Raw genomic sequence first — 136,653 nt, forward strand, 5'->3', positions numbered from 1 at the left:
GAGCAGCCCCCCCCCCCCCCCCCCACGGCCGGCCGCAGTCACCATCACACCGCGGGAGGCGGCGCTAACAGCCGGTCACCACCACCGTCCGCACCGAGCAGCCGCCGCCATGAGCAGCGAGGCCGAGACCCAGCCGCCCGCCGCCCCCGTCCCCGCGGCGGCCCCTCCCGCCGCCACCGCCGACTCCAAACCTAACGGCGGTACCGGGAACGGGGGCAGCGGCCTGGCCTCGGCGGCTCCTCCCGCCGGCGGGGACAAGAAGGTCATCGGTGAGGGGACGGGGACGGGGGGCGGTTGATGAGGAGGAGGAGGTGGGGAGGGGGGGGGGAAGCGGCGGCGCGAGCACAACCGCCCCCCCCTTCCCTTCCCTTCCCTCACACGCCGGGCCCGCCATCGCTGAGGGGCGGCGCGCGCGCGCGCGGCGGGAGGAGGAGGAGGAGGCGGCGGCGGCGGGGGCGCGCGCGCGCGCGGCCGTTGGGGCTCCCAACGCCTTCCTCCTCCTCCTCCTCCTCCTCCTCCCGCCGCGCGCGCCGCCGGGCCCCGCGTGCCGGCGGGGGGGGGGGGGGGGTGGGGGCGGGGAGGCCCCAAGATGTCCGCCACGCGGGGCCTTTGTGCGCGCCGCCCCGCCACGTGCCGCCCTGACGCCGCCGCCTCTTCTTCTCCTCTTCCTCCCTTCTCCTCTTCCTCCCTTTCCCCAGCAACGAAGGTTTTGGGCACTGTCAAATGGTTCAACGTGAGGAACGGTTACGGCTTCATCAACAGGTGAGGGGGCGGCCCGCGGGGAGGGGAGCGGGCTCTGTCACTTCTCCGTGACACTGGGGCCTACCCCGGTGCCGGTGCTCCTGAGTGCTGCGGCCTCACGGGCTCGATGCGTTTATTGTGGTGGTCGCGGTTGTGGTGGTGAAGTGATGCCTTTTCAGGGCGGTTTTCGAGGGGCTTGGTTTGGTCGGGTTTGGGTATTAAAGGCCGGCTGTTGGCATACGCAGAGGTGTTTGTGTAAGCTCCTGCGTGAGGTTCAGTCCATCAGTGTCAGAAAATAGGAGGTGAGCGCTTGGTGTAGTTAAAAGCCCGCTCTCCTGAGGAGACCCAGAGTGCATGGGGAGAGCAGCAAAATCCAGGTTGTTTTATATCACAAGACCGGAGCCTTTTAAGGGGCTCTCAGGACACAAGTGCCCAGAAGGGTGTTTCTGTGACAGTAGTTGGTTTGAAAGCAAAACTGGGGCACTTAAGGAGTTGTATAAGTGCTTAACACAGGTATTGGTGAGGGTGTGCAGCACTAGAGGAGTCCTGGAACTGCTCTGCAAGGCAGTTCGGGTACTGGGTAGCTCTGGAGGTCTCCCTGTGGCTTGTTCTGCAGAGGCCACATTCCAAGGAGCTCTTCCCCTTAACCATGTGGTGCTTCAACCCCACAGTATCAGAATTTGCCTGAAGGACTTGGGGAATCCATCTTCAGGGGAATTATAGAATCCCAGCCTGGTTTGTGTTGGAAGGGACCTTAAAGCTCACCCAGCTTCAACCCCTGCCACGGACAGGGACCCCTTCCACTGGAGCAGCTTGCTCCAAGCCCCTGTGTCCAACCCGGCCTTGAACACTGCCAGGGATGGGGCAGCCACAGCTTCTCTGGGCACCCTGTGCCAGCACCTCAGCACCCTCGCAGGGAAGAGCTTCTGCCTAAGAGCTCATCTCAGCCTCCCCTCTGGCAGGTTAAAGCCATTCCCCTTGGTCTGTCCCTACAGGCCCTTGTCCCAAGCCCCTCTCCAGCTTTCCTGCAGCCCCTTTAGGCAGTGGAGCTGCTCTAAGGTTTCCCTAGAGTATGTAGTGGTGCTTTATATTTGGCCTTTTATTTAGGTTTGCTTCAGTACTGCCTTTTTGTAACTGTCTGTTACCTTATGACCCAGTCTTAACTGTCTGCCAAGCTCCTTAATGGGTTTCATGCCTGCAACACTCAGAACTCCACTCTCTGCCCAGTTTGCATTCTTCATGTAGCGTTTCCATGTTAAGTGTCCTGTAGTCATCAGTGCTTTAAGCTGCTTGGGCTGTTGTAAGCACGTGTAAAGTCACAGGCCGCAAACCCTCCCTCCAGGGAAGGCTTTTTTCCTGTTTCCCTCAGTAGTGGCACAGCTCAGTGATGTGAGTCAAGTGAGGAGGCAGCAGCAGGAGTGAAGACATCCGAGTGGCTTCCCCACTCATTCATTTGGCAGCTGTTTAATCCCTGAGGTTGCCATTTTTAATGAGAAACCCATCATGTTATCAAGAGATTAGAGTCACAGCCTGGGAACGGATCTGGAAGACATTTCCTCAACTCTGGAATCTCTCTGGCTTCTGTGAGGGGAGCTTTAGCTGGGCCTGCTTGCAGCTCAAATGAGCTTTGGAACTAAAGTTTAGCTTTGATGAAGGTGCACGTCAGTCTCAAGCATTTCCTGTGTTCTTTTCATGTTGCAAGTGTGGTTCTGTTCTGTGTGTTTCTGAATCAAACTCAATAGGAGTTTGGATTCTGAGTGTCTGTCAGTTGTTTGTCACAGTTGTCAAAGTAACAAATGCCTGTGCAGGCCCTCTTGCCATGACTTGAGCTGCGTGTGGGGTCTGGCTTCCTAGTTAGTGTTCTGCTGGACTTAAGGTGGTGTTTGCTTGACTTGTGTTGCTTTGATTCCTTTATTTTTATGGATTAGGAGGTTGCAGAGATAGCCATTTAGTGGAAGCATGAGCTGAATGGCTTTTTAGGCCTGGAGAATGGGGCTTCTTTTGTACCATCTCAAACTTGCTTTGAGAAAGTGATTATTGCATTTGCACCACCCAGGTGGCCCTGTGCTTGCTGTGTCTAGATGGAAAAGTGCGTCAGGAAGCGTCTTGGGTGGTGCTGGGCTTGCAAACTGATCAGTGTGTTTTATCTGTGTGTACACCTTGAGCTCTGTCTGTGCAACTGAGTCATGTGTTGATCTAAACCTCCAGCTTTTCCAAAGATCTAAACCTGCTTTTCCAAAGGACTTTGGGAACAAGCATCCAGTGGGATTGCTCAAAATCACCCTTGGGAAAGTATGTAGGGTGTCCTCGTGTGCAGAGCACGACCACAAGAACTTACTACCACTTTTTAACCAAGTGAAGGAAGGTGTTCAGCACTCTATTGAAAGCCTGTTACTGGGCTCTTGGGAAGCTGTTGAGCTTTTGGGGCATCTGGTAAAAGACCTTGTGTTGTGAAGAGGAAAGTATTTAGGTTCAGGCTTTGCGAGAGCTTCTGGATGCTCTTTTATGATGATCAGACTGGCTCTGCTTTGTGCCCTTTTGGCTACCATTTTCCCAGTAACCTTTGAGGCTTGTAAGCATCTGGTCCATGAGGGGACAGAGTGACTTAATTCTGCTGGTGCTGTCTGACAGAACAGCCATAGCTTGGTCTGAGTTTTTGGAAGAGTCTTCCTGTTTTAAAGCCAACTGTGAGAAACACCTGGCTTCACCTTAAGGAAATACAACAAAATCCCTTCTTCTGTTCTCCATACCTGCAAGCTCTGCAGCTCTGAGCACAGCTCCACACAAGCCTGCTTTGCAGTGTCCTCAAGCAGTCATTGTAGGAAATAAAAGCTGCTCTGCTGTGGATTCAAACCCTTGCATTGACTGAAGAAGCCAACACCACAGCAAGGTGCTGTTGTAGGGTGCGAGCCTGGTGCAGGGCTGTGGGTCTGTTAGGAGCCCTCACAGCGTGGAGGCTCTTTCTGCTGTAGCATTGAAGTGCAGAACAGAAACTCTCCTGACTTCAGCTGGTGCCGTGTTGTGTTTGTCCAGCCTCAGCATGGAAGTTGTGGGAGCTCTGTCATGCTCACGCTGAGGGATGCTTTTGGATCCTTGTAGGTAGAGACATGAGCTGTTTTCTTGGGAAAGCCAAGCTCTTCCCTCTCTGCTCACCAGTGCAGCTTGGCTCACCCTGGAGCCTTTAGGGGTTGCTCCTTGAAGGAAGGGAATGTTGAGGTGGAGAGGCTGGAGCTCTGGATTCATCACACAAGGCTTGAGTGGTGATACAGCCTGTTTCAAAGGCTGCTCACTCTCAGGAGTTCTTCCTTCTTCAAACATGTCCATGAGAGGGGTGTGAAGGATAGAGGGGGTGTGCAAAAGAGAGGAAGAATGCTTCTATACGTGACTTACTGGACCTGTGTGTGTGCTCTGAACATACAACACGTATAGCTATGTTACAGTCTGTTTACTTCAAGCAGTAAGCTGGTAGGGAACTAGTTGAGAGCAGGTTGGAGGAGCAAGGCAGATGCTGAAAGCTAGGTGTCTTGAGAGATCCATGTTTTGTCCCCACCCCAAACAACTGAATTCTTAATTTACTGTGCATTTCCTACATGAATTTCAATTTCCTGTTGTCTTGCAGGAATGACACCAAGGAAGATGTGTTTGTCCATCAGGTAAGATCCTTGTTACCTCTGAAACTTGCTGTGTGTCCTCTGGGGGTAGGCTTGAAGTTGTGAAGGAGCCTGTGTTTTCCAAGAGCTGTTACTTGAACAGAAACTGTTTCTTACTACTGGGTCACAAGCAGAGCCTGCTTGTGACCAGGGGCTGTGTATGTCCATGTACAGCTGTCACAGGAGGTGAGATAGGTGGGTTGAGCAGGCTGCTACCTTGTATGCTGTTGGCTTGGGGTAAGTTGCTTTGTGGATTCAAATACCTGTTAGGTAAGGATGTGGAAATAGATAAATGAAAAGCATGCAGCAAGGAGAGAAATTAGTTGTGCTGTGATCAAAATGAAGTGCCACTGAAGACGTCTTGGGTTTGTTGTTTCTTCTAAGCAAAACTTGTGCAAGATTTATTGCTCCAGGCTTTCAGTGGAAGCCTGTGCATGCTTTAATAGATGTAACTTCCAGTGAGCTTGTAATCTCTGGAAGCTAGACCAGAGTGAGCACCACACCCATGGCTTATTCCATGCAGCAGGTTGATTTTAGCTTAGTCCTCTGAGTTGTAAGGCTGTGTGTAAGCACTGTGCTTTTCTACCCTTTCTCTCTTGGGCTCTCCTGTTGTGAAGCAGCCCACAGGAGTGCCATGGGGAGTGTGGGTTATGGCTGGAGTCCATGGGTTGTTCTTTTGTTTTAAGTTAGGGATACATGGCCCCTGTTGTAAACACAAAGAGAGGGAAAAGGAACCCCGGAAAGCGTTTGACTCGAGTTTGGTTTTGCCAGCTCTTGGCTTCTTGCTTGGGCCACATCTAAATTACCTGTGATTAAAATGTAGAGGCGTTTGTTTATGAAAGGTTATTCTGTAATGGGCAGTGGAGAAGGGCCAAGTGGCTGTGCTGTGTCTGGATGTTCTGAGGCAGGAATACACACCCCGAAGGAAAGCTGTCAGACCTCATTACTCAGTTTGCAAGTAGAGTAACCTGTAAATGACCTTGACTTACAAGTCAGCTCTCAGGACTTGTCATGTAGCTGCTGCCTGTGTTTCTGAAAGCATGGTTTGGCAGCGATGTGTGTCAGAATTTTCATTGCAAACCAGTTTCGGGGGTCTAATCTGAAACAAAATTGGTCTGTTTGTGCTTTTTCCCCATCTGCATCATGGGGCTGGGGTCTCATGAAGAGCTGTTGGAATAAGGCTTTCCCTTAAAATCACTGCTTTATAGGCTGAGACCTGTGGGCATGTTTTGCCATGGATTTGATCCCATTGAGGGGGAAAAACCTCCTCAGATGGTGTTGCTGGTGATTTTTTGTGAAGTTGTTACACTCGTGTTACTGTTCAAAGTGTTTGATAAGCAGGATGTGGCTGAGCTGTGCACATCGAGCATTAACTCATCTGTCAGAAACTTAATCCACTGCTGAATAGCACAGAAAAGTCAGTGTTTTCTGGTACTGTCATTTCTCATGCAGGCACCGACACAAAGGCTTGTCTGGTGCTGACACCTTGGGAGGGCTAATCCTTGGTGCAGCATACACAGCAGGAGTAAACTTGTGATCGATTGGTAAATACTGTGGCTGAAGTGGTGGTATTGGAAGCCTTGGAGGAGGAAATCTCTTGAGTTCTGGCCATCGATGGCCGCTGCACGATGTGGTGGTGTGGGAGCTGGTGGGGACTGGGAGTCTGAGTGTGCAGCTGGAAGGGCGGGTAGGTTTGTGTGTGTGCTTCAGAGGGATGTGTAGCTGCTCTGGGGGCTTTTCATCTGAGCTCTGGTTAGGGATGCTATGGCCGGTGTGTATGGGGGGCGAGGGTTTGTTTTCAGACTGCTTTTCCAGCTAGCAGACAGCGTGTTGACAGTTGTTTGCAGTGCATGGTAAAGCTGCTCCATGTTACAGATAGGCCACAGCTGTAGTACTGCAGGTACATTTTATGGCTTCCTGGATTTTCACAGCAGCTCAACTGGTCTTTCTCCTAAGATACTAATACTCAAATTCCTTAATGTTAAAATAAAAGGGAGAGTACGAAGTAGTGCTGTGCTGTAAGTGTAATTGTGCAATGTTTTGTTGTTAGACTGCCATAAAGAAGAATAACCCCAGGAAGTACCTCCGCAGCGTAGGAGATGGAGAGACCGTGGAGTTTGATGTGGTTGAAGGAGAGAAGGTAAATGTGACTCTTGGGTGTTGGTGGGTGCGTGGAAAAGCTGGTGTGAGGTCCCTGGGGCTGAGCTGATGCCTGATGACACCCAAGGAGGTGAATGAGTTTTCATTGCTTTCCAGTGGGGTTATAAATCCTTACTGGGTGCTAAATGACACAGGGATTGATGTGCCTGTGCCCCTAACACCATCCCCGCTCTGCAGGGCGCGGAGGCAGCAAACGTTACCGGTCCTGGTGGAGTCCCAGTGCAAGGCAGCAAATACGCAGCAGACCGTAACCATTACAGACGATACCCACGTCGCAGGGGTCCTCCACGCAACTACCAGCAGAACTACCAGAACAGTGAGAGTGGGGAAAAGAACGAAGGAGCAGAGAACATACCAGAAGGTCAAGCCCAGCAACGCCGTCCCTATCGCAGGCGGCGGTACCCACCTTACTACATGCGTAGGCCCTACGGGCGTCGACCACAGTATTCCAACCCTCCCGTGCAGGGAGAGATGGTGGAGGTAACTCTGCTTGAGAGGGAGGCTACGCTGGGTGCTGGGCTGCTGCTTCTTGTTGTGCAGGGAATGGTTAGGGTGAGGTTTGGGAGCAAGATGAAGAGGTTGCAGCGGGTTTTGGATTGCAGCAGCCAATGAACTGAAGGTCTTAATGTCACAGTTTAAAAAGCAGTTTGGATTTGGGTTAACTTACTATATGATTAACGTGAGGAGAACAACTTCTACGTCATATTGGGGCTTGGAGCTAGAGCATCTTAAGGTCCTTTCTCACCCAAACTGTTCTGTGATTCGTTCTATGTGTGCTGCTGTGCCCTAGGACCGCTGCCCACCTTATGTGCCTTGGGCTTAACTTGCCAGCCCTCTCACAGCCATAGAATCAAAAGGGCTGGAAAAGACCTTTAAGATCATCAAGCCCAACAGTTCCCCAGCGCTGCCAAGGCCACCACTAACCCATGTCACCAAGGGTCTCATCTATATCTACCTCTTCCTCACAGCTTGACTAGTTGTAGCCTTAACACACTTTTGCAGGTGGCTAAGGTGGTTTGTTGCTGAATGTCTTCCAGGGTGCTGACAACCAGGGTGCAGGAGAACAAGGCAGACCAGTCAGGCAGAACATGTACCGAGGTTATAGACCACGATTTCGCAGGTATGCTGCAGATCAACTTCTTCCCTTTTAACCCTCCCTTTTAGCAACAGAGACAGAACATGGCGATGGTCAGATGCTGCACTGTTAAAGCCTAGCTTGACTTTCAGGGGTCCTCCTCGTCAGAGACAGCCTAGAGAGGACGGGAACGAAGAAGATAAAGAGAACCAAGGGGACGAGACCCAAAGTCAGCAACCACCTCAACGTCGGTACCGCCGTAACTTCAACTACCGACGCAGACGCCCGGAGAACCCTAAACCACAAGATGGCAAAGAGACGAAGGCAGCCGAACCACCAGCTGAGAACACGTCCGCTCCCGAGGCCGAGCAGGGCGGGGCTGAGTAAACACCGGCTTTCCACCTCTACCATCATCCGGGTGCGTGTGCGTGCGGTGCCTCCGGAGCATCACCGGCCCTCCCCTGCTCTTGGCGCTGCAGAGCTGGGCTGCGGGGCCGATCCTCATGAGGTGGGGAGGCCTCGGTGAGCAAGCTTTAATGGGTGTTGCTGGAGTCACTGCCGTGGGGTAGCTCCTGTTGGCTGTGGCTCAGTAGGTGATGCTCGGAGCTGCTGTTGTCCACCCAGAAATAGTCGCTGAGGTGGGGCTGGTGGAGTGGCAAAGCCGGGAGAGGTGGGGACAGGGGTTTATTCTGTCCTGTGGGTGCCTGAGCCCTCGTCACTCAGTCCCCAAGGTGAAGCAGGTGGTGTTAAGTACTGTCAGCACTGGTGGGTAGGAAGCTGATGCGAAGTTCCCAAGGAAGTGCTGGAAAACCTGGCAGAGATTGGCCACTTTCCTGTGGAGTGTGCGGGGCACCTGTTTGAAGCGCTGTGGTACCGGTGGCTTTGCCACTGGGGAGGATGGCACGGATGTGAAAGGTGGATTTAGTTGTGAGGTAGATGGGTTATGATCCGACTCTTGCTCTGATGGTCTGAGCTGTCTTCTGGTGGGCAGCTCTGCTGATTTGGGAATGTTTTCGTTGCTTGGACTCTTTCTACTTGTTCTGGCACCTTCCTTGCCTGTTCTTCTTCTCTCTTTCTCTGTATTTCCTCTCGCCAGTGTTCATATCCCACTCTGTTGTGTCTCACTCCTCACTTGTTGCCTCGGAGGGCTGGCAAACAGAAGGGCACATCTGGGTTCAGGTGGGACCCATCCTGTTAGTGGGATGAGCAGGGAGTGCAGGAGCTGGGCAGAGTTTGGTGCCAGCAGCCACAGACCTCTCTGTGAGGGCTGAGGGGCTGGAGTGCTGATGGATTCACATAACGGGTTCAGGCCTTGCTGTGGTGTTCTCTGTGTGCTGGGCACGAGCCCTGGTTTGATCCTGGTGTCCATCTTCATGGTGAACGCGTTCTTCATGTCACAAGCTTCAGAGAAACGCCACAGGGACCTTTTGGTTGCTCTGTCTATTGATAGTATTGGCTGGTTGTGGTTCCTGTGGTCTGGGCAGTGGCTTACCACGGCTGCCTCTGTTAAGTGTGGGTAGATCTGCTCGTCCATCACCTTCCCAAGATACTCCCTGTCCTCCTGCCTGAGCTCTGTGTGTGTGCAGAACCCAATGGGAGCAGCTCTGCCCTGGAGGGGATGGGTGTGATGGGGTTCCTCTTCCCTTTCTGGAGTCCTTTTGGGTTGGTTTTGTGTGGAAGGCACCTGGTTTGGTCCCTGGGGTGGGCTGAGGGCAGCAGGTGCAGCTGGGGAGGGTTTCTTGTGTGTGAGAGGTGGCTCAGTGAGGATTTGTGCTCCCAGGTCAGTCTTGGTGCACAGAGCATCCGTGTGACCCCTGGCACGGGTCTGATGGTCCTTTTCTTCCTCTTTTTCAGTTTAGTCATCAAAGAAAAGACTTAAGAAATGAAGAAGAAAAGAAAATGAAATTCCAGCAATAAGAAATGAACAAAAGAATTGGAACTGAAGACCTTAAGTGCTTGCTTTTTGCTGTTGACCAGATTACTCGAACTATCTGCATTGTCTATGCAGCATGGGGTTTTTATTATTTTTACCTAAAGAAGTCTCCTTTTGGAAACGATAAACACGTTTTTTAAAAGTCTGTTTTTTCTCAATATACCTTTAAAGGTTTTTAAATTGTTTCATATCTGGTCAAGTTGAGATTTTTAAGAACCTCATTTTTAATTTGTATGAAATATACACCTGATTTTTTCAAGTCAAACTGCAAGCATCTGTTAATAAAGGTCTTAAAGAATTACCTGGTGCACATGGTCCTTTTAAAACCCTCGTTCCTGTGACAGGGTTTGAGTGTTCATAAAGGGTCTTGGGGATGGGAAAGGACTGCTTTAGTTCTTGAGCACACAGGCTGAGGGGTGAAACACAAAAATCATTACAAAGTAGTTGAGGTGCTGGGTGGGAAGGGGTTTGGTGTCGGTGCAGGGGGTCCAGCCCTGGTGCCTGCTCACACTGGTGGTGATGGAGCACAAAGCAGAGCTGTGCCTCACTGCGGAATGCCTCTGGGGCTGCCCCACCAATGCCAGGGCTGCTGCTTCTGGTCACTGCTGGCTCAGCCTTGCCCAGCCCCACGGCTCCTCAACACCAGCTGGAAGCTGCTGGTAAGAACAGGAGGGCTGTGGAGGAGCTCCCAGTGGTGAGGGGGGTGCCAAGGGGAGACCTTAGAGCAGCTCCAGTGCCTGAAGGGGCTGCAGGAAAGCTGGAGAGGGGCTTGGGACAAGGGATGTAGGGACAGGCCAAGGGGAATGGCTTTAACCTGCCAGAGGGGAGACTGAGATGAGCTCTTAGGCAGAAGCTCTTCCCTGGGAGGGTGCTGAGGTGCTGGCACAGGGTGCCCAGAGAAGCTGTGGCTGCCCCATCCCTGGCAGTGCTCAAGGGCAGGTTGGACACAGGGGCTTGGAGCAAGCTGCTCCAGTGGAAGGGGTCCCTGCCTGTGGCAGGGGTTGGAGCTGGAGAAGCTTTAAGGTCCCTTCCAGCCCAAACCAGGCTGGGATTTTGTGACTTAAAAACCTTCCGGCCCCCTTCTGCCTGCACCGTGCCGATCCTTTGGACCAGACCCTGCCATTCCCAGCCAGCTCTCGGTCATGTTCTTCATCCCCATCACACAGCTTTAGTGACCGCATCCTTTTCTCCAGGTCCCTGAGCTGTTGGATTGGAGGTACCAGTGTTGTGCAGCAAGCCCAGGCCACAGCAGCACTGCTGTGGGTCTCCTCTGCCCCCCTTCATTGCAGGGCCCTGGTCCAGCTGAGGGCTTGTTCTTGAAGTCACAAAGCTGCTTCCCTGCGGTGCCACAGCTTCTCTGTGCTAACCTCGAGGTGAGAAGTAGGGGAATAAGGACAAAATCAGCAATTGGGGGCTGGTTGGGGGGGGTTTGGGGGCTCTGGCTTGATTTTTGCAGTGTTTTGCAAGTGAGGGTTTATAGTTCATGTAGAAAACAGAATTCCCTTTCCGTGTGGCCATAAAACCCAACTTCGGTGGTAGAGCAGCTCCAATGGGCTTCAGCTTGATCCCCTGCAGCGTTCCCCCAGTGCCCAACCCCTTTCCCAACTGCTCTGGGCTCTTTGCCCTTCCCAGCTCTCAAACCCTTGAGCTCAGGGGTGTTTGCAGCAGCGCTGGTGCCTGCCTGACCCAGGGCCACGTGGAGTCAGTGTTGCTCTGTGCAGAGCTGGCTTTCCACTGAATGCCTCCAGAGCACGGGCTGAGTTTTGGAGGGATGGGAAGAGCTCCATTGGCTTCTGTGTCCCAGAGGCATCCCCAGGGAATCCGGGGACATCTTTCCTTAAAGCAGCACGTTTCTGGGGTTTGTTTGCATGAAACCTGTCTGGAAGTGGGGGAACAACAGGAGCCTGGGATGGACCTGGGGGTGGTGGTCAATGAGAGGCTCCCCATGACCTGGCTTCAGTGAGCGCTTGAGCCCAGAACCCCCCCGTGTGCTGGGCTGCACCCCCAGAGTGTGAGCAGCAGCTCAGGGAGGGGATCCTGCCCCTCTGCTGTGCTCTGGGGAGACCCCCCTGCAGCCCTGATCCAGCTCTGGGGCAGCAGCACAAGAGGGACGTGGAGCTGCTGGAGCGAGGCCAGAGGAGGCCATGGAGATGCTGCGAGGGCTGGAGCAGCTCTGCTCTGGAGCCAGGCTGAGAGAGCTGGGCTGGGGCAGCCTGGAGAAGAGAAGGCTCCTGAAGGGGAGACCTGAGAGCAGCTCCAGTGCCTGAAGGGGCTGCAGGAAAGCTGGAGAGGGGCTTGGGACAAGGGATGTAGGGACAGGCCAAGGGGAATGGCTTTAACCTGCCAGAGGGGAGACTGAGATGAGCTCTTAGGCAGAAGCTCTTCCCTGGGAGGGTGCTGAGGCACTGGCACAGGGTGCCCAGAGAAGCTGTGGCTGCCCCATCCCTGGCAGTGTTCAAGGCCAGGTTGGACACAGGGGCTTGGAGCAAGCTGCTCTAGTGGAAGGGGTCCCTGCCTGTGGCAGGGGTTGGAAATGGATGGGCTTTAAGGTTCCTTCAACCCAAACCAGGCTGGGACTCTATGGAAAACAGCCTCCTCTGTGGGTGACTCCTGCAGCTGCTGATGCTGTAGCTCGCACAACTCCTGCCGTTGGAGCCTTAACCCAGCTGCAGACATGTCCCAGTAGAGAAGATGGTGCTTTAATGTGGTCAGCTTGGAGGGGGAGAGCATCCCCCAGTGGTGCTGGGAGCAGGAGGTGCTGCTGCCCATCACACACGGGAGTCCATGGCGTACATCTTGCTCGTGGCCGTTCGGACCCGGGGCTGGGGAGTCCTCTGGGGTTGCTGGGGGCTGCTGGGATCTGCTGGGAGAGAGGTGGGGTTATGGCATGGTTGGCAATAGCAGGGACCCTGGGGTGCTGCAGTGCTGGGGACATGGCAAGAGAGGGACCAAGCGTGAGGGCTGGAGGTAACATCTGGTGAGGCATCACCTGCCCCATGTCTGTGATGGTGATGCCAGGTTTCCACTGGCCACATCCATGTGGCCACCAGCGCAAGGCTTTGACTGGGCACAGTGATGTAGCTGCATCACAGCCACTGCTTTGGGTAGGCACCAATGCACCTTCCTCAGGACCTTGAGGTCCCAGTGATGTGGAAGGAGCATTTCTGCACCTCCTCTGTACCCTTACGGGACCCAGCTGGGGTCCTTGGCATGACCCAGCCAGGGCGCATGGGCTGGACCAAAGGGGTTCCCCTTGGTTTGGCTGCACCCCTGAGCTGGTCCTTCACCCATGGGCAGGGCAGGAGGCTACTGGATGGGGTGGGATGGGATGGAATGGGGCAGACTGACCTGTGCAGGCACAGAGGCAGCAGGCCAGCAGCACCGATGCTACGAGACAGCCCATGGAGCCAGCCATGCCCAGCCAGCACGACCACCCGAAGTCGTAGTGGACTCCCAGGAACACGTTGTGCGACACCAGCATGGCCCTCTCCACGTAGACATCCACCGCGTACCACACGGAGCCCACCAGACCCAGGATGCCTGAGAGGAAGGGGGCTGCTTGAGAACCCCCTCGTGCTCCCCAAGACCCCTCTGAAGGGGTGCCCATGGGACACGAGGTCCATTTGCCCCCCCCCCGAGCGCTCCAGCCACGCACTCCCAACGCCGAGGATGCCGCTGGCCCCGTAGCGCATCTTCAGTTTGACACCGGGATCTTCCTTGAGGAACTTGATGCAATCCAGCCCGAGGAGCAGCATGGCCAAAGCCAGGCCAGCCAGGAGGTCTGCTGTGATCAGCAGGGTCCGTGTCACCACGATCTTCACTGGGTAAGCAAGGGGAAAAACACAGGAGACTGAGGGATGGTCACAGGGACTGGTGTCCCAGCTCCAGGTTGCTCCCCGTGTCCCTGCTAGACCCAGCTCTGCATGGCCGTGTCCATAGGAGATAGCTACAGTGGGACTCACCAACCCCATGTCTGCCATTGCCATAGGCAAGGAGCTCACCAGCAACCCTGCAACAGGACTTAGTGAGCTCATTATTAGACCAGCTCAAGAGCCCAAGTAACTTAAGGTGCACCAATCTGCACCGGGATGCGGCCTCGAGACCGCCTTGTATAGGCTTGGGCAGGGGATGCTGCTGCCCAGACTGGTTTTACCCCCAGGTTGATGTTTAAAACACCAAATGAGAACAGAGGGGTGAAAAGTAGGAGAGGTGGCCTGGGTGACACCACGGCTGTGAGCAAGGGGACTTCTGCCTACAAAGCCCTGCTGCTGGAGCAGGAGGCCAGGAGAAGCCCTGGTCCTGCATCACCGACTGGTGGAGGTGAGCCCTTTGCAATGAGGATCCTCTTGAAGAGGGAAGAGGGGAAACTCTTAGCTCTGAACTTAAAGGAAGGCCTCCAGGCCGTGGCACTTACCCGGATGGTCAGCCAGGATGGAGTCATACTGGTCACAGGTCCTGACCCCGTCCTGCATGTTGGTGACACACTCCCTCCAGAGCCCCCGGCATTTGTGGCTCACCTGGAAGCAGGAGAAAGTCACAAAGCCCCATGGAAAAAAACAATGGGTTTATCCCACCTTGTCCCCTTTCCAAGCCTGGGGAGACGTGGGGATGTCACCCATGGGTGTCAAGGCACCCAGGTGCTACCCATAGAGCGGTTGCTCTGCTCACCTCCAAGCTGTCGTCAGCGTTCACCATCCAGCAGTCAGTGCACGTGGCCAGGAGCAGGAAGAGGGTTGAGAGAAGAGCAAGACCGAACGCTGTCACCTGCAGGGCTGCGTTCATGGGGTCACCTGCAAGGGCACAGGGACGTCCATCACCGCTGCTCCGGCCGCTTCCCAAGTCCACCAAGAGCAAAGGGCCGCCTAGGGCAGGGTGTCCTCTGGATCCCTAGGAGTTAGCTGGGCCCCATCTCGTGGTCCTCAGTGCTGCCAAGATGCTCTGATGCCCTTAATGAGGCAGGGCCCCCAGGTTTCGTGGAGACAAGGCCTGCAGGGATGCATTAACTTTGCACTGGAGGTGTACCCGCATTGGGTTGCTCTCTAGATGTCCTCTCTTCTGCAAAGACCATCTAAAGTTGCCAGCCATTAGTATTTGCCCTTTTGGAATTGAGTGCTGCTGGAAGCCCTTGTCCAGCAACTACTGTGGTCATAACCTGGGGTCTGAGCATGCGTATCCTGAAGTCCCCTTGGTGCCTCCATCCCTGCAGCCATGGGATTTGGTGGGCATATCACCTGCCTTGCCTGGCTTGTCTTCTGTATTTGTAAGGGAAGGAAAGGCAAAGGAGTGAAAGGAAGGGAAGGAAATGGGGAGGGAAGGGGAAGGAAAGGAAGGGAAGGAAAGGGAAGGGAAGGCAAAAGAGTGAAAGGAAGGGGAGGGAAGGCAAGGGAGGGAAGGGAGGGGAAAGGAAGGGAAGGGAAAGCAAAAGAGTGAAAGGAAGGGGAGGGAAGGCAAAGGAGAGAAGGGAAGGGAATGGAATGGAAACGAAGATAAGGGGAGGGAAGGGAATGGAAAGGAAGGGGAGGGAAGGGAAGGGAATGCAAAGGAGGGAAGGGAAATGAAGGGAAGGGAAGGCAAAGGAGGGAAGGGAAGGGAACAGAAGGGAAGGGAAGGCAAAGGAGGGAAGGGAACAGAAGGGAAGGGAAGGCAAAGGAGGGAAGGGAAAAGAAGGAAAGGGAAGGGAAGGCAAAGGAGGGAAGGGGAAAGAAGGAAAGGGAAGGGAAGGCAAAGGAGGGAAGGGAAGGGAAGGGAAGGCAAAGGAGCAAAGGGAAAAGAAGGGAAGGGAAGGCAAAGGAGGGAAGGGAAGGGAAATGGAAGGGAAGGGGAGGGAAGGGGAGGGGAGGGAAAGGATAGGAAAGGAAAGGGAAAGGAAAAACAAGGAAAAACTAGGAAAGAAAAAACAAGGAAAGGAAGAAGGAAAGAGAGAGAAGGAAGAAAAGACAGAGACAGGAAGAGAAATAGAGTTCTCACTAAGAGGGGGCTTGAGGGGGGAGCGTTATCTTCACCACGGGCTCATCCTTGCTGGGGTGGGATCAATGGCGAGAGCTCCCTGTTGCCAAGGGCTGGGGCTGTGTCTTGAAGGCTTTCCAGTGCTGATGGGGTTCGATCCTGACCCAGGACGGAGCAGGGCAATGCAGCCCCTGGCCGAGGCGGTGCTGGGCTATTTAAGGTGTTTCCATGGCTGTGAGCTCCACGGATAGCACAGCGATAGGTTGGCAACGGAACCTCCCCAAGGAACACCACGTGGGGAAAACTGGGAACCTGCTGGGAGCATTCCCCAAGGGGGGACGACTGTGTGAATATCCCCACTTCTTTAATGAGACCTTTCAGTTCCTGCCTGGGGGGAGCAGGATGTGTTGGGACCCCAGGGAATGTCAGAGGGGTGGCCCTAAAATCAAATCGCTTCCTCTCCCTTTCTTGCCCCCTCCGAGCATCCTTGGGCTCAGCCATGCCCAGGCATCGCTGCGCCCTCATCCCCTGGAGCCATGGCAAACACACACCCCCATGGCCCCGTTTCATGGGTTCTATTGAAGAGATGCACTTGGGTTGTTAGGTTCGGGTTGTTTTCCCTCTGGATAATCCCCTGCAGCACCCGGGCTGCGGGGCTTTGGCAGCGCACCGGGCTCTTGGCAAAGTGTGTGATGCTGGGTTATCCTGTTGTGCCGGGATTTTGGCACACGGCAGGTCCAACACTTCAGCACGCAGCGATGAATTAGTGCTGAAAGCATCCGGGAGGGTTTGTGCTCCTTCATTTGCCACCAGTTACTCAAGAACTCGCAGGACTTGGACATCCAAGGCATGATCCCAAGCAACAGGAGCCAGCAGCGGCGTGTCCCGGTGACACCTATGGAATAGGTTTATTCTCCTTGTCTGCCCATCTCAACAGTCAGTTTAGTGCAGCTCAAATCTGAGCTCTCCGTTCACAGCTGAAACCTTTTCTTTCGGGGGGGGGTGTGTGTTTGAAAAGATTCAGGGAGAGGGGCAGATCCATTGAATAATGAAGATTGTTTCCCTGGTTAATGAAGGTGAAAATCAGAGTCCCCACAGGGAGACCTGAATCTTTGTGTTTTCACCCCAAAAATGAAGGAAGAAAGATGTTTTCTTTGATGGGACCGTCTCACGGAGGTGGAGAGGACCCTGCAGATGCCATCGGGGCAGGGCAGGGGGTAAAAATGAGTAAAAAGAGAGAAAACTTCATAAAAGCACCATTGAATTAAACCAGCCGTGGCTCCGAGGTGTGAGAAAGGCCCCTGTGCGTGCAAGCAGGATGCAGGGCAGTGCTGCCACAGAGACATCAATACAACAGGCACCGAGATGGATTTGTGCATGGTTTTAATGCATTTAATCACTTGTGAAGAAACAAGGTGATTTGGGGTTTTCCCCACACTGTTATTTACATGGAATTTCAGTGTTGTGGTGACGTTTGCCATGATTTTGTCTTTGGGATGGGGTGTTTTCCCTCATTTAGTGGGAATTTCACCTATTAGTGTTATTTCGCAGGGGTTTGGATGCACGCAAGAGGGATGAGCAGGCACCTAAACGTTACCCATCACGCTGGTCCTATTAAATAGGAGCGTACCGAGGGGTGGAAAACTCTGTTGTCGCAAGATGCGATGCGGAGGGAGGCAGAGCCCACGTCCCGCAGCGAGCCCGGCGGCCTGTTCCCATCGTCCATCCCGCTTTGCCCTGTGCAGACACACGAGGGATTGTCCAGAGGACAGTGGGGGCCTTTATACCCCCGAGCACATTATCACAGCTCAGCTATTCCCCCCCTCCCTCCCCGCTCTTCTGTGCTTGAGCCCGAGCATCCCTCCCTAAGGAGAACCTCGGGTGACCCGGGGAGATGTCACGGGAGGCACCGACCACCCCAAATTCCTGCTCTCTTGAGGTGGGACGGGCTGTATATGTGGACTATGCATCGTGGGCAGGATGAGGATGCTGACACAAGGCAGTGGCTGTGCAGGAGCCCCATTGGGAAGCATTGTCCCTCGAGGCAAACCAGGCACAGCATCGCTGAGCGGGATCCTGCCTCTCCATGGGGAAAGCAAGAATCAGCTCAAACGAGCAAAATGCTCCATTAGGCACAAGCCAGCTCTGGATCCATGGAAAACGGGAGACAGGAAGGGAGAGCCCAGCTCTGAGGGTCCATCAGAGGAGGATGCTGGTGGCTTTCGGCCTTGGGAAGAGCCCCGCAGAGGGACCAAGCGCAAGGTATTGGGATTGCCATGGGTTTAGCCTTAAATTAAGCCCTTTTAAAGGCCAAATTCCCTCCTTTTGAGAGCAACACATGGCAAAAGACCCGAAGTATTTAACCAGCATCGGCCCAGGAGGGAAACCAATGTTCATGGCCCTGCCTGGGCAGTGCTGCAGAAGCTGCTTCCACCCAGCAACGGGGTCACTTGTGAGAGACAGGCCCAGATTTGGAAGGGGAAAGAACAAAGAGATGATTTGAGACCGATGCCCATGATTGGAAATATTTTAATACCAGAGTCACCAGTTTTAGTACAAACAATCAGCAAAAAAAAAATGCATTTAAAAACCCCAACCGGTCCCATTCCCACGGCCATGCATCCCATTGGAAACTTAATGGGATTTTGGATTCAAAGAATAAACCCATTCTTCTACACCACGCTGTTTTCTTGGTATAAAAACACCTTTTTTGATAGATTTGGGGGGGGGGGGGATGTGTTTCAAAGCACGAGGGTTCATTTTCAATCCTCACTGCAGTAGCTTTTGGGGGTGTATTTTTGGAGGGGAACCCCATAAGTTGGGTTCAGCCAACCAAGCACCTGATGGGTGAAGACAGACTATAAGCACTGCTCTCCCCTGATGGGTGAAGAAGGCATTTTTACAGGGGGTCTGCGATTTAAAAGAGAAAGAGGGTGGTTAGTCCCATGTGAGAGAGAGAAATCACCCTCCCCATCCATGGGTGAAAGTAGCATCACCTCCCCTCCAGCATGGACCACGACCCCAAGCAGTGCATGGGCATAAAACAGAGGGAGCTCCAATAAAATACAGTAAAATGGGATAAAACAAAATGGAATAAAATAGAACAAACCCCACCCCCTAAAACAGAGCAAACCAAACGAAACCGTGGAATAAACCGCCATAAAACAGAGCAAACCGACCCGAATCAAACCAAACCCAACCAATCAGCGGCTTCATCTAATTGGGGTTAAAAAATAAAGTCGCCATTAAAAAACCCAACAGATAATCAGGTTCTTTGGATCCCTTCCACTGCTTTCCCTGCAGGTTAGCTGGCACAGCACAAGCAGCACATGGAGGGATGGAGGCACCGGGGGGAGAGGATTGAGGGGTGGAACCGGAGCCCCCCTTTTTGCCTGCTTTAATTTGCCCGACGCCGTTTGTTCTTCCACTTAACAAGGCCACATACTTGTGCCTGGTGAGCAGTAAGGGGCAGGGCAGGTTTCAGCTGGCAGAGCACCAGCACCCGGGCTCCAGTCAAGTATTAATAATCAGTACAAGAAATGCTGGTTTCGGGGAGCAGTGAGGGAGGGCAACGCTTTGCACCCCGAAAGCATCCCTCTGCTGGGCGCGTGGGATGCTCGAGCCTCAGGTTGAGCTCATCTGGTGGGCTTGGACAGCAGCTTCATCCCAGGAAAACCAAGCTCCTTGTTTGCTCCTGAAAATGGGATGCAGGAGGAGGGGGGTGGTGGTGGTGGTGTTGGGGGGTCATGGCATCACCCCTGCAGCATCGGCATCGCTGCTGCACCCATGTGACACATGGAAATGGTCCTGTTCCCCCCCCCCCAGGTTGCTGGGGGTGACAGCCCTTGGATGGAGCCTGTGCCCTAAAAATCCCTATTTGAGGGCATGGAGCTGCAAATGGTTGAAGAGAAGTGGCTGCCCCATCCCTGGCAGTGTTCAAGGCCAGGTTGGACACAGGGGCTTGGAGCAAGCTGCTCTAGGGGAAGGGGTCCCTGCCCGTGGCAGGGGTTGGGAATGGATGAGCTTTAAGGCCCCATCAACCCAAACCAGGCTGGGATCCTAGGAAAGGTGCTGAAACCTGGAAGATGAGGAGGAGGAAAGGTCTCCTGGAGCATCCAGGGACCAGCGGGGTGGGAGCGCCGGGGTCTCGCCTGGCTTTGGGAGGCAGGGTGAGGGATCAGACGTACTCCCGCGCTGTGGAAGGCTGGGACTGCCGGTAGCTGCGCTGTCCTCGCCGCTCCTTGGGGGGGCAGGAGCAGCACAGGAGGGAGCCCCCCAGCATCATGAGGCCGGTGGCTCCCCAGCCGATGAACAGAGCTGAGCCGAACTCGTACCTGCAGCAAGAGAGAAGGTGGGGGGGGGAGCGTGGCAGAGATGCAGGTGATGGACACAAGGATGCTCAGAGCCCTGACAGGGCTATGGGCGACGTCAAGGAGGATGTTGGGTCTTCTTCTCTGTGGCCATCCCCATCCTTTCACGTCGGATGGATCCAGATGTGAGTTTCCCTATGCTTTAATCCTGCCTTGGGCTGAAACTTCTCTTGCTTTGTCCCCGCACTAAGTCAGTGGTGGTACCAACCAAAGCTTTAGTACTGGGGACACCTCCTGCACCATGGCAGCAGTGGGGTGCCATAGGTCCCACCCCGGGTGGCACATCTGCCTATAAACAGATGGCACAGGAAGATCCTATGGGAAGTGCAGGGGTAAGATGGGATTCAGACAAAGAGCATCCCCCAGCTGGGCTCTCACCTGGCGTTGATGGGGACGCTGCTCTCTCTAAAGAACTCATAAGTCACCCGCGTTGCGTACAAGGACACAGCAGCCAACGTGCACAGACCTGGATATAGGATCATGGAATGGTTTGGGTCAGAAGGGACCATTAAAGGTCTCCTAATCCACCCCCCCACCCTGCAGTGAGCAGGGACAACTTCAACCTCGAACATCAGCAACACCCAGCCCATCACCAAACCTCTCCCCCCATCAAACAGCTTCTAAAAGGCCTTTGAGGTGCTCAGCATCAGAGAGGTGCCAGGGCTTGGAGCTGCCTTACCCGCGAGGATGAAGAGGACACCTCCAGTGACAGCGATGCGGCTCTTGGTTATGGGGTCCTCCTCACCAACCTTGGTGCATTTCATGCCCACCACGCTCACGATGATGCCGAAGAAGCCCAGGAGGAGAGAAATCACCATGAGAGCGCGGGAGGTCTGGATGTGAACTGCAAGGGGCGGGAGGGGAAGCCCTTCACCGGGTGCTTTCGGCCCCAGCAGGTCTCCAAAGCAAGGTCACCTCATCCCACGCTGGGGATGAACCTGTCCTTAACCCTGCCCTCGCTGTGTGGCTCCAGTGTCACCCCTTCCCCAGCCCAGGGCACCGCTCCCAGTGCTGCTCCCGACCTTCCTCCTGCCACACTCATCCTCGCCAGAGCCACCCTGTGTGCACTGTGGGTCCCCAGATGTGATGCCCACCCTGGAGCTCAAACCCATAGGGGCTGGGGGAGTCTCAGGCACACAAAGGGGCTCAAAGCCATAGGGACAAGAGGGCTCAGACCCACGGGGTGGAGGTGGGGAGCCTGGACCCACATTGTGGCACAGGTGAGAGGAGGAGTAAAGGGGGGTCAGAGCCTTTTGAGAGGGGCTGAGGGGCGTTTAGGGGGGCTCAGAGCCATGGGAAGGGTTGTACAAGGGCTCAGAACACTGGAGGGGTCAGGAGAGCCTCATGGAGAGGCCTCAAAAGTGGAGGGGGCATGGACCCATTGAGGGGTGTCAAAACCGTAGAGGGGTTCAGACCCATGGAAGGGGGGATGTCAAATCCATAGAGGGGTTCAGACCCATGGAAGGGGGGATGTCAAATCCATAGAGGGTTTCAGACCCATGGAAGGGGGGATGTCAAACCCATAGAGGGTTTCAGACCCATGGAAGGGGGGATGTCAAACCCATAGAGGGTTTCAGACCCATGGAAGGGGGGATGTCAAACCCATAGAGGGTTTCAGACCCATGGAAGGGGGGATGTCAAACCCATAGAGGGTTTCAGACCCATGGAAGGGGGGGATGTCAAACCCATAGAGTGGTTTCAAACCCATGGGAGGGACAGTTCAAATTCATAGAGGGGCTCAGACCCTTTTGGGGGTGGTCAAACCCAAACAGGGGTTCAGACCTATATATGTGGGGGGTGTTAAACCCATATAGGGGCTCAAACTCATGGAAGGGGGGTGGTCAAACTCCCAGAGGGATGGTCAAACCCAAGGCAGGGTTCAGGCTTATATATGGGGGTGTCAAACCCATAGAGGGGCTCAAACCCACACTGGGGGCAGGTGTTAAACCCATCCAGGGGCTCAAACCTATATTGGGGATGCTCAGACTCACGGGGGGGGGGGGGGGGGGTCCAACCCAAAGAGGGATTTAGACCTATATGGGATGGGGAGTGCGTCAACCTCATAGAGGAGCCCAAACCCACACTGGGGGCAGGGTGTTAAACCCATGGGATGCTCAGACTCACAGAGGGGGCGTCCAACCCAAAGACAGCTTCGGACCCATGGGGGGGGGGGAATAACAAACCCATCTGGGGCTGCCTCCCCCCATATTTGGGGATGCTCAGACTCACGGGGGGGGGGTCCAACCCAAAGAGGGATTTAGACCTATATGGGATGGGGAGTGTGTCAACCTCATAGAGGAGCCCAAACCCACACTGGGGGCAGGTGTTAAACCCATCCAGGGGCTCAAACCCATACTGGGGATGCTCAAACTCACACGGGGGGGGGTCCAACCCAATGGGGACCTATTGGGGGGGGGGGTGGGTATCGAACCCATGTTGGGGCTCAAGGGCAGCTCATCCCCATCCGCCCGCCCCGTACGCACCGTCGAGGGAGAGCAGCGAGTCGTGCAGGCGGCACTGGACCTGCCCGGTGCTCTGCGCGGCGCAGCTCATCCAGAGCCCCTCGTGCAGCCCCACGGCCGTGATGATGGCGTCCCCGGCGTACGAGCTCTGCCTCCACTGCGGCAGCACCGCGGCCGCCAGCGCCGATACCCACCCTGCCAGCGCCAGCAGGTACCCGGCCAGCTCCCGAGCCCCGCCGCCGCCCATCGCCGTCGCGTCGAGCCTGACCCGCAGCGCTCCGGCACCGGCGCAGCGAGCACGCCCCCTGGCACCGACGACATGGACGGGGCGGGGAGGGGGGGGGTGATAAAGGGGAGGAGGGGGCTGGGGTGATGGGTCCTATGGGGTGGACATTTGGGGCTTGGGGAGAGGAGGGGGTGAGATTTGGGGGTTGAGGAAGTGATTTCGGGCTTGTGGGGAGGGGGGGGGGAACGGAATTTGGGTGCTGGGGGCGGGGGGGGGGATTTGGGTACCAGGGGGGAAGAGCAGAGGCCTGGGGGGAGGAAATTTGGGTCACAAGGACAGGGTTTGGGGCTTGGTGGGGGGAAATTTGAGTTCTGGGAGGGGGGATTTGGGTCCTGGGGGACATTGGGGGACATGGCGGGGGGGAAGGGGGGATCTGGGGGGATTTGGGTAGCAGAAGAATGGGATGGTGGGGGGAGGATTTAGGGCCTGGAGAAGGGAGATTTGGTGACACAGGGGGGTGGTGATTTGGGGCTTGAGGGGATTTGGGTACTGGAGGGGAAGATGAGATCTGGGGGAGAATTGGGCCTTGGGGAGGAGAGTTGGGGGGGGAACCCCCAAAGAGCAGTGGAGATGCGAAAATGGGGGTTCCCCCAGGGAGCCCCCACCCATGCCCCATGCACCCTGCCCTGGGCCCAGATCCCCCTTCCAACCCTGGGGGTGGCTCCAGGAATTTGGCTTGGGAGCAGGGAATGGGGTCACGGCCCCCCCCCATTGCCAGCCCTGACCCTCGCCTCTCCACAGGGGGATCCGGGACCGCCACCGCAGCACCAACAACAGCGGCCATTGATGTGGGGGGGACACGGGGTGGATGTGGGGGGGACACGGGGTGGATGTGGGGTGCACACACGTGTCCCCACCCCAGTGACACCGAGCCGGTGGCAGCCCCAGGACCTGGCAATCGTTAACCACAGCGGCCTCATCAGCAGTCAGCTCACGCGCTCGCCCGGCCGGGGTCGGGCACCGGGATGCTTGGGAATGACCACCGGGATCATGGCTCCATCCTGGAGAAACCCTCAACCCCCCCCCCCTCACCCCGACACCCCCCAGGACCTGCCCTGCGCCCTCTCCATGTGTTATGGGGGTGCCGGGCTGCGGTGCGTGGGGCAGGATGCATTTACTCACATTCCCGGGATGGTTATGGTAATGGTCAGGGCAGAACAATTGCAGGCCCTGTTCCGGGGTGCCCCGGTGCTCAATGTCCTTCTTGTTCAAGGACGGTTCCCTCCTCCCTGCAATCGTGGGTCCCTTCCCACGCAGCAGGAGCGGGGTCCAGGGGATGCCAAAAATTCCCTGGTGCCTATAGGACACGCTCAGCCCCCCTAAAAGTCCCCTTTGTCCCCCCCCAACACCTTCCTGGGGCTGCAGGGCTGCAAAACCCTTGGGTGTTTGCAAGGAGGGATGGATGCAGCTCAATGCAGGACAGCAGCCAAGGGTGCAGGGTCGGGGCACAGCAGCAAACACCAGCTTAGAAAAAAACACCTTTATTCACCCATTTTCTGTAGAAGGCACTTAAATAGCTGCAGGCTGAGCCGAGCGGAAAGGCACGGATCTGCTACTGCAGCACCGGGTCCCCATCCCATAAAGAGCATCCCTCCCTCGTCCCCAAGTCACCCCCAGAGTGTCCGTGCTGCCCCCAGCTCAGCTCTGCACAGGGATGCAGCTGGGCATCCCCCAGTTCCCCATCCCACAGGAGTTGGGGGCAGAGGAGGGTCTGGGCTGGCAGCCTGATGCTGGTGGCACCGGTGCCCATGTGACGTCTCGGTCCCAGTGGGACATCACAGCTCATCCTTCGCCACCACAGCAGCAGCCGGTGATTCCTTCTCCATGTCCGGCAGCAAATCCCCCTCTTCCGTGCTGAAAAGCATCTTCACCAGGTCATCGGCCTGCACACGCTCCTGTGGGGCAGCCCCGCAGGGGTAAGCATGGTCAAGCATGGCCGTTGCCCCCCATCCCAGGCCCACGCGCTGTGGGGAGGGAGCTTACCCGCTCGCTGTGCCGGGGGTCCAGGGTGAACCAGAGCGCGATGGCGCAGCGCTGGCCCTTGGTCACGGCTTTCACCCCATGGGGGTTCTCCGAGCCGGAGGAGAAACCCACGGCACGACCACACTGCGGCTGAACCTCCGCCTGCCGCCATGGGACACCCCGGTTAGGATGCACCCCATGGGCAAGGGTGGTGGTGGTGGGGAATTTGGTCCCCATGCTTTAAGTTCATCCCTTGCGGGATGGTGGGTTGAAGGGGACAGGGCCAGCAGGCAGGAGCTGGGTTTGGTGCTGAGCTACTTACGGTCTCAGTCTTGGCATCCAGCTCGGTGAAGTAGAAAGCTCCTCCTTCAAAGTCCCCGTTGAGGTAGAGGATGGCACTGAAAGGAGCAGGAGGTGACAACCATCACCACAGCTCCAGCACGAGGGTGAGGCTGGAGCTCCCCCAACACCCCAGCAAGAGCCAGAGGCAGGAGGGCAGAAGCTGGGCTGGCCTCCCATCCCGCTCCTCCCAACCCATCAAGCCATGGTGCCCTCAAGTGGTAGACACCACCGGTACCTGTAATCCCGGAAGGTGTAGGCTGGAGGCTCCTTCACACACACCAGAGCCTCTGCGTTGAGGATGCAGTTGTCCACGTGCACCTCATGGCTGTTGTCGCTCCGGCCTTCTTGCTTCTCTAGAGTGGAACAAGAGCTGGCACATCAGAACCCTTTATCCCTATAGGACCAGGGTCTGTCCCCAAGCATCATGGGCTTGAAGGTGATAAGGAAGTCACCTGCAGCCCAAAGCCCTTCCACTTGCTGGAGAGTGGACCATGAGATGCTGTTTGGGTGGCAAAAGCCTCCGTTGACTTGTCCCATGACATCTCCATGGTCCTCTCCCAGCACCTGATCCCAAATGCTGAACGGCATGAAAGCACCTGCCCCATCGGAGGCAACCACCAGAACTCCCCATCTTCCCTACGCAGGCTTAGGGACAAGCTCCCCACATCATCCTTTTGGGACATGGACCAGCCATGAGGTCTCCAAGGAAAGCTCATAAACCACAGGACCCCAGCTGCGGAGAGGACCCGGACAGGAGGCTGAAGGAGATGTGCTCCTCCTCGGGGAACGCTCACCATCGATGGCCGTGCGGCACACGAGGTGGGAGTAGGAGAAGTGGAGCGGGACCTCCAGGCGGAAGTAGGACTCCATCATGTGCCGCACCTTCTCCGTCACGTTGTAGTAGAGGTACGCGCTCTGCAGGGGCACTTTGCCCTCCTGGCCCAGCTGCAAGGGCACGGGGGACATGGGCTCAGGCCAGGTGGGTTGGGCAAGCACATCCCTCCGAACCCCTTCTCCCTTCTCTCCCAAGCCCCAAGTCCCTCCTCCCTCCCTGCAGCCACCCGAACCTTGAGGGCCTTGAGGACCGTCACGCCGTAGAAGGTCTCACTGGGGGTGTGAGGAGAAGTCTTCCCACGATAGCCATCCCCTGCTGAGGCTGCTGCCTGCAAAACCCAACCGGTGTTACCAGGCTGGCTTCAGATGGGACCTGCAGCATCTCCTGCCCCAGCCCGTCCCTGCGCTCACGTTGGTGAGCCTCTGCAGCTCCCGGCATTCCTCGGCAGAGAGGACTCCATCCACCACCACGCGCTGGGAGCCGTTCAGAGCCTTGGAGGTCATGGTGACACTGGCTCCTTCGTACACCAAGGGGCCGCCTGCGGAACAGGAACAGACACAGCGATGGGGTACAGCGCTGGGTCCTGCCACCACCCGCGTGGAGGGACGCGAGCTCACATGGAGGGCCCCATCCCACCTCCCCTCCCGGCCCTCTGCACCTTCCCGGATGAATTTGCTCATGTCAGCAGACTCCTTGGCCTTCTCCTCCACCAGCGTCTCGATCTCCTTCATGAGGTTGCCGATCTCCTCCGAGATGCGCGCTGCCGTCTCCCGCTCCGCCCTGGGCACACAGCGACCATCAGCTCCCCTATCCCGTTGTCCCCACACTGGGGGGCACCAGGAAGAGGACAGGACAAGTTGTCTCCAGGTGACAAAGCCCCAGTCTCAGTGCATCCCTCACACCAAGCTTCTTGGGATGATCTACCCATGCCCATCAACCCAAGGGCTGATGGGGAGCAGAGTTCTGCCTTTCAGCCCAACACCAAAACCAGCAGCTCCATGGCCTTTGGCTCAAGCCCCATGGGGGAAGAGGGGAATGTCCCGTTGGTCCCCACATTGGGTAGGCTTGGCCATCAGCTTGGGAGAGCACTCACTTTTGTTTCTCTCGCAGCCTTTTTGGTATCACCTCTTCTGGTGTCCATGTGTCCTACAGCCAGAACAACATCATCATCATGAGGAGCTGGGTGAGGATGTGGCTGGGGCGCAGAGCCTTCATCCCCTTTTCATCTGCCACTGCATCCTGCCTGGTCCAGCTCCACTCACCGGGTCCACGAAGGGGATGCCAAAGACATCGTAACTGAAGAAGAGCAGCTCCTTCTCCATGAGGCTGCGCTGGCGGTACGCCTGGATCTCCTGTGGGATGGGCAGAGGTGCAGGTGAGGGCACGGCACGGGGGCTCTGGAAAGACCCTGACCAAGCACAGGAGGGTACAGGGTTTAACACGAGTCCTGCAGCCCTTGCTCCAGGCCCTGGCTTTGCAGTCCCTCTGGCAGATGGGAAGCAAGTGGCTTTCCCCATCCTGCATGAGCTTCCCTGTCCCATGTGGACGAGCACTGGGCAGAGGATGGGGGAGACAGAGACACACGTGCCCCTCCTGCAAGAAGCTCTTTAGAAGCAGATTCCCTCTCCTGCTCCAGCTGATGTGGGGCAGAGACCTCCATCCCTGCCTACCACATCCCAGGCAGCACCTGAGCATCCGGATCCAGCTATTTTGAAGGCAAACCCTCTCCTCTTAAAGCAGTTTCACTTCAGTTGTGGAAGTGTGTAGAAGAGGTGGGCTCTGATCCTCCTGAAAAGCCTCTCCCACAGGAGCTGATCCATTGTGCACGCCACCAAGCCTTCACTTGGCCAAAGATATTTCACCAGGGATGCTCTTCATCTTAGCTGTTTTCCAGCTTGCTGGGTCTTGCAGCCCTCTTCCTCTTCAACCTTGCCAGGTGGACCAGAGCAGACCCCAAAACCTCTGCAAAGGTCCCCATGAAGGGGAGAAGACATCCCTGCAATGGCTCATCCCAGCTGGTCACTCACCTCTCGGGGTTGGATGGGTCCTGCCAGGCTCTCCCCCAGGACTGCAGTGTAATAGGCCAAATTCTGGTTCATCACCTCGTCGTTTGGGAAGAACAGCAAATAGGTTTTGGCACATTCAATGGCTTTTTCATAATTCCCATCTGCAAAGAGAAACAGGGATGTCAATTATAGAATCCCAGCCTGATTTGGGATGGAAGGGACCTTAAAGCTCATCCAGTTCCAACCCCTTGCCACAGGCAGGGACACCTTCCACTACAGCAGCTTGCTCCAAGCCCCATCCAACCTGGCACACCAAGAGCATCAGAAGCAGAGCAAACACGGATATGGAGGAGAAATAAGAGAGGAAGTCCTTGCTGCTGTTCAAAGCATCTCCCAAGCAGGGCAGGTACCCTGGAGCAAATTGCTGCTGCCACAGAGGCAACATTACAACTCCAAGGAGCTCTCCTGCCTCCAAAATCACCTCACCAGAAACCAGGGCCACAGCTTGGGTAGGTTTCTTGCTTGCAGAACATCTCAAAGCCTATTTCCAGGCAGCAAGACCCAACCATTCCCAGGCTAACCTGCAATTTCCAGCCACTTAAGCACCCACTGGATGCACAGGATTCCAGTTTGTCAGCCTTCTTGGATTTCATGGGGGTTTTCCACTCCTTTTGGAGAAATTTGCATAGAAACAAGTTTAGATTTTTCTAAGGAGGTAATAACAAAGTAATAATTAAATTGGGTGCATTTGGGTTATAACCAACTGCTCTGAAGGGGAGGTGCCTCTGTGGTTGGGAGCAAGAGGTGGAGAGAAGGCAGGAGGAAAAAACCAGGCTTCTGCAGGCTGTTATTTCACTTGGAAAGCAAAGCTGCTGGGGAATTGGGCATCTAAAGCAACGTGGAGGGTTACTGCAGCCAGGCATGCCAGATCCGGATCTCCTGCAGAGCACTGCAGGCTGCAGGAACGTGCCTGTGAGAACCTCGTGAAGTCCAACAGGTTAAGTTGAAAGTCCTCCACCAGCATCAGTAAGGACTGGGGAATGGATGGGTCCAGAGCAGCCCTGAGGAGAAGGGCTTGGAGATACTGATGGACAAAAAACTGGCCTGACCCAGCAGCGTGCACTCACAGCCCAGAAAGCCAAGAGTATCCTGGGCTGCATTAAAAGAAGAGTGAGCAGCAGCTCAGGGAGGGGATCCTGCCCCTCTGCTGTGCTCTGGGGAGACCCCCCCTGCAGCCCTGATCCAGCTCTGGGGCAGCAGCACAAGAGGGACCTGGAGCTGCTGGAGCGAGGCCAGAGGAGGCCATGGAGATGCTGCGAGGGCTGGAGCAGCTCTGCTCTGGAGCCAGGCTGAGAGAGCTGGGCTGGGGCAGCCTGGAGAAGAGAAGGCTCCTGAAGGGGAGACCTGAGAGCAGCTCCAGTGCCTGAAGGGGCTGCAGGAAAGCTGGAGAGGGGCTTGGGACAAGGGTCTGTAGGGACAGGCCAAGGGGAATGGCTTTAACCTGCTAGAGGGGAGACTGAGATGAGCTCTTAGGCAGAAGCTCTTCCCTGGGAGGGTGCTGAGGTGCTGGCCCAGGGTGCCCAGAGAAGCTGTGGCTGCCCCATCCCTGGCAGTGTTCAAGGGCAGGTTGGACAGAAGGGCTTGGAGCAAGCTGCTCTAGCACAAGATATCCCTGCACCTTGTGTTGGATTGGATAATCCTTGAAGGTCCCACCCAACCCAACCCATTCCATGAATCTATGGATTCATGAAACCTATGATTTCTACCTATGAAGAACAGCCCATGCAGAGCACAGTGTCCAGCACCAACGGCCAAGGGAGGATGGGGCAAGGAGCTGCTTACTGTTGTAGTAGGCAAACTGCAGGTAGTTGAAGTGTGAGGGCAGGAAATCCTCCAAAGGCTTCTCCCGTCCGGGCTGCGAAGCCAGCTCCGTAACGCAGCCCTGCTTGCAGCTCAGCACCTGCATGTAGTGATCTGGGAGAGAAAAAACCCTGTGTCATCACTTCTGGTCACCCAAGGGCTGATGGACAGGACCTAGAGGGGTCTCCACTCCCACCTCTTACTTGCAGCAGTGGGAACCCTCAAGGGTGGTGGTTGCCCACCTTTGCCATCCTCAGCCTCCCACCCTTGGATCCTGGTGACCCTCTGCTGGCTCCTCTCCTGTTTTTCCACATCCCTCTGGACTTTGAAGGATTCCTGGGCATCACCCCCAGTGCTGAGTGCGCACACTCCTACCGCTTACTGGCCATACACCTCCTAGTGAAACCTAGGATGGGGTTTGCCCTCTCTGGGGACCCACCACCCCCAGAGGTCCTTAGGGACCTCTATGGGGACAACCCCTCCCCAGCACTGTCCCCAGCTCTCGGGGTAGGACACAGCCCATGCAGCTCCTGCCTGTGATGGCCTGGAAGAGGTCTGCGTTGTACTCCAGGTAGTTGTAGCCCTCGTAGTCGTAGGGTCCCTCGCAGAACGCACGGCACTCGGTGTCCGCCACAAAATACTCCTCCAGCGCCTTCTCCAGGTGCAGGATGGCAGCGCCCGGTTGCTCCTCTGTGTAAAACCGGACCCCGAGACGAAACTCACTCTGAAGAGGGATAAGAAAGGATGAGGGGAGGCTCAACACCTCCCTCTATCCCTGTGCCTTGTCCCCATGGGACTGACCTCGCAGCATCACGAGCTTGACGGGGCACGGTGTAACCTGCCCAAGCCCAGCAGTGGATGGGTGTTTTCGTGGGGCAGGGGGTCTCACCAGGTGGGGTTTGGCCTCCAGGTCGGTGAAGTCATCCTCTCGCACACCCGCCATAGCCTGGTAGTACTCCAGGTTCTGCCTCATCTCCTGGTGCCCGGGGTTGGCCATGAAGAAGGTGTGAGCCGCTGCTGCCGCCTGCGCCGGCCGGTTCATCTGCACGGGATGGGGCCGGGGTTGAGACCGGAGGGGACCCCGGTACCGGGCCATGGGGGGGGGGAGCAGTGGAACGACGGCAGTGATGGAGGGGGGGGCGGCCCCGGCGAGCTCCTACGTGGCACTATGGGGAGGGCGGGACAGGGGCGGGCAGGGCCCGGGGCTGCCGTCCGATCCCCCTTGCCCGGCCGGGCCCATCAGCGGGACTCACACCGGCTCCCGGGACACTCCCCGGGGCTCGCCCCATCCCCGTTCCGTCCGTCCCATCCCAACCCATTGCCCCGGCTCCGTGATCCCTCCGGGCATCCCGCCCATCCCGTAGCTGGCGCAAGAGATCCCCCCGCACCGGGACACCTCCTCTCCCTTCCCGGTCGGTCCCGCTGCCCCCCGAGGACCCCCCCAACACCGCCGGTCCCGTACCTTGAAATAGGCGACCTGGAGGTAGTTGTAGGGGCTGCGCTTGCTGAACTCGCGGTCCAGCTCCTCGGCCAGCCGGTAACGGGAGGGCTCGGCGGGCCCGCAGCCCCGCAGGCAGGCGGCACGGCGCAGCAGCCCTCGGAAGAAGAGCAGGTCGCGGAGCACCGGGTCGAGCTGCGGATCGGCCCCCTCCGCCACCCCGGCCGTGGTGTTGGCGCAGAGCAGGCGGCACCGCACCAACCGGGCGCGCACGGCAGCCCGGGCCCGCAGGGCCCGCTCCATCTGCAGCACCACGGCGGGCCAGTCCCCACGGGAGTACGCCTCGGCACCGGCGGCGAAGAGAGCGTCCGGGGGCTGGGCCGGCAACGGGACCTCTGCCGGCCCCAGCCCCGGTACCACCCCCGGTACCAGCCCCGGTACCTGCCCCGTTGGCGTGGCCGCCCGCACCAACGGCAGCACCAACACCAGCGGCAGCACCGGCGGCAGCGCCATGGCCAAGCCCCGGGGCCGCGCCCGCGGACGCCCCGCCCCAACCGGGCACCGGCGGCCCGCCCCCTCCGCCGCGCCCCTCCCGCCCACCAATCAGCACCGCCCCTCGGCGGAAGCTCCGCCTCTCTGAGCGGAAGGGGCGGGGCTCGGGGGGGACCCGGTAATGGCGGCGGAGGGCGGTGCGGAGCCCGGTGGCGGAGCGGGGTTGGTGCCGGTCCCGGTCCCGGTCCCGTCCCTCTCCCTCGTGGAGGGCAGCACCGGCCGCGCCGCCCGCATCGGGGACCCTGGGGACTTGGTGGCCCTGGCCCGGCAGGTGCAGCAGGTGAGGGCCGGGCCTCGGCGGCCGAACCGCGGCGGTAGGGCCGGGCCTGGGGCCGCGCTGGTTCCCGGTGTCCCGCTGCCCTCCTTAGCTGGCGGCGGCCCCGGTGCCTCCCGGTGCCTCCCGGTGCCTTCCCATGTTCCCCACAGACCCCCCCCCCCCCAGCCGGACCTCGGTGCTTCCCGATGTGTGTTTCTGCCCCCCCCCGGTGACTCCCGGTCCATCCCAGTACACCCAATTGTTATTGTGTCGCGTTGCCTTGAGCGCACCCCAGTGTGTCCTGGTGCGTCCTGCACCTCTCCCAGTCCAGCCCAGCATCTCCCTGTTCTCCCTTCAGTGACTCCCAGTTTGTCCCGATGTCTCTCAGTCCACCCAAGTGTTTCCTAATACATCCTGCTGCCCTTCCCAGTGCCTCCCAGTGTGTTCTACTACCCCCTAGTGCCTTTTGGTACATCCTTATGCCTTCCGGGAACACCTCCCAGCCCACTATGTACCCCAGAGCTTCTCAGTCCACCTAAACGATTCCCTGCAAGTCCTGCTGTCTCCTCCAGTTGCATCCCATTGCCTCTTGTTCTATCCCATTGCCTCCCAATATGTCCCTATTGCTCCCTTTGGCTGTGTCCCAGCATGTCCAGGCTTCCGGGGTGTCACCCCACTGCCTGGGGGTACCTTCACTGCCCCATAGCTGCACATGGGGCAGCTCTTGCATCACCCACAGCCCTCACAAAGCCTTGAGTGAGGTCCTTGTCCTGATCCTCGTTCTTCTTCCCAGGCGGACGACTTCATCCGGGCCAATGCCTGCAATAAACTGACCATCATCGCCGAGCAGATCCGGTGCTTGCAGGAGCAGGCTCGCAAGGTGAGGAAGCAGCTGCCAGCAGGCTCGTGCCTCCTGCTTGCAAAGGGAGGGAGATAAGTGAACTGCCAGACATCGGGAAGAGCTCTGACCTGGGTGTGAATCGTGGCCAGGAGCCAAGTAGAGCAGATTCAGGGAGGAAATCGGGTGGGTTTATTGTGTGGTATCAGCTGGGGATGGGGGGATTGTTCCTGGTGCTTTCCCCAAGTCCTGTGCATATCCTGTGTGTTAAGGTGGAGAAGCAATGGCTCCTCCAGCTGAGGTGTCAGGGAGGACAGAGATGACTCAGTCTGGGGACACACTTGTCCCTGTAGTGTGTGCTCCTTGGGGGGCTCGGTGCAGTGGGGTGACGATGGGGCTCTGGCTGGTTCTGAGCCCCTGGGAGGGATGAGCTGTTACCTGGCGGTGGGTTTGGCTTTCTAGCTCATCCCAGTTCATTTACTGGAGCAGCTGGCCTTGGCAGCAATGCCAGCAGGGCCCGGCTGTGCTCTTCAATTCACACTTGACCCTCGGGAGTGAAATCTCAGAGCCTGAGTGGGAAGGGATCTGCCAGTCACTGCGACTGGCCCGCTGCCATCGAGGCTGCTGTGTCATATAATCGTTCACTGGTGGGGCCGGAGCCGTGGAGCAGTGAGCTGTGGAGCTGGGGAGATGAATCCCTCTTTGTTTGCTGTCCCTTCCCTTGGGGACCACAGCAGGGAAGCTCCCAGGGTGTGTATGGAGTCAAGGAACGAGTCCAGCATGTGGTGGGGTCGGACACAGGGGTGAACCTGGGGCTGTGGTGGAGAGGGCTGTGATGCTTGAAGGTATCTCCACCTCTGCGGAGGGCTGCAGGAGCTCTGGGGCCCAGCTGACAGGGGAAACTGGGAGAAAACTTTATCTCTTTGGGAAGCATCTCTTGCCTGGGGCAAGTCGAGATCTGCTGCATGAAGGCAGACGTGCACTGGGGAGGATGAGGCCTCATGAGCAGCGTGTCACGCGCTGCGTGTCAGGCTCTGGCTGAGAGGCCGTGGCGTGGTGTTGTTTTATTTCAAGCGTGGAGATGTTATAGTTGGGCTTTTTTAGGTCTTGGATGAAGCTAACCGAGATGCTGACCTGCACCACGTGGCTTGTAACCTTGTGAAGAAGCCAGGAAACATTTACTACATGTACAGGCGGGAGAGTGGCCAGCGATACTTCTCCATCCTGTCACCTAAGGTGGGTGCTTACAGCCCCAGAGGAAGCAGGGAGGGGAAAAGCTGGTGTTTCTGGTGCTTGGGCACTTCTGGACCTCAGATAAAAGCACCAACCTAACAGGGGCATTTGTTGGTCCCCTGCTCAGCTGGTGTTTGTCCTTGGTCTGAGTTCCTGTGCTGGTCTCAGAGCCAGATTGTGAAGTTCTCTTGGTGGATGGTGGGCGAGAAGACCTTGGTGCATGAATTCTGCTTTTTGGTCCCAGTGGCACTTCCTCTAGAAGTTAAGAACTGCAAACGTGCCCTGGGCCTTCCCTGACTGCTGTGGCTGCCTGGTGCAGTCTCCTCCAGTGCTTCAGCCCAGAGAGTGTTTGTCTGCAGCTTGGTAGAGTGCTCCTGGGGGTGTCCTCCTTCCAGGCCACCCGTTTTCTTACATGCAGGGGGAAGGCTTCAGAAGGAAGCACCAAGCATGTAGAGCAGCTCTGTGCAGGGCGACCTTGTATCCCCAGGCCTCCTGTGCCAGCAGCACTGTAGCTTGGCCTGGTCTTAGTCCTCAGGCCTAGCTGAACCTATTTTGAGATTAGAAAATGGGGTGATCACACAGCTGGGGCTGCTTCAGAGGTGGCAGGGTTATCCAGCACGGACAGAGGGACAGCACAAGGGAAGCTGAGCAGTGACATGAATCTCTCCTTTCTCCTCCAGGAGTGGGGGACCAGTCCCCATGAATTTCTGGGTGCCTATAAGCTCCAGCACGACATGTCCTGGACTCCGCTGGAGGACTTGGAGAGACGAGATGCTGAAATCAACATCCTGGAGAAGCTGCTGAGCCGCCAGGCAGCGCTGCCCCCATGCACTGAGCCCAACTTCCAGGGCCTGACCAAGTGACACAGGCACCGTACAGGACCCCCAGAGTGTGAGGACACAAGGTGCCTGCGTGCTGCCAAAGGCAGGGCAAGGAAAGAGACCAAGGAATGAAGATGCTGATGCTGCCAGTACTTGCTCTGTGCTTTAAGGAACCTCATTCTGCATTCAGCCTTACTGGATTTTCTAGTAATTGAGTAATTTATGTCTTTGATTATGCCAAGCTGTAGTGAGAGGTGGAGGAGATCAGGTGGAGTCAATTGCAAGAGGACTTGGGGCAAAAAGCAGAAGTGCTTGGGGCCAGTGTGGTAATGCCCTGAATTACGTCCTGCCTGTCCAGCTCTGGTGTTCCTCACTGTGACTGCCTGTGGCAGGATGAGTTCAGGGCTGGGTTTTCCCCCTTGTTAAAATTCACATTGTGGCATGTGGAGCTGCTCTGTGAGGAGGTGAGGTGGGAATGTGCTGATGGACATGTCCAGGTTGGATCCCAACGTATACCATCAGTCTGGTTGCTCCTTCCCATGACTTGTTCACCTCCTTGAGAAGACAAGATAGTCTTATGTGCTGCTCAAGGCATTGCCTGTGCACACTGGCCTTAGTGCATCTCCTCTGCTGGAGATGTGTGAGGGTTGGGGACTACTTGTGGAAGGGGAATTATGAGTCCACCAAGTAGACTTGTGGTTGGGCTCCATAACATCCACCTGCATTTGTGGTTGGGCTCTCCTGCCTTCCAGGGTGGTGGTGGAAGAGCAGTGTCCTCTGTTCTCCATGGCATGGCTCTCAAAATAATCTCTTCAGCTCCTCTAAACTTCCTTGTTCCCTTTCTAGCATTGATTTGTTTGTCTCACACAAGGTTCCCAGAGCATCCTGCTCCTCCTGGCCCTTGCCTGCTGCTGGTAAGGGTTTGGGTGCCCCGTTGGAGTCCTGCAGTGTTCTCCCAGGTCACCCTCAACTCACACCTCTCCGTCTCGATGCCTGAACCTACTGCTTTGGCTTTGGTGCTGCAGTCACTGCCAAGGGGAGGGAGGACCTCTCTGCACCCCTGCTACACCCTGAGAGATGCTGGAGGCTGCTGGAAGCACCAATTCCCTGTGGGAAGAGCCATTCCCTGCAAGGATCGCAGAGGGATGGGAGGTTTGAGGCAGCTCCTTGGCAGCCCAGGGATGATTTTGTCCTGGATTTTCTTCTCCCAGCTCTGCTCAGCCCCATTCCAGTGTGCCTGGTCCAGGAGTCAATGAGGGACATTTCAATCACCTTTTCGCAGTGCCCTCCCTCATTTGGAGCACAAGGGCAGATTAAAAGCAATGTATGATTACTATTATTATTATTATTATGAGGCCAGGGTATAGTTAATTCCTTATCGAGTCCCAAGTGTCTTAATTTGATGGTTCTTTCCCTGCCTGTTTCATTGCCCCAGGTCTTATTTTACTGCATGTCATTAAATGTGAACTTGGAAGGGAGAAAGTTAATTACAGCATGGGCTTTGCCACGGTGCTAATTACAGCAACATCAGAGACCTTCACATGTGCTCATTTATGCTCCTCTGGGAAGAGGGGATCCCTGCCCCAGTTTTACCTGTTTCCCATCATGAAAATCCATGTGCAAAGGGATCGGGGTGATGTTCAGAGACCTCCGTAGCTTGTGATTTCATGCATTGGGCTGTGGTGGGGTTTCACATCTCAAAGAAACACCCTGGCCCTCTGGACCCCACAACCTGTCCGTGTCCTGCAGTTCCTCTGGGTGCTGGCAAGGCTTTTGCTTGGATTTGGCCCAGAAAAGCAACCCCACCATGGCCATAGCTTTGTATGAGAAGGTATCAGGAGGCCAGAGGGGGAGGTGCTGGTGCTAGTCTTCATCCTTGTGTTTGGTGCACTTTGCACTGCAGGGAGCAGGGATGCAGCTGCTGAATGGTCCTGCTGTGGTGCATGGAGGTGATGCTGGAGAGGGGGGCACCATCTTCCCAAGAAGCTTGCCCAGTGTTGCCATCTCAGCTGGTTTTGGATCTAATTAAACCCAAAGAGGCAGTGTTGGAAGTACTGGAAAATGCCTCTGCAGAGCTCAGCATCCCATCCTCAGGAAAGTGGGCGAGGATGGAGCTGGAGGACAGAGGTTGACTGCCGAGGTCTGAGCTGTGTCTTGCTCCTGTGTGATTTTCAAGCCTTTCATTTCAGTGAGTGTGTGCCCTCTGCTTTGCTTAGAGCAGCCACCACGTAGGTAAGGAGTGAACACAGCAGAACCAGAGGCTGGTGATGGTTCCTGCTGCAGAAAGCAAAGAAGAGGTGAAAAATCACTCATCTCCTGCACGGCTTCGTTTCCACTCAGGAGTTCATCTTGAGGAATCATTTTGAAAGCATTCCTCTCCCTTTGCTCTTCCATGAGGACTCAGGGCTGCAGTGAGCATGGTGCGAAGGCAACTGCTCACTCCTAAATCTGCAGGGATGCACGGTGTTTGCTGAGGGCACAAACGTGCTCCTGGCGCCAGTGGCATTGGGCAGAGCAGGTTTTGCTCACGCACACATAAAGGCTCTTCAGGAGGATGCTGTTAACATCTGATCCAGCCCTGGGTGCCCTGAGACCAGCAAGTTGTCTATTTCAGGCCGAATTTTGGCTCCTGCTTCTCAAACTGGCAGCTCCTGCAGGTTTCCCCCCCCTGTGCTTTTGTTCCTGAAGGGTAGTTTTGATTTTCTTCAACTTTTTAGGGGGGTTGGTTATAACCCCTCATGAGTGCACGCTGCACCCTGGAGTCGTCCCCTGGCCAGGAGGAGTCACTCAGCAAGCGGAGTTGTGGCTCTTTGGTCCTTTTGGCTTCAGCTCCAGGGAGAAGGAAAAAGGAAGAAGGAAAGTGTGGAATTTGGAAGCAGGGATGCAGGGGTGCACTGAGTGCTGTAGGGGAGACTTTGTGCTCTCAGTGTGGTCCTGCAGCCCTGGGGTGCACACAAGGGGTGCAGATGCCGGGTAGGGGGGTTCTTTGGCCCCTGGGGTGCACGCAAGGGGGTGCAGATGCGGGGTGAAGGGGTTCCTGTGGCCCCTGGGGTTCACACAAGGGGTGCAGATGCGGGCTGAAGGGGTTCTTTGGCCCCTGGGCTTCACACAAGGGGGTGCAGATGCTGGGTGAAGGGGGTCTTTGGCCCCTGGGGTGCACACAAGGGGTGCAGATGTGGGGTGAAGGGGGTCTTTGGCCCCTGGGGTGCACACAAGGGGGTGCAGATGCGGGCTGAAGGGGTTCTTTGGCCCCTGGGGTGCACACAAGGGGTGCAGATGCGGGGTGAAGGGGGTCCTGTGGCTCCTGGGCTGCACACAAGGGGGTTCCTGTGGCCCCTGGGGTTCACACAAGGGGGTGCAGATGCTGGGGTGCACACAAGGGGTGAAGGGGAAGGGGGTCTTTGGCCCCTGGGCTGCACACAAGGGGGTGCAGAGGGGTTCTTTGGCCCCTGGGGTGCACACAAGGGGTGCAGATGCGGGGTGAAGGGGGTCTTTGGCCCCTGGGGTGCACACAAGGGGGTGCAGATGCAGGGTGAAGGGGTTCCTGTGGCTCCTGGGCTGCACACAAGGGGTGCAGATGTGGGGTGAAGGGGTTCTTTGGCCCCTGGGGTGCACACAAGGGGGTGCAGATGCGGGGTGAAGGGGTTCCTGTGGCCCCTGGGGTGCACACAAGGGGGTGCAGATGCGGGGTGAAGGGGTTCTTTGGCCCCTGGGGTTCACACAAGGGGTGCAGATGCGGGGTGAAGGGGTTCCTGTGGCCCCTGGGGTGCACACAAGGGGGTGCAGATGCGGGGTGAAGGGGGTCTTTGGCCCCTGGGGTTCACACAAGGGGTGCAGATGCGGGGTGAAGGGGTTCTTTGGCCCCTGGGGTGCACACACAAGGGGGTGCGGATGGGGGGGATCCCGGGTACGGGTCCTAACCCCCCCCCCGCACCCCGCGTTCAGCCGCGCGCGTTCCCGCGGTGGGGCGGCGCGCTCCAGCCGAGCAGCGCCCCCTGCTGGCCACGCCTCCGCCCCTCCCCTGCGGCCGCGCCCCGCCCGGCGTGCGCTGCGCGGTGACGTCAGTGGCGGCGTGCCCCTGCTCCCGAGCCGAGGAGACCCCGCAGCGAGTTGCCAACGCCCGGCGGAGACTCTAAGGTGAGCGGAAGCACCGGAGCGGGCACGGAGCCGCCGCCGCCCCGCCGCTACCCCGTGCCCTTGGGCACCCTCGGCCGGCCCCGCCGCCGTGGGCCGGTGCGTCTGCCGCGCGAGACCCCCCCCTCCGCGCCGTGTGTGGGGGGGCCTCCCGGGCAGCCGCCGGTGGTGGTGGTGGTGGTGGTGGCGGTCGGGGTGGGGGGGGGCAGCCCTTCCCAGAGCCGCGAAGGGATGAGGGGGTGCGGCTCGGCCGCGGTGCCGGTGCTGGGGCTCGGCTCGGCTCTGCCCGGGGGGGGCGGCGGCCGCGCCTCCCCTCCCGTCCCCTCCCCCGCTTCCTGGCGCGGCGGGCGGCGGCCGGACCCTCATCGCTTGGGAGCGGCGGCAGGAAGCGCTCCTGCGCGGGGTGCATCGGCCATGGCGGGGCCCGGCCCTGCCCCGGCTGCGGGCTCCTGCTCGGGGGGCTGTGGGGTCCGCTCAAGGGCCGGGTTCTTCCGTCGAGCTCTGTGGTAGCGCTGAGCCGCAGCGGGGGGTGCGGGCGCTGTTAAAGGCTCAGCCTAAGCTGTATGCGCTGCGAAAAGTCAGTTCCCACACGAGAAGGAGCTGGGAGGCGCTTCTGGGCTTGCGCTGCTCTCGGTTCGAGGTCTTTGGCTCGCTCAAAGGCCGTCCCAGCGCCGGTGATGCCGCTGGTTTTGATTCGGGAGGGAGCCGGTGCTGCCTCGAGGGTTGGTGTTGACATATGTTTGTCTTTCTCCTTCGAAATCTCATCGCGGTGTGCATGCTGCAGCAGCACGTCACCTAGCTGCGGTTTAGAGGTTTGGTTTGGCGACCTGGACTTCCAGCTGCGGGTTTCCCTGTGCGGGTAGAACTCACAGCTGGTGGCAGCAGTGGGAGACGCTCTCCGGCCAGGTAGCTGGGAGCAAGCAGCGGCACTGTGAAACCTGTGCTCGGTGGAGGATTGCAGATGGACAGAATCCCTGGTGTCCTGGCTGTGTGGGTACCCCCTGTGCCTGGACAGAAGCACGGGGAAGACACGGCCTTAACCAGGAGGCCATGTTAGATGACAACTGGGTAGTGAGGAGCAGTTTGGTCTGGCCATCTGTGATTGCCTTTGTCTTGTGTTCATGTATGCCTCTCCTTCTTGGAAAGGAGATGCTCGCTGCCTTCATTCAGGGCGTTCAGACTCGGTGCCCCAGAAGCCCTTGGTTTTCCTTGCCTTTTTTTTTCCTGAAAGGTATTTAAAACCTGGCTCAAGCTCCTTGTGTTGCTAATAGGAATAACTCAGGAAAGCACTTAAAGCTTCTCTCTCTTTCAGGATCTTATGCAAACCCAACTTCAGATAGCAAGCCTTTGTATTCGGCTAGCTATATGTGGAAAATCTGCTTTGTAAACTGTTCCTTCTGGTTAGGCTAGGATGATGGGGAAGGCAGAATAGGCAAATGTATACCTGAGACACAGGTCTTGTGGATGCACGTAAGACCTGAATCAGTGTATTGCTAACTAGAAGTGGTTCTGCGTTTAAGCTGTTCATGTGTATGCTTCAGTAACAATGAGGAAAGGGTTTTTTAAGTCTTGGCAAGGAATAAAACCTACTGCGATGCAAGATAAAACATGTTTGTAGTTTGGTAACGTGTTGTAGGCAGAAATCTTAATCGTCAGATTTGCATACTTTGAACTTGGCTATTCATGACCTGCCGCTGATGCTCTACATACATTATAGGCCCTGCTTTGAGGGTGGTTGTTTGCCTCAAAGTTGTGGCCTGTTCTGGGGGAAGTTTGTGGTGTTTTCACCGTAGAATAGAAATGCCCTGGAAGTCGTGGAGTATCTGAAATGGAAATGGCAGAGCTACTAAAAGAACAATAGTAAACAGAAATGGAGCCCATCTGAAACTGGTTGGGATTTCCCTGATGAGTGTGCAACTGGGCTTTTCTGACTTTACGGGAAAGCCTGTGAGAGGCTGATGTTAAGTGCAGCATGAAGTTGACTGCAGATCCTGATGTGACAGTTCCTCCTGGTTAAATGCAGCTGTAGTACTAAAACACATACCTTAAGTTGTATGAGCACAGACAGCTGGTCATCTTAAAACCTTCTCAACAGCTCCCTGTTTCCCTGCAAGCTTCAGAGTTAATACAGTGTGGTGGTGCCACTGGGTTCCAGCTCTGCTTCTGGCTTTTGAGAACTTGTACAAGAAATGAAGATGCATTATTGCAGCCGAGGTGTGTGTAACCTGCTGCTTGCTGATGCGGGTGCTCACAGCTTCTGAAAGTCATCCCTGGACTTGTGTATTTTAGCCCTCTTTTTGCCTGCCTTTTGTGGTCACCGCTTTCGCGCTGTCATTAGGCTCAATCGTATGGGTTTCAGTGGTCTGAGCTTCTAGAGCAGTAGCCTGCAAGGAGGAGTTGTGGGGGATGTTGGTGTCCTTGCTTTTGAGGCTTCATTCCTGAGGAAAGAACAGCACCTTTTTTTGTAGAAGATGAAGGTGCTGTCAAATTAAGTGGAACTGAATCTGGTTTCTGGTACTCCAGGTAGCAAGAAGCTTTCTTTAACCGCTTGGTGTATTGTAAACTTCTGTCTTGGCTCCTCTGACCCTACTTGGTAAATGCAGGTGAACCCTCTCCCCCCTTTATCCTTTAATATATGACAAATAAACCAACTTCTTGACTAGGTAAGCTTTTATGCTGAGTTTTAAAGATACTCAAGGTATCTTTACACTTCTGCAGCCTGTTAAGTGATTAGGTGGCTTCCTTCAAGCCTTGTTTAAAAAAGCTTAGACAATATAGCTAATGGTATGCATCAAAAAGGACTGTCCCTAGGAATGACAGGTGAAACCCTTTCCAGAGCTTCCCCTGGGGCTAAAGCCCAGCACAGAGTTATCCTTCCCTGTGTACATCAGGCTGCATCCTTGTGATGGGTGCAGGTAAGTGTCTGAGGTGGGTGACAGGGTAACACGGTGTTCCCAGCTTCTGATGCTGCAACCTTTAGGTTGTTCTTGGGTTGAAGAACTGGGTTTGTTTACGCAGCCTTGGGTGTGCAGTAAACCTGAAAATAGTGAGTGCAAGAGGCAGAGTTTCCATGTTGTTGTTGTGTAATTAATCTTTGTTATCTTCCTGTTGGCTTTCAGATAGTGATGTCTATTTTGAAGAGTTTCAAACCTTCAGGATACTCTTTGGCCTGTTTTGAGCTGTCCTTTTCTTGAGCTGGATGGACCTTTCTTCTAAACAAGTGACATTTTATAAAGAGAAAACAAAAGAGTTAGTTTTGCAAAAGCTTCTAAACCCTGTTGTTCTGTTTTAAGCTCTTGTGCTGCTGATCACCCTGCTACTTTTGCATGTTACAGCGTAATTCCTAGCAGAGAGTTGGTCTGTGCTCTCTCTTTTCTTGTTGTGAAAACCCAGACTAAACCCAACATTAAAAAGGTAATGTGGGGGCTTTCTCTGAGCCTTTATGTGTGGAAGGAGTGTGCAGGGACTGGCTCATCACTACTAAGACTTCTCTGGTTAGGTTGGTGGTCTCAGCACGTGTTCCGTTAAGTCTAGACCCAGCGATGGCAGGGGAAGGTTTTACCTGGCTCGTGCAGTGTTAGGGACAGGCTCTGTAGTGGGAGGGGATCCTGGCATTCTGCAGCCACAGCAAAGGCTGCCAGAATTGTCTTGGTCTTGTAAGGAGCTGCTTTGAATTGTTCAGCTCTTCTCAAGTTGAAAGATGCTGTGCTGTGTCTTTGGCCAATAATGAGTGTTCTGTTTTGGGGAGGGGAAAATGACAAAAATGCTTCTCGGCTCTGGATGGAAGGAAAGAAGGCATCTGCCACCTCATAAAGTGGTGTAGCTGTTTGTGTTGGGGCAGCTGGGGCTGGTAAACAGCTCAATGCAAAAGGGCTTGTTGTGGGAGGGCTACGTGCTGGCCTTGGCTTGGGCAGTGGCGTGCTCTGCTTGTGGCCGAGCTGGAGCTCAGTGATCTGAGGTTTTTTAGTGTTTGTGAAATGTTGCTGAGCTAAGTAGCTCCTCTCAAGCATCTTCAATCTCCTTACTGCTGAGAAATTCCTGGTTGCCTGATGGAGTCTTGGTCCTGCTGCCTTGGCCATGGTGCTGTGCGTATCTTGTCTTGTGTCTTGGGCTGCTCAAGGGAGGGTGGTTCCAACTGCTCTGGTTCCTTCCTATGGTTAGGTGAGCACAGGGCAACCTGTCGTGCTTCAGTCTTGCTGAGTGTTCCAGCTACTTTGTTTTAGTAGAATCCCAGTGTGGTTTGGGTTGGAAGAGACCTTAAAGCTCATCCACTTCCAACCCGCTGCCACAGGCAGGGACACTTTCCACTAGAGCAGGTTGCTTCAAGCCCCTTTGTCCAACCTGGCCACAGCTTCTTTGGGCACCCTGTGCCAGCACCTCAGCACCCTCACAGGGAAGAACTTCTTCCTAGTGTCTCAACTAAATCTACCCTATGTCAGTTTAAAGCTGTCACTGTCTGGCAAAATTGGCTTTTGCAGTGTTTTTTAACAGAGCTTTATCTCTTTAGTCTTCAGACAGTGTGGTGCTACTCGGTCTCTGTCATCCCTGAGCACACAGTCCTCCTGTGGTGCATGGAGCACCAGCAACTGTCCCACTCCCTGAGCTGTGACAGGAGCGAGGGGTGATCAGTGGAGTGGGGATGATCTCTCACAACTGATGTGCCTTCAGGGTGCTTCCCATTATGCAAAAAAATGTGCCTCAGAATAGAAGAACTTCTGCCAGTGTCTGTTTTACTGCTGTTAAATGTAGTTGGCCATGGGTATGAAGAGAGAAACGTTGAAGCTGGTGAGTGCCGTGATATGGCTGTATAAGCAAAAAGGTCCAGCTTGTATTTTTAACTGTTAACAGTATGAAACTAGGCTAATAAAGATAGTTCTTTTTAATGCAGTGTTAAAAAACTGAACAGGTTTTTGTTGTATGGTTTGTGTGAGACAGCTTCTTGTGTAGGGTATATAAGTGAAGAGTAATAATGAAAGATTAAAATGCCTTTGGGAGAAGAGGACTTAATGTAGGCCCACATACTTCCCAGTGTTTAATCTGAGGCAGGTTTTCCCAGTGCTGACAGCTGGTTTTGGCAGTGTAAGCTTACCTGGAGTGATAACAGAGGAGTTGACACTTTTGCTATTTCCTGTTGAGGTGGTGGTAAAGGAAAGGTTGTTATTCTGAGCCCTGAAGTGGGACAGGTCAGCAGTGCTGGTGCTGGGGCAAGTGGGCAGATGTGGTCATGGCTGCACTGAGCAGCCTGCATGGGCAGCTTGTTTTTGTTTAGGACTACAGTGGATTGAGAAGGCTTTCCCTTTCTGTTGGAGTTGTAGAAACATGTTATGGTAACTGAGGTTCATGCTTTTAAAATTCCCCTGCCCAGCTATCTTCACTTATCTGGTGTGTGTCTGCTTTACCAGGTTGTTTTGGGGAGCCTTTAGGAAGATGTACAAAGCAGCTGTTAGTTCTCACATGGTTAGAAAAAGAAAGTTGCATTAGACATAGAAAACATCAGTTGATCTCAGTTTCATTTTTGAGAGGTCTCTTATGCTTCCTTGGTAATTTGGAGTAACTTGTCTAGAAATGTGTGCTTCAGAACCACAGAGCTGTTTGTGATACACGTGCTCTGTTAAGTGACAGACTTGGGGATGCTCCAAGATCCCGGACACATACTTTGTCTCAAACAGGGATTGCTGTAATGACAGCAAACGTTGTGGCTTTCAGGAACAACATCACCCCCAGAGCTGAATTGGGGCTGTCATGGTGCTGGTGTGGCTACGTCAGTGGTGATCACAGAATGGTATGGGTTGGTCCTGGAGAGGGACTCTTCATCAGTGACTGCAATCGCTACAGCAATAGGACAAGAGGAAATGGGTTTAAACTTAAGCAGGGGAAGTTCAGGTTAGATATAAGGAAGTTTGTGAGGATGTGAGATGCTGGAACAGGTTGCCCAAAGCAGTGGTAAATGCTCCATCCCTGGCAGTGTTCAAGGCCAGGCTGGACAGAGCTTTGGGTGACAGGGTCTAGTGTGAGGCATCCCTACCCATGGCAGGGGGATTGAAACTAAATGATCTTAACGTCCTTTCCAGCTGTATTCTATGATCCTATGGAAGGGACCTTGAAGATCGTCCAGTTCCAATGATGATAATCTGGTGTCTCTTCACAGAGTTGGCTTTTGTGTGACCAAGTGTTTCCTGTTCTTGCATCGACACCAGGTTGAGTCTGTGGGTATGGGCAGGTGGGACACAGCCCACCAGCATGCTCCACTGCTATGGGACCTGAAACCAGGACACTGTGGATCTGAATTCTCGCCCCAATTCTTGTGTTTGTCTTGACAGCCACTTGTAGGCCCTGTGTGTCTTAGTTAGATATCTTCCATCTAAACCAAATAGCCACACTGTGTTTCTGAGGCAGTTCCCATGTGGAATACAAAAGGCAGGGACTAAAGGATTGTCTGACTTGTTAGTGGCAATCAAGCAAGCCACAAAGCAACCAAACAGTATTTAAAAAGGATATGTTTTTCAAGATCCTGAACTGATGTGGTACAAGACTGTTTCTTGAGTCTGCCCCTTCTGCTTTTTGCAGGTATTGCCTTGGACTTCACCATCTGTCTTGCTCTAAAGGAGTGCAACTCCTGTGCTGGTGTGTAGTTTGGCAGCTTTTTAAATACCCAGGCTTTAATGCTCAGCTTTGGGAGCAGATGCATTTGTGTATTGAGGTTGTGTGCCTGATACAGGCTGAGCTAGGGGCAACAGACAGGTGACTTTGGTCACCAGGTGGTTCACATCACAATATATTCTCTTAAATTTCATTTACCACATTAATACCATAGAAATGGCAGATGTGTGCAGGTCCGGGGTGAGGGCTCCATGAAGAAGATGATTCCTAGCAGGCTGAAAGGTGGGCTTTGGGCTGGAAGATTTGGGTGATGTCTGGAAAAGGCCCCTGGACACCTGTGGAGGAGAATATCAGCTGTGGGGAAGAAGGCCAGTGCTGGCCAAAGAGAATACTGGCCATGCTCTTGAAGCCAGTTTTGCCTTCTGTGCCTGTTCGTCTCTCTGGAGTTCAGCTCTGAATGAGAGAGCAGCTTCTCTTGGTGTTTTGCGTTGCAGATTTGTGGTAATATCAATGCACTGAGAAGTCCAGGGTCTTTTAACTGTCTGGTTGACAGCTGAACTTCACCAGTGTGGTCTTTTCACCAGAGGTTTGTGATTTCTGATGGAACTGGTGCATTGTCTGCAGTGATCTTTGTGGTGAAGCATTTGCTGTGCCAGGTTTGTGTTGCAGATACGCAATTGGAGCCTTCTCTGCATAATGCTGGTGGGTATCTCTGGGGGGGAAAGCATGACTGCTGGGGTTGTAGTAGCTGATTATCTCCCTCATGCCCTTGATCTGGGAGACTTTTCACTTTGGAAAGCAGCAGTGTTAGTTTGTAGTAGGGATAGAGGAGGTGGCAGAGGGCAAGGACCTTGAAGTGGTAGGGCAAGGGTGCCTTGAAATGCGTGTGATTAACCTAGGAACCAATGATGAACTACAGACATGTATTTAATAATGTGTGTGTGTGGGGGGTTATAAGGTAGGAAAGCAGCGTGGAAGGGTAAAGTGGTTAGCACATCATGAGTAAAATCCTGTGAATGTTGTTACTTCCACTGTGGACTCCCAAATGCTTTGACCCCACCGTGTTACCTGAGTGACCTGTTAGTGTAAAATAACCTTGTTTGGGAGGGGAAAAAAAGGTCTTATTCCTGCTTTTCAGAAATGGATCTGTTTGATCCTTTCCAACAGCATCTGGAAGCTGCGAGGGGCTGGTTCCCCTTGGCCTCCTGAGGTAATGGTGTGTACTAAAGAGCATCATGAAATGGCTCTGGGTCATCAGGCAGTGGTTGCAGCGGTACCTGTGATGAAATGGCAGCAGTTTCAGGCCTGCCTGAAAGAGGAAGCTGTGGTGCTGCTGAGGCTCGTCAGGAAGCTAGTGCAGGATGTGCAGACAGATTTGACAGCTGGGTTTCCTTTGCCTAGGAGAATGGGCGCATTTCAACCTGAAAACAGACTTTGGGTAGCTTAAAAATAAAAGGAGTCTTAACAAGCATGAAGGTTTATGGTTTCTGCTTCAAATTGCTCGTAGAGCAAGAGTAAAGGCAAGATCCTGCAGATTCTTACCCCTTGGTGTAGCAGGGAAGACTAATTGTGTATGAAGAGCCAAAAAATTCACTTCGTGGTTTACAGTCAGTAGTTCCTACAGCTTCTAGAATGTGTTGCAGCTACTCTGAGTTAGAGACTGATTTTAGAACTGAAGAGTTCCTGTAGTAACACCGTGTTTCATGTGCTTCCACTGAGATGGGAAGCTGAGGCTTGCACAAAGGGGGTTGTGGTCCTCTGTGTTGGGGTGCACGTGGGACAAGGTTTCTTGCAACTTGTGCTTAGTGAATGGGAACATGCTGTAGGTACTGTGTATCTCCAGCCTTCTGTGACCTATCCATGTCTCTTGGTGTGTGCACAGGGCAAGAAAGTAGAACTCCAACTTTTCCTTTGCATTAGGAAGTATTATAGATCTACACCGCATCCTACTGGGACTTGAGTTTAACACTTGCATCTCTGTTGCCACGTTTTGGGATTAACCCTAAGTGCAGATCAGCTCTCTGATGAAAGCATGAGGCTGTAAAATGGGCCAGTTCAGTCTGGAGCAGGGCCACCCGATGAATCTGCTCCAGCTCACAAGGCTTTGTAGTCGAGTTTCCAGGATGCTGGCTCCCAGTTCTCCTGGGTTCTGCTGAGTTCTGTGAAGTTCTGTTCGTGTGACCACGTGCTGAACAGATTAAAATCCAGCAAGTGTTAGAAGCATGGTCAGTTAACATGTGCTGTAGTGAAGAGCTGATGTTTTTGATTACCATACAGAGTGGTTTGAGAAATCAGTTCAGTGTGGGGTTTTTTTTTAAGTCTTTAGAACTTGCTGGGCAGCCCTAAGTCACACTGGCTGGTGTTGCCTTCCCAGTCTTTATCAGCTCTTCTCTCTGGGCTTGGCCCGATGGCTCATGATTACATGGCTCAAAATCCACCCCCTGCACTCAAACTGGGATGACTTCAGCGCTTTCCAGTCTGTTTCAGTTCCCTCAGATATTTGAAACTACTCGGTGTTTTCTAGTCCTGCTGGGTGTTGTCAATGTAGACTTCCTACTAGCTGCTTTGGAGGGGGAACAAACCCCAAACCCTGGACTTTCTTTCTTTCTGCCTCTTTTGGTGTTGCATTCAGGGGATGACTTATTCTGTAGTTGTAGCTCATGTTGGATTAAATCACTTTTAAACCCCACGTCCATGATGTAAGTATCTTCAAAGCTATTCCTATGGAAGAGCACGTCCCAGGATCTAAGCTCAAAAAATGAGCCTGTTTTCAGCTGTCTGCTGTGGACTTCTTAGAAGTGGAAATCATGAAGTGGCTCATCCAGCTAATCTAGAAAGCTGACTAATCCAAGGAAAACAACTTATTCAACATCTCCACTTTCCCATTGGTAAGCTGTTGGAGCCCTATGCTTCAGACTCGTGTCTGTTTTAACCTTAGGTCATCTTATTTCAGTATTTAAAGATAAAGTTATATATCCATTAAGGAAAAAAAAAAGGGTGAGGGGATCCCTTTACCTGGATATGTGCTTAAATGCATTTGGTCCTTTAAAGATGTGATCCTGAAGTGTCTCTTGTGGTGGGGGGGCAGTTAAATAGTGGTATGAGAGGGGTGGTAGTTGCGTGGCACATACAGAACTTCTGTGAGCCGGTTCAGTGCTTTTAATGGTCGATTATGTTGATACCTTCCTTTAGAAAGGAAGAAAACCAGCAACCAAACAGGAGTGAACTTAGGGTGCAGAGTTGAGAGGAAGCCCTGCTTTTATAGGAGATATTCTTAATGTGAACTGCTCGTGTTCTCTGCGGTGTGAGGATAACTGTGTACATAAAGATGGTGTTCACTGTGAAGGGCTGCTACAGGAATAATGGGATCCACAGGCAAAGTGTATGTGTGTGTAGCTTGTGCTTTGTCTTTGCCCTGAGCCCCTACCAAAGCCCAGCAGCTTCTCCCCCAAAGCCAGTGTGGGCACTGGGCTGTGCTGAGGTGGGGAAGGACATGGAGTTTTGCAGCATATTTGTTTGAGCTGATGAGCTTTCTGATACTGTGGTTCCATTTTGTTGTTTGCTTGATGCTCTCTGGAGTAAGAAGTTTTAAAGAGTAACACTAAGCATATGTTTATGATATGTGAACACATGGGAGGTTTTCTTACACAGTACAGACTGTTAAGATGTGTAGTTAATCATGGATTGGTATGGAGCAGTGAACGTAGGAAGTGCTTCAGAGTCTGGACTTTTCCTCTAGCGTGGGTTCTGGGTGGCTGAAGCGGATATGAAACCGGAGTTATGGATAAACAAGGAAATAGAAATAGCTGGGGTGAGAAGCTAGGAAAGGAGATAGAGCAGGAAGGGAGGGGAAGGATAGGGAATGGCTGGGATGTCTGCTGAGGGGTGGAAAGGGAGCTGGGTTTCTCTGAAGGGGCTGTTAACCTGGAGGTGGATGGGCTCTGATGGCACCTCTTGGGTGGGCAAGGGCAGCTGGGACAGGGGTTTCTGGCTCTGGGGGGACTGTGATGAATTCCAGTTCAGTTCAAAAGGCATCTGAGATGTGTCAGGGACACCAGTGTGAGAGGTGTTTTGTATTTCATATATTGGCTCTGAACAGGGTTCAGGGAGGCTGCTCCCTGTACTGTGCAGCAGCATGGCCCAATGGCTGGTGGTGGTGCCCTGTTCCATGGGGGACGCAGCAGGGCAGGCTGGTGAGTTGGGCTATTTTAACAGGAGTGTGCTTGAGTTGTTACCCATGCCTGGTACCTGTCTTGATTTGCTTCTGAAATCTGCTGAACAAGTGACCCTTCCCTTTCCACCTTTGCTGGGAGCAAAAGCCTGTCTCCATGTGAGACTGAGCTGCTCTGGTGCCTGCCTGCTTTCTGGTGCCTTTTTTAGTCTAAAGTGTTTTCTGTGCTCAATGCCACCAGCATAACAAGGCCCATCTATGCAGCACCTCCACAGCTGGGGCAATATTGTCTAATACTGCCTAGATACAAACCTGACCTGAATGCAGAAAATGTTTCTTGAAATGGAAGCAATTGCTTTGTCCATCTGAGTAAATGTGTTCAGTTTTTTTTGTAGCATTAATGAAGGGCCTGTTGATACGCTTCGCTGGTCATGTGCTGGCTGCAAGTGAGGTCTGCTGCATAAATCAATGGGTTCTGTTATTCTGATACTGAAACACTTAACAGGGGAGCCAGTACAAGAGGATTTGCCTGTGCAAATCCATCATCTTTATATGTTGGAAGAAGATTGTATAAATGGAAATGTATAGACGGTGGCAGTGGTGTTGTGAGTGTGACATTCCAGATGTTGCCTGATGTTCTGCTCCAAGAGAGCCTTTGCTGCCACTTCCTGTACTTGACTGCTTGTACATCTCCCTGTGGCTGGTGGGGATGGTGGTGATTAGTTTGCTTCTACAAGTACTGTTTGTAGGAGCTCCTGAAGTTGTTTATTATGAAGGTAACTGGCTTTGTGTAAATCTCTGAGCATCCCTACAGCATCCGAAACAAAACTGAGTGCTGTAAGTTTAGAGTTACCAGTTATGTTTCGCTGCAAGTGTGATGCTGTGATGTGTAGTATCAAATCATGCTGCAGCTGGGACCAGAGCACTCAAAAACCTGGAACTGCATTGTGCTTCCAGATGCCTCTGAGACATGAAGTGCCCCCATGCAGAGTTCAGTAGGGGTCAATTCAGTTTTAATGCAGTTACCCCCACCTGAGAGCTGTGGTGCCATCCGTGGGAGGGTAAAGCACTGCCACCATCCTGAGGGTGAATTTGCTGCAGAGGCTGTCCCTTCCTGTCCTCTCCCCCACACCCTGGCAGGGGGTAACTCGGTTTGCAAATCTGTGTTGCTGTAACTCAAATATGGAGATGTTGAAGGTCAGTGGGGGCTTTGCCTGAGGCTTGTGGGGTCAGGATTTCACACCTCTGTGTGGGTGAATGGCCAGAGGCCTGGCACTTCTTGCATTGAAGTCATATATGGATGAAGGGCAGCAGTGTCTCACACTGTAGCTAATGTCTGGAGGAGGTGCTGATGGCAAATACTGATCTCGTTCTTGTGCTGAAGGCTGTGCTGGAACAGTGTGAAGGTAGCAGTGCATGATGGCTTTGTAATGTCATGGGAGTAACTGGATTCCCTGGGAACTGGCACCCCACTGAGCTGTTGGCCACTTCAAAGTGGGGATAAACGTACATGTTATGTAGCAACTTGAACCTGAAGGTTGTAGAACTGTACTTAGGCCTTAAAAAAGGTGAGGGGAGGAGGAATTAGTCATGTTTACTTCTGTCTGTACCTGCTTATTTTTATCCCATAACCTAGTTTGAAAGGTGCTGCTGCTGTGTTTCTTGCTGAGCTTGCTTTACCCAAGTGCTCTCCAGAGGGCACGTCTCCTGGGAGGCACGTGTGTTACTGGGCAGCTCTTGGGACCCCAGCTCAGACTTTCAATGCCTCTAAGGCTGGATGCTTCCCTGCATTAAAAACAAAGCTGGAAAAGCCTTGAAGACGTTTTTGCCCACCTCTGGGTAAGTAGGTAAAAACAGTGACTGAATTTACCCAGTGCTCCTTCACGGTGCAGAGAAGTGACTGCGCCAAACATAGTCTGAGGTGGTGCAATGTATGCTGTGGGAGGGGTCTGGTGTTGAGAGGAGGTATTTGCATGTATGAAAATGAGCAGCTTCCTATTGGATGTGTGATGGAGGCACAGATCTACCAGGAATGTCTTGTTTTCAGATCCCAAACATGTGCTGTAGGTGGTTTGGGCTCCCGTCAAAGCTCACTGATGATGTGTGCTGCTATCTAGTGAGTGTGAGAAACATCTAAATGTGTGTATCTCCTTTTTTCCCTAGGTTCTGTTGGAGCTGATATTCAAGTAGACTTCAGCTATGCAGACGATCAAGTGTGTAGTCGTGGGTGATGGTGCTGTTGGTAAAACCTGTCTCTTAATCTCTTACACAACAAATAAATTCCCATCGGAATATGTACCAACGGTAAGTGTGCCAACGGCTCCCATTGTCCTGGGTCACATTGGGGTTGGGCAGCAGGAGCTTCCTTCCTAACTAACCTTTGGGCATATCCTAATGCTCATTCTTGCAGCCTGCTTTCCTCTTGGAGACTAACTAATACATCATGGGAGAGTAGGGATTGCTCTGATATGCTACTGCTGCCCATCTTTCATGCTGTCTGGTGGTGCTGGGCTGCCTTTCCTCTATCTAGGCAGTTCTTGCTGCTTGACTGCTCCTCAGAACCTGGGTTTCTGTTTGTTGATGCCACCAGATGGGATTCTGTGAATGAGATAATTTGCAGTTGTCAGGACTGTGAGTGGAGAGCAGGCAGCAGGAGCACCAGCTCTCAGCCTGCTCCCTCAGCCCTTGCTACACCTTCAGTTTTAGGGAAAACAGTATTTATGTTGCTAGAATAGCCAGGGTCTATTTTTAGATGCTCATTTTTGCTTTGCAATCCAGAGGTCTTGCTGTGAGTTACAAAGTGTGGCTGGTTAACTGCAGCTAAGCTTGAGAAATAGGTTTGGATTTAGACTGTGCTGCCTCATTCATTTGTACTTCCAAATATCTGCATAGTCCTTGGCTATTTCTGAGTAACCTTTTCGAGTTTTGCAGGCTTGTCGTTCTGAGATACTGAATCCCTGCCTTATGTAAAGCTCAAAGTGGGAGCAGTTTGCTGCCTGCCTGTGGTGTGTGCATTATCTTTCTAACAGAAGAGTGCTTTTCTTCTCAATCTTGCATATGCTGATACAGCTCGGGCACTCAGGTGGTTCAGTGTTTTAGTGAGGTTGCTGCAAGACACTTTGACATGAGTTTTTCCTGAGTTTTCTCTGTTATGACCCAGAAAGGCCATCATCTACTGATAAATGAGTTGAAGAGTTTATTGAGGTACCTCAGACAAATTTGGATCTGGAAATGCATCACAGAGAGGTTCAGCACCTGCTGGTGAAAGGGTCAATCATCTTTTGTGCTATTATAAAGCAACTTAAAAGAGCAGAGGGCTCCTCTGAGGTGCCAGGTAGCTCTGCCCATAGCTCTTTTGGAATAGTCACTTCTTTATAAAGATACCCTCTGTGGAAAAGAAGCTGCAACAAACATCGTTGCTTCTTTTGGGGGTATTGGCTTTGTCCACTACCCAGAGCTTTTCAACTTGCCAACTTTGAGGTTTGTTAAGAATAGGACAGGCTTCCACAGAACAAAAGTGATTGTATTTAGTTGTGGATCAGGAACTAAAGACGAAAGGACTCTCAGACCCGTGTTCAGGTTGGATGCAGTGGCCACTGTCAGGAGCCTGAGGGTTGTGCTGCAGGCATGGGGACCCAGGTTCAGCCTGTCTCATGGAGGTCCTTTGGTACAGATCACTCAAGAAGTTGTATTTGAAACTGTGTATTGCCGTGCTCAAGTTTTTGAGGGTGGTGTTAAGTATCCTGCTGTGATGCTCTGGGACAGCCACGTCCTGTGCTGACCTGTGGAGCTCTGCTTGCCCTATTTAAGCTGTTCTTTATGGTCAAGACAAAATGAAAGTGGGAGTTCAGGCAGCGAGTGTTTCTATACTTACCCCTAGTGACATGATCCTTTAATTATGTTAAAAAAATGCTGTCATCTTACAGTGTGTATTTTGAAAGCTTCTGAGTTTGCCCTGCAGATGGTGGTACTGTCTGAAAATCCCCGCTAACACCTTCCACTAGAGGAGGTTGCTCCAAGCCCCATCCAACGTGGCCTTGAACACTACCAGGGATGGGGCAGCCACGTCTTCTCTGGACAAACATTGGAGAATGCACCAGTCCAGATTGATGGATGAGTTTCTTTAACTTGGCACTGTGTCTTGCAGCCCTCTCTCTTGTTTGAAGCTATTTCCCAGTGGGAGATGGGCTTCATACTTCTGGTTACACATGATTTGTCACCTGCATGTTCTTGATGCCATTGCCATTATCAGAAAGGACAGCGAGGGGCATGTCTGTGGAGAGGCATGGGCAGGTTGGGGGTGAGTTCTGTCCCACCAAAGCTCTGGGCTGTCTGGCACTGGCAGGAGTTGGAGCTTCTTCTTCTTCTGCTTTTTAGCCTGTTTGGCACAGTCCAGGGTGAAGTTGTCTGTGGATTATGCTGTGAGACTGCAGTGGGTCTGTCTGAAGGGCAGCCCTGTAACCCTGGCCAGCTTGGGGCTGAACCCCAGACCTGTTCAGTAGTAGCTGTACCTTAAAAAGCAAAAATGAAAAATCCCATTTTGTAGATAGAGAGCTTCAGAAACGAATCCTGACGCAGGGGAATGCTGATTCCCCTAAAGGGCAGCTTCAAGTAGTATTATTGACTCCCTGTCCACTGCAAAATGAGGAGTGTCTTTGGGGGATTAAGCTGCTGACCATCTTCGGTCATCTGAAAGAAGCTTTGAAAGAGCAAATGCTCTGACCTTCAGCATGGACCATACCAGTTTCTTGTTCTGACCCTGGCAGTAGCTGAGTTCCCATCCTGGTCTGTTCTTTCAAGCCTTGAAGCAGTAGGCATGGCATACTGAACGTGCTCTGTGAGGTGCTTCCCACCCTCCTCAGCCCCAAGACCTTAGTCTGGGGTGCTCCATGAGGCAAACCCAGTGTGCTGTGTGAAAGATTGGCTGCAGGTAGGGAGGTGGGGGTTGGAATCTCTTGTACTTTAAAATCTTGAATGCTGATCCAGGATAGTGTGCCAGGGGTGGACCTCTGCTTCTGCCGCTGTTCCTGGGGATATGCAGCCGCTTTCTCAGTCCCTGTGGGTTGTGAAGAGTTGGGAAAAGTCAGCATAGTGTCAGATACTGCTGTGAGCAGGACAGTCGGGTGGAGGGGAGGCAGATGGAGCTCTTGGACTTCAGCTTTGAAGCACCGTCTCACTGGTCTGTTTTTAGTGGGATTTTTCTGAAAGACCTAAGCTCTTCCTAAAGCCCTGTTAGTAGGTGCATGTGACTGCTTATTTCTCCCTCACTTGCATGAGAAGCTTTTTGAGATGGCTGCTGGCCTCTTCCAAGTGTTGTGGGTTCATTCCTTCTGCTGTGGGAGCTGCTCAGACTCAGTTTGCTGCTGAAGCAGAACTTCCCTGTGCTCACTCAGAGCTCTCTGCTGGCTTGGGGTGACCTTGGAGCACAGTGCAGGTAAAGGTGGGTCTTTTCGTGGCAGTGGGAAGGATGTTTTGCCAAGGGTACTTTCTGAAATGCTGTCTCCTGTGGTTCTGAAGATCAAATGGTTCTTGAATGAAGGATACTGACCTCAGACAGTTTACTCCTTTATGTGGGTGTTGAAGGAGGCGGCTTTGGGTAGCTCCCTGTGCTCAGTTGTGTTGTAAACAAGTTACTGGGTGAAACCCTTTCAGCATAATTAGCTTTTGATCTGCCCTTGAGGACAGGACTGTTGTGCCAGATGCTGTACAGAGACAATATAACTTAGGAGCCAGATTCTCCACTTAGTGAATTTGGCACAGACTGATTTTGACCATCTGTAGTGCTTCCTCCAAAGATGGAAGATAAATTCCTGTTGGAGAGATGGGCTCTATGGAATTCCTTGGATGCTCGCAGAGATGAATGTCAGAGGGCTCAGGTCCTGTCAGAAGCAGCCCCACAGCTCTGTGCCCTGAAGGGCAGTGCTGAAGTTTATCTGTTCAGTCTCTATGGGGATGTGTTCTATGTGTCACACCAAGTGTGAAGGTGGAGATTTGTGTGCAGTGTGGGAAATCTTTTTGCAATTGCAGGCAAGAGCTATTGCAGGTGTTCTACTCAATGGATTTTCCCCTGTTACCTGCAGTCATATACCCAGTGTTCCCTTGCTTTAGATGCCTCATGGAAGCAGCTCCTGCATCCCTATTCCAGATTGAATTGTCCTGTTAACAGCCTTAACAGCAATAGCACTGTGAGCCTCGTGGCTTCTCTTACCCTGTGCAGGTGACTTGCAAGGAGGAGCCCTGGCAAGGTGAGTAGGGTGCTGGTTTGAGAAGTGGCTTATCCACATCCTCTTGAATGTGTTTCTCTTGTTTTCAGGTTTTTGATAACTATGCTGTAACGGTGATGATTGGAGGAGAGCCTTACACCCTGGGCCTCTTTGATACTGCAGGTGAGAAATCAACTGGTTGGGTCTTTGTAACTGCCCAAGATTTAGTTGAGGTGATGCTGACCATGAAGACATACAGTCGATTATGTTTTTTATGAAAGGGAAAGATACTCCTTGATTCGACATTCTTGACCTTTGGGGAGTTGCTAAATTGAGTTCTTAAACAACCCAATAAAGCCCCCAAACAAACCACAACAGCAACCAAATACCAAACCAAGAAAACATTCCACTTGCTTTATAGAGCTGTTTTATTGTGTGACACCAGATGACAACTTTGGAACTTTCACCTCTAATCAAAGTATCAAGTCACCTCCAAACCTGGAAGATAAAGGGTTTCTGCATTTTTCAAGACGACTAAAGGAGGAAATCATGTTGTATAAAATACATGGATTGTTTAGTAAACAGCCTGTTTTTGACCAAATGTCAAGACAGAAGGGAGACCATAGGGCAGCTTCCAGTGCCTAAAGCTGCTGACAAGAAACCTGGAGAGGGGCTTTGGACAAGGGCCTGTAGGGACAGGCCAAGGGGAATGGCTTTAACCTGCCAGAGGGGAGACCAAGATGAGCTCTTAGGCAGAAGCTCTTCCCTGTGAGGGTGCTGAGGCGCTGGCACAGGGTGCCCAGAGAAGCTGTGGCTGCCCCATCCCTGGCAGTGTTCAAGGCCAGGTTGGACACAGGGTCTTGGAACAAGCTGCTCTAGTGGAAGGGGTCCCTGCCCATGGCAGGGGGTTGGAACTAAGGTCCTTTCTTTAGGGTTTCTTCCAACCCAAGCCATTATATGATTAAACCCCCTATTGCTAACTGTTAAATTAAAAAGAAATTCTTTGTTTTGAACTTACGCTATGGAGACCAAGCTCTTTGGAATAGTCTGTTAATTGCAGTAAGATGTTCTGATCGGTGTTTGGCTCCTCTGTGTCCATGGGGCTGTAACAAGCTGTGTAGACCTCCATCTTCCAGCTGCAGATCTGCCTCCATTGAGCTGTCCCAGGTGTTGAGTTAGGTCCTTTAGGATCTCAGATGTGTGTGCTCTCTGTGATAGGTGAGAGAGCATCAGTTGTTCAAAATGCCTCAGATCACAAGTTTTTGATTTGGCTCCCAGTGAGTACAACAGCTTCTTCAGGCAGGTTTGCTTCTGAAAGCAGAGTGCTGCTGAACTGAGCAGGAGGAAGCTTAAGAATGAGCTTGGGCAGTGTTGAGCTCGTGGGGCAGTGCCCTGCAGGCTCTCTCTGCCTCTGCTGGACTCAGGGGGAGGAGCCTGGCTTCCCCTCGAGCACAGCCTGGCCTGGATTGTCTGTGTGTTTCTAGGGGAATGCTGCTGGATGCCTGAACACACTCGCCTGTAATGGCAGCATTCTCTTCTTACTGCTTGGGGGATACCTTCCTCAGTGTTCACAAGCTAAGTCGGAACCTCCTAGTGATTGTTTTTCCTCCAAACTGCAGGGTTTTTTGCAGGGAGATGAAATTCGATGGCACAATACCTCTAATGAATGGAGGAGGTGCAGAACACCTCATCTACAGCCAGATCCCCGTTCAGCAGCTGTTCTTTATAACTGAGGAGAGTGTGATGCACTCTGAGGGTGTTTGATCTAAGCATTTGTTACACATGCTTCTGCTGGATTCCCAGCTCCCTGTGCTGTTAAGCTGCTCATTGTTACACAGCAACTGAATGATTTCTGGATTTGAGAACTAGGATCTTTGAATGTTTGGGTTCAGGGCATGTGTATTTGCTTAAGAGTTAGGATTAAACACAATAATGCTGTTGTGCTGGAATTCGCATTCTGATTGCCTGCAAAGGGCAGATTTTTCACTGTCTGGGGCTAATACTGTGTCAATTTTCTCCTCTGTAGGTCAGGAAGACTATGATAGATTACGACCACTCAGCTATCCACAGACAGATGTATTTCTGGTCTGTTTTTCAGTGGTGTCTCCTTCTTCATTTGAAAATGTGAAAGAAAAGGTTGGTTGAGTTCTGCCTAGAAAGACAACAGCCACAGTGGTTTGGAAGTATGTCAGGAGTTAGCTTATTTGTTACTTAATTAGTAACAAATACTGTGTCTTCTCTGTCTTTAGTGGGTACCTGAAATTACTCACCATTGTCCAAAGACTCCTTTCCTGCTTGTTGGCACCCAAATTGATCTACGAGATGACCCCTCAACAATTGAGAAACTTGCCAAGAACAAGCAGAAGCCCATAACTCCAGAGACGGCTGAAAAGCTGGCCCGGGACCTGAAGGCTGTCAAATACGTGGAGTGCTCTGCACTGACGCAGGTGAGGGGTGGTCTTGGACCCTTATTGCTTGCTTATATACCATGCTTTTTTCAGTTATGGGGAAAACCAGCTTAGTATGGATGTGAAAGGGTATAAGCTCTGTTCCTGGTGTTGACATTGTAGCTTTCTCTTTGTCCTGTTGTTCTAAGGCACAAGGACTTGGCAGTGGTACAAAGAAAATCAGCCTGTGCAGATTAGGCACAGCGTAGAGGGTGATGGAGGAGGATGTGTTTGCTGTTACGGCTTTTGTGCTGGAGGACAATAGCTACTGAAAACTTAGGTGTGTTATGGATAGTAAGTGGGACACAGAATGCAGCTCGCTGCTGAAGAGAGCAGGCAAAGGCAAAAAACTTCTTGAAGTCAGTACTGGTACTTCTGAGACTGGAAGCAGTTGTGAGCTGCTTTCCTTTCTTGTGCACTTGGTGGGGAGCTGTTTCCTGTGTCCGTTTTAAGGTGGAAGTTCTGTTGAAAGAGAAACTAATAATAAAATAGCTCTGAAGATGTAAACATGGTGATGTTGAGTGAACTGACTTGTGAACATGAGTCTAAAGCCAACAAAAATAGCTGCTTTGAGGCCAGGAAACCTGATTATCCTTTCCCTTTAAGTTAGGATTAGTAGGGTGGGGTGGATGGGAGCCATCGGCTGCCTCGCTGATGTGTGGCTTTGACTTTGGATGCCCTGGGAACTTGATCTTGCGTGCCTGGTCTTGCAGAACTGTGACAACTCTTCAATAGATTCCTTAATGCTACTCTAAAGAGCTTGCTCCTACCTGATGTGCATGGAATTAGGGCTGCACAGTGTCAAGTCCCTCACGTTTTCAGTTTTGTTATATTCATCTCTAGTATCTTCAGCACAAAGCTTTATTGCTAAGCTTCAAGAAGCCTGAAGTCCTGCCTGTCTTGCACCTTTTGCCCAGATTGCATGTTGATTAACAAAGCTTTGCCTGGCTGTTTGCTGGAGGAGGAAGAGGCTTTGATGGAATTGTGCAGGAGGTGGTGTGGTGAGGCACACAGTCCATCCTGGGGAATCCTTGATCCAAAGGTGCTTTTGGCTGTGCTTCCCTACTGCTCACATGCAAGCTGAGAGTTAATTGTGCTTGAGCTGTACTTCTCTTAGATGTGGTCACCCCCAGAGTACCATTTTTAGATGGTGTCTGGCACATCCTGAGTCCTGCTGCTGATTAGAACCTGTTAGAACCTGTCAGTTGGATTAATATGTACCAGGACCGTTTTGTCCTGTACTGCTTACTGAGATCCTTTCCTCTGTAGCTTTAAACTTGCCTTGTTTAGTCTGCTTAAATTGCATGGAAGCACTTAGAATTACCAGAGAAAGAGGTGATACAATTAAAAATGTCAGTGTTTATCCATTCTCATTTCCACATAGACTAAACTATCTGTTGCAGAGAACAGCCTCATGAATTAGAAGCTCAGCCTGAATTTCCTTCAGAGCACTAGTGCTTGTGTACCCATTGATGGTTTTAGGAGGGTGGTTTTCTTAGCTACAAAGCAGTCACAGTAGCTGGTTGCAACTGAAGCTTGACTCAGTTGGGTAGTTCAGTCTCTCCTTACCTTGGCCTTCATCTCCACAGTTCACCTTAGCAGTCCAGGGTGGCTTGTTCCTTCCCAGCTAATTTAGAAATGACTTTGACACCATGGTAGCAAGTGATCATAAAATCATGGAGCCAGAGCATGTTGTTTTTCCTGGGAGCAAGAATTTGCTTGTTGTATGGAAGAGCCAATGTTCTGGAGTCAAGAGGCTGAGTTATCTCCTCCTCCCTGAGGCTGGATGCCAGCAGTACTGAGGAGACAGTTCTATCCCTCCTTTCCTGGGCTTGTGAAATCCCTTTTTGTGATGAAAGCACTTCTCAATGTCTGTCTTTGTTTTTCTACATAACAGTACTAAATACCACTGTAAAAAGTGGGTGACACATTGCTTTAGGAAATGGTGACTGACAGACATGACAACTAAACAGACTGTAACACTTGAGTTAAATGCGTGAGTGGGCTTCCTGAAGCTCAATGCTGGTACCTAACACAAGGGAGAACTTTGAATTCAGCTCCTTTCCTCCCCCTGATGCTGGGTTGACAGTTCTGGCACAGTCAGATTTATGAAGTGTCTTAAACTGCCTGCAAAGGGAGGTGAAGGAGCTTGACCTCAGCCTTGTCCCAGTGCAGCACAGGAGCTGTGGTACTTTAACCACTGTATCGAGGCCCGTGTGCCAGTGGTATCAAACCCAGGTCCTTTCCTGTGGTTACTCTTGGTTCATCCAGGCTTTTAAGCCCACTCCCACTTCCACAAATATTTTGTCTCTCTCCTGTGTTTTTCCACCCCCCCCTCCTCTTCCCTTCTCTATTTTATTGCTGGATTCTTCAAAACAAATCCCAAATTCTGTCTTCCAAATTGATTTCTCCTGTGCAATAGGAAAACAAGAGCGGAATCCCCGAGCAGAACTAAGGAAGCATGTTTCCCTGACTCCTGCCCTGCCTGCATCCTTAATCTATCTAACAGGGCATAATGAGTTTATACAACAGCTTTATTCTTGCAGGGCAAGAAAATCTAATTAGTGCTCAGCCTTCCCATAGGCGTTATTGTATGATTTATCTCGGGTCTCCAGCTCTTCTGTCAGCTCATTTAAAAAGAGCTGCTGGGAGGATGTACAGAATGGCTGCACATGGTGATTTCCTTAACTTCTGTTCTCTCAAGTATAATCTTGCCTGTAACAATATGGACTTAAATGCTTCCAGATGGAATTGCCTTAAAGATCTCCCATGTAAAACAAGATTAAAGACCTTCTAGAAGGGGTGTACCAGTCCAGCCTGTGAGGGAGAAACCAGTTATATTTGAATGATTAAAAAAGTTAATCTTCATTTTGTTGTTGACAGGAAGTCATTGAAGTTTCTGTTTGTCTTGAGCTGGGCTCAAGCAGTTCTGAACTTCAGAAGGCTGCTCTCATGACAGCAGATTTAGGCGAGTCCAGTTAGCGTGGCCGGAGCTGGGTTTCACCGTTGGCATTAGTGTGGCTCAGCAGAGCTGCAGCTCCCGTTGTGCTACCGCAGGTGCAGTGCTTGCCTCGTGCTCCAGTGTAATCCCTTGCAGCCCCCTTGCAGCTCTCTGACTGCTTGTTGGATCTCAGTCACTCCAGTCCTAATGCTGTTCTGTCTTCCCATGACTTGACTGGTTAGACTGGCTTTGGTACTGAGCTGAATAACTGACCGCACCGTTACCATGCTGGCTCCTTAGCAGCACTGGTGAGGTGTCGCATCGCTGCTTCGGGGACTGGCATCCAGTGTCTGAAGGTGGTGACTGCTTCACCAGAGAGGTTCTGCTTCGATCCCAGATCCTGTTTTGTCAGCCATCTGGAGATCTTCAGTTATTCAGGGGCTGAATTCACAAAGCACAAGGAGTTTGGAGCCTTTGCTCTGGACTCACTGGGGTGGTTGGGAGCAGTAAGCCTGTACACTGGAGGCACTTGCTTACCCACTGTGGGTGACTGCAAAAGGTTTACCTGACCCTTTGGATCGCTGTGGTGGGACCAGCTGCTCTCCACTGTGTTTATTGCCCTGTAATATCCCCACGTGTGCGTTCACAGTGAAGTGGAAACCACCATTTCTTGTGCAGCGCCTCCCTCTCTGTGTTCCTGCCAACTGTGTTTGTGCCTCTGCCCTTCTTGGGGTTCATTTTGTCTTAACTTGGTCCATCACATGTTCTGTCTGTCTCTGACACTGACTTCTGGGTCATCTAAATGAGATTTCCTCCTGGGATCTACTTTGTTTCTTACAAAGTAAATCTGTTTGCTGCCTCTGTGAATTCAGCCTGGTCTATCCTGAATGCTCTTTGTATCTGCTTGTTTTTCTCTAATCCTCTAACCTGGCTGCTGTTTTTTCTCCTCCCCTCTGTCTTGTAGAGAGGTCTGAAGAATGTGTTTGATGAGGCTATCCTAGCTGCCCTCGAGCCTCCGGAAACTCAGCCCAAAAGGAAGTGCTGTATATTCTAAACTTTCTCCTTCCCCTCTTGCTGCTGCTTCCTCTGTCCCACTACTGTAGAAACCTGGTTAAAACATGAATAAAACCACCTTGATTGAAAGCTGTTGTGCCTGTTACCACCTTAGAGCAACCTCTGTATTAGCTCTGGACTGAAAACAATACTTAAGATCTTTAGTAAACTGTTGTGATGTGGAACATGAACTGGACTCGCTTAACTCTCTGCTGCTGGGGTTACCAGATGTGGGTAGCTTTATAATTCAGGGGGAAAGGATCTGGTTACATCATTCTTTAAAGAAAGATCTAAAGAATAAGACATGATGCTTGATCTTCCTCAATCCAACTGGAAGAAACCGCTGGGTGTGTTTTCAATCTCTACTTGTGACTCTTGTTAACTGTATTTGCATGCCAAAAGTACCTGAACCGGTGATCTGCAAGTGAGCTGTAACGTGAAGGGTTTTCTGGGTCTCCTTTGTGCAGTGAGATGTTTTTCTGTTGCTGTTGCTTTGGCTGTCTGTGCTATGGTGGAGTATTTGTCGGTCCTGGGGGGAAGGAAATCTCAATGTACTTGCTACTGCTTTATGAACTGTTAAAATTCTTGCTTTCACTAACATGGTAGAGCTCTCCATTTCAATAATAGAACCTTAAAGCCTGTTACTGTAAGATGTAAAGCTGCTTCTTACTATCATGCTTCTGATTTTTATTGTTTTAAGGAGAAAACATCAATTGTAGCTTGTCTTTCAAGTTTGAAATTAAAAACTGCAGTTGTTTGTATAAATGACTGATGAAGCTTTATTCTGATTTGCACTTCCTGGCTTCAGTTTAACACTTAACCCCGCGTCCGGTGCCCGCTCCTGCTCCTCCATCCCGACTCCTCCGGTACCATCCACAGCTCCTGGGCTCTGCCTGTGGGAGCCTGCCCAGCACGGGACTGGGGCTGTTCTCCTGCATGTCTCTTGCCTTGTCTCCTCTCCTTCACACGGGTGTCTGCTGCTCTGGATCGGGCTCTTCCATTTGAATGCAGCACTTCCTGCTTTGTCATTAGCATGTGAAATGTGTTAGCAGCCAGCTAATGATAAAAATTGCCTTAAGGAAATGACTTTGGTACATGTGCATTGCTTCGTGTGAAGTATAGAATCATGGAATGGTTTGGGTTGGAAGGGACCTTAAAGATCAACTAGCTCAACCCCCTGCCGTGTGCAGGGACAAGTATACACCAAGTGTTCTGGTCTGGTCTCAAAGGAGTCGTGTTCCCATTCAGAAAACCAGGTGCTGAAGCACAGCAAGGCGCTGGGAAGGAGCAGAGGAGGCTTTGGGAGTTGTAGGTGGCAAACCTGGGCTCATCATTCAGGGGGTTCTCTGCCGCTTGGCTTTCGGTGCTTGTGTTTGTGTGAAAGCTCTGAAATGAGACTGCCCCTTTCTCTCTCTGCCCCTTTCCAGAAAGGCCTAAAGAATGTATTTGACGAAGCGATATTGGCTGCCCTGGAGCCTCCGGAGCCGAAGAAGACTCGCAGGTGTGTGCTGCTATGAACATCCCTCCACAGCCCCTTCTGCAGAGCTGGTGTTTGATGTCGTACTAAAAGCAATGTTTAAAAATCAAACTAAAGATCCAAATTTTAAAGTTTGTTTTTCGCAATAATGACAAATGCCCTTCACTTCCATCCCTCCCCCCCCCCAGCCCTGTGTGAGATGAGAATGTTAGTGTTTATTCCCCAGTGCCCCCTCAATTCAGTTAAACTAGTTAATTTTGAGTAATTCTCTATTACCAGAAAACACTGATCAGTACTAGTTTTTTATTTTGTTTACTGTTTCTAATTTGTTTTTTTGTTTAAGATCCAGGCATGCTTGTGATGACTTTCTCTGTAACAGACTAATTCTGGGCTGCCTTACTGCAGCCTTGTCCCATAGGCCAGTCTGGCAAGACTTAGTTCTGGTGGCAAGAACTCGTGGGGCTGTTCTGCAGCCAGCCAGCAGCCTGGGTGTGAGCAGACTTGAGGGCTAAAGGCAAACACGGCAAAGTAAAATGTCCCAAGCTGGTGCTCCTCTAAGGAGGAGTGTAGAAAATGCATCTGCATCTCCTCTGAAGTTGCCTTGTATCTCTTCCCCTGGCTTTCCACCGTGCAGGTCATAAATTTCTACCCCACCCTCTAAGTTATGAAGCCTTAGGAATAGGAGAATCCTATTCTCTGGGTGCACCATCAGACTTGAAAGTAGCTTGCCAGCCTCTTCTTAATCTTTGACATCATAAGCTTTTGTCATGTCACGGAGAGCTGCACCTTTTTAAGCATGCCCAATGATTCCGTTGGCTCTTAACAAACCCATCTTCTGCCAGTCCTCAATTAGAGAGAAATTAATTACAGTGACCAGCACATACACTGCTGAGAGAACCTGCTGTGGGTTCAGATGAGTTCTGGAGCTGGCCCTGGTGGTGCATGTCTTCCTGGATGGCTCAGCATCCTCCTGGGAGGAGTGGAAAGGGCAGACCTGTGTCAGTGGGAAGGAGCTGCAGGGAGGGGTTTCTGCTGTTTGGGTGGCACCATGTGGGGACCAGTGAAGGGAATCCCCTTTCTCTTCATTTGGCTCCTAGGTACCCTTGAACCCATCAGATGGGCTCCAGCCCGCTGAGGTGTGTGCAGGGTCTCCCCACACTGACTGCACCATCGTAGGGGTTTACCACAAGATTATTTGGCCTTGCAAATTCAAAGTTTTTTAAGACTTAGGGAATCTTCTCCACCTCCCAAAATTCCAGTTTCTTGTAGACTCGGTAGTGTTGAACCAATGCTTTTTCATGTCTAAGTTCTTTGTATATGCATTCTTTTCAGATGTATTAAACATAAAGTATCTTCACAAGCCTGCCTGAGGGTAGTTATTTCCCTTGTCTTTCTCTTGAATGTGAAGGACTTTATGGCTTTTATCCCATGCAAGCCCCACTCTTCTCCTTGCAAGTTAGTTTGGGTCTCTATGCTTAATCCTGTCACTTCATGTCCTCCCTCATCTCTGCTGCTGCCTCACTTCTGTCAGGGTCACTCTAATCTTCAAAGCAATGTCTTTGCTGTAGCACCCAGCTCTGAAGGGAGGGATGGTGGCTCTGAACTAAAGGAATACTCATCATTGAGCATGTTCCCAAGTATTAAAAGCTGGCTTCTGGGGGGTCATTGGGGTCTGCACCTCTTCTGTCAAGAAGTCAGGCTTTGTGGAAGCTGCCTGTGCTTCTCTGTTCATGGGCAGGCAGCAAAACCCGAGGGACACCTGACACTGTACCCATGTCCCTCCCAAACCACACAGGGTTCACACCTTTTCGTTCATTCTGGCCGAAGAGCCAGTGAAGTCTCACATTGCTGCTGCATAACCTGTATTAAGTATTAAAACACATCCCAAAGAGTCTCCTTAAAGGTCACTTTTATTCGAAGAAGCTGACTTGGTGGGTGCTTGGTGCACCAAAAGCTTGGTGTGAGATGTGTGTTTCCATCTGGTTACTGCTGCTGGTCCACTTCGCAGCTCGGGTATGTCTGCAGAAGCCTGGCTGTGGCTCCTGTCTGGAAGTGCTGCTGGTGCTCATGGTGCTGGTAACAGCTGAGTGCTGGTGGCTGCTCTGTGTGCTTACAGGAGGCTGAAGTGAGCTTCTGCACCTTCTGTGAGCTAAACCTAATTCACTTGTCTAAACCCAGCAGCAAGGCTGGTGACCAGGGGGTTGCCTGTATGAAATCAGGCAGGAAACTGCCTGAGGTGGAGGGAGAACCCTTCAGAACATGTGTTTTAGGTTGCAGGGTTACCCTGTTGAGCTGTTTTCTCTCTTGGCTTCATCCTTACTTGAGGGTTGTCACTATCTGGTCCCTCTGCATCTGTTTTTATGGCAGTGGTCTGGGCCAGTCCTTTCTGGCAGGTCCATTTGGCCAAGCAATAAAATCTGTTCTGTTAAATCAGTGCCACGAGGTTGAACTTGGCTCTGGAGGGAGTGCCTGAGGTACTGAATGTTGGAAAACCATCTTTTCCGAGGAGCAGTGCTGCTTCCTTCCTCTCAGGGTTGCATTAGTGTTGCAGAAGTCTGTCTGGTAGCTCCATGGCGATGCTGGGATAGAGCTGTTCTATCCAGAGAGAGGACAAGGTGCTGGAGTAGATTAAAGAAGCTCAAACAGCTTAGCTTGTGGGCTTCATTTGGCTCTCCTGGGAGCCTCCAGTTCCTAATCCTGCACCAGTTTTGCTTAAGAACAGGTAGTGAGCAGAGCTCTTGCTTCCATTGACTTCTATGTCTTTATCAGGTGCTTGTTGTCTCTAAGCAGTGATTACTCCTTGCCCTGCCTCAGCTGCATTCCTACACCCTCCTTCCCATTGGCTCCATTAAGCTCTGTAGGGAGATGATCACATTCACTATTTGCATGGAAGCATCTTGCAGGATACTCTCCTGCTGGGCTAGTGGATACTCCTGCCTGGTTTTCCTGGTCAAGCTGATGCCAAAGTGACAAGAGAGGAGGTGGGAGCCTTCACAAAGTCCGACCACTTCAGCTGCATCAGGTAAAGCAAGTCCAGAGGAGGCCGCGAGGATGCTCAGGGGCTGGAGCACCTCCTGTATGGAGACAGGCTGAGAACACTGGGGCTGTTCAGCCTGGAGAAGAGAAACTGCATGGAGACCTCAGAGCAGCTTCCAGTGTCTGAAGGGGGCTACAAGGATGCAGGAGAGGGACCCTTCAACAGGGACTATAGTGGCAGGACAAGGGGTGATGGGTTCAAACTGAAACGGGAAGTTCAGGTTAGATAAGGAACAAGTTTTGTAGTGTGAGGGTGCTGAGGCACTGGCACAGGGTGCCCAGAGAAGTGGTGAATGCTCCATCCCTGGCTGTGTTCAAGGCCAGGTTGGACAGAGCCTTAGGCGACCTGCTCTGGTGTGAGGCATCCCTGCCCGTGGCCGGGGGTTGGAACTGAATGAGCTTTAAGGTCCTTTCCAACCCTAATTCTTACACGATTCTATGAAACCCATGTATGCTGAGGTGACAAACAGCATGAACTGTTTTTTCCCACTGTGCTGTTGTTGTCAGTATGGAAATAGAGGACTCTCAGGTAAATAGGCAAGAACTTGATGTGGAGGAAAGTCCCTGCCTCTTGTGAAATCCAAAGCAAGAGGTGGGACTCCAGGGCTGATGAGTGGTGGGGACGAGAGCTCCAGGGCAGCAGTTGCTTTCCTGAGCAGGGGATCACTTCAAACACCCTCTTAGCTCAGTCCCTCCCTGGCTGCTTTAGTTAATATGTGGATCTGTCCCACTGTTTATAAGCTGATGTAACCTGTGGTGCTGTTCCTGTAGCTTCTGGTGCAGGCCTGGTCTCTGCGTGGTTGCTGTAACTCAGACTGGTGCTGAGGTTGTGTTATGCTGCTGGCTGGTTGTTCTCTCAGCGCTTCCTTGTGCTGTGTGTGGCCATGAGCTTTATTGTGCTCTCCCATTGCAGGGCAATGGAAAACTGTCATTCCTTGGAAGAAACGGTGCTGCTGAGCAGCAGCTGCAGCTGGGCTCATCTCCTCTTAAGCACTGGGAGATCAGGCTGAGCCCTGCAGCTTTCCCAGAGGGAGCTGCTTGCTCAGCCACCTTCTTTGCTTCTCTCCTCCCCAGTCATGTGCTGGTTCTTGCCATCAGGTCTGTGTGTTCTGCTTCCTGCGCTGCAGCCCTCATTGAAACACGGGTAGGGGGTTGTGTAAGGGAAGATGAGCACATCCAATAACACCTTTGGGAGAAAAGCCCTTTGGAGCAGCTGCATCTTCACCAGCAGCACTGAGGCACCTGGGCTCCACAGCAGGTTCCCTGGACTGCAATACACCAATGGGCAAATGCTGCCAGTGCCTGGAAGCCTTCCCAAGCTGTTTGCCATCTCCTCTGACGTGGCCATGGTCCTCTTCATCCTGCAGTCTGCCTGGGTGATGTCTGCCTGCTTTCCCTTCCTGATGGGGCTTGCAAAGGGAGAGTTGACACGATGCAGCTCCGAGAGCGCTGTTAGCTCCGCTCTATGTGCAAATCTCCAAGTTGAGGATGCTTTGTGAGCTCTGTTTCGCATCCCAGAGGGTGTTTGGAGTGTGCTCGCTGGATCTGTGCAAGGTAACATTTAGGTGGATGTTGTCCTCCAGCAGCAAATGGCTTCTGGGGCTGTGGGAGCCGCTGGCACTAGCTTGAAGGGCCCCTGGAAAGCTGCTCCTGGGTCTGGTTTCACTTGGCAGATCTGCCCCTGCCGTTTGCTGCTGGAGGCGCAGCTAAAACCAGGCTGCTGATGTTGGCGCTGTCCCAGGAGGCAGCAGTGTCCTCTGCTCCTTGGCCACCATCGAGGTCTCATTTTGCAGCTGGCAGCAGCTGCCTCCTTTTAAAAGCAGGCTTTGAGTGGGATCTGGGAGCGCTGCTGTCAGCACTGCCCCGGCCCCAGCCTTCCTGTCACCAGGACCTGCAGGAAACAGCCCCCATGTTACACGGGGGTCCTGTGCTGGGGATGTCTGTGGCTTTGCTTCCCCTCTCTGCCCATGCTCTGCTTCCACTGAGAAACATCCCTTGCTGTGGTTCCTCTGAGAGCTGCAAGTCACCCGTTGGGTGCCTGGAGACCTTCCTGCTGCTGAGTAGTAAAACAAGCACAGAAATCAAGCTCGAAACAGGGAAGTACTGCCCCAAAACCTCTAAAAGTCATCCCAAAGGGATAAGGAATAAATCAGTTGTCGGTGGCAAAAGGAGCAGTCCCTGCTCCTGGCTGCACATTCCTGCTGGTTTTGTCACCTTAGTCCCGCTGCTGATCTATGGTGATTTGTCCCTTTCATGAGCTGAATCAGTTCCTGAAACCCAGCCTGGGAAGCAGAAAGCAGGAGCAGGGAGCTGGGGTTGGCTGGAGCGTGGGTGACTTGTCCGGCATACCAACCATATCCTGGGCTGCAGCAAGAGGAACGTTACCAGCCAGGTCCAAGGAGGTGATCCTGCCCCTCTACTCTGCTCTTGTGAGACCTCACTTGGAGCACTGTGTGCAGTTCTGGTGTCCTCAGCATAAAAAGGACATGGAACTGTTGGAACAAGTCCAGAGGAGGCCACGAGGATGATCAGGGGCTGGAGCACCTCCCGTATGGAGACAGGCTGAGAACACTGGGGCTGTTCAGCCTGGAGAAGAGAAGCTGCGTGGAGACCTCAGAGCAGCTTGCAGTGTCTGAAGGGGGCTACAGGGATGCTGGGCAGGGACTCTTCATTAGGGACTGTAGTGACAGGACAAGGGGTAACAGGTTAAAACTTAAACAGGGGAAGTTTAGATTGGATATAAGGAGGAAATTCTTTGCTGTGAGGGCGCTGAGGCACTGGAATGGGTTGCCCAGGGAAGTTGTGAATGCTCCATCCCTGGCAGTGTTCAAGGCCAGGCTGGACAGAGCCTTGTGTGCCATGGTTTAGTGTGAGGTGTCCCTGCCCATGGCAGGGAGGTTGGAACTGGATGATCTTAAGGTCCTTTCCAACCCTAACTGCTCTATGATTCTATTCTGTGATGCTGTTGCACAAGCAGCCGGTGGCAGGCTGCAGGCTGGAGCTCCACAACAGGGTTATCGTGAGCAGTGATCCTGCTGGACCCCCCTGGCACATCCAAACCTCCTCCCTCCTCTTCCCATGTGAGCTGGAGCAGCTCCTCACTGAGTCAGGTGAGAGAAAAACCTTCTTTGTCATGGGCTTAGACCAGGATCAAAGCCTGGTGACAGAAGGAACTGGCTTTAGCTCAGGCAGAGGAGCAGGGGAATGGAGCTCCCAGGGCTGCTGCAGGCTCCTGTCTGACAGGACTCTCTTGGGTATAGATTGGGTTTGGTTTTAGGACGCAGCCTGATGCTGCTGCCCTCCACCTGCCTCTCAGCTGGATGTTGAGGGTAACAAAGGGGGGTGTATTTGTCTGATCACCCCCAGTCTAGTGGTCCCTTGGAATTAGTAAAGCCTTTTCCTTACCCAGGGAGGTTTTGGGTCCGAGTTACCAAGGTAAGCCTTGAGAGAAGGACCAAATGGACACAGACCCCCTGGCAGCAGAGACCACTTTGCAATGGGAAGAGGGCTTCCCTGGGGCATTAACAGTCAGGTCCTCATCCAGGGAACAGAGCACGTATGGTGGGGTGTCTGTGAGGTTGCGTGGGGTGTCTGTGAGGTTGCTGTGGGGTGTCTGTGAGGTTGCTGTGGGGTATCTCTGAGGATGCTGAGGGGTGTCTCTGAGGATGCTATGGGGTGTCTCTGAGGTTACGTGGGGTGTCTGTGAGGATGCTGTGGGGTGTCTCTGAGGATGCTGTAGGGTGTCTCTGAGGTTGCTGTGGGGTGTCTCTGAGGATGCTGTGGGGTGTCTCTGAGGATGCTGTGGGGTGTCTCTGAGGATGCTGTGGGGTGTCTCTGAGGATGCTGTGGGGTGTCTGTGAGGATGCTGTGGGGTGTCTCTGAGGATGCTGTGGGGTGTCTCTGAGGATGCTGTGGGGTGTCTCTGAGGATGCTGTGGGGTGTCTCTGAGGATGCTGTGGGGTGTCTCTGAGGATGCTGTGGGTGTCAGTGCTCAGCAGTGGAGCATTGGAGCTGGCCGGGTCAATCACTGTTCCGCTTCCAGCTGCCCTCTGGTGGCCTCGGCCCGCAGGACTGGGCTGAGGAATGAGCCTGCTCTTGATGTCAGGCTCTGCAGCACAGGGATCCAGCGCTCTCTACTCCAATCCAGGAGCGTTGGAGAACAGAGCCGGCAGCGTTGGACACGGTGGGTTCCTCTCCAGCAGCAGTGCCTGCCTCTGGGTGCTGCCCATGGAGCCTGCTCACACGGGTTGGGATCTGCCTGGGTGTTTCAGGTAGTGCTGGGGCAGGAAGGGGCTGGCTGAAGGCCTCACAGTAGCTTCTGATAGAACAGAATGGTTTGGGTTGGAAGGGACCTTAAAGCTCCTCCAGCTCCAACCCCTGCCACGGGCAGGGACCCCTTCCACTAGAGCAGCTTGCTCCAAGCCCCTGTGTCCAACCTGGCCTTGAACACTGCCAGGGATGGGGCAGCCACAGCTTCTCTGGGCACCCTGTGCCAGCGCCTCAGCACCCTCACAGGGAAGAGCTTCTGCCTGATATTCTTCATGGTCACTCTGATAAGAACTGGGCCTGAGCTGTGCAACTCAGGTTTGCTGTCACCTTGGATGTGCTGTCAGCATCTGTGCTCGGATAAACTCCCTAAAGGTAGAATTGAATGAGGTGTTTACCAAGTTCCTGACTTTCTGCATGTGGGAAAACTCTTCTGTTAGTGTTCAATTTCCAGCTTTTCCTTGGAATTGGGGAAACGGGGACCCTGCCGAGGGCTGTGTAGTGCAGCCTGCCGTTACTGCCCCTTCATCCCGGGAGCGTGTGGGTATCTGCTCCCTCCTGTGCCTCTGCTGCACCTCAGCCTAGAGCAGTGCCCGTGTGAAGGGTGCTGCTCAAGTGTGGGAGCCGAAAGCCAGACCCCTGCAGCACAAGGAGTGCACTGGTCCTGTCCATGCAGCGCCTGGACACACTGGTTGGAGGTGTGTGAACGCTGTGCAGGTTTGTGGGGCTCATTCCTGCTGTGCTGATCCCACACACGTCTGCCTGATGTGGGATGTGCTGGTACTTCCCTGGGTATGAAAACACAGGGCATCTGCAGGGACCCTGCTGCCACCGTGGCCAGTGCTGCTGCTGAAGAGTCCTGCTCCTCCCCTTCCTGAATAGGACACCGATGACCTGGCGATGCCCAGCATGTGGGAGGACATCAGCATCTCACCAACCCACTGTGAGCGCCCGGGGAGGACATTTCCCACGTTCACAGAGAGGGGCATCAGCTCCCTTCTGCAGCACACAGCCCTGCAGAGGTGGATGGGGGCTCAGCAAAGAGCTGCAGCTGCCCTGAAGCTTGTCCTGCGTTGTGTTGCCTTTATCCAGTCTAAGCCCCCAGAGCATGCAGCAGCGATTGCAGCTTTCTAGCACCCAGAGAGCTGGCTCTGATGCTCAGGTAAAAGCCTTTTCCCTTTCTCTGCTCGTGTTCTGCACCAGCAACAGGGCTCTGGGGCAAACCGGGCAGGTACCACTTGTCACGGGCACTGTTTTTAGAGGACTGAGGAGCATCTGGGGTGGTTTGTGGGTTTGGGGATGAAGAAGTGAGTTACCAACCCCTTCTAAGGGTGTGTTTGAGCAGATGGATCTGGGTGGCTGTGCTGGGTCTGCACTGGTAGGGTTGCTGCAGGTTACAGCCAGGCTTTGGAGCCCCTCTTGGTGGGGTGAAGCAACACCAGCTCCTCGGTGCTTTCCCAGGGGCTGGAGCTGGTGGCACTGTTCTGGCTTGGGCTTTTCCTCGCCAGATGTGACACCCTGGTGGAGTCTTTTCCAAGAGGCGAAGCAGAAAGGATCCGTGTTGTGTTTGCTCAACCCCAGCTGCAGCTGAGCAAACTTTGCTTTTCCTCCTCAGGAATTACTGTTTGGGTGAAGGTGAACAGCTTGCTCCTTAGTGCCACTGCGCAGGATCGTGTGCTTCTCTTGCTGTTTATGGCCCCTTTTCTTGATGATCCTAAGGATGTGCCCATGGGCTGGACCCACCTGTGTGGGTCCAGGCAGCCCGGATGGTTTCTCATGGAGCTGGCAGCTAGGTTTTCCAGGAGGATGGTGGAAGCGTTCAGCCCTTTTCCCTGGAAACCATTTAAAAATGAGCCTATTAGTCCTAAAGATAGCGTTTATCCTTTCCTGTGGACAGGCAAAGCAGAAGTAACGCAGCAGCATCCTTGCCGTTGTGCGATGTGGCCACCTCGCCCCTCCTGGGGTGGGATGTTCGGGCTCCTGCCATGTATAAAGCCCCCCTACCCTTGATGGATGCTGTCCCAGGACCTGTCCCCCTCCAGCGCCGGGCTCTCATCAGCAGGATGCTCTGCAGGGTACCCCAGTGCTGAGTCCATCGCCGAGCCCCGCGGGGCTGGGGGGTGCCCGGGTAGCGCAGGGGTTTGTGCTCGGTGCGTGCAGGCTTTCCCCAGCCCGCTAGATGGCAAACACGTAAAAGCTTTGCTCTGCTCTCGCTGCTGCGGTGCCAAGGCCGGGGATGGAGATGCTGTTGTTGTTATCGTTAGTATGTTTTGCTGGGGCCATCTGCAGCAGCAGCAGCAGCAGCCACCGGCTGTAGGTCCAGCGCCATCATTTACATTTCCAGCTCCTTTGTATAACATCAGCAGTGCAGGGTGTCCAAACTGCTCAGCTCTTTGGGGCTGCGCCATCAGCGCAAGGAGCCGCATCCATCTGGGCTGGTTCTGGCTTCCTCCGGATGAATCCAGTCCTGTTTTAGAGAGGATCAGGAGGAAGAGGAGAGAGTGAGGGGCTCAGTGGGGGAGTCATCCCACTCACAGGCACTGCTGAGCTGCCTGGGTTTCGCTGGGTCTCCAGGGCTGCTGTGCTGAGCTTATCCCACCACTGCTTGCCCTGAAGCTTGTCCCTATGGGACAGCTTCTGCACAGGCGCAGGGGAGCTGGCAGAAGGCCTCTCGGGTACCGTGACCTGGGGTTTAGAGGAGCCTGAACCCACTGTGGTGCTGCCCAGATGCCCCAGCCCAGCTTTGCGGATGTCAGAGAACCCCAGCCTGGTTTGTGTTGGAAGGGACCTTAAAGCTCATCCAGTTCCAACCCCTGCCACGGGCAGGGACCCCTTCCACTAGAGCAGCTTGCTCCAAGCCCCTGTGTCCAACCTGGCCTTGAACACTGCCAGGGATGGGGCAGCCACAGCTTCTCTGGGCACCCTGTGCCAGCGCCTCAGCACCCTCCCAGGGAAGAGCTTCTGCCTAAGAGCTCAGCTCAGTCTCCCCTCTGGCAGGTTAAAGCCATTCCCCTTGGCCTGTCTCTCCAGGCCCTTGTCCCAAGCCCCTCTCCAGCTTTCTTGTAGCCCTTTCAGTGCTGCTCTTTACCCTGTGGTGTCTCAGCCCTGGTAAATCTGGGGTGATTTGGCCTCTTTGGTGAGAGGAATTGCTGAGGTGGATGGGACAAACCTGTCCCAGGGAGGTCACTGATGCCTCTCCCCAGCTTTGGCTTCTGGACCATTTCACATCCTTGCATGAAGGGGAGATGCTGAGTGTTCAGTGAAACAGTGGGAGCATCTTCACTCTCCTGAGGGCGAGGAAGCTTGAACCCGTGGAGCTGCTGTGTCCCATGCGACATGGAATAGCTCCAAACGCTGCCCAGGGAGCTGGGGATGCAGTTGCCTCTGCACAGAGCAAGAGGCTTTATCAAGGAGCTTGATGGATGCAGGTGCTGAGGTGCCCCCAGAGCTGCCTCTGCAAGTCCCCCCCCACTTCAGCCTGTGCTCTGAGGGGCTGAAATACCTGAGAACCTGCTTGTGGTGTCCGACCAGAGCCCAGAGCGGTGCACAGGGAGCAGCATCGCTGTTGGAGATGCTCCTGTGTTGCTCGTGGAGGCTTTAGGAAATGTGAGCTCTGACCCCGTGCCCTGACCAAGCCCATCCCTGTCTGGAGACGTGAGGGGGATGAGTCGCCCTGAGGCTGGGTGTTCAGGTGCACTCCTACCCCTGGGAGCAATGGGGAAGGGTGTGTGTGACGTGTTCGCAGTGCTAGTGCCGTGCACGCAGTGCTGGTGCTGCCCTTCAGTGATGGACTTGGCTGTGAATGCAGGGAAGCCTCAGCGTGGTGCTGCGGGCATCGCTTCTGTCCTGGTCCTTCCTGTGCGGTGCAGGCGGGGCAGGGAGCGGTGCTGGGGTTTGGGTCCTGCCTCATTTGAAGTGTCTGCCCCTTCCTTTGCTCCCGGTTTCACCCTGGTTTGGCTCTGGGCTGGCTCCAGGATGGGTTAATCTGTCAAAACTCAAACCCACCCAGACAATGAAGGATGTCGGAGCTCTGCCTCCTCTCCCCTCCTGCAACTGGGGTTTGAAAACAATAGCGCTGGTCTGACAGACCTGGTTTCATTCTCTGGGGAGATTGCAGGCTTGGTTGCTGGAGATAACCGAGTTTACGTGGAAGGCTCCAGCTCTGCAGAGGGCTCAGTTTGCTATCGTGGTGTTAAAAATTAGCACAGCACGTGTGCTGCTCGGGTCCCATGAGGGATGCTGCAAAAGGCAGTGGGGCTGTGGTGATGGACATCCCTGCCAGGGGCAGCCTGTCCTTTGCCCACCCTCCTAAAGCACAGAGCCTCTGGGTGCTGCCTCAGAGGGTGGGATGGGAAGGGGATGGAGCTGTGTCTGTGGGGAGCTCCCTTTGAGTCACCCCGTTGCTGTGGCTACGGATGATGCTCGGCATCCTTTCCAGCTGTCCGTCTGCAGGACTCACATCTGTGCTCGTGGAGAGGTGCGTGGCCAATGGGTTGGTGCTCAGGGCACCTATTGCTTGTTGGAGGTGCTGAGGATGCTTTGCCTGGCAGGAGTCACAGCCCAGCCCCAGAACGTGGGCTTGCCCTGGGTTTGCTGTGCACAGGCACCAAGCAGATCCAGGTTTCCAGGCCCTTCTTTACCTGCCCTCTGCCTTCCAGGAGGGAGCTCTAATCAGGTGTAGATAACAGCCCTGAGAGCTGCAGCCCTGTTATCCCCATCTCTGCAGATGTGTTTTATTGTCTTGGGAGGAGATGGCAAATGTCAATGGAGGGAGCACGATGCACCCTGTGGCGCCCACCACGGCTGCAGTTGTAGGGCAGGCTCCTTGTGCTCTGTGCTCATCACCCCTCTTCTCCCTTATGCCTTAGCACAAGAATGTTGCTGGGGACCAAAGCTCCTTCCTGGGTACCTAAAGCAACCCTGCAGCTTTCCCTAGGTGATGCCTGTATCCAAAGACCAACACTGGGAGCTGGGGTCTTGGTGAATGAGGACAAGTAAGGGGGGAACATGAAAACGAACCACACTGGAGGAGCTTCTGCTGGCTCTGATGAGCCATGGGAGCGTCTCAGGACCGGGGTGCTGGTTTAGGAAGGGCTGCGTCACTGTGTTTGCATTCCTCGGTGAAGCAGGGCTCTGGAACGCAGCTGGGTCTGTCAGTCTTTTGATGCTGTCCCATCCAAAAAGCCCTGAACCTGCTGGCTTAGCTACCCAGCTCTGGCTCCCTGCCTGCTGCCCTCCCGAAGGCTGCCTGGAAGGTGCAGACGTGGGCAGAATGAGCCCTTACATCTGTCATAACCTTACTGCAGTGGCAAAAAGGAGCAAAATAAGACCTGCTCTAGTGGAAGGGGTCCCTGCCCATGGCAGGGGTTGGAGCTGGATGAGCTTTAAGGTCCCTTCCAACACAACCCAGGCTGGGATTCTGTGATTCTGGTCACTTTGGTGCTGTTGGAGCTTGAAGGAGCAGGGACCCCCACCACAGCTGACACCAGGGGCTGAGAGCTGGCTGTGTGTTGGTATCTCAGTGGGCTGTCTGGAAGGTCTCCTCTGTTTTGGGGAGGTCCTGACGGCCGGAGGGGCAACACAAAATGGAACTGTTGGTTTCTCCAAGCTTTCCCGAGCCCGGGCAGTGATTGCAGCAGGTCCCTGCTTTCGAGGAACATCAGTGGGTGGCAATAGGACCATAGAATGAACCAGGGTGGGAAAAGGCTTTAAGATGACCAAGTCCAACCATTCCCCAGCAGTGCTAAGGCCACCACTGCCCCATGGCACTGAGGGTGTGTGAACACTTGCAGGGACGGTGACTCCAGCCCTGCCCTGGGCAGCCTGTTCCAATGCCTGAGCACCCTCTGGGGCAGGAATTGTTCCTCAGCTCCATCTAAACCCAACTCAGGCGCAGTAGGAAGGAGCCCAAGAGCTGGGCAGAGGTGGAGAAGGGGCTGCTTTGTGCTCTGGGGCCATCCCAGCCCCCTGGCAGCTCCCCAAACCTCTTGCTGCTCCTGCAGTGCTGGCAGCCCCCAAGCCTTGGCTCCATGGGGCAGGAGGCATCGCTTGCTCTCCCTCGCCGCCATGGGGATGCCTGGCCAAGATCACAGGACAGCTTAAGGGTTTAAGCAGATAGGAGGCTTAATAGCTTGACCCCAGGACCTCTCCATCGCCTGCTTGGGGCAGCAGCTGCGGGTTTGCAGCGCGTGTGGGAACGTGTCCCGAGCTGCAGCAGTGACCTCTGCTCGCTGCAGAGACCCAGCTCCCGTGGCCAGGGCCTTGTGTGCCCCTGCAGATGGGGGTTTCCTGTCTGCTCCGGGGTGTATGAGGCTGAATGGTGCAGGGGATGTGGTTACCCCTCTGCTGGTTGGGGTAACCTCTTCTCTCCCGGGTGCCTGCAGCGTGATCCCGGCTCTGTCCTGCCATGGATGATGGGTGGGATCAACCCGCCTGCACCTCCAGCCCCAGCGAGGAGGAGCGGCCACACCGGGGTCACAGCCTCGCTGACGCTGCCTGGGATCCCCAGTACATGCTGATCCCAGGCTGCCCTAACCCCTCCTGCACCTCTCCTGCACCACTCCCTGCACGTTCCTCATGTGCTGCCTCTGATGGGAGCTTGATGCTGCCCCGGAGCTGTCGCAGGCAGCCCTGATGGGCTGGGGCTGTTGGTGGCAGCCTGGCCTCGGGGTGCCCTGTGCCAGAGGGGCTCCAAGGAAGGGGATTTGCTGCCATCTCCCCTCCTGTCTTCAGCCCGTTGTGGGGGTCCCTGTGCTGCCACCAGGCACATCCTGCATCCTCGGAGAGGGTGGGCTCGACTTTATCTCTGCAGAGCCATGGCACTCAGCATCACCATGCGCCTCAGGGAAGCCTGGCAGCCCTGCTTGTGGTGCAGCATCGTGAGGTCCCAACAGGAGCAGGTGAGCCCCAAAACCCCGTCAGGACCAAGGACCCAAACCCAAGCCCGGGAGCATCCCTGGCTGCGGGAGGGACCAGGACCCCCCGGTAACGCACCAGTGCCGGAGCCATGGGACCCGGAGCAAGGGGCCCGGCCCCGTTTCCCCCTTCCCCACGTTGTTATTTCAGGTGCTGGAGCCTCACAAACACCCGCAGGTGCCGTTTGCAGGGCCCTTCTCCCCTCGCCCCAAAACCCCCCTCTTGGGGCTCCCCAGACCTCGCACCTCTCCCCCTGTGCTCCCCGGGGGACAAGCTCCACATACACGGACCCTTGTTTGCTCGCCTCCCTCCTGACCCGAGCTGCGAACAGAGGCTGCTTTGCTGCGGGTGGAAGAGCCGGCAGCGGCCGCGTACGGCCCCGGCCACCGCGCTCCAGCCCTCCAGGGCTGCCTCTTAACCTGGAGGAGCAGCGGGTTGTTTGTGTTGCTCTTGGCAAGGCAGCCCCGGCCCTCCGAAACAGAGGTGAATGCGCGGAGGTGTGGGGCGCGGGCCAGCGCGCGCTGTTTGTGTTGGACCCGTCCACGCGGGGAATTAGTTCAACCCGGCTGCTAATTGCTCCTGAAGTGCGGGGCTCCGGCACGAGGAGGATGGGGACAGCGAGCATGGACGGGGCCTCTCCTGGCTGCATCCGTCCCGCTTCAATCTGCAGGGAGCAGAGGGGTTTCGGCCAGGATCCAGCTGCTCGGGTACCCCGGGACTGAGGTGCGATGCTCTGCTGCTGGTGGAGACAGAGCAACCCCATCGCTGCCCCTGTTATCCCTCCTGGCATGGAGAGGGAGCTCCTCTGGCTGGTTAAAGCCATTCCCCTTGGCCTGTCCCTAAACTCTCCAGGTTTCCTGCAGCCCCTTCAGGCACTGGAGCTGCTCTCAGGTCTCCCCTTCAGGAGCCTTCTCTTCTCCAGGCTGCCCCAGCCCAGCTCTCTCAGCCTGGCTCCAGAGCAGAGCTGCTCCAGCCCTCGCAGCATCTCCATGGCCTCCTCTGGCCTCGCTCCAGCAGCTCCACATCCCTCTTGTGCTGCTGCCTCAGAGGATGCACCCATAACCGTGTGGTACCCGAGGGTGACGTGCAGGGAGAGGGCTCTAGGCCTGGTCAAGGGCAGAAAGCTCCACGCAGGTTAACGTGGACATGGTGCACTGGTCCTCATCTCTCTGAGGTTTAGCACTGGCTTGTTTTGAGCCTCTGGGGGCTAAACCAGGCTCCTGCCCAGCGCCTGCACCCCTGCTGTGTGCGGAGCCCTGCCCGGCTCCATGCCGTGGTCCTGCCCATGCCCTCTCCCACCACTCCCTTCCCCTGCTTCCATTTAGTAATTATCCTTTACGAGCCCAAAGGCTCATTGTCCAAATGAGGATTAAGCACCATCTGTGCAAACTTTGAGGCCATTTTGGGTGACTGGCAGGAAACGGATGACTCAGGCATTGCAACACAGATTGCTGTGATCCCTGGGGAGCAGCCCTGTTAACCCAGGCACCTCCCGGCAGCCTCGTGAGGCTCATGGCAAGGGTACGGTGGCAGGTTATGGAGGTCTGTGGTGTCCCCCCTGAACCATGAGGTGTTTCCATCTGCTGTCCCTCCTGGCTGAGCTTTGGTCCATCTGGTCCCACTGGTGGCTCCTGACTTACTGGTTCTCAGTGGGAAGGAGATGCAATGTGTGGGTGCCTTGGTGAAGTGCTGAGGTCAGGTCAGTCTGTGTCAATGTGGACCTCCCAAGACCCTCTGATGTATGAAGACAGGCTGAGAAAGTTGGGGCTGCTCAGCCTGGAGAGGAGAAGCTGCGTGGAGACCTCAGAGCAGCTTCCAGTGTCTCAAGGGGGCTATAGGGATGCTGGGGAGGGACTCTTCATTAGGGACTGTACTGATAGGACAAGGGGTAACGGGTTAAAACTGAAACAGGGGAAGTTTAGATTGGATGTAAGGAGGAAATTCTTTGCTGTAAGGGTGCTGAGGCACTGGAATGGGTTGCCCAGGGAGGTTGTGAATGCTCCATCCCTGGTGGTGTTCAAGGCCAGGTTGGACAGAGCCTTGGGTGCCATGGTTTAGTGTGAGGTGTCCCTGCCCATGGCAGGGGGGTTGGAACTGGATGATCTTAAGGTCCTTTCCAACCCTGACTATTCTATGATTCTATGTAGCCCTTTTCCCTCAAAGCGGTGTCTGAAGGGTGGTGACAGAAAGCACAGCATCCACTGATGGATACCAGGAGATGCCTTCCCATGGCAGCAAGAGAGTTGTGCTCCAAGTAGTTTCTCTCCCCATCACCTCACCTTATATGTTCCCATAGCCTATCTGGAGTGGGATGACACCCAGACTGGTTTCACCCCACTGCGGTGGTGGTGCAGGGGCCCAGGCTGCTGGCCACGCTGGCCCATCAATGAGAAGCAGTTGCCCAAGGTGGGGTTTTGAGCAGGACTCGGTGTGGGTGCAGCTGCTGCAGGGTGAAGAGGGGGATGTTCAATGCTCGTCTCCTTTCGGTACAACCCGAATGGCTGCGTGTGGGGACTTGGTGCAAAGTGTTTGGATTCCCTGCAAACCCCCTGCCCTAGGGAGCTCCAACCAGAACCTGCTTTGGTCCAGTGTCCTGAAGGAGGAAGTCAACGGGGTTTATGGTGGTTAAGGCTGGGAAGACAAAGGGAACAGGCATTCTGAAGGATGGTGATTGAGCTGATCCCATCGTTACAGGGGGTGGATCTGGTGTTCCTGAGGAGGGCAAGCACAGCTAAACCCAAGGATCTGACCAGGGGTCCCTGGGTGATGGATGTGAGGCTGATGAGTGAAGTGCTCCTGATTTCTGTTTGTAGGGCAAAAAGGGATTTCTTACTTGCAACCTTTTCCCTTTCCCCCATGTTTTTGTTGTTCCCCAGTTTCACCACAGCTTGTTTCTGGCTCGTCAGGACACTGCTGATGTGCAGGGGGTGATGCTGGAGCGAGTGAGAGCTCACATCCAAGATGATGAATGAGGCAAAGCTGGCTTCTGAGGGATGTCAGTGATAGGGAAGGAGCACCAGGAAAATGCTCCTCATTTGGGAGTGTTTCGCTCATGGGTGCTGTCCATGCCCATTGCATTGGGGTAGGAAACGGGTGTGAGATGTGTCAGCTCCCTCCTTTGCTGGGGGCCTGCCTGTATCTAAATCTGGTGTCCTGTGCATGGCTCAGGGTCTTCAGATCCTGAGAGGTGATGGCTGGGGCAGGAAACAAGTCGCCCTCAACAAGGAGCGGTGATTAAGGCAGCTTTACACCACAGGTCCAGCCTGGGCAGATACAATAACCCCAGAAGCTGGTGAAATTATTGGGCAAAGCTAAAGTAAAATGATCTGAAGACAGTGCTAAGGCAGGTGAGATTTTGCTTGGCTTAACACACAAAACAGGGAAGAAAAGGGAAGGAAGGAATTTCCCCCGTGAAAGTCTTGGCTGATTCAATTTCCAGTGACAGTCAAAGAGTTAAAGTGATCTGTTGGGAGTTATGAGTGTTTATCCAAAAGAAAAGTGGCAGGTGAAAGGGATAAAATAACACAGTTTGTAAAGCAATGCAATATGTTCGAATTAGCCGAGGATCAGAGCTGGAATTCGGGAGGTAATATCGGATAGAAGGAAATGGGAGATGGAGACAGAAATAGGATGAGGAAAAAACAGCTCGAGGTGGCTTTGCCCATATAATAAATAATGAATAAGAAAGGGGTTGGCATTATCAGGACCACTGTGAATTTGGTTATTAGAGGGGATTTTTATTGTACTTTCAGATTGAAGCTCGGGGCCTCTGCTCTATCAGGGCACAGAACAGACCCTCCAGAGCTGGGTTTGGCTGCAAAACCATGTGCAGAATCGGTTACCATTCCCAAGGACATTCCTGGGAGCAGCCATTGCCATCCCTGACTGAGTGCTGGATCCTTCCTGTTCTCCTCCAGCACTTTGGGCTCTGGGTGCTCAGCCCCATGGCAGGGCCGGGTTCTCCCCAGATCTCGATGGGCTGAGCACCTTCTCCAGCAGCCACAAACCAACTGCTCTGCATCTTCCCCAGTCAAACATTTACTCCTGCTCTTGTCTGCAAAGCACTGGGGGATCTTCATGGCAAAGGATGTGGGCAGATGGGTCTTGTCACCATGGAAGATGCAGGGGATGCTGTTGGGAAGCTGTTCTGGGGCAGGAAATAAGTAGCCCTCAATGAGGAGCTGTGATTAATGCAGCTTTACACCACAAGTAGTGCCATAGGTACAATAACCCCAGAAGTTGGTAAAGTTACTGGGCAAAGCTTAAGTGAAATGACCTGAAGACAGTGCTAAGGCAGGTGAGATTTTGCTTGGCTTAATGCACTAAACAGGGAAGAAAAGGAAAGGAAAAGGACAGAGCTTGGGCACCTCCAAAAGGGATGCTCTGAAAACCGGCGGAGCCATGCAGGAAGATTTTGAGTGGATTTGTCCCATTGCCCTCACTGCTCACCGGCTTTTATGGCCTTGGCTTCATCTGCTCTCCAGGCTGTGTCCTCACTAGTCCAGAGCTCAGCTTCCCCTGGGCTGTTTGCCCCCTTCTGAGAGGTTTCCAGCTCACGTTGGCTGAGAAACTCAAGAGAGGGCTTGGGGAAATCACAGCACCTCCACTGCCGTCTCTGCCTGCACAGGCTCCCCCATTGCCTCCTCAGACACATCTTTGTCCCGACCCCTGCAACCCTAGATGGAATGCTGTCACCTCCAGCATCTTCACCCGCTAAAGCTGTTAGGTTGGCAGCTCTGTCAAGGCCATGGTATTGGGAGATGAGCTCCTATTGAATGACTGCCTTCTCTTAACAGAGAGGGCCTTTGATGCTCATTGCGGAGACCAGCATTGAGTTCAAACCTGTGTGTGGCTTGCAGGTACTGCCGTATACACCAGCCTTCTCTAACCAAGAGAAGAGGAAAAAGCCCAAGAGTAGAGTGTAATTGATTCCTGAACCTGCAGGCAATCCAGAGCAAGGACTCCAGGGTGCAGCATCATCCCAGCACTCCGCTTTGTCGGCCTGACTTCTCCTAGCTGTGCCACTTGGAGAATGGAGGTGGCCAAGTGGCTTTATTGAGAAATAAAGACACAAAGGCCTGATTTATTTTGCATCTCATTGAGCTCTGGGGCCCTCCCAGATGTTCTGGGTTTCTTGGTGGAAATGAAACGGCTGCAGATTTTCCAGCTGGCCACAGAAAGCAGAGCACTTACACCAGGTCAAGTCCCAAGTGAGCTATCTGCAGGGCTTCCACTGCTGCTTCCCTTTGGCTGTTCTGCCTTTCCTCATGTTCATCTCCAAGTGTGTTGTGTGTGTTGTGTTTTGTTCCTTCTTTTGCTCTGTTGGTTAGTTGTTCATCCTGCTTGCCATCCATCAGACCTTGTGTCTTTCTTCTCTGGGCTTTGATGGAACAGAAGAGACGCAGCACCATCACGCCAGCTTTCACGTATGCAAGATGTCCTCTTCCATGCTCCTTCCCCACTTGTCCCTATTACCACACATCTAGGGAGGTTTGCTGATGGGCTTGGAGCAAGCCTGCCTTTTGCTCCAAAAGCAAACCATGTGGAAGGAAGCGTGGCTCATTGCTAATGAACCAAAGCATGGACGCCCTCTTCTGCCATCTGCCCATGCAGAGAGGCACCATCCCATCCTTAAAGCATCTTTTCTTGGTGGTCCTAAGCTCTGGTTTCCTGCTGTCTCCATCACTTGGCTTCCCTACATCCAGCTGGTAAATTCAAAGGGAGAACAGGAGATACAGGGAAATTACCCCCGTTGCCACTGCAGGAACATGCAAAGGGATTTGCTGTTACGTTCGCTGACGTGTCAGGGAGGGAAAGGATGCGTGCGTTAATTCCTGCCCTGCGTGAGCACTGTTAATGCCACCCATGGGGATCTAATTGCTTTGTGAGGAGGGTGGCGGGTGAGGCTGAGCATGCCCAGGAAGGGAGGATGAGATAGTTGGGAGTGATGACAGTGTTGATGGCCAGTAAAGGGCATGAGGGTGATGTGGCCAAAACAGCTGGCGACAAATATCAGCTCTGCCCATGCGCTCGGCCATGTTGGGCTCAGACCAGAGGGTGCAGAGCTGGCAGACGTGAAACCCAGACCGTGGAGGAGCTGAAGTTGAAGGTACGTGAGACACGGGGTGGGTTTTCCAGGAGGAAAGAAAGAGAGGAAGATGGTGGTGAAGTGGGGAGGTTGGGGAATGGGAGAAAAGGATGGAGTTTATCCATCCGGTGGAGCAGGGTGGGGAGGGCTTGGAAGGGATGTCCTGTTTTTGCCATGATGATCTCGAGTTGGCAGTGGGACATCCAGGAAGGTTTATGAGTGGGAGAGGCTGGGTGGAGGTGTCAGCTTGGGAGGCCTCAGGGGAGAGATGAGCTCACCAGGGACAGGGTGTCAAGGGGGCCGAGGACCAAGGGCTGAGGCTGTGGGGCTCACGGTGGGAGGGAGGCGGTGGTGCGGGTGTTATCGGATGTATGGGGGATGTCGGGGACCGGCTGAGTGGGTGGGAGCACTGGGGGACAAGGAGGACATGAACTGCTCCATCCATGGTTGGAGAGAAGCTGCCATCTGCTTGCACCTTGTTTCCACATCAGGGTGAAGCAGGTGCAGTTCCACCACCACGCTGGGAGAGGTGGTATGGGGAGAGGAGACAGTCCTTTACCTGGGGGCTGATGCTGGAGTGGGGAGGGATGGAGCTGGGAGGTTGTGGGGTGGGATCCACTGCGGGAAGAGAGGAGCCATTTGAAGGAAGGGGTTTTGGGAGGCTTGGGGCTCATTTTGTCCCATCCTGTTTCTGCAGAAATGGTTAAACTTAAACATAGTCCTAAGGGCCTGCCACCCATGGAGGCCAAAGTGAGAGAAGCCACTGGCTTTACCAGGAACCCTATGGGAAGGTGAACTTCGAGAGCTACAACTAGAGAAAGGACACGAGGTAGAGTGTTAGTGCAGGCAGACCCAGCAGCAGCCCATGCTGGAGTGAGCAGAGCCAGACCATAAGGAGCAGTGTGAGAAGGATGCAGCTGAGTGTCCCTGGCTTCAGTAAGGACAAAGGACAAGTGAAATGCATTGGCTGGGGGCAGCTGGGAGTGTGCTGGGCATCTTCAGGATGCTGGCTCCAGGGAGACCTTAGAGCATCTCCAGTGCCTAAAGGGGCTACAAGAAACCTGGAGAGGGGCTTTGGACAAGGGTCTGTAGGGACAGGCCAAGGGGAATGGCTTTAACCTGCCAGAGGGGAGACTGAGATGAGCTCTTAGGCACAAGCTCTTCCCTGGGAGGGTGCTGAGGCTCTGGGATTCTATGATCCCAGACTGGGATTCTATGGTCTGGCACCACATCCCCTGCAAATCCAGCACCCACATCACAGGGATGGAGTCAAGAGGTGGCAGGGCCCTGACTCTGCATCTACATCTTGCCCCCTCCCAGCCCAAAGACACCTTGAGACCATGGGCAAGATGCTTCCAGCAGCACACCTAGCAGCTGTGCCCCCTTGGCTATGGGCAGTGGAGGGGTGCATTGTCTTAAGCAGATGAATATCAGTGCCCTCTGGACAGGAGGAAGTCTCAGACTTCCTGAGGTCTAAGGTAAGTGGGCTCCCAATCCAGTGATGTGCTGAGTGGCTGAGCAGAAGATGAGTGAGCAATCTCCTTCTTCAATGAAGGGAAAGCAGGGATGCAGCCTGTGGACCAGACACCAGCATCTGTGTACCAGGAGGAGGGAGCAGGACAGCCTCAGTGTCCCTTTCACACTGTTAAAAGGCACCACGTGGACACCTCTCCTCCTAACTAAGGACTCTCTGGAAGAGACCCACAATGAGATGAGGTGTTTGCAGCACGGGCTGGTTTTAGGCAGCCCAGCAGAGCCTGATTGCCAGGAGAAGAAAACCCCATGGCTCATTCAGCACAAACTCGTTATTTAATGGACAAAGTAAATATGGAGAGAAGAAAAAAAGCATTTCCCACCCCCTTCTGGTGCTGAAATTTACAGTTGTGAGAAGAGCCAGAGCGCTGGGAGCCGGGGTATCTCCGGGTGACATTTGCAAGGGCTCAGCTTTCATCACAGCTTGAAAACATCCCATACGCAGAGATTATCTCCGCGCTGATCTGGATTGTCTTGTTCAGCTTTGGCCCTCATCCTAGATGGACAATGAGCAGAAAACTTGGCCAGTGGCCTGAGGGCTGTGACCTCCTCTGCATGAGCTGGGAAGAGGAGGAACAGCCTCCAAGGTACTTGAGAACTTGCAGCCTTGGGGGGACTAAAGAGATGGAGCAAAGCTTGGATCCCCCCTGTCCCCCCGAGGATTTAATGCTGCATCCTTGAGCAACCAAGCCATGGAGAGAGGCAACGGCTGCTGTGGTGGGGAGCCCTCTGTTTTCCATTGGGATGGATCAACCCATGTGGCTCATCTCGGTGCCACCCCGCCACCGGGCACCCTTTGCTGAGGGGTTTGGATGTGGGGCTGAGCAGGCAGGAGGGAGGCAGCGCTGAGGGGGATGCCTCACTGCAACCCTCCCTCGCCCTGCGCTGCTTCAAGTCAGTTGTCAGCAGCCTTCCAGCCGGATGGTGTCTGGAGACCTTCCAGCGACCACAGGCTCTCCCCCGGCCCATCACTGCCACGGCACAGACGGGATTTAACGCATGTCTGCGCGTTCCCCCCAACCTTTCCCCTCTCGAGATGAAGCAAGGAAGAAAAACAAGACCTCAGGTTTGCAGGAACCTCCTCCTCCAGCCCAAAGGGCGACGGTCGCAGCGCCGGGCTCTTCGGGACCGCGTAGGGAGGGCTCGGCAATGCCACCCCATTGCTGACTCCTCGCCTGATGTTCCTATTGCCTCGAGGTGCCGTCCCCAAGTTTTGAGCCCCTTTTTCCTCTCGGCTCACAGGAAAGCGGGTGAGGGATGGAGGAACCGGTCTGCTTCCTCCTCCCCTCGCAGTGCCCCTCTGCTTATTAGTTCTCCAAATATTTCGTCCTGCAGCACGGGCTCTGCACTAACCCGATCCCAGGCAGAAGGGAAGCCAGAGCGGGTAGGACAGCGCGTTATCCTCATGGCATCGCTCCAGGCCAGCCTGTGGGAGCGGGACGGGGCAGATGGGGCCCTGCTGCACTGAATCCCAGCGGTCCGGGCACACACAGGAGCATCCCTCCTGCTCAGCCCTCTCGTGCTTCCCGAGGGCAAGGCAGAGGTGTTGGCAGAGCACGAGTGTTGCATTTCCCCCCCAGCAGCATCTTTCCCTCACCCCAAACAACTGCTCCACTTCATGCTTTTGCTTTCCTCAGCAGCCAACAGGATGGGAACCATTCCCAGAGCCCTCACCAGGTGTGGATAACAGGCATGTGGAGCCGGAAGGGGAGACCTGGGTGTGGGATGCTGGTGGGAGCAATTATGGGACAGAGGCAAAGAAATCCCCTGGGATTTCCTCCCATCGGCTCCCAGCTCCAATAAGAGTCACTGGATTGCACGTTAGGAAGAATTTCTTCCCCAGAAGGGTGGTCAGGGATTGGAACATGCTTCCCATGGATGGTGGATCACTGTCCATGGAAGTGTTCACAAACCATGTAGACAAGGCCCTCAGTGCCATGGGTTAGTGGTGGCCTTGGCTGTGCTGGGGCAACGATTGGACTGGATGAGCTTAAAGATCTTTTCCAGCCTGGTTGTTTCTATGATTTTATGGCCTCTCTGCATCCTCTTCGCAGTCTCCAGCTGAACAAGATGCTGAGAAGTGAGAGGAGAAAGGGGCTTGCAAGGGGAAGGAGAGCATGGTGGGAACACTGCGTCCTCCGATCGCCCTGGGCAGCTGCTGAGGTCACTGTAAATCAGAGCGACCACTGGAGCTGCTCCAAATCCATCCAACGCCCAGCAGGCCATGGAGCATCCTGCAACAGGGGGATGCAGGAATGCCCTGCATCCCCTTCATGGGGATCACCCTGCACTGAGCTTTGCCTCCTGGGGACAGTGCCACCCTGTCACCATCTGCTCATCCTATGCAGGGCTGCAGGCGCTGGCTGAGCTCCATCCCCTCCCCAGGCTCAGCCAAGGCCAGCAGCGCCCTGGGTTGCTTAAAGACACAAAAACAACTGCAGCAGAAGATACCCGAGCACCCAACGCCAGCCCCGGCTTAAACACCTCCTGTCTGCAGCGCTCCCGAGTCAGCAGGAGCACGTCTGATGAGAGCAGCATCACGCAGGTCCCCAGCCAGCCACTGAGCGCAGATGCATCCCTGCTGGCGCAGGGCACCAAGGGGCTCTGGCTTCAGCAATGACTAAAGCAAGCGAACAGAACATCATCAAAAAGAAGCCAAGAATGCTCAGTTTTTTTGAAACTTTAAATATTTTTTTTCCTTTAAAATCTGTTTTCCTCTGGGGCTCTGTCTCTGTGAAGAGCTGCGCTCTCCCTGCAGCGTCTGGGTTCCTTCCTCAGTCCTGGCCGTGGGGCAAGGGAGAAGCAGGGCGCTCCCCGCCGTGCATCACCGGCACGTATGGATTTCCACCACCCGATGGCAGGGTTTGCACTTGACGGAGCAGCACCAGTGGAATTTGCAGCTGCACCTTTCCACAACCTCCACCTCGTCCGTATGAAAGCCCCGGCCGCAGCACATCAGCTCGCAGCCATCGATCGCCTTGGAGGTCTTGTTGCACTGCCGGCCGCTGGTACCCAGCACGCCGTTCTTGAGGTCGTGGTCACAGAAGTCGGGACTGGAGTCCAGGTAGACGAGGTCCTCGTCCGTGTGCGGCTTGAACTGGGAGTTTTTGGGCACCAGCACTTTGGTGGATCCGATCTCGCTCTGCTCGACCTCCGTGGCACCGTCGAATTTCTCCTTCAGGACGTTGCCCACTTTGCGGAAGGGGGGCATGGCTTTCCAGCACGTCTTGAACTCGCAGGAGCCGGACACGCCGTGGCACTTGCACTCCACCCGCATGTTGTTCAGGATCGCCTGCAGCACAAGGCACAAGAAGCGAGAGGGGATGGGACACAGCAAGAAGGGCACGGCGCGCAGGGTCCGGAAGGGGTATGTGGAGTGTGATGCTGATGCGCGTGAGATGATGGGGTTAAAGGAAGCCAAAATGGTGGCTGCAGAGCTGCACTGGCTGCCCAGGTTCCCTCCTGGCCATTACCTTCCTGCCTGCCTCGTTGTTGTGCAGGTTCATCAAGGCTCTGTTGGAAGAGGCCCCTTTGCTCCTCTCGCGGACGTCGACGAAGGACTGTGAGAAGGCCACGCCGTAGGCGATGTTATCAGAGCAGCCCGACCACTGGAAGCCTAAGGCAGAGAGCATGGATGAGATGGATACAGCCAGCCCCCTCTAGCCTCGCTCTTCCGAAAACACAGCTGACCTGCCCCTCTTCTGCCTTGCTACCCACAAAGCTGGGCTGCCCAAGGGTATTGGGGAAGATGAGGAATGTGGCCCCAGGGGACACACAAACAAAATGCTTCCTCTGCCCCATGGGCCATGCTCCCAAGTGCGTTTTTGATTAACTCACTTGGACTAACAGGAGCTTCATAGACTCATAGAATGGTTGGAAGGGACCTTAAAGCTCATCCAGCTCCAACCCCTGCCACGGGCAGGGACCCCTTCCACTAGAGCAGCTTGCTCCAAGCCCCTGTGTCCAACCTGGCCTTGAACACTGCCAGGGATGGGGCAGCCACAGCTTCTCTGGGCACCCTGTGCCAGTGCCTCAGCACCCTCACAGGGAAGAGCTTCTGCCTAAGAGCTCATCTCAGTCTCCCCTCGGGCAGGTTAAAGCCATTCCCCTTGGCCTGTCCCTCCATCCCTTGTCCCAAGCCCCTCTCCAGCTTTCCTGCAGCCCCTTCAGGCACTGGAGCTGCTCTCAGGTCTCCCCTTCAGGAGCCTTCTCTTCTCCAGGCTGCCCCAGCCCAGCTCTCTCAGCCCCAGGTCCTTCTCTTCTCCATGTGTTTTACATTCTCCTCCTGTCTGGCTGCTCCAGGGCTTGGCATTTCCATGCTTGGCTACTCCGCACCCCAGCTCAGCTGCCCCCCGTTGCTCACTTACCCTGCGGGCTGCCCCCCTGCACCGTGCGGTCACATCCACACTTGTCCAGCTCGCCGCTGCTGCAGGCGCGGGTCACTGCGAAGGCCACCCCTGCCGAAGAGATGGCATAGACGAACGCTGCCTCCCGTGTCCCTGCAAGGCACAAAACCACGGTGGGAAACAGGGCAGCAAGTCCAAGGCATGCAAAAAGGGCTCCTCTTGGGGTGCGCAGCCCCGTGGCCAAAGGTTCCTCTGTGCCTCTGCTCCTCTTCCCTCCCAGCACTGGTGTTGCACATCATGCTATCAAGTGAAGCCTTTTGCTCCATCTCTTCCTCCCAAGGTGGGGTACCCCGTGCGGGACACTCCTCCTTCCCACTCGCAGGGATGCTGTTTGCTTAGTGCCAAGCCTGGACCAGTCTCAGCACAGTCACCTCAGCCCTGAGACATCATTTGCAGCCATGAGAGCTCTGCTTTGCAATAGTGAAGGAGCCGGGAGCTGCCCACAAGCTTGAAAACAAGAATGAGACGGGCAAATCGTAACCTGGGAATGAGAGAGATGCAAAGGTTCTATTTCCACCAGGGCGAGATCTCTCCAGAGCTTATATGGAGAGACCATCTTGCCTGATGCTTGCAGGGCACTTCTACCATGAAATCCCTCCTGCATCCACAATACTTGGCTGCTTTCCGCCTCCAGGAACATCGCAGCTGCAGATCTTTGCCATCCTCTCACACAGGCTCCTGGAGCACCCAGCGCCTCCCAAACCACCCTGCACAACCCCACACTGCACAGCAGTGCAGAACCGCACCGGTCCCCAGGGTGCAACCCCTGCCCAGCTTTTGCATCTACCTATGTGGTGCCCCACGGTTAAGAGCAGCTTGTCTGGGAAGCCAGGGGACATCCCTGAGCATAACCATGGATCAGCTCTTGCAACACCCAAATCCCTACCATCCTCCGAGGCCGGTTGAGGACACAGCCCCTCCATCTCCAAGGAAGGAGGGTTGGCTTTTGGGGTAGTCCCATGCTTGGGGCAGAGGAGGGGATGTCTTGCCAGCAGACATCACCCTGGCTTGCTGGTTGGACAGAGGGCAACTACTTTGGTGGTCGCAGCCCAGACTTCGGTGGCCGAGCTGTACTCTGGTGGCAGTGGCTGTGGGGGGACTGAGCCGCCTCCAAGTTAATCGAGGTTAATAGTAGGATCGTGTTGGTCGGTTTGTGCTGCGGCTGCCTAAAAAAGAGGCGACTTTTAGTTTCTGGTATTTCTGGTATTTCCAGTCCCTGAACCTTCACAAGAAGAGATCTTCACCCCTGCGTTGAGGGGAGGGAAGTCAAACAAGGAGCTGGGGGGAGGCTTTGGCCTAAGGGTGCTGTGATGGGTGTACCAGAGATGGCACCCAAAGGGAGGCAAGGGCCGCTTTTGTGCCCTCCACATCCTCACCCTGATGCTCTGGGTGCTTGGTGGGTCAATCGCAGCCCTGTGCCACTGGGACAGCAGTTGGGAATAGAGGGGCTGGGGGCTGCCCTGGGCACAAACTCCCCTGAAGGCTGGCAATGGGTGGTGGGTGGTGGTGGGTGATGATGCTGCTGCCCTCAGAGGGTCCAGCCACCTTGTGTTTTACTCGCCTCGGGTGGCAGAGGGCTGTCCTCCCAAGGTGAAACCTTGGGATGCTTGGCTCTGGTCTGGCCCTCATCATTGCTTCAGCGCTGCCAGGGGAAGAGGCAAAATAAATGCAGCCATTGCTCTGCAGAGCAAAGCTCCTGGGCTCGGGGGGAAGAGGTGAGACTGCAGGGAGACTTGAACTTGGCACGTCCGTGTAAGAGGTCCAGGCTCTGTGGATGCCCTGTGCTGGCCCCTTCATGCCGTGGGTACCCGCTGGTGTGGAAAAGGTTCAGGAGAGAAGCACCCAGCAGCAGAAGAACTGCAAGGGCCCGGATTTGCTGTCCCCAGCACAGCAAAAAGAGCCCTGCTGAAATACCCAGGGAAGAGCCATCAGCCCCACAATCCAGCACTGCCGCATTCCCTACTCTACCTCTCTTCTGGCTCAGCAGCATGCAAGGAAAACCCTCCTGCATCCCTCCGGACCGCTGCTGTAGCCATTGCTGCCATGCAGCATCGCCCCAGGCACGTGTCCTCTGGCTCACCTTGCGTTACCACCTTGCCAAAGACAGGCAGGGTATCCAGTGTGGAGCAGTTCCAGCGGCGGTTGCGGAACTGGTACTGGCACTCCTCGATGGCCAGCTGGGCTCCGCGCCGCACCGAGTCCATCACCTCCAGGTTCCTCTTGCACATCTGTACCTGGCGCTGGATCAAGCCCTTCAGCTTCTCGCAGGTCTCCTCCTCGGAGATGCTCCCCACCGAAGACAGCTTCGCCAGGTACCTGCCGCGACAGCGTGACTGGTTAGGAGGAAAGGGTTGGGAGATGAAGGCCTTGGGTGACACGGTCTAGTGTGAGGTGTCCCTGCCTATGGCGAGGGGTTGGAATCTTAAGGTCCTTTCCATTCTGTGATTCTATGATCTGGGATACCCTGCACTGCAAAAAGGGGTCCTAACCTCTCACCCCCTCCATAGCTGAGACCTGGTGTCCGTCTTAAACCTACCACTCCTGCAGCTCCACACGATGCATTTTTGGCTGGCAGAGAGCAAGCCCAAGGAAAACAACCATCCCTCTGCAGCCTGGTCCCCTGTCTCTCAGCTGCTGGCTCCCCTTTGCCTCTATTGCCTGCAAGGAAGATATTTTCGGCGTTGTCTGAATGTGCCCGGTCAGGTCTCCTGAGTACCGGCACATCCAAGTGCTACTAGGAAAAGCCAGAGGTCTCTGAAGTCAGCCAAAACAAGCAAGACGGGTGCTCGGCTGCCAGCTCCAGCTGCCACACTGCTCCCGCAGCGTGGTGTGTGCTCATCACCGACGAGCATCGCCCTCCAAACCACTTCCCTCCTGGAGCCTGCTTTTAGCTCCCCCAACCCCCCAGCAGGCAAGGATGGCCTCTGGGAGCTGCCAGGTTTCCCATCACTTGGAATTCGAACAGGGCTTGAAGCAGGGAGGACAGAATCAGGAGCCTGCCATAGGCAAAACTGCACACGCTGGGCACCTCCTCCACCAGCCCAGCTTGTGGATGGGACCGTGAGGTCTTTGTGGACCTGGAAAAGACTGGCCCTGTGTGGAGGTGACCACATGCTCTGCTCCCCATAGCCCCATCCTCAGCAGAAGTTGGCACAGAGCTGCTCCTCGGTGTCAGCATTAGGGGCATGAGGGACCTCATCCTTTTGGGGCACGCGTCTTGCAAGCTCTTGGCACCTCCTCACCGAGCTCATGGGCACGATGGTCCCTGTGGCACATTGCAATCACCCAACCCACTGCCCTCTGCGTGTGCCCATGCTTGCCCGTTTCCCAGGTCCATCCTTCTGCCCCAGCCTCTGGATCCCAGAGGGAGCTTAGGATAGACTCAGTCAGCTTATCCACTGGCTCAGCCAGGCTGTTGGGCAGCCCAAGGCCCTCTACAACTCTCTGTGCCCGTGCCAGCACGTGCGTAGCTGAGAGTCCCTCCTTCCCGTGGCTGCTGGCACCCACTTTGAGCGACTTTCTCCTGCCATGGAGAAGGGAGGTCCCCTTCATGGGGCAGGCAAAAACTCACGCTTGCACCCGCTGACCACACCGAGCTTTAACCAGCGTCGGCTCCCGTTGCTGCACCAAGAGATGCGAGTACTGAGCGAAGGCTTTTTGGAAACCTCACTCCTTGACTCTGCATTTCCCAGCCCTACGAGAGCTTGTGGGTTTTTTTGTTTGCTTGGTTTTTCTTTTTTTTTGTTTTTTTTTTTTCCTCCTCCTCCTCCCAAGTTGCGACATCCTGCTCAGGATCCTGCCTTTGAAGCCCTGCTCGCCTCCGAGAAGTGACTGTGCAAAAGTGGCTCCTGCTCCCTGCCTCTTCCCATGTGTCCCAGGAGCCGGATCTGCTGACTCCAGCCACAAAATCAAGTTGTCACAGCCTCTTCCTCCCATTAGCCCTGCCAGCCCGCCCCAGGAGGAGAGAACAGGATTTTCTCTTCTGTGCATCAGCAGAATTATTCACCAAGTTTGGTTTCACGCTTACAACTGGGGGACCGTGGGAGACGGTGAGAAAGCCGGCTTGGCTTGCAGTGTCCGTGGGGAGTCTGCATGGCGAGCTGTCAAAAGCATTCAGCTTTCCTTGTGCGTGGAGATCGCTTGATGCAATGCCTCTCGGACAGCGGGAAGTGGCAGGCTGCCGTGCTTTCAGAGCCAAGTTCTTTCCTAGCCTTTATACCAGCTAAGCATCTCTGCCCAAGCTTGCTGCTCCTCCGAGGGCACAGCCCTGTCTGCAGAGGACCGGCTGCGCAGCTCCGTGATGCACACGGCTGGCTTGGAAACCCCACCGTGGCCAACGCAGGGCTGTCACCTTCCAAGGACATGTAGTGATAGGCCAAGGGGAAGGGCTTTAACCTGCCCGAGGGGAGACTGAGATGAGCTCTTAGGCAGAAGCTCTTCCCTGGGAGGGTGCTGAGGCGCTGGAACAGGGTGCCCAGAGAAGCTGTGGCTGCCCCATCCCTGGCAGTGTTCAAGGGCAGGTTGGACACAGGGGCTTGGAGCAAGCTGCTCTAGTGGAAGGGGTCCCTGTCCATGGCAGGGGTTGGACCTGGATGAGCTTTAAGGTCTCTCCCAACACAAACCAGGCTGGGATCCTATGATTCTGCTTGCCCCCACACCACGCAGTGTCCCTGTCCCTGCAGTGCTGTCCTGGACATGAAGCACAACAACTGCTGTTCCTGCATCTTGCTGCTCTTGGCTGACCCTTGGGAGGATGGTTTGATGCTAGGCAAATCCGGACTGAGACAGCTCCATCCCCTCCCAGGTCAAGCCATCCTTTCAGTGTGAGCATGGGGAAGCTGGCACACGGCAGAGCAGTCAGATTCATCCCAAGACACTGGATCAGCCGATCAGCTTTGAGCCTGGAAGCCAAGAGAACCCGATTCTGCCTCCAGTACCAACCCTTTGTGCTGATCTGGCTTACCCCACCTCCTGCAACTGAAGCAGGATTTATTGTACCAGGGAACCAGCTCCTGCAAAGCAGCAGGGCTGGTCCTGCCGATGAATCAGTGCCTGCTCTGACTGCAGGCACCTTGGCAGGAGAGAGCTGTGCCGCAGGTGTAACAGCCACATTTATATCAGCTCTGCTAGGGAAGGGGCCATCATCTCCTTCTCTAATATACTTCCCAGCTCACTAGGATTCTCCAGGCGATGGGGAGCTATAAATTCAAAGCACACATGAAGAAAAGCATGACAAGAGCCTTTCAAGCCTTTCCAAGTAGATATACCTGATAAGATGCCTCCCCAGCAAGAATTTAATGCTGTTTGGGATGATAAAATGAAGGCCAAGGATGCTTCAAAGATAGGTACAGATCTCCAAAAACAGGTCTGGTAATTTGTTTTGTAAGGCAGGCAAATAAGATGAAGCTATCCAGAACAGTGCTCTGGCCTCTGTCCCCCATGACAGGTCCTCTGTATGCCATCATTCCCCCTCAGCCCTTGTGTGTCTGCCCTTCCTTGGGGATGGAGGAGCCACTTTTGCACAGTCACTTCTCGGAGGCGAGCAGGGCTCCATGTGCCTAAAATGCCATGGCCTCATCACACTCCCAGCTTACTACCAGTCCCCTACATCCCATGAGTACCATCACTGCTTCCCAAGCACACATTTTTGGGGCAGGGGAGGAGCCTCCCATCTTGGTCCCTGGCCCAGGAAGCATCAAGAGGTTGAGTCAAGGATGTAAGGAAGGACCTTAACTGAAGGACCTCAGCTCTGAGGCTTTCACAGGGCATCTCTCCACACCATATCCAGGACACCAGGCAGGAACATCTCACCCCTTTTCCCCTTTCTAGGGCAGCTGAACGGTGAGACAGAAGCTGGGAAACATTCTCTGCCCTCACCAGCACTCAGAGATGCTTCCACCCCACAACTCAGAGTGTTTCTCAGGGCTGCAGAGCCCAGGCAAGGTACCAAACCCACCCGCAGCATCCCACGGTCACCATGGAAACCTGGCTCTAGCACTTCGCCTGGTCCTTATCACGGACCTTGCTCCAAACTTCGTTTTCCTGGACTGAGGTGGTAGAGACCACAGACAAAGCCTTTGTCTACCTGCAGACACAGCAAAACAGGCACAACAGGAGGGAGCCCAGCAGTCCCTGCCCTTTACAAGGTCTCAATGCAGATCTCCAGCCAGAGACATATCACATCTCGATTGTTATGCAGAGCTGTGCAGGGCTCTAGTGTATGCCACAAGCCTCGCATGCAGCCCCAGAACAGCCCTGCTTGTGGACAGATCCCTGCAGATAATGGCACATTTTATCCCCTTTCCAAGATTTGGCAAAGAATATTTCAAGAGGTGAGCTGTTCCCCAAGCTGTTTGTTCAAGTTTTGTCCCCTTGCTTCATCACTCATTTATGTTTCTTTTCTCCTGCCTTTAAATCCAAACAGGTCACTTGCAGAGCAAGCTCCCTTTCAATAGAAGTTATTGATTTAATACAAAACTGATGGGAAGCCCTTCCCTTTCCCCCCCATCCACAGTATATAGACAAAGATTGAAACCATAGAATTTAAGCAGCCACAGTTGATCCACCCTGCAAGATGGCAAATAAGGAAACCTCATATCCAGGGAGCTTTGAATAGGCTGGGGGGAAGCCCTACCTAAAAACGACGCTAATAATTTCAGGAGGAAGAATAACTGATGGAATGACAAGGAGATGTTGGAAAAGTCACAGCAGTTGGCAGATAGAGGCAGAAGGAGAGGGGAGGAGATTCCCTGCCGTGGGAAGGTGTGGGAATTTGAGTCATGGACAAATTCTCAATAGAGGCAGGTCAGGGAAGATGCAGCAGAAATCTCCAGTGTTTCTTTTATGTAAGAAAATGAGTTTCAAATGTGAGAACTCTTGTCTCATGTTGGGAACGTTTTCCTTAAGTCAGACCCAGGCCACTGGCATCACTGGTGAATCACTTATTGATGCTAAGAAGTTGGATGAGCTCAGAAGCTTCACCTTGTTCCACAAACCCTCACCCTACTTGGGACACCTGCCTGGCCAAGGCCACAAAAGGCTTGTCCAAGTCTTACACTGCAAAGATGCCTCAGCTCTGCTCTGAGAGGCAGCCTCTGCAAACATCCTCTCTGCTCATGGAGGAGCAAACTCAGCCTGGATCAGCAGTGCATCTCTGTGCCTCTTGTGAATGGGTGCATGGCCAGCCAGTGACCCAGGGTTACACTTGGGATTGGGATTGCCTTGTGCAGACAGGTTTCTTCTGAGGAAGCAGACAGGCTTGTTTAGGATGGAAGAACCAAAAGTGCATCAAGACAGAGAGGCGCATGCAGAGAGATGCAGATCAGGCACTGCAAGAAGCCATCCTGCAGCTATGGCAAAGGGGATCATCTTTTCCTTGTTGCTTTCCCCTTCCAAGCAGAGAGAAGGCATGGAGAAATGTCCCAGGGTTGTCAGGTCAAAGGATGCTCTAGGAGAGCCCCTGTGCTTTCTCATGGTGTCCTGCACTGGGCTTAGCACCACTCTCCTATGCCAACAAGGCTAGGGTTGTAGGAACCAGCCCCATTCTTGGCGTGGCTCAGCAGCTCTGCCAACTTGGGCATGTTCCTGTCAGGATCTGTGGAGATCTGCGACCTGCAAGCTCACCCTTATCCAGTGGCTCGCTCTGCAGCAGGACATGTCCCTCCCAGAGACCAGGCAACCCCTCCTGGGCATAGATATCCTGCCCTTCCATCCCTTCTTAGTGTAAAACATCATTTACAAAGTCATCACCTGAGAGCCTGTCTGGTTTCTTCCCTGGAAGGAAAGCATCCCTCTGGCTCAGTCCTACCTGTCACTGTTACTGCACGTCTCACCTCTTGGCTGATACCATGCATTTCACACCCTAACCTTCACCTCTAACTGCCAAAGCAGTCTCCCAGGAGGAGGCAATACCGTGCTCATCATTACCTGCCTACAGCCCTGTGTGTGCAGCTCCACTGCCTGAGCTCGTATCCTGACCCCACACCTTATACCCTGTACCTAACACCATCTGCACCCAGCAAACACACATCTACACATGCACCAGCTACTGGTTGTGGCCTGCCTCCCACCATCACAAGTCTATGGGGACAGTGAGATGGCCTGGCCACTGATCCCAGGCCAGTGCTACTTCTTGGCTTTATGAGCATCCAGGGCAACATCTCCACTTTGTGGTGGGGAAGATCCTGAGAGAAGCATCCACATTGGAAATCTGCTTTGGAAGAAGCCTTCCAATACCTGAAGGGGGCTACAAGGATGCTGGAGAGGGGCTCTTCATCAGGGACTGTAGTGACAGGACAAGGGTGATGGGTTCAGACTGAAACAGGGGAAGTTCAGGTTGGAGATAAGGAAGAAGCTCTTTACTGTGAGGGTGCTGAGGCACTGGAATGGGTTGCCCAGGGAGGTCGTGAATGCTCCATCCCTGGTGGTGTTCAAGGTCAGGTTGGACAGAGCCTTGGGTGAGATGGTTTAGTGTGAGGTGTCCCTGCCCATGGCAGGGGGTTGGAACTGGATGATCTTAAGGTCCTTTCCAACCCAAACCATTCCGTGACTCTATGTGTAGGAAATACCCTTTACTGCATCTCCCTTTGTAAGTCAATAGAAGGTACTCCTGAGCTTGAGAACAAGAGCAGCGCCTTGTGACAAGAGGAGACAAGCACAAGCCATTGGGCTGAACTGTGGGAATTCCCCTTCTGCAGTGCTTCAGGCTAGACCTGCTTGGAGAAAATCCGATGAGTTTATAGTTTTGATCAGAACCTGCAAATGTGTGGTGAGAGGAGCCTTCTGCAGGGTTAGTTTGATCTCACCCAACTTGCAACAGACCCCAGGCTGCTCTCCAGAGACTCAATTCATTTTTAACCCCAAGTGATTTCATGAGAGCACAATGCTGGCTCCAGTTCTGCAGAGCAAGATGGATCCTGCACAGCACCTTCACTGCGGCAGCATCCTGTGGGGATGCTGCTGGGGGTCACCCACAGGCATGGGGCTGGAGCCAACCAAGGTTCCCTGCGCTTTGTACCGTGCCAGCAGGCTCGGATGAATGGGATTTTTGGGGATTCAGAAAACTTTCAAGCTTTAAGGCAATAAAATCAAGTATTGGAAGAGCCAGCGTGGCTGGGAATACAGGAGAGCCCTTGGAAGCTGTCAACCTCCAGGACTGCTCAGCAATTTCATCATTTTAAGGAAGCCCAAATAAATGGCTGTAATGCATTTCTCTCCATCCACAGGGATAAATTAATAGAGCGGACAGTAGCTCCCAGGAGAGTAACATAAACGCTGCTTTGGCTTCAATGCAAAAGTCCAGTTCTGACTCACAGAGCCATAGAGAGCCACTGCAAGGAGGAGATCAGCTTCTTGCTGTTGCTCATGTTTGGAGCTGATCCTCTTCTGCACAACCTGGGGTGCACAGCGGTTTTATCTCGCTCCTGTCCATCCTACCTATAAGGCTCTGCTGCAATAGTTGGGCTGTAGTTTCCATTGTTTCCTTAGGAAAAGGCAAAAATGCCTGTTGGTGCTGAGGAGCAGTGAGCACAGGTCCTTCCAATGCCATCCAGTCTTCCTTCCTCACAGGACCAGTGCTCACAGACAAGCCAAACTGGTGGCAAGTCCTGCACCAAGAGGCAGAGGGTTCTTGCCTCTGTGGGGTGGAGCCCTTAAAGCCAGTCTGTTCTCATTGCTGGGCTAAAATCAGCTGGTTTTGCCCAAAGTGGCAAGACTTATGAATAAGTAAATGTAATTCCAATGGGGGCTGCTGGCTTCGCCCTCCCTCCCCTCACCCTCAGGGGATGGGTGTCACTGGTTGCACGCACTGACCCTGCAGGATGGAGCAATGCAAAGGAGCCCTGGGCACCCCAGAAGCAGAGAGCTGCTCATCCAACCCACAGCAGCCCTCAAAGCAAGGGACGTTCTGCATCACATCCAATCGGTGCAACCCACCATCCCATCTGCCAGGGCAGGCACCACCTTCCGCATCAAAACCCAAGAGTATCGGGTTGGGCAGAAGCAGTTTTGCCCTGGAGATTGCTGCATTGACCGAACCAGCACCTCCAGAGACAGCATCCACTGGGAAAACGCTGGACTGGTTCCTTGCCAAGTGGAAAATGGGAGGGTCACAGCGACAATGCAAAGAATCTTGTGCAGATGAAACTCAGCCAGGCTCGAGGCGAAGCTGGCGAGGATCACCTTAAAGAAAGAACCAAGTCTGGTTTAAAACCAGAGGGGTGCAAGCGTAGGACCCAGGCATGCTTCTTCCCAAATCCTCCACATTGCACAACCACCCAACCCAGCACAAAATGAGCGTTCGGGCTGCTCTTGCGACATTCCCACTGCAAAGCTGGCAGGGACGAGCACGGAGAATCAGGCCCCGTGTTTGCAAAAGCACCTTGTGGTGTTCAGATGAAAGGGGGGGACAGGGAAATCCTCCCTCTCAAAAGGGGTTACTATGAGAGCGCAGCTGCTTAGCCAGGCTTGTTTGGACGCTTGCAAGGTCTCCACGCTTTCCCAGAGTGCTCAAATTCAGCTTTTTTAAAGGGGTTTAAAAGCCCATCTGTGCTCCTGGCCCCTTAAGCCAAGTCTCAAGCCCAGACGGAGGTTTTAAACCCCTCTAAATAGGGGGTAGAGGGAGCTGCTGGTGGCACACGCTGCTCCGCAATGGCATAACCGCGTCTTGGGCTACCCAGCGTGCATATGGAAAGCATCCTCCAAAGCCAGTTTTAGCTGCAAGAAAACAAGGGAGAGGCTACAGTGATACCCAGATAGCTCAATAACCTGGGTCCTACTCATTAAAGACCCCTGTCCTGTTGTACCCCATGCTTTCCAGGCATGGGGTTTGACTCTCCTCATTCAAACCACCCCAACAGCTACAGATTGCAGCGGCCCCAGTGCCACGTGCAGTTAGCGGATGCCTCCATCCACAGCACATTTTCTAGTTCACCTCTTCAGGTGGACTTCCCTCCCTCCAAAACAGGTAACTAAATGACTAAATAACTAACTAAATGACTCAATAACTAACTAAATGACTGCTTGCCCCTTACTTCCTACTAAAACTGGAGCCCAAGTGCTTCAGAGAGGTGTTCCTTTGGCCGAAACCTTCTACCTAACAGCATCCCCAGCACTGAGATGGTTTTGAAAGGACATGCTTTAGTTCCACTGCATCACTGCATGCGCAGGTTCAAAAGCTGAATCAAGCCTGTGAAATGTGGGTTGCTTTGGAAGTAACTTGGCTATTTCCCCTCTATAAAACACGTCCCTGGATTCCTCCAGAGGTAAAGCAGAAGCTAGAAGTACCTTCCCATGCACGATCAGCTCGGATGTAAAAGGCACTTACTACAGCCCTTTATTTAAGTCTACAATTCCATGCCTGAAGAGGCAGGAGGAAAAGCTTTGAAACTCTGAGCCTCCAAAGGCAGGAGGAAGGCGAGAATGGGGCGCAGAGCATCCCTTCCGAGCTGGAGAACAGCAGCTTTCTGGATCGGCAGCAAGCCAAGCAGCAACTCCCCAACCTCAAGACACTGAGGAAACACAGTTGGTTCCTAACCAGGGAGAAAGGAGCTTGGTCTGTTTAGCCAAAAGATTTGGCAAAGTCCCGTCCAGCTCAATGGGTAGCAGAGCGATCCCTCTGACACCCACCCCGTCTCCCTTTACACGGGATGGGGCAGCTCAGAGAACACCGCTTGCAGAGCCAGAGCAAGCCCTTCCCCACAAAGCCAGGCTTACACAAGACCCCTTCAGCTCGAGTGTTGCAAGCAGCGTCTCTCGGCAGCGCTGGGGATGCGAGTCCGGACAGGTCAGAAGCAGCTTTTTTTTTGGGGGGGGCAGTTAGGAAAGAACAGGGGGAAAGAAAAGACAGAACTGAGCTTAATCACTAATCCAGCAGGTTTCTGGCAAAGCAAACTTCACCGCGGCTGCCACCCGGCACACACACCTATGAGCAGAAGTATGTGCTGGTGAGGTGTGGGTTGGCAGCGCCCGGGCAGGGCAGAGCCCACATGCGTGAGGCTTCGCGAAGACCTACGAGGCACGCTCATTCCTCGAATATCTGATAACTCCTGGGATCCTTCTAACCCTGTTTATTGCCTCCGGCAGCCTTTGTTTCTGATGCGAGAAGATAAACAATGGGAATTGTCTTAATCCTAAAGGCAAAGAATAAAAAGCGCCGAGCAGGGGATGATCCTTTCATCCCGATACTTTTGCAGCATCGAATCAAGTGGACCCCCTTCCTTTCAATTGCACTGAGATGTGTCTGCTTTTCCTCCCCTGTTGGCAGGAACGAGCCCCCCGCGCCCACCCCGCACCTCGCCAGCACGGACGGCTGCACACAGACCTCCCCGGCTATTGCCATGATCCACTCCTCCACCTCGGCTTCCCAAACATGATCCCAGCTGCGTGCAGCACTGGGGACCAGGGGGTCCCAGCTCTGCGCATCCGCTTGTCCACCTCACTCATGAACCCCCCCCCCCCTCCCAATGCCAATCCTGGGGCAGCCGAGCCTGCTCCTCTCCAAGGATCTCCCACCATCCCGCAGGGCTTCTTTTCCCTGCAGGAAAAACACTTCCCACAGTTCCCAATATACCTTCACCCGCAGCATGACAGCTTAAAAGACCACCTTGATATAGCTGCTATGATCCACCCACCGCTTGCCGGAGACGCGTGGCATGCAAGTCGCTCCATCTGGCAAAGGAGGAGGGGAGGAGGACAAAGTGCTAACGCATCCCAGGCGGCAACCGATGGGAGAGCACCTTTTCCCACGGGTAGGACACTTGGAGAACCCCGCTGACCTGGCGCTTTCCCTGGGCGTAGGGAGCATCCTCCAAAACCCACCCACATCCTGCAGCTTCCAGCGAGGCAAATCGAAAAGGCAGGAGAGTCGGGAGCTGTATCTGGGTACGGAGAGGACTCCTTGTGCGGGGGATGCACTTGTGGGGCCATGCCTACCTGGGCACAAGCCACTCGGGATCTCTCATGCCAGCAGCCCCTGGCATTACGTTCCCTCACTGACAAGAGGCCGGGGAGGTGAGATGGAAGTGGCCCATGTTCTCAGCCCCAGAGCGGGTCTGCTGGGTGCATGCACCGGGAACTAATCATTTCCCAGCAGATGGGTGCAGGCGAAGCACCATCTCCCACCAGAGCAGCTTAATTAGGAGGAACCAGTGCCTTCGCTCGGAGCTAGGTGGGAAGGGGCTGCCATGCTCCATCCCCTCTGCCCCGGGGGGGGGGGGTGTCTCCCAGAAGACAGTCCCACCGCCTTGGCAAACACGCAGGAATTTTCCAGAACGATTTCCGCCCCTGTTTACCTTACCCATGATTTCAGTGTTTGTTCAGTGGGTTCCCAATGTCACCGTGCCACAGCCCCCCACCACTGCGCTCCCCTCCGGGAATGGGCTCCGAGGTATGGGCAGCCCTTCCCACCGCCGATCCGTGGGGCCAGCGTCAGCCCTGCCAAACCCTGCCCTGCACCGCTGGCCCTCGCGCAGCACCTCACCAGCCCCCAGGCCCTGCTCTGACCCGATGCCCCGACCTCCGTCCTCCCCCGGCGTGGTCCAGGCTCATGACTTGAGGATAAAAAGGGGACGGGGACTCGAGAACCAGCCCCTGTCTATCCAGCCTGGAGAACATCCCGTATCCGAGCATCGCTGCAGCCCACCGGCCCGGGGATGCGGCTCCGAGCCTCACCGCCACCGGGACGGCGGGTACCGGCGCGACGGGGATGGAAGCCTGCTGCCCCACCGGGTACCACCGAACAGCATCCTCGGGATGGGGGGGGGTGGTGCGTCTCGCCACGGAGCTGCCCGAGCCTGCCGGCACCTGCCCCGGGGCAGCAACAAGTGGCGGTGGCTGCGGTTCCCCCCCTCGCCCCGCGGCTACTCACAGCCAGTTGCTGGCGTTGGCCGAGAAGGTGGCGAGGATGATGAGCAGCAAGGAGCGCAGGAAATACTCCGGGCTCATCCTGGAGGGCGGCAGGGACAGACCGAGCGCGCCGGCGGCGGCGGCAGCCCCCCCGGTCCGTCCGCCGGGGCCGGGGCAGCCGCCGCCGCAGGTGGGAGCGGGGCAGGAGGAGCAACAGCAGCGGCGGCGGCGGCGGCAGCAGCGCTGCCCGGTGGATGCGCCCGCAGCGACCGCCGAGCCCGACTGTCAGCGGGGCCGGCCAATCCCGGGAGGGAGCGGCGGGACGGGGCGGGACGGGGGCGGGTGCAGCCCCGGGGGCCGCCCCGACCCCGCCGCCGCCTGGGCGGGACCGGCCGTCGGGGACACCCCCGGAGGCGGGACGGTAGCGGGGAGGGCATCGGGGGGGGGTGGGGGGGTTTGGCGGCGGCCCCGGCCCGCTGCAAGGGTTCGGTGGGTGCGTGCGGTCGGGGCACGGCTGGGGCTCGTATCCCTGAGGGTGCAGGGGGAGAAGGGGCCATGCGGAGGAGGAGGGGGGGTCCTCTCGCGTTTGATGGTCACAGAGTGGTTTGGGTTGGAAGGGACCTGAAAGCTCATCCAGTTCCACCCCCTGCCACGGGCACCTTCCGCTGGAGCAGGTTGCTCCAAGCCCCGTCTTGAACTTTGGGTGCTTTGAGGGTAATGGAAAAGCAGAGCCTGCAGGATGGGTCTGTGGGTTTCCATATTGCTGGGAGTGTCACCCCCAAGACTGCCTTCCCCATAACCACTGCCGTTCTACCGGGACAGGTTTCCTAAAGCCCAGTTTCTGAGGATTCACCATAGTTTTGCCAAGTTTTGGCACTTGAAAACTGGCAAACAAGGAGAGACTTCTGGGAGGTTTCTGTCAGGAGGGGATAGAAGCCAGAGCTGAGGTTGCAAATCTCCGCAGTGTCTTCACAGGGCTGCCCCCATGGAGTGCTCTGGTGATGATGGGCTGATGCTCTGGTGATGGGCTCTGGGTGATGCTTGACCAAGCATAGAGGCTTAAATCCGCCTCTGAAATCTCCTGGAAAGGCCAATCCTTGGGAATCCCAGGAGCTCCCAGCAGCACATCGTGTCCACCCTGGAGGCTGAGAGTGGCAGCAGGGACCCCATCTCCTCCCCCTTTGCCATACCTCCTCCATCTATCCCCAGCTGCCCATGTGGGCACAAATGACTTAATTTAAAGCCAGGAGCAACACGAGATGGCCTCTTGGTGTGAAATCCAAGATCCCAGGCAGCCAAATCTCCTCCCGACAATGTTGTTAGTTAGGTCTATTACTAAAACCTCTTGCTACCATCTCTAAAATCTTGCCAAGCTGGTTTGGAGCTATTCAAAATACCCTTTTGTCTTTTCAATTCCATTTGCCTGCTCTCAGTGTAGCCAGGACACACTTATTCAAAGCACGGCAACTCGCACCGGGCTGCACACATGCCTGTCTAAGTGTATTACACCTACTTTAAAATCTCTGCATTAGTTCCCTGTCAAAGCGAGGATTTAATTTCAAAGTGCTTTGACTTATATTCCAGCTCCTGACAGGCGGCAGCCCACCCTCACCTAGTCATTCATCTGGCTTTCACGTCCTTGCTGATTATCCTGGTTGAAAGCGGGATGCTGGCTGCTTTGCTGGTGAATCGGAGGTTGTTGCTGGGAGCCCCGACTGGGTAATTCAGTGCAACTGGAGCTGATTAATCTGGCTCATCGCTTGAGACAAAGCCGTGGCCTTCCTCCGGCTCCTAATCGCTCTGGGTGTTGAGTGAAGTCGTCAGGAAGGCAAGAGCTAATTGAAAGGCTCAGGGGAATAAGAGGTTAGAGGGCTGTGGCTGGCTGGCCAGAGCCATGTGGATCGTAGAATCATAGGATAGTCAGGGTTGGAAAGGACCTTAAGATCATCCAGTTCCAACCCCCCTGCCATGGGCAGGGACACCCCACACTAAATCCATGGATACATGCGAATATGATAGTTTTTGGGCATCACATGTGTTTTTTCCCCTCACCAAGGGGAAACACCAGAGTGTTCAACAGAAGTCAGAGCTTGGGCATGGACCTGGGTTTCTGCATGGGTCCCCAGGGTACCTTGGCTGGTGTGGACATCTGCATCCCATGGAGCATCCCTGGTCGAGATGCTCCTGATGCCAGGGCTGGCAGTGCTGCTGGCAGGGTGAGGGCACCCTATGGCTCTTGTCAGGGTAGCTGTCATGGAAGACCTTCGTGAGATCCCATAGTTTGATTTCCCACAGCCTTTTGTATGGGCCCTGTGTGCTCCAGGTGATGTGAGATGCTTCTCTGCCCCATGGTGTCCCCTCCAGCACCTAGCTCCAGACTCATTTTGCTGGCCCTGCATTAAGGGTGGTAGGTTAGGTGGGTTGAGGAGGTGTTTAGGAAGGCAGATCCCTGCTTATTCTGTTCCTCTCCCTGCTAGCAGCAGCAGAAGTTGCCGTCACTTGGCCCCAGCATCCCTGCAGATGTGTTTCTCCTGGGTTTGCTTCCTCCTCCCTTTCACCTCCCACCTTCTGCCCATAACACACCTTGACACCTCTCCTGGCCTGGGCGAGGAGCTGTAGAGCATGTCCACCCCTTTCTGCAGCAGATTCAAGCCACTGACTGCAGCTCAGCAGGTAGAGGAGAGGGGAACAACCCCACTTACCCAGCAGGAAGGGGGGACCTGCATAGGGCGTGAATGCCAGGCTATTTCCAGGAGTCACAGCGTGGGATCACATCCATAGGATGCGTTGGGACTGAGGTGTCCGTGGGGGGGCTGGGTTGAGCCCCATGCTGGAGGGAAGGCAGATGCAGACACATCTGGAGTGAGTCACCCTGAAGGGAAGTGCAGTGTGAGCTGTCTGTGGAGATGATAACAGTGCAGCAGGGCAGGAGGGGTGTTTATTTTACTGCCTCTGCTGTGGAGGAGATGATGAGTGTGAACGGACACAATATGGAAAAGGACACTCACCAGGAGAGGGGGTCCCTTGGCCATTTCAAAGATGCCCATGAAACACAGCTCAACCAGTACCTGCAGCTGAGGCGCTTTCTGTGAGCTCCATTCTTTTGGCTTCTCATTCAGAAGCTCTAAAGACTTCAAAGTGTGGTTGATTTGGACGAGAGGAAAGCCCACATACAGGAGGGCATTACCAGGTGCCCTGGGCTTGTGCACCCTGCACAGTGGGGTCCCTCCTCTGCCACCCTCTGAGGGCAACAACCAGGGACAAAGAGCCCTTGGCACCCCCAGTGGGCTCGGAGCTCATCACTCTATTAGTGCCCATGTGTTGCTTTAATAAACATCAAACCCCCATTTGATAATAAGGCTCCCTTTGATGTCTAAGTATCTCAGTGGAGGGGAAGAGGAATAAAACACACCCGAGGAGTGTTTCACAGGCTTGCCCAGGTGCTGCTTTATTCAAAGGCTACAGAGAAATTACCATCACTATATCACAGGCGAGGGAAAGGTCCCAGTGGTGGCAGCAGGAAGGAGACTTCCAGCGCTGAGACCATTGTGAAAGCTTACAAAGGTGTACCAGAACCTGGATTCAAGTGATGTAAATACAATTATGCTGAAGCATAAGTGCGGACAGGTTGCACTCTTGCTCAGTCCCTAGATGTGACCAGGGCTATTAGTCACAGCGGTGTGGGGGATATTTTATAGGTTCTTTTTGACTTTCTGATGCCCCTGGGGCTTACCAAAGGGGACTGAGAGTGGGGTAGTCTGCAGTCGGGACTGCGGTCTGAGCCACACGATGGGGAGAAGGGCTGTGAGAAAGAGGGAGGCAAAACTCAGTGGTGAATCTGAGGCTGTGGGGGTTGACGCTGAATAGAAACGAATTCAGTTTAGGACTGAATGGACCATAAATATCGGACACTTAACAACAGTGCGTGTATTAATCCTGTCCTGGAGAAAGGAGAAGCTGTTCTGGGAGCCTCCGTCCCAGAAAACACAGGACAATTGTACTCCTTTATAGAAACCTGTGGTTTTTCTGATGAAATTTATTTCAACCTATCCAAACATCTCAGCGCGGCGCTGATGACTGCTCAGAGAAGGTGCTGTACAGGGGTGCCGTTCACAAACAGAAGCAGCTTTGCAAAGATGAAAATTGCTCTGACAAAAGAACTGTGTCCAGCCCATTCTAAACAGAAGGCGAGCGGCTGCTGTAACCCGTGCTCACCTGGCTGACTAAACACAGCACGATGGGCACTGGAAAGTCAGGATGGTCCTTTCTGAGCTGCAGTGGGAAGCCTTTAGCTCCCTGTGGATTGCAGAGCACTTCAGCCTGTGTGCTTGGGGATGTGTATTTACCTGTGTTACTGTTCAGAATCACAGGCACAGGCGTTCAGTCCTAACAAGCTGCTGTGCCATCACCTGCAATCCGGTGCCAAGGCTGGAAAAGTTCACTCCTCTGGGTTCATTGTCAAATAGGGCATTGAAAAATCCAAGCAGAGTAGCTTGGGATCTAAGGTTTTTGCTTCTGGATGTTGTCTCTGAACACACCATGGAAGTTTCTATGGTGACTTTGTGGGCGCTGTCCATACAGGAGCTTAAGAGCATCCCTGGATGCTTTCAAACTATACCATTGCAGAAAGAGACAAGTTTACCACCAGCTAAATATATCCTCTTTCGCAGGGATGTGGATGAATTGTCCTGTCCTGTAGTATCTTACAGGAGGTTGTGTCACGGTTCCAGGCTCTGGGGTTTGAAACGCATCACAACTGACTTTACCACTCGGTTTTGCTGCCAAAACAACTCCTGATGCAGGTGCCAGACCAGTGGTCATGAACAGGGGTGCACATGCAGCGAGCCTGTGCTGGAGTGACAGCCAGTGACTGCAACCTTTGCCCTACTCACCCTGCCCCAGCCGGATACATAACACCCCGACCCACTCCTCTGCAGTGCTTATTATACCTCCAGGCATCCAGGAGCACTGGGACTTCATCCCCCATCACGGGGGAGCCACGCTCAGCCGAGCAGGGTGGGAGAAAGGGATGGTGGCCACCAGGACTTCAATGCTGGTGATGGCCAAGAAGGGACAAACACCTCTGACCATTCGTGTCCTGTGATGGTGTTGTCTTCACGTTCAGCACGTTGCAGATAAGACCTATTCGGGCACCCGGTGGTGTTATCAATGCAAAGATCCTCGGCTTCAGTGATACCCACATGTCTCTTTCTATGTTCTCAGAGCAGGCTGTGAGACTTGTCTTGCTTTAGCTCCCTCCTGGCATCACCCACCCTGTTAGTCCTCTTGTCAGTATAGTTTCAGCCCACCCAGCTTGCACCCCTGCAGGCAGTGGCTGGAGTTCAAGGGAGGTCTTACCCCAAGGAATGGGATAGAGGAGGCAGCTTTGCTTTCGGCTTAGCTATATGGTTCCTAGCAGGTCTATACCATTCAACTCTCTGTGCCATCATTCCCTGGCCTGTTCTGTTCAGTCATGCAGAGATAGCCTTTTGGGGATCCAAACCCAGAGGTGGGAAGGAACAGAAAAATATCAAGGAAAAGATCGATGCTGATCAGGATATTGGATCTACCCATGGTGAATAAAATGCTGCTGGAGCAAATCCTTCCCAATGTCTGTGCTGAACCATCTCTTCTATTGGCTTCAAGCACAATGTGCATCCACAAAGCGCAGGAAACAGGAACCTGAGATACGAGCAGCATCTTCTGGAGAGCTGGTCCTGTGCTTAATGGGACCTCTCAGGTGCACTTGGAGCACGGTGCTGTCTGTGGCTTTACAGCTTCTTCATGGGGTGGCTGACGAAGGTGCATGGATAGGGCATTGTTTCCTGGCTGGGAGGCAGATGTGGGCTTAGGGAGATAACCAAGGGACAGGCTCCTGCACTTAGACCAACCTTGAGTCCACTGCTCTGCCGAAATGCAATTGATAATTGAATCTGATTCCATATCCAAATCCTTGTTTCTCCCAAAACACATCAGGAATGGAGCTCGCACAGCAGCATTGGGCTGTCTGGGGCCCTTCAGTTTAATCTTCTCTTGTAGTGGGAAACTGCTTATTTTAAGTAATGTTCTCTTCAGAAATGACTAATTAAACAACAGAGCAGGAAATGTAAGAGACAGTGAAATCCCCTCAGCTGCCCAGCACTTTTCTATATCAATATGGTGGTAAAATGATGAAAACAAAACCTTTTGGAGACAAAGGCGAGGGACAGACCTGACGACGCAGCAGTGAAAAATCTGTACTTTGTGATAATAAAGCGAAACCACCATGTTTATCCTCTGTCTTGGAGGATTTGGTGCAATTATTCTTTAGGAAGGGAGGGAAGCCACGTAGAAATCAGAATAGCCTGGATTTTTTTGCTGAAATATTTGTACAAATCAGGTTATTCAACTACAGCAAAGGACTTCTTTGGGGCTGTTGCTGCTGAAATTATCCTGCAAAACTGGAAGGACCGTAAATGCTTGGCCTTAATAGCTAGCTCCATACAATGCAAACCTAATCAGTGAAGCTTGAAATGTCTGTGGCAGGGAAGAAAGGCAGAGTTTTATGGCTCTGCGGAGGTGTACAGAGGACGGGGCACAAAAAGCCGCTTAACGCACACGGAGGAGAGCAACCTCTGATCTCCGTCTGCCGAAAGTCACTTTGTGCTCAGGGACAACGGGGTGGATTTTCCACGCTGACACGAGATGCCTTTTGCTTGCGTTACCCCCTTTTGCCCCCGACCCCCAGCCAGGCTGCACGCTGTGGGGCAGGGACCCACAGAAACCATCCCAGCAATCCGGGTGAGAATTAGGGTCGCACCGTCTAACTTTCGGTTTTGCCTCCAGCAAAGGCTAAAAATGTTCCACATCACTTAGAGGTGTCAGGTTATTTGGCCGTGGGCTGGGAGCAGCCCTCAGAACATCTCGGTTACACATTACCCTGAATATCTCAGCAAATGACTTGCAGCTAATTGAAATAAAGGAAACGCGGCGGCTCGGTTTACCCGCTGGACTGTATATAGCAACGCAACCGCTGCGTTCTGCATCGATCATAAATCAGGATTTATTATCCCACCTGGCAAATATTGACTTCATTTTTTTCTCCCCCCCCCCCACCTCGGTCTGTACTTCCTCCTCCCGTCAATATAGCAGTGTTCATCCCAACTAAAGTCAATAGTTTCTTACTAACATTTCAGGTCTGGAAGTGCAGAGCCTCAGACTCAGACCCTGGATCCCCAAGCCTCTGCTCAGTGGTTTTCAACCTGCTTCGGTTTGCTGAGTCTCAAAACTTCTCCTGTGGCAATGCAGCCCCTTCTAAGCCAACTGTACTGATAACAGGCTCCAGGTTGATGAGTTACTTGCTGTGGACCCCGCATAAGTAGGGATTTGCTGATCAGAGGTTCAAAAGTGCAGATCCGAGAGATACAGGGGAGACAGTCAATCAGTTAGACGTGAATAGTTCCGCATATTGAATTTAGAGGGGCTTCTGGGCCATGGGGCAGATGTGATCCAGAAAACCTCCTAACAGAAACCACCAAGAATGGGACTGTTGAGGTGAGCAGTAGCTGTGGGTGCTGGCATATATTTGACCTATGAATATGCATATATACATATGTATATATGTCTGTGAATTCGGCTTGAAGTCAGGAAAACACTGCCTGGGTCAGGGATGGAAAATCAGCCCCACACTGGCAGTGCCACATCCATCGCTTGTGCCCTGCTCAGGGGGAAGTCTGCAGCGCTGGGGTTTCTCCAGAGCAGAACAAAGAGATGGGTTGTAAATACCACAGAGCCAGGGAAATGGGGGAAATGCAGAGGGGCTCAGACACAGGAAATTTGGGGAGGAGATGGGATCAGAAAGGCACATGTTCACTGTCTCACTCAGGTTAGCGAGAAAGACTGAAAAGCCTGGAGGAACGAGAAACTCCACATGGAGGACAAGCCGTGGGCAGGTGGAAGGAGCCAGGGTGCCTTGGAAAAGGCTGAATATCAGATGGAGAAGGGATTAAAAATGATGGATTTTGTTGTCCATGTACCTATGTTTCTTGTACTCAGCAATGAGGTGGTGGTGGATAGTGGAGCAACATCTCATCTCCCTGATGGGTAATTCCTGGGGGGGTTTGGGCAAAGTCAAGTGGAGGGATGGCTGCTAGGGGATGAGGAGGAGCTAAGCACTGTTTCTAGGGCTGCTAGACCCAATGTCCTCTCCCATCCAAGGGATAGCACTTGGACTTTGTGCCCTGGACACATGGAGAGTACTGTGGGCTACTGGGATTACAGTGTCCAAGGGTGGACCACTGAGTGCTGAGATGCAGGAGCCCTGCCAGGATGGCGTTAGTGAGGCAGACACAGAAGTACAGTGCTCTCGAGTCACAGATGATGAGGAAGAGATGCCACAGGTGGAAAGGCAGGAGATGGAGGATGCCGGGCTTCCCATCACTCCTGGTGTCTGGATAAGCAGTGTCTTAGAGAAAAGGGATGTTACAAGTATAGGAGCTCCCTAACACTTCTGAGGAAGATACTCAGCATCAAGGGAGATATCCTAGGTCAGGACCCTTCAGGCAGTAAATGATCAGGATACTGAAGCTGGGAGGTTGGCTGTGTTCCTCCTCTCAAGGGTTTCTTCAGTGTTCTCTAAGCTTTGGATGCCAATGGGCATCTCCTATTACTTTTCTGGGGGGGGGAGAAATAGCAGAACCCATGTAGGAAAGGAAGGCCTTTGGCATGCTGAGGCTTTGGGAATGCCATGCTGAGATGTGTAACACATTATAGTGGTGTCTGCAACAGCTGAGAGCCTGGAGGGCATCTCTGGACCCCTTTGAGATCCTCGGACAGGTCCTTTGCTGTGATTTGCAGGATGCATCACCCCACAAAGGACAGATCCCCAGCACACTGTGGGGAGCTCATGCGTGGCCAAGGGTTCAACACATCTTCCTTCAGTGTAACCACCTGTAAAATGTAAGATAACCAGCCAGGGTCCCTTCTTAACCCATGGAGGAATGGTGGCCTCTCCAGTGTGTGTTCACCCCATCCCTCCTCAGTGGGTCGTTCTTGCAGAGCCTGTGTCAGCGCTTGGCAAAGCTGTAGAGAAGCCCATTGGAGTTCCCAAGGTTGGGCTCTCTTTGGGGTGAGTGGGTGAGATGAATTCGTTCCTGGCAGCCCATGTGAGGACTCAGAGCTGATATTTGTGAGCAGCTTGCTGATTCGAGGCGTTTTCCCCCCTGTGTGTCTGAAGGGGAAATTACAGCAGCAAGTTCAGGCTACCCAGGCCCACAGAGCTGCTGTCACAGATGCTAGAATTCATAAGCACAGCCGTGGGTGACTCGTGGGTCTCAAAGGACTCCCAGCTGTAAATGCTGACATTGATACACGGGTCATCTTCCATCCTCGAAACACTGTACAAAGTGACAGGCTTCATACAGCCCCAAATGTTGCATGAGTCAGGAAATACCTTGGGGCACGTCTGGCATCGAGGGAAAGCCAAAGGGAAGATGTTTAACCATCTCTCTGGCTTTCTACCAAGCTGAGATGAGCAGCACAGAGTGGCCAGTGTGCGTGGACCCAGGCCTGCTGAAATGAGTACAAAAATACTCAAAAGTTTGATTTTCTTTTTGCCCTTCCCAAAGTGCATTTTTGGGTAATTTCTTAGTTTTTTTAGAGTATTTATTTCTGCGGCTTGGGAAAAGTCCTAGTTTTCAAGAAAATTGGGAAATATTTAGAGCTCTGATTTCCAAGCAGTTCCTCTCAGAGGTGCAGGAGAGGATGGCAAGAGCCTCACAGTGAATGAGAGCAGAGCCTGGAGCATCCTTGTCAGTGGACGCTGGTGCTAAGTGTACGATGGCACCCAGTTTGGGAATCCCAATTTAGAAAGAAACTGAAACACAGCATTTTTAAGGATCTGGCTCAATCCCAGCATATTCAAGCATCTTCCCAGGGTGTCCCACCATCTCTTAGAGCTCCTATGGTCATCTGCTGTAGCACCATTTCGAACCCAACTGTGGGTCTGTCCTCCCACCCAAGGAAACACCACACTGATTCAACACTGTTCTTCCCTCTTGAGCAACGCAGGGCAGTTTGCATTGCTTGCTCTACCAGGATATATGGAAACATGAAGCTGTGGAACAATTAGGGTTGCTTAAGAGAATCGGTCAGCAAAACAAACATGAAATGTTTAGGAGAGCAGGAGCAGCTATGTCCCATGGTGCACACAGCTAACAGGGAGCCTGACCTACTGTGTTACCAGGACTAAACACAACCTTCATCCATAGATGCTGCAAGGAAAACAAGTTTCTCTGCTGCCCCGTGGTGATGCTATGGATGGGGGCCCATGGAACTGGAACTGTTGAGGAAGACCAAGTTGAGTAATGCTGAGTGCTACATCCAATGTGGTGAGGAGGTATCTTTCTAGCTTCACAGCCTGGACAGCTGTAACTCATCTCTTCATCTGCAGGCAGCAGCTGCCAGAAATTCCACTTAATCCTCCCAACCCTCTCAAACCCTTCATAAGAGGCAGGGGAGGCATTACAAACTCTGGTACCTGTGGCTGGTTTTAGCATTGTCCTGCTTGGCCAAGCCATCCTAGTCCACCAACTGAAGAGGGAGAAGTGAGGGTGGTGAGGCACTGGAACAGGTTACCCAAAGAAGTGGTAAGTGCTCCATCCCTGGCAGTGTTCAAGGCCAGGTTGGACAGAGCCTTGGGTGATATGGTCTAGTGTGAGGTGTCCCTGCCCATGGCAGGGCGTTGGAACTGGATGATCTTAAAGTCCTTTCCAACCCAGACCATTCTATGATTCCATGAGTGGGAATATCCTGCTCAACCTGGTGGACCAACCATTCCCTAGAGGAAAACCTCACCTTGGTGGAGGCTGGAGCTCAATACGGGGCAGAAGCAGCATCACTAAATCTTAGAGGGCTTCTTTGTGCATCCCAGGTTTAACGATGCTGACACCCAGCACAGGACCGCTGAGGAATGGCAGAGGCACGAGTTCATGGTGACCATGCCAAGGGCGAGCGTGTCCGGCTCATTGTGGTGGCCAAGCACACGCTGGCTGGGACACGCCACTAGAGGGGGACACAGCCACGTGTAACGTGGCCACTGGCCACCAGCGTGGACCTGTGGGGCAGACTCAGTGGCCCAGTGACCTGATGGCCAGTGTAAGCCATTGCTGTCTTAGACCTTCTGGACCTCTACTGCCCATGGTCATACCCAGCCGTAGGAAGGCAACGTGCAGGTAAAGCTCTCTGGCCCTTTGGTTGACGGTGAAGCCAATGGCTGTGGTGTGGGATGGGGTGGACTTTGCTCTTCACTCTTCCTGCTTGTCGTTGGTGTGACCCTGGAGGTTGGTTGGCATTTTCCAGGTCTTAAAATGCTGAAACCATGCATTGGGTCTGCTCAGTGTGTGGAGTGGGCGTATGGCGTGGTGGGATGTGACCTGTGGGGAAGACCCAAGAATGACTCAAATGAAAAGTAGAGTTTCAAGAGTTTTCTGCTTTATTTTTCCCTTCACTGTGGCAACTCTTTAAGAAGAGCTCACTGATTTTGGGTAACCAGGCTGTATGCTTCTGGTGGTGTGACCTGCAGCCTCCAGCTTCTCTTTCCTTACAGACCTTTTCTTGGGGACTCTTAGCTGCAGTGACTTTTGATGGTTCAGGTGGTTTGATCTTGGATGCACACTGAAGTTGAGACTCAAAAGGTTTTGGAAGAACCTAAAGAAGGATGGGACATGATTCCTACAAAATTGTCATGGGATCAGTGCTTAATTCTTCAGCCAACTTTGAAAACTACATGTTTTTGGATCAAATTCCCCCAAAAAGGTAATTCCTGGGAATGTACAATGCTGCTTATCTGCTCAACTGGGTGTGAGGCAACTGTTAGTGTGGGTGGTGGCAGGGTCTATGTGTTGAATGAAACCAGAGGTGTGATGCCCACCTATAGACACCCAGTAGAAAGAGGACCACAGTGTTCAGAGAGGAATGTAGGGTCCAAGCATGGCATTTGATGCCCTGGGTGCATGTCACATGCTCGTTCAGCATAGATGAATGGGGAAGATTGTCCCTCTGAGCTGCTTGTGAGTGTCAGTGGGACATGAGTGGCTTGGGTGACCTCCTGTAGTATGGACCAGGGTGGTCTGGCTGGATGTGGGACTTGAAAACCACATGTGTTTTTGCATGCATGTGGTGATGGGATTGACTGACTCCAGTGCCTGTCTCCAGCAGTGGCATCTCATGTGTTATATCTAGTCCCATGCAGCATTTATCTTATCCTCAGCAGACCACACAAAAGGTCTGACGATGGTGCCTGATATCAAAGTGAGGGGTGATAACAGGGGATCCTGGTGCCTGCAGGTACATGCAGATATGCAGAACCTCTGCAGAGATGTCTATGGATGGCCACCAAATCCCTCCTGGTTATGTTTTCCTCTGGACAAAGCTGAGGCTGTCAGTAGCAACAGTTTGATGGACAGCTCATCATTTTGTCAAAAACCATGCAACCCCCTGTATTTTCCTCCAGTGTTTTTCAGCCAGCCACTAAAGTTTTGTTTTTCATCTGAAGGCAAAAATGACTCAAAATTCAAACTGGAGCAAATGAGTTTAAACTGGTGGCTTGCAGTTCCCAGGAGATGGTAAGAAGTGAAATTACTTTGCATTGTGTTAGCTAGTTTGCTGAATCTTACAGTAATGTCTCCTACTCAAATGGTAGGTATTCTATTTACGAGATTTATTGCTAACCAAAACCCTCCATAGCAGTGAAATTACTTAGGATTTCTTTAGTATAAATTATTATGGATTTCTGCAATTGATTGCACAATGAATGGCTCTTTTTATCCCTCCGGAGCAATGCAGGGATGGGATTTCACGCCGTTAATTTTTATGGGAGTTCAATGTCAGGGCTCCTCGGGGAGCTTTGAAAATCACAGCCCTTCATTTTTAATTTTCAGTCCTTATAAACAATGCTATTTATTTGGGTGTGCCTGCGAGCTGAGGGCCGGTCACACATTGCCTCTTCGTGGGTCCTGCCAAAGGCTGGATCCTTCTGAGTTTATTGTTGTAGTCTGTAGTTACAAGGGAAGTGCTGAGCCCTGATGCACAACCCGTGCCTCTGCTTGGCTCCAGTTGATGCATCTGGCCAAGGACCCGTGCCTGGACCTATGTAAGGGCTCAGGGATGTGACATGTAAGAGCCAAAAGGGTAGTTTTGGGAGGGGAATTTGTTAGGCCAAGTCTGAGCACCTACAGCAACTGTATGGGCTTGGAGGAGCCTGTGGCCATGCTGGTCCCTGGGAGGGTGCAGGCTCCCAAGCAGACATTGCACGGTGCTGAGCCCCAGGACTTGGGTGTTTGGTTCCATAGAAGTCATGCGGGTGAAGGCTTTGCCATCTGCAGCCAGAGCTGGCACCCAACACCTCCAGCTTTGGGAACGGGAACCCACGCCGTGATCCGCACCTTTGGGAGCGGGAACCCACGCCGTGATCCGCACCTTTGGGAACGGGAACCCACGCCGTGATCCGCACCTTTGGGAGCGGGAACCCACGCCGTGATCCGCACCTTTGGGAACGGGAACCCACGCCGTGATCTGCACCTTTGGGAACGGGAACCCACGCCGTGATCTGCACCTTTGGGAACGGGAACCCACGCTGTGATCTGCACCTTTGGGAATAGGAACCCACGCCGTGATCTGCACCTTTGGGAATGGGAACCCACGCCGTGATCTGCACCTTTGGGAATGGGAACCCACGCCGTGATCCGCACCTTTGGGAACGGGAACCCACGCCGTGATCTGCACCTTTGGGAACGGGAACCCACGCCGTGATCCGCACCTTTGGGAGCGGGAACCCACGCCGTGATCTGCACCTTTGGGAACGGGAACCCACGCCGTGATCCGCACCTTTGGGAACGGGAACCCACGCTGCGATCCGCACCTTTGGGAGCGGGAACCCACGCCGTGATCCGCACCTCTGGGAGCAGGAACCCACGCCGTGATCTGCACCTTTGGGAGCAGGAACGCACACCGTGATCTGCACCTTTGGGAACGGGAACCCACGCCGTGATCCGCACCTTTGGGAGTGGGAACCCACGCTGTGATCGGCACCTTTGGGAGCAGGAACCCACGCTGTGATCCGCACCTTTGGGAGCGGGAACCCACGCCGTGATCTGCACCTTTGGGAGCAGGAACCCACGCTGCGATCCGCACCTTTGGGAACGGGAACCCACGCCGTGATCTGCACCTTTGGGAGCAGGAACCCACGCTGTGATCCGCACCTTTGGGAACGGGAACCCATGCCGTGATCTGCACTTTTCTCAAGAGAAATGGCACTAAACCCATTCATGGTTTGCCTCAGGGGACAGGCACCCGCCCAGCAGTGTCTCCAGCAGCTCCCACTGCAATGACCTTATTGCCCTGACTCACATCTTCCTGGCCCGGCTCCCCCTCTCACTCCCTGCCTGCTCTACCCGCCAGCGGGCAGGGTGCTGGGGGCCCTGGGGCTGCTGGCACCTCCCTCTGCAGTCCTTTGGTGACAGGACCCATTGCCCAGCCTGGAAGCACCGTTTCCATGCTGCCATCCATCTGTGGAGGAGCAGATCTGCCCCACGCTATTGCTTGTAACCAACCCAGCAGCTCTTATCCCTGCAGGAGCTCCGGGCAAACCTAAGGGTGTTTGTACCCAACTGAGTAGTGCCCATGGGTTAAATTCAATTGGGAAGACTAGGAAGGAGGTCCCAAAAAAGAGGCAGCATCATCCCTTGTCCATCAAAAGCAAAGCCCCTGGGTGAGGGTTGTTTCCTGTCCTTCGCAGTTCACCACTCCATTTGCTGTGCCAAGAGGACAATTCGCAGTAGCCCTGGTTTGGGTGGCGAAGGGTTTACAGGGTTCCTCATCCCACCCTGGGTGATAGGAGGGGACCTGGTGACTTGCAAGGAGGGGCTGGAAGCTCCCAGCATCTAAGGCTGGGAGGCAGCGGGATGCAGGGACAAGGTCCTTGGCTGCTCCTTCTGCCCTCTGACAAGGGGCATGTTGCTCTGGAACTTCACACACTGACATGGGACTGGGACTTCAGAGGACTCTGTGTCTTCCTTGCAACAAGGGGCAATGGGGGGAAAGAGCTTGCCCCAAGAAGGGAAACTCGCTTGGAGGCAGCATCCCTGTTGGTCCTGATGGCCCATTAGCTCATACCTGGCTGTGGCAGGCAACACTGAGGTCTGCCAGGCTGGGCTGCTACAGTCCAGAACCCAAGGGAGGCTTTAAGGACCGGGCAGCCTCGAGCATCCCGCATCACCCTGCAGCCCCCCGTGCGCAGCGGTCTCACGTGGGAGACTCTTGGGTGACCCCTTACTGCCAGGTGAGCCCTTGTTTGTGCAGTTGCCCGGCGGATGAGATGTATTTATAGCTGTTGTTAAATCACAGCCGTGCAGCTGAGGGACTGGGCCGCTTCCAAGGACTGCTCACGCCGATGTGGCGGGGGATGGAGGCAGGTTACATATTTACACATTAGTTTAAAATGTGGATTCTTTCCCCCCCGGGGGCCCAGAATGGCTCATAGGCAGCTGCTCCAGCCATCGGCTCGGCTCGTATTTATTTGTGTTTTTCAAACATTTAGTCAGTATTTACACAATAGACGCAATATTAGTAATATCTGCAATAATTTATATGATACCAAATGGGATTTCTCACGGCCAGTGGACTGCCTAGGGACTTGGCCCCTGCTCCTTGTTAAAAGCTTGAAAAAGTACAAATTAACAAGCTGTAAAACAACGTCTTCATAAAAGAGCAGGGAGGGGGGAAAGGCCAGATCCGGAGAGGTGCTGAGTGATTGTGGGAGCCCTGAGGGCCGCTGGGAATGGAGGGTGCTCAACACCTCTGCAATCAGGTCTCTGCTGTCCTGTGAGGAGGAGGAAGGGTCCTGTGGGGCTCTTCTGGGCTGGGCATCACCATTCCTTCCTCTTTGGCATGGTTGGAGCTGGAGCAAACCTAGCACTGGGTGCTGGTGGCACCAGGGATATCCTTTTGCCCTAGTGGCAGTGGTTGAGGGCAGCACACAACCGGGGTGGAAAGCTCCTGGCTTCCCCATCTCCCTCTTCTGTAGGTGCTTGAGATGAGAGGAGGCAGCTAAGCTTTGGGGCAGGGATGGACCCACGGGGCATGTGACAGCATCAATGCCAGTATAGAAACCGGTGCACATCCATCATCTCCATGGCTGGACCCTGCTTCCACCCTGGTCCTCTGGGCATGGTGCTGCTGCAGGGACCAGCAAAGTGACTGCTCACTGCACCTCAGGGGACATTTCCTTGCAAGATAGACTGAAATGAGAATGTACGTGGAGCACCTTCACATAGGCCAATGTTTTCCCATCTTCCTCCTTACCATCAAGAAATGGAAGCACTGCAAGGAGGGTGCTGGGGTTTGATCTTGCTTTTGGGTTATTCCTGAACATTTGGGTTATCTATGAGCAAAAGCTATTTTGCCAAGCCCCTGTGTTGTGCCTCAACTTAGCATTAGACCTCTTTTTATTTCCTAGGTAAGTTTCTTATCTGTGTCTTTCTGTATCTTCCCTAGTATGTGCCCCTTCGTACATGGATGCCCCGTGAGCATCCTTCCCTGCGCCCCTTCCCAAAGGGCCCTATGCAAGCAGCTTGTGCAGCCTCCCACATCTTCATGCAGTGTTGCAGAGCCTTGGTGCATCCTTTGCTCCACTGGAGCCCCTGCAAAGTCCGTGACTTGTGCTAGGTGCAAGTCAGGGTGTGAATACAAGGGGAATAAGGGCATCCTGTGCTGCTGGTGCCATTGCCTCACCTCGTGCCCTGCAGCCAGAGATGTTAGAGCACAGGTTGCTTTCCTCTGCTGAAATTCTCCTGGCATCAGCTTCAACCACCCCCTCGCCCAGCCTCGGAGCCCTGAGGGCAGCTCAGCCCTGGTCCTTTGCTGTCTAGTGTGCAGTGATCACACAGCTCTGCTCATGGGGAGGGTTAGAGAAACAAGCCTTTGGCATCCACCCTGCTTTCTTTTCCCTCTGCATCCCCCCTCCCACCCTTTCGTGATGCCAGGGAATGTCGCCATTTCATCTGTGTCATCCACAGCCATCCTGGCCATCACAGCCCACCCCATGGCTGTCACCTCGTATTGGTCCAAGGGGTTGTCCTCCTCCTCCTCCTCCTCCTCCTCCATCTCCTGCTTTTTGGCCAGAGGTATGTACTGCAGTGGCACGGGTCAGGGTGACAATGGCCTGAGATGATGGCGTGTGGAGGTGGTAGCAAAGGTTTGGGGGATGCAGGGTGGGGTCTTGCAGCATAATGTAACTGCAGGGCACACGGTCCACGGGGGCCGGGAGCGTGAGGAGGCGTGTGTTGTATTTCAAGCAGTTCCACACTGTCTCTGCCTCTGCAGCCACTTGCCATATTCAAACCAGATGCAATATCCGCTTGTCAGCAGCGTAGCGTGCATGGGGGGATTTCATTCATATGTTTTGGACCTATCCCAAGCCAAATAAATGATGGAAAGGCGCAATTAACCCAATCTCAAATCTAATCCGCTCTGAGTGCCTCTCTGTCCCAGGCTCTGCCTGCTCCACGTGGTAGTGACTTGCCTCCCGACATGTGTGAGGAGACGTGGACACTTGGCCAATAAAGTAAATGGTAAGAGCTGGAAATGGGGGACTGGTGATGGTGCTGGGGTAGGCTGAGCCTGAAGTGAAGTGTAGCAGCAGCTTTGCACCAGCCTGTGGATGGGGAAGGTATGACACAAGGCTGGGATCATGAGTGGGAATGGCCCAGGTCACACACACACACACCAGGCCAGGTTGGATGGGGCTTGGAGCAAGCTGCTCCAGTGGAAGGTGTCCCTGCCCATGGAAGTGGTTTGGAACTGGATGAGCTTTAAGGTCAACCTAAACCATTCTGTGATTCCATGATTCCTGAATAATGATGCTCTTTGCCTGAGCTGTCCCGTGCAGGAATGGCTTGGGCTGCTGCTAGGGACACATGTGGCCCTTGTACCAAGCCCCAGCAATGTTCAAGATGTTGCTTTCTCCCTGGGGGCTGGCCAATACAAACACAGATTGTATATGTGGGGCACTCACTCCAAGCCCGCCCTGTCCTTAGAGCCTCTCCTTGCATAGAGGCTGGGCTTTGGTGGGCAGCAACCACCATGGGACCTCCAGCAAGGCTGGGTGATGAGCTGCAGCTGTGTAGCATCTTCTCACCCAGGCCCTTAACACTTAGAGCTGGTCTCCAGGCCCCTCCATGGGTCCTGAACCCCCTGAAGCCTCAACACGCAGTAATGAATGCTCAGAAATACATTGCCCAGGCCTCCTGGATCTGCTGTCCACAGTGAGGACTGGTGCCAGGCCACCTCCCTCAATGACTGTGGATTGCTCTGACAGAGTCACAGGGTGCAGGGGGTTCATCCAGACCAGGCTCGCTGGTGCAGGTCACAGCTGGTATTTCATCCAAACTGGATAAACTTGATTCTTCCCCTGCTGATGCACTGGGCGATGGGAGCAGGAGGGTGGGTGTACTCTGATGTGAAAAGACTCCTCGGCATGATGGTGTGATCAATCCCAATGTGGATTCTCCTAGCATCTCCATGACATATGAATAGAAACTTGTTTCTAAACGGGTGCAGGGACTATTCCACCCTCTCTCTCACACACACAAGATGCCATTGTGTCATCTGCAGCCATGCACATTTTGGTTACAGTCATGCTTGTCCCCATCCGTGTTGCCTTATTTGAAGATGCAAGCACGCTTCCGCCTGGCCACACTGCGGACAAAGTCACAAGCCAAAGTACTTGAATGCCAAAAGTGAGGAGAGCACCAGCTGTGGGTAACCAGGAGAGCCCAGGGCAGGACCGTCTTTGTTGCTCCATCCACTTCCCAGCAGACAAGCCTGTGGATGCAGTATCTAGCTAGTGCTGCGTTCCTTGTACCCCAGCCTTTCCTTCTCATCTTCTCACCTCGTCTCTGCTAGTCTGTTCCTGTAACCCTGTTTCACAAGCTTGCACAGGGAATTCATATGCTCTGCATGCTCCTTAGATGCCATCTGCAAGCAGCATGCTGCAAGAAAGTCTTTACAGATGGGGATGGAGAGGAAGAATGCATCCTTTCTTTGCTAATCCGCTGGCTCCAGCAGAGGGGTCCTGAAGAAAACAGAAAATCTTACAAAATGAGTGCTGGTTGTTGGCCAGACTGCAGTGCCCTTGGTCCATCCTGAGCAGGGCTTCTGGGCATGGCCATGGCTGTTGGGTGGCTTCATGCACACAAGGCAGTGGTTGATGTTGGAGCTTCCTCTTGTGTTTGAGCTATGAGGCCTTGGGTGATATGGTTTAGTGTGAGGTGTTCCTGCCCATGGCAGAGGGGTTGGAACTGGATGATCTTAAGGTCCTTTCTAACCCTAACTATTCTATGATGGATTCTATGGCAAGGTACTGGTTGGGATTTGACACTAGGAAAGGTGTTGGGCACTGGCAGAGGCTTTAGTACGCAAGCATGAGGATGGGATGGCTTCCACTATGGTGGGACTTGGAGTCCTTCATCAGTGCTGGACCTCAGAAATCCCCTTCTGCCATCTCCATTGGTGACCATCACCGGGCAAGGATGCAGAGGGGACGTCTCATTGTCGAACTCCATCTAGTGGCATGTCCGGGCCTTGGCAAGTCCAGAGCATCTCCAATCCAGCTGCTTCCCAGCCTGGACACTTGGAGCAACCAGCTGGCCCTGTCCTTGGCTGCAGGAACCGAAACACCAGCAGACTGCTCCCTGCTCCTCTTCCCCATCCCCAAGCTATCTTGCCGTGTGCTGGGCAGTTTTGGAAGAGCACTTTGTAGCAGTGATCTGTTTACGAGCAAGGTAAACAGCTGATGCAATGGGGGGGATTTGCAGCGAAGGCTTTTGCTTCATCATCCAACAAAAAAAGCAAGTTGGGATTTGGCCATTTCGAATGGGACAATCCAGCTGGCAAGTTGTGCGCATTTGTCCCTTCCAGGGGTTACAGATGTGTGCTGGACACTGTGGGAATGGGGTTTTATAACAGTAATTAGTTTATTCCTGAGGTAAGCAGTATAAATAGGAGAAAAATTTGTTTCCTGTTCCAATGCAAATAACTAACTGGCAGCCAGTTGGACAAGGGCCATCGAATATCAAAAGGCGAACAGGGGACTGTGTCAGCTCTATATCCCCTTCTGGCTTATTTGCATGCTGGTTGGTAGAGGAATGTTTCTCTTTAGGTTACTAAATTTACTAGCTTACTGTATTTTTTTAGCTTGGGGCTGGTTATTTGAGTGGCCACTGGCCAACTGGCTGCCTACTGTTTATTTGAATGGCTGGTGGCCAGCGTTTGTCACTGGTCCTCCGAGCATCCCAAACCCAAGCTACGTTATTGACCCAGGAGAACGGGCTTCTTCTGAGCTGGGCTGACCCCATGTCAGCAGCAGAGCTCTGCGTCACGTCTCAGCAGGCTTCTCCTCCACCAGCCGTGTGTCTCGTGCTGCTTTTGCTCTTGGAACAACCATGTGTTTTCTTTCTGCCTTTCTTGATAGCTTTTAGTTTTCCCCACAGTGGCATAAGCAGCAGCTAGAAAGAGCTCCTGCTGTTCTCTGCTGGGTGATGCTTTCTAATAATGCTTTGGCCTGTCTCTGCACCAGAGGTGTGAGGTCCTCCTCTTGCTCCAACAAACGTTGCATCTGTGGTTTCCCCAGGCTTCCCTCATGTCCAGTCCCAGACTTGTATGGGATCCCCACCCTCTGCACACCATGGTTTGAGCAGAGCTTGGCTTTGGGCACTGTCTCTCTTACCATGATGTCCAGATGGGACAAAGCTTCACTCCTCCTCTGGAAGACAAGCAGTTGGTTGTCCCATCGACATCTAACCAAACCAGAGGTCCCTTGTGTGGCTATTGGTGTTGGATTAGTAGAATGGTGACACTCTCTCTTCATCAAGACCTGCAGCAGAAAAAAGACTATTTCCCTTCCTATGCTAGAAACACCATTTTTGGGGGAACTTTTTGGCTGTATTACAAGCCACTGGTTTTCCATCCTCCTACTGACGCTTTCACATAAGGGGATGCAGCAAGATTTTGGGGACCTTTGGCAATGACTGTTTCCTCAGGCCCTGGCATCTCCCTCCATTCCCCCACCACTGCACCTCCTTGTCTGCTGTCCTACTTCCCCCTGGCAGCTTGCTTTATCAGCTTTGCAAGGACAAGCAACGTTTTGCAGTGGGGCAAAACACCAGCCCACCTTCATCTTCCCCTCTCCATCGCCACAATCTTGTGTGTTTGGGGTCTCACTCTTCTCCATGCCTACATCTCCTTCCTAAGTGTGTCCAGCTGTAACTTAATGGCAGCAGCTGAATGAACATCCCTGGCTTTTCATCTTATTCATGTGGGATTGCAGCGTAGGACCACCTCCTGCTTCATGCGGATCTTTGGCCTGTGAGGGCAGTACCATGGGTCATGTCCTTCCTGTGGCTAGTGACAAAGACATTTCATAGGAGCTTTTCCCCAGCCTGTGGCCAGGTCCATAAATTCCTCCTGTTTTCCTGAAGAAACTCCACCCATTACGTGTAGGTTGCTCAGTGTGTCCCATAATGAAAGACTCAGAGCTGAGTGCTTCCCGACTCTGCCAACTCTCATAGCTGAGGCTGGAGTGGTCCCCAGGCTGGTGTTTGGGGTTTGTTTTGCTAGTGAAAGTGGGAAATTTGGTTAAAATGATCTCTCAGAATAAGTCCTGGAGCAGTGCACTGCATGACCCAGGTTAGGAGCGGGCTTGGTGCCTGCGGGTGTGGAAAGTTCGGTGGAGAAGCAGTCTGGTGCTGGGAAGCTCTTCTCCATCACCCTCTTGCATGTTTCCCATGCCTGGCCAAGGGCCATCTTTCCCATCTGTCCTGCCTTGGAGATGGATGGAGCTGGATACGAGACGTGACCTCAGCCCCCAGTCTGGGCTGTGCTTCCTCAGGGAGCTGGCAAACACCGGGTCGCTGCCTTTCAACACGAGTGGTTCTCCATAGCCCAACAGTCCTTATTCACCAGGCTGAGCTCCACAAGACCCTGAGAGTTCTTAACACCAATCCCATGGACTCGCATGGGGACCTTCATAAAACGTTCCTTCCCTTTTGCTGCCTTGCACATGCACTGGGAGAAGCAGATGCTTGCATGATGGCTGATGGCACTGAAGGTGCACTGATGACGGCTAATGGCACTGAAGGATGATCCCTGTGTCCCTGCAGACACATCAAGGAATTGATCTAATGACACCAGATGCTAAAACCCAGGTTCACAAGGGTGTTTGGGTGTGTTGCAACACCTAAGCCCTGCTGTGAGGCTGAGCCCACAACTCCAACTGCTCTGGAGTAAAATGAAGAGATTCCTTCATGCTAAAATACTGCAGGAGAGGCAGTTTGAGTCAGGCTTAGAGGAATCTTTCCTTGCAGCAGTGCTAAATCCAAGACCATGAAGGACTACAGTGTGAAGGGAGAGGGACTATGGGCTCAAGACTCATGGCTCTGGTCAGCAAGGCTGCAGATCCCTGCCGGCGCAGCCCATAGCTCAGCACTCTGTTGTTTTCCTTGCTCTCTTGTTTCTATGCACACTGCTGGTGCTGGGTGGCTCCATGTGGATTCCAGCTCCAGTGTCTCCCAGCAGATGCAGGTGAGTCGCAGGGCTCTGGCTGCCAAGGAAGGGATCGGGGCAGGGCCTGTCCCTTCCTTACCATCACCATCCAACTGCCATGACAGACGAGTCCCAGCCTTCTCCTAGGACATGGGCTGGCATGGATCCCTTTTTCTGAGCTCAGCCTGCCTGGGTGCTGCTGGAGAGTCCTCCAGGGACTGAGAGGAAACCAGCTCATCTGGGATGGGAGGTGGAAACCCAGCCACGAGGTGCCTGAAGGGGCTCGGAGCATCTCTGCTCTTGTGGCTGACCTGCAGGTCCTTGGAGAGCCCCAAGCCCACCTTGAACCCTCCCAGGACCATGCCAGGTTGGAGGGAGGATGGCTGCAGCATCCAGCTTACACCTCACGGAGGACCCATGATGAGGAGCCAGGGAACGGTCATGGGATGCGCTTCGGAGTGCCTTGGCCCCATCCTCAGAGGTGGTCTGGGCACGGGCTGGCGGCTCCTCTTTGTGTGCAGCCCATGGAGGAGAGCCCCCCCCGTCGAGCTGCCCGGTGAATGAGGAGCTGCCATCACCGGCCCGGTGGCTGCAGGAGAGGGGATTTCATCTCCTCGCCCTTAATTCCTCCATCCGCTCTGCCAAACCCAGCCTCCCTCCCGCCCGCTGCTGGCCGGCTCTCCGGCGCATTCAGAGCCCGCCACACAAACCCGCTTGGGATTGTTTTGAATGTGAAATCCTATTAGTCTTAAATTAATTGCCTTTTCTTGCAGAGCAGCGGGTTGGAACTGGCGGGCTTGGCTTGTAATTATTAACTGCGGAAAGGCGCAAGAAAAGCTGCTTCTCTCCTGCTGTCCTGCTTTCTTCTCCATCTTTTATTAACCAGCTCATCCCCTTTTGCTGATCACCCTTTTATCTGGGAAGGGATGGGGAAGCTTTGAACCTTGGAATTAAATTCTCCTCGGAGCCATGACGAAGGGGCAAGTTTTGGTTCATTTCACTCTCAGGGAAAGTGAGAAAAGTCCTAATGGGAACTGAAATGTGTTGGCGGGGATGTCAAGTGGTGAATGCAGAGGGAGCGACTGCAGCACCTGGGGAGATGATCCCAGTTCAGGGCTGGCACAAACTGGGACCTGGCATCTCTGCTTGCTTCACGCAGAAGGGCTTCCTCGAGCGCTGGGATCCTCTCCCTTGTTCTGGCATAAGGATCATGCACAAGCCAGGAAGAGCCTTGGGAGGTTACTGCAAACAGCACATGGGCAAGATGAAATTAGGGCTTAGGAAATGTCTGACACCAAGACCAGGTGTCAGTGCACCTGTGGGACTGAAATAAAGAGGGTTTCAGACCTGCATCAGAGCTACATGAAGTGATGGGTCTCCATTTGTGCTGTGCTGGGATGGTGCTGGCCCCATGGAAGGGGTCAGAATGACGGGGGCACCTCTGCCGTGTTCCTGTTTGTGGTCTCACCTGTATGAAGAGCAGAGGCTAGTCCCTAAGCACCCATAGGTGCCAGGGGCTGTGCTTTGGGAGGGTGCCGAGTGTGGAACATCCTGTGCCAGGGGAGGACATCTCCTGCCCAGGGAGCTGGTCACATTAACAAACTGCTTTGGCTTCTCTCCCTTCTGGATGGAGCTGAGGGCTGCTGTGCCAGGTCCCATCCTGGCAGCATGGGGCCAGCTCCTGCCAGTCTCTCTCTGCCCAGGAAGGCTGGTGATGGCCGGCACTATGGATGCAGCTCCATGGGTCCTCTTGGTCCAGAGCCATCCCAGGTCACTCCCACCCCTGGGCCAGGAGGAAGCAGACTCTGATGGGATTTTGTCATTCCCCCCCCAGGACTCTGGGGGTATCTTAGGGAGCATCCTCATACTTTAAGCCCAAGTGACCAACTGGAGCAGCATCGGTCCGAAGGGACCACAGCAGCCCCGATTGCCCTCCATCCCCAGACAGCCAGCGTGATGTCTAGTGAGGAGAGCAGCCCTGCGAGCAGGGCAGCATCGGTCTGGGCTTTTCCAAGGTTTTTTGATTCCCGGTGACAAATCTCTCTTCAAGTCTGTGCATGACTGAAATTCATCTTGGCTTGTGGGAGCTCAGTGAGCGCAGCCAGGGAGGAAGGGAGGGGAGGCCGGGCAGCGGGCAGCAGCTCAGTTCATCCAGCCTGCCTGCCAGATTAGGCAGAAACAGCTCCTGCAACGATGGCTCATGGGCAGGGTGAAACAGGAACTCCGGCTTCACAGACAAAGTTATTTTGGTAGCAGTGTGCGAACCCCCTGTTGGAAAATGTGACACGCTTCTTATCCCCTTGAATTTGCTCACAAAACACTAATTAAGGCATGTAATGAAGACAGCAGCATCCATTAATAAAGAATCATTATGGGGATGGATTAGCGAGCTTATCAGAAACAGGTGGAAGTGAGCTGGGAGTCTGCTCCAGGCAGCATGTGTGAGCAGAGGCTTTCCCAGCCCTCCAGGACAGCGTGCCAGGAGCCTCCAAGGGATGCATCCCTCCGCCATGGGATGGATGGGGCAAGCAGGGGGATGAGCATTAAGGGAGCTCCCTTGCCTTAAGGTTTGTTTTGGGACTGAGCTCCACATCCTTCCCCCAATTGCTCCACTGCTGAGGATGCTGCCAGTGGTACTGGGTATGGGAAGCCACATCCATCCAGTGCAGCAGATACGGGCGTGCAGGGACAGCAAGACTCATCCAGCCCCTCAGGAAGGAGGGAGGTGAGGAATGGCTGGAATATGGGAAATATTCACTGCTTGTAGGAAAAGGAGCTTCTCAGGCCAGGGGAGCGTGGTGTCTTGTTAGCCCTTGTTAGCCCCTGACACCACCTGGCTTCTGCCCTGCTATCAATACAGAGCTGACTTACGGTCTCTGCAGCCCCTCTGGGCAGGAATTCATCATCAAAGATGCTCAGCCTGGTTATTTGAAGGCATGTTGCATCTATTCCTGAGCAGCTCTGCTAAGGCCAGTGATGAATAAAGGAAGCTGGGCTCTCCCTGGCCCCCCCCGTCCTTTGTTCAGGAGACATTCCAGTGTCATCCCACACTGAGCCTGTGTGGCTGGGGACCTCCTGCTTCCAGCCACACACCTCGGTGGGACACCCTCCTACCTCCTCTGCCAACAGCCCCCATCACACAGGGATCCATCAGCCACCTCCAGTCATTTGCCAAGGGGAATCCTGTGCTCCTGTTCCCTTCTCCTTTGAGCTCTGGGGTCCCAGTGCACCCACAGAACTCTCTCCCTATTCCCAGTTAAGTGACCGGGTTCACCCAACCCATCATCCCAAACCTGACATCCTTCCACATCCCCTTTCCTTACCAATGAGCATCTTTGTCCCACAGGGTTCAAACCCACCTGGGGTGGTCCTGTCCGCGTGGTCCCATCTCCTGCCCCACGGATGGGGGTCACGTAAGCCTTCAGGAAAAGGGGAAGGAGTCCTCACTTATGGACAAAGCTGCTCTCTTTCTGTCCCCCCCCATGGGCAGACACAAAGTGCCTCTGCTCTCATGAGCATCCTCCCCATGCCGCTGCTCACAGTATCCTTCAGCCTGGGACTGGAGGAGCTCATGGCTTGGACTGCAGGAAGACCTGGAGGGGCTGGGGCCTTGTGGTCCCTTGTGTGTGTCTCGGGGGGAAGCGGAGCAGCAGGTGGTTTTCCTCGCTCAGGGCATGATGCCCCGTGAAGAGCAGAGGAAGGTGTGAGCCAGCAGCTTGGCCTCATGGAAACGGAAACCGGAGAGGGGAGATTTATCCACGGGCATTATGTGTGGTCTCTACAGAAAGCTGGCAATGCAGGGAGGTCATGCGTTCAGCAGGAGGGATGTTGGGCTGATGGCTGGGGAATATCGTGTGTTCCAGGGTTTTCTTTGTATACCTGTTACCACTGCAGAGCAACTGAGTCTGGGCAGCCCTGGTGCTGGGTGCCAGAGAGCATCGCTTACTCCACTCATTGGCCTGGGATGGGGAATGTCCTGGCTTTGTCTGGAACACGGGGGACATAGCACTTGAATGGGGGGAACTGTGACAGGTCTCACCTAGGTGTTGCCGTCAGGGTTATGCAATGTACTGGCAGCCTGGAGACCTCTGCATCATGGAAAGAGCTAAGGGAACCCAAAGGCAAGGGGCTGGCAACAGCACTGGTGGGTTCTTCTGTGCCAGAGCCTCCTCTTTCTTTGGGAAGGGCTCTCCTCCAACGAGCAACACCCAACATCCACCCTACAAACAGCAACTGAAGCTCACCCAGGCCTTGGAGGGCAGGGGCAGGAGCACAAAGGGTGAAGACATTCTCTGGATCGCGTTTCCTTCCACAACTCCAAAAGAAAAGCAAAATCCTCTTTTGTTTTGGTGCATGTTTACCCCTGACGGGAAAGCCGTGGCTGGTTGGCAGAACATTCCCGGGAACCGATTTCATGGCAGATCTCATAGCAGTGGCTATGTCCCAGCTCGGCCTCTCCGGCTACGCGTTCCCACTGGCCGTGCCGTGGCTGGGATGTTCAAAGGAGCCTCTACTCCCACTGCATTCCTCATCTGCGAATCGGCTCCGGCAGACCAGCGCGGGGCTGGTCAGGAGGTGCTGGCAGGGAAGGAGGAAATGCCTGCAGTTTGCTTACTCCAGACCATCTGCACATCTTCAGTCCAACGCTCTCTGTAAAGTTTTCCCTGGATGAGAGGGGTTGTCTCCACTCAGCACGGCTCATGGCATCCTCCCTTGATCCTTCCTGTGGGAACCGGGCTTTGCAGTGGGAACGGATCCTCTCCACCAACATGGCCATTTCCGAAGTAATTCCAAGACCTTTGGTTTCTTGGAGCTGCAGAGCCTGTTGCCTTGGTACCCAGCAGTAACCTCCATGTACTTCCCCATGTACCTCTGCAGAGATCCTTGACAGAGATGCAGATTCTTGGGGCTCCTGCTTGAGCTTCACCCTCCCAGTTCCTGAGTGAGCTCCTCCTTGGGAAGGATGACACTTCCCAGGCAGGCAGGACAAGGGGAGGGTCAGGAGGAGAGCAGCAGCCTCTGGGATTTACTGATGCGCTTTTCCCTCTCATGGTGGGTTTTCCTTTCTCCCTTTGGCTTGTTGTCTCTCTCTTCTCCTGTCTGCTCGTGGTCTGCGGTTTCCCCCCAGTGTAACCTGAGTGGATTATGGGTTTATCTGCGATGACACGGCACGTTTTGGTTGCCTCGTTGGTTTCTGAGGCTGTTCGTGGAGCCTGAGCCCTGGTCAGCCCCAGCCTCCCCTCCAATACATCCTGGCATAGCACAGAAGTGTTTCAGTGCCTCATATCACCCTGTCCCGAGCGTCTGCGGGAAGGCAGAGGTGTCCAGTGGTTGCCCATGCATCGCAAGGCATCCCTCCTTGCACCACACAGGCTCTTCCTCCCTGCAAAACCTCCTCCTCCTCCAGCAGGCTCTGTCCTTTCCTGCTCAGCCTCCCTAAGATTCTCTTCCTTGCTGTGTATGTCTCTGGCTCCCAGGTCCTGTTGCCCCTGAGGACCCCTTTTGTCCCCCAGTAGAGGAGGAGAGGATAGAGGAGGCTGTGCTGTGCATCTCAAGCTGGTTTTTCCCTATGGAGACCAAAGGAGCTGCAGCGCAGCAGTTTCTTGGACTGTGCACAACCTCAGCTCCTCAAAGGTGAAGCCAAACGGAGACCTGTCAAGAAGAGCATGATCCTGGTCCCCTGTTGAGGAGGTTGCCATGGTGTGAAAAATTAGCCAGCAAGCTCCTGCCCTTCTGCTCCTATTCTCCTGCTAAACCTTTTCCCCAGCATCCTGCCCTCCAATATCCCTCCCTACAATTTATGCCCCTGGATTTTCTTTGCAGCAGCCTTTTAGGGGCTTGTGGACTTCCCATTTAACGAGAAGCTTCATCCCATGGCTTGTGCTGATGGACGATGGGCTGGTCCCAACTGTTTTCTGAACCCATCCCATCCTTGCTCTCCAAAGACATGGCTGGGCAATGCATAACATGCCTGGTCAAAATCACACCCCCTTTTTCCTTTGGAAACATCTAGTTTGAATGTTTAGGAGGGTGAAGTGAAGATACCTTGGGTTGCTGTGACCTAAATGAGAGGAGGGAATGCAACATCAGCAAGTTTGAGGGTGACACCAAATAGAGGGAAGCAGTTGATGCTTTGGAGATCAGAGCTGCTGCTCAGAGGAGCATCAATGTGCTCAAGAGACTGGCAGTAAATTCATTCAGAGCAAACAGATCCTGGCATCATGGATAGATTATTCTCATGCAGCAGGCAGCTGGAAGCACCAATTGAGATCCTATCCCCTGTTTTGGGCTCCTCTACAAAAGAAAGGTGTCTGCAAACTGGAGTGGGTCCATCTGAGTACCACAGGGGTAACTGGGCGCTGGAGGATGCGATGTCTGAGCAGAAGTGGAAGGACCCAGGCTTGCTGGGCATGGAGAAGAGGAACCTGATGGGGATAGAATCATAGAATAGTTAGGGTTGGAAAGGACCTTAAGATCATTCAGTTCCAACCCCTTGCCATGGGCAGGGACCCTCACACTGAACAGGATTTAACTGCCCGTGCCACTACGGACAGGAAACCGTACAGAAGAAAAAGCCAGCTCAGGTGCACAAAGGGCAGTGGCAATGGGAAAACACTGCAAAAAGAGGAATTCTGACAAAAGTTTAGTTTGCTTCATCCTATAAGTGGTCAAGCACTGGAACAGCAACCCCGAGAGGCTGTGGCCAAAAAACCTCTCCATCCTCAGAGATGTTCAGCACTTAACTAGACAAGGCCCTGAGCCATCGAAGTCAAACGCAGCCCTGTGTGGAGCAGGGGGCTGGATGAGACCTCCAGAGGGCCTGTCTGACCTACATTTTTATTCATTTCTATATTTCATCGTGTAAAAGGATTTGCAAATTGCTTCTTCCCAGCTATCTCCATCACGCACATGCTGCCTTGCAAATCATCAGCCCAGCAGCTAAAGGCAGTCACCTGCAGTTCTGCCCAGGACATCTGTAATTACTCAGTGCAATTCCAAGGAGTGCATTCAATGAAAGATAGGAGAGGGAAAAGGGGCTGGAGCTATGGTATTAGACAGGAATGCCCTATAGCTTAATTCAGTTCTTGAGTTTGTCATTTGTTCCCTGGGGGATTCTGGACAGGTTTATAGGTAATGATACTTTTTGCCCTGCATTGACTGTAAGTGCATTTCCAGCACCCAGCTAAATGAGACCTGGATATTTTTTGTGGCACTGTGGGGACTGGAAAAAGGGCTGTGGGAGCATCAGGAGACACAAATCTTCCTGGTCTCTCCAATACAGAAAGAACGTTGAACCTATGCAGTGCTCTGCTTCACAGGGGTGAGGTTCCCCAGCAGTGAGCATGCAGAAAGGGACAGGGTGTGAAACTACTTCTTTATATGAAATGAAGATCTTATAGATCTTATAACCTCCTCTGTCAAACACAGCAATAATGGATCCAGCCTGTTTCACTGCCTTCCAGTTTATACCATGGCAGTCATATCTGGCAGGCTGTTCAAGTCACGATTGGCTTTTCGGGTGCATCAGCCATGCTTCCATCCTTGCAAGTGCTGGTTTCTCCTATGGGAAAGCCTGTCTGCTGCCTCTCCTGCACCCCAGCATTCCAACTGTCTGCCTTCAGTCTCCAGCCAAACCCATCACCTCCCTGGCCAAGGAGGTGGGAGGGGAAGGGTGAGATGCCACTGCTCTCTCCTGGGTGGCAGGACAGACTCTGGGAATATGGGGACAATGCTTCAGAAGGATGAGAGTGAAATCTGCCATGTCTTCCCCATTCCCTCCAAGGTCTGCTTGCTCTTGGCTTTCACATAGCTGTCCTAAGAGAAAAGGAAGGGCTGTGTGTGTGTGTGTGTGTGTCTTGTCCATCCTTAAGTCCAAATGACCCATGTGTCTTTCTCCATTGTAGCATTTGCACAGTAAGACTTGCAGATGCCTCCAAATCCTATTTGAGCCATGCGTCTTCTGGCACTGGGAGCACAGGGAGACAGAGCATTGGGTGCAGGACCACAGAGCTGAGCAGAGGTAAAAGATTTTCATTACAGAAACTCTGGGCTGGGATAAAGAAAGTGATGTTTTCCTCCTGTGAGAGCGATGATCAATTGCACAGCTCTGTCTGCCTGTTCCTTGCTCTCTTATTAAAGATACCCTTGGTCCTTCCATGTAAGCAGTTCATGGGATGGGTACGAGCAGTGCTGGGGGAGAAATCTCTAGGCAAAGACTAGACTGCTCCTCATGGGCCATTTGGAGTGGCTTCCCCTGGTCCTGCAGGGCTCCTGGCCTCTCAGGTTGCTCACATGTATGGGCTGAGCACCCCGTATCCATCCCAGGATGTGGTGCATTTGTTATTAAATGCTGCCAGGCAAAGAACATGGGAAACGGGGAGGAGGAAGTGGTGTAAGGCTGGTTTGATACCACCTTCCCTTTGGTAAAGCTGCATCAATCCCCTGTGAGCAGCACGCTGGTCAGGGCAGGGGTGTTTGTGATTTAGAGGGTGTCTCCTCAGGCTTATCTTTGAGTGGATGGGCTGGAGCAGCTCAGATCTGCATGGAAACCCAGCCAGCCAGCCTTGTTCACAACCCTCCTCCTCGCCAGCTGTCTCTGTAGGGATTGCTAACACACCTATCCCAACGCCTCTGTAACATACCCTGCAATCACGAGCCGGCAGAAGGACAGAAGTCTTGTGTGTTGTTGCAGTGTGTGGGTCTGGCTGGCTCGAAATCCATCTCGATTTGCTCGGGACAGTCCCTGCTGAGGGGTAAGAGGCAGGAGCTTAGCCCGCATGACAGGCAGCACGAGAACATGAGGATGGAGATGTGGGAAGTGCTGATATGCCCTTGGCCTCCCTCCCTTGTGCTGTGCAAGAGAAATTCCTTCCTAAAGTGCCTGGGGACTGAAAGGACCCATCCAGAGACGCTTATCCTGCTGGAAACTGATTTAATTCAGAAATATGGGGTGTTAACAGAGGCACCTCCAGAGCATCTGATGTAAATGCATCAGTAGGAGGAGGAGGAAGGGAAAACCTGGCAGGGGCTGGAGCCTGCATCTCTACAGGGGTGGAGAACCACCACAAGAGTGGAGAAGGATGCTGTAGAGAATGGAGTTCCAAGCTCTGTCTTATGTGTTTTGGTTTGGTTTGGTTTTTAATGAAAACAGTGATTTGAGGCTGTCGCAGGGCTCCATAGGCTGGGTTTTTAAGAGCACCTGCAGTGCTTCAGGTGTCAGAGGCACCCAGGATAAACTGCCCCGTGTTCAACTCAGCCCTGTGGTCGCTGTCAAACCTGTCCAGGGCTGTAAAAAGCAATCACACTGTATTGAAATCGTCTTAACTTGTTCCCAGTGAAAGTTGCTGGGCTAATTCAATTAAAGGCCTAGTGCAGATGGATTTAGGAGCCGGGGTGGCGGATGAAAGAAAGCAGAGAAAGAGGGAGAGATCCCTGCGGAGGTGGGGAGCGGTGCTCCGTGGGCTCTAAGTCCATCACCTAATTGCCCTCTGCTTTGAACCAAAGGGACAAAGGCTGCCCCTTGCCTCCTGCCCCCAGCACGGCCTTTTGCAGGGGAGAGATTCGGGGGTGCCCCCTCTGTGCGTGCAAGGAGAGAGCTGCTTAACTCCCCTTTGGTCTGAAAGGATTTCCCCTAATCCTGACCTCACCCGGCGCTGCTCAGACGCCGCTGCTGAGAGCTGGGCGTTCGTGCCGGCTCTAATCCCACCCCACCGCTCTCCCCTCCGCGGGGGCACTCACCCCTTTTCAGCCCCTGTGTTTGGGATTGAAAGGCTTGCAAAGAGCCTTTGGAGTTCAGTTCAAGAGCCACATTCCTCAGGGGACAGCCTGCTCCCCGGGAGCCGGATTGCAGCGGGAAGGATGCAGCTCTCCTAGAAACCCCGCTCGGATGCTGCGGCTCTGTGCATCTTCCCCTGCCTGAGGGTCTACAGCGGCACCGGGATTTGCGCTCGCTGGCAGTGGAGCTGGATCCCCTCTTTTCTGCTTGGGATGCTCTGGATGAGCGGTTTCCAGCTCCTTCCATGGATTTTGCCCCCGGAGCAGCAGGCAGAGCCCTCGCAGGATGGTGTGATCTGGCTAAGGATGCTCTGCCGTCAGATTTATGTCTCATGCTGCTGAGGCTGCTATTGCCAGACACAGCTTCTCCCACGCAAGAGGTGTCTTCTCCCCTGCAAAGCCTGGCGAGGAACATGCTCTGCTGAG

General features: G+C 53.8%; 7 protein-coding genes and 1 long non-coding RNA gene across 11 annotated transcripts; 3 read left to right on the forward strand and 5 right to left on the reverse strand.

Annotated features, from left to right (window-relative positions):
• The first annotated feature begins 6 nt into the window (after window positions 1–6).
• YBX1 (Y-box binding protein 1) lies at window positions 7–9,860 on the forward strand. Of its 3 annotated transcripts, none has more exons than XM_062626322.1 (8): window positions 7–269; window positions 699–762; window positions 4,361–4,394; window positions 6,442–6,531; window positions 6,729–7,031; window positions 7,589–7,671; window positions 7,767–8,044; window positions 9,481–9,860. In XM_062626322.1, exons 1-7 carry the CDS (start codon window positions 110–112, stop codon window positions 8,011–8,013), a joined length of 981 nt encoding a protein of 326 aa, XP_062482306.1. In that variant the 5' UTR covers window positions 7–109; the 3' UTR covers window positions 8,014–8,044; window positions 9,481–9,860. The 3 variants fall into 3 exon arrangements, with proteins under 3 accessions (XP_062482306.1, XP_062482307.1, XP_062482308.1); XM_062626323.1 differs by having other exon boundaries at window positions 9,486–9,860; XM_062626324.1 differs by having other exon boundaries at window positions 7,779–8,044.
• A 2,403-nt stretch (window positions 9,861–12,263) lies between these two features.
• On the reverse strand, window positions 12,264–14,361 carry LOC134167552 (claudin-16-like). Its single transcript, XM_062626319.1, is given in 5 exon segments — window positions 12,264–12,419; window positions 12,908–13,099; window positions 13,215–13,379; window positions 13,974–14,151; window positions 14,213–14,361. Coding segments are annotated over 5 exon segments (756 nt in total). The 5' UTR covers window positions 14,342–14,361; the 3' UTR covers window positions 12,264–12,327.
• A 3,655-nt stretch (window positions 14,362–18,016) lies between these two features.
• CLDN19 (claudin 19) lies at window positions 18,017–22,636 on the reverse strand. Its single transcript, XM_062626318.1, has 5 exons — window positions 22,359–22,636; window positions 20,555–20,719; window positions 20,254–20,341; window positions 19,693–19,839; window positions 18,017–18,415 (listed from the first exon to the last, which is right to left on the reverse strand). The coding sequence occupies exons 1-5, from the start codon at window positions 22,582–22,584 to the stop codon at window positions 18,364–18,366; spliced, it is 678 nt and encodes a 225-aa protein (XP_062482302.1). The 5' UTR covers window positions 22,585–22,636; the 3' UTR covers window positions 18,017–18,363.
• Window positions 22,637–24,348: 1,712 nt separating this feature from the next.
• Window positions 24,349–31,611, reverse strand: P3H1 (prolyl 3-hydroxylase 1). The gene is made up of 15 exons (XM_062626320.1): window positions 31,091–31,611; window positions 30,518–30,670; window positions 30,163–30,352; window positions 29,611–29,742; window positions 27,790–27,929; window positions 27,025–27,114; window positions 26,856–26,908; window positions 26,421–26,542; window positions 26,173–26,300; window positions 25,995–26,090; window positions 25,722–25,872; window positions 25,163–25,280; window positions 24,908–24,983; window positions 24,607–24,747; window positions 24,349–24,518 (listed from the first exon to the last, which is right to left on the reverse strand). Exons 1-15 carry the CDS (start codon window positions 31,577–31,579, stop codon window positions 24,399–24,401), a joined length of 2,199 nt encoding a protein of 732 aa, XP_062482304.1. The 5' UTR covers window positions 31,580–31,611; the 3' UTR covers window positions 24,349–24,398.
• Window positions 31,612–31,739: 128 nt separating this feature from the next.
• CUNH1orf50 (chromosome unknown C1orf50 homolog) lies at window positions 31,740–36,306 on the forward strand. The gene is made up of 4 exons (XM_062626325.1): window positions 31,740–31,898; window positions 32,668–32,754; window positions 33,817–33,948; window positions 34,626–36,306. Exons 1-4 carry the CDS (start codon window positions 31,740–31,742, stop codon window positions 34,806–34,808), a joined length of 561 nt encoding a protein of 186 aa, XP_062482309.1. The 3' UTR covers window positions 34,809–36,306.
• A 2,471-nt stretch (window positions 36,307–38,777) lies between these two features.
• CDC42 (cell division cycle 42) lies at window positions 38,778–65,152 on the forward strand. Of its 2 annotated transcripts, none has more exons than XM_062626326.1 (6): window positions 38,778–38,903; window positions 51,835–51,975; window positions 55,985–56,057; window positions 57,901–58,010; window positions 58,124–58,321; window positions 63,743–65,152. In XM_062626326.1, the coding sequence occupies exons 2-6, from the start codon at window positions 51,871–51,873 to the stop codon at window positions 63,830–63,832; spliced, it is 576 nt and encodes a 191-aa protein (XP_062482310.1). In that variant the 5' UTR covers window positions 38,778–38,903; window positions 51,835–51,870; the 3' UTR covers window positions 63,833–65,152. The 2 variants fall into 2 exon arrangements, with proteins under 2 accessions (XP_062482310.1, XP_062482311.1); XM_062626327.1 differs by lacking the exon at window positions 63,743–65,152 and adding an exon at window positions 62,227–63,083.
• A 22,573-nt stretch (window positions 65,153–87,725) lies between these two features.
• On the reverse strand, window positions 87,726–104,096 carry WNT4 (Wnt family member 4). Its single transcript, XM_062626328.1, has 5 exons — window positions 103,901–104,096; window positions 92,117–92,352; window positions 89,998–90,129; window positions 89,104–89,246; window positions 87,726–88,922 (listed from the first exon to the last, which is right to left on the reverse strand). The coding sequence occupies exons 1-5, from the start codon at window positions 103,975–103,977 to the stop codon at window positions 88,455–88,457; spliced, it is 1,056 nt and encodes a 351-aa protein (XP_062482312.1). The 5' UTR covers window positions 103,978–104,096; the 3' UTR covers window positions 87,726–88,454.
• A 13,015-nt stretch (window positions 104,097–117,111) lies between these two features.
• On the reverse strand, window positions 117,112–118,256 carry LOC134167563 (uncharacterized). The gene is made up of 3 exons (XR_009966225.1): window positions 118,150–118,256; window positions 117,538–117,571; window positions 117,112–117,265 (listed from the first exon to the last, which is right to left on the reverse strand). It is a non-coding gene; the product is annotated as an uncharacterized LOC134167563 (long non-coding RNA).
• Window positions 118,257–136,653: the final 18,397 nt, after the last annotated feature.

The sequence above is a fragment of the Pezoporus occidentalis genome, unplaced genomic scaffold (genome assembly GCF_034315485.1).
Source record: "Pezoporus occidentalis ecotype Australia unplaced genomic scaffold, CSIRO_AGI_Poc_V1 ctg290, whole genome shotgun sequence".
Taxonomy (NCBI): domain Eukaryota; kingdom Metazoa; phylum Chordata; class Aves; order Psittaciformes; family Psittacidae; genus Pezoporus; species Pezoporus occidentalis.

What these genes read in the sequence shown, in the direction of transcription:
- CLDN19 (XM_062626318.1), bottom strand. Translation starts at nt 22,584, where the DNA reads ATGGGCGGCGGCGGGGCTCGGGAGCTGGCCGGGTACCTGCTGGCGCTG. An exon ending in TGTCCTCTTCATCCTCGCGG is followed by an intron (nt 20,342 to 20,554) that starts GTAAGGCAGCTC and finishes TCCTATATCCAG; the next exon opens with GTCTGTGCACGTTGGCTGCT. An exon ending in AGCGTCCCCATCAACGCCAG is followed by an intron (nt 19,840 to 20,253) that starts GTGAGAGCCCAG and finishes CTCTTGCTGCAG; the next exon opens with GTACGAGTTCGGCTCAGCTC.
- YBX1 (XM_062626322.1), top strand. Translation starts at nt 110, where the DNA reads ATGAGCAGCGAGGCCGAGACCCAGCCGCCCGCCGCCCCCGTCCCCGCG. An exon ending in CGGGGACAAGAAGGTCATCG is followed by an intron (nt 270 to 698) that starts GTGAGGGGACGG and finishes CCCTTTCCCCAG; the next exon opens with CAACGAAGGTTTTGGGCACT. An exon ending in GGTTACGGCTTCATCAACAG is followed by an intron (nt 763 to 4,360) that starts GTGAGGGGGCGG and finishes GTTGTCTTGCAG; the next exon opens with GAATGACACCAAGGAAGATG.
- P3H1 (XM_062626320.1), bottom strand. Translation starts at nt 31,579, where the DNA reads ATGGCGCTGCCGCCGGTGCTGCCGCTGGTGTTGGTGCTGCCGTTGGTG. An exon ending in GCATCCCCTTCGTGGACCCG is followed by an intron (nt 26,909 to 27,024) that starts GTGAGTGGAGCT and finishes TTCTGGCTGTAG; the next exon opens with GACACATGGACACCAGAAGA. An exon ending in AGGCTGCGAGAGAAACAAAA is followed by an intron (nt 26,543 to 26,855) that starts GTGAGTGCTCTC and finishes CTGTGTGCCCAG; the next exon opens with GGCGGAGCGGGAGACGGCAG.
- WNT4 (XM_062626328.1), bottom strand. Translation starts at nt 103,977, where the DNA reads ATGAGCCCGGAGTATTTCCTGCGCTCCTTGCTGCTCATCATCCTCGCC. An exon ending in TGGCAAGGTGGTAACGCAAG is followed by an intron (nt 90,130 to 92,116) that starts GTGAGCCAGAGG and finishes TGTGCCTTGCAG; the next exon opens with GGACACGGGAGGCAGCGTTC. An exon ending in ACAACGAGGCAGGCAGGAAG is followed by an intron (nt 88,923 to 89,103) that starts GTAATGGCCAGG and finishes CTTGTGCTGCAG; the next exon opens with GCGATCCTGAACAACATGCG.
- CUNH1orf50 (XM_062626325.1), top strand. Translation starts at nt 31,740, where the DNA reads ATGGCGGCGGAGGGCGGTGCGGAGCCCGGTGGCGGAGCGGGGTTGGTG. An exon ending in TGCAGGAGCAGGCTCGCAAG is followed by an intron (nt 32,755 to 33,816) that starts GTGAGGAAGCAG and finishes GGGCTTTTTTAG; the next exon opens with GTCTTGGATGAAGCTAACCG. An exon ending in TCTCCATCCTGTCACCTAAG is followed by an intron (nt 33,949 to 34,625) that starts GTGGGTGCTTAC and finishes TTTCTCCTCCAG; the next exon opens with GAGTGGGGGACCAGTCCCCA.
- CDC42 (XM_062626326.1), top strand. Translation starts at nt 51,871, where the DNA reads ATGCAGACGATCAAGTGTGTAGTCGTGGGTGATGGTGCTGTTGGTAAA. An exon ending in GGGCCTCTTTGATACTGCAG is followed by an intron (nt 56,058 to 57,900) that starts GTGAGAAATCAA and finishes TCTCCTCTGTAG; the next exon opens with GTCAGGAAGACTATGATAGA. An exon ending in TTGAAAATGTGAAAGAAAAG is followed by an intron (nt 58,011 to 58,123) that starts GTTGGTTGAGTT and finishes CTCTGTCTTTAG; the next exon opens with TGGGTACCTGAAATTACTCA.